This window comes from Natator depressus, chromosome 1, assembly GCF_965152275.1.
Source record: "Natator depressus isolate rNatDep1 chromosome 1, rNatDep2.hap1, whole genome shotgun sequence".
Lineage (NCBI taxonomy): Eukaryota > Metazoa > Chordata > Testudines > Cheloniidae > Natator > Natator depressus.
This window is the reverse complement of record NC_134234.1, coordinates 286,250,658-286,372,309: the sequence shown is the minus strand read 5'-3', so window position 1 is coordinate 286,372,309 and position 121,652 is coordinate 286,250,658. Positions and strand designations below refer to the sequence as shown.

The 121,652-nt window shown below is 43.1% G+C and overlaps 1 protein-coding gene across 7 annotated transcripts; it reads left to right on the top strand.

The window, feature by feature from the left end:
* The first annotated feature begins 2,729 nt into the window (after nucleotides 1-2,729).
* TBC1D30 (TBC1 domain family member 30) lies at nucleotides 2,730-87,874 on the top strand. 7 transcript variants are annotated; one of them, XM_074942109.1, is made up of 14 exons: nucleotides 2,730-3,127; nucleotides 9,611-9,775; nucleotides 52,164-52,225; nucleotides 52,671-52,736; nucleotides 55,897-56,022; nucleotides 58,623-58,808; nucleotides 61,809-61,977; nucleotides 63,732-63,900; nucleotides 71,137-71,242; nucleotides 82,393-82,505; nucleotides 82,701-82,840; nucleotides 84,582-84,788; nucleotides 85,055-85,111; nucleotides 86,563-87,874. In XM_074942109.1, the coding sequence occupies exons 1-14, from the start codon at nucleotides 2,749-2,751 to the stop codon at nucleotides 87,342-87,344; spliced, it is 2,727 nt and encodes a 908-aa protein (XP_074798210.1). In that variant the 5' UTR covers nucleotides 2,730-2,748; the 3' UTR covers nucleotides 87,345-87,874. The 7 variants fall into 7 exon arrangements, with proteins under 7 accessions (XP_074798210.1, XP_074798211.1, XP_074798216.1 ...); XM_074942110.1 differs by lacking the exon at nucleotides 85,055-85,111 and having other exon boundaries at nucleotides 2,734-3,127; nucleotides 86,563-87,864; XM_074942115.1 differs by lacking the exons at nucleotides 2,730-3,127; nucleotides 9,611-9,775 and adding an exon at nucleotides 23,046-23,066 and having other exon boundaries at nucleotides 86,563-87,850.
* The last annotated feature ends 33,778 nt before the right edge of the window (nucleotides 87,875-121,652 follow it).

The following is a 121,652-nucleotide window of genomic DNA, read 5'->3' as shown; positions in this document are numbered from 1 at the left end:
CTGAATTGCAGAGACCTCCATTACATTTTCCACTTCAGTCCCGGGGCAGTGGGGCTGGAGCTGTCAGCCAGTGGGGACCCTGGAGCTCTCAGCCGCCGTAGGTGGCGGGGCCACTCACAACTCCCAACCTCTGGCTCTAGAGCTCCGAGCCACAGCGAGAGGCCCCTGCAGCTCCCAGTTGCTGTGGGTGGTGAGAGGACCCCGGAGCTCTGAGCCACTATAGGCAGTGGGGAGATCCTGGTGCTCTCAGCCACTGTGGGAAGTGGGAGGACCCTGGATCTCCAAACCACCATGGGTGCCTGGCGAACCCCGGAGCCGCAGCAGCAGTGGTTGCTCGACTCCCCTCCCCATTTTGTCAGGGTTTTTTTAGTAAAAGTCACAGACCGGTCACAGGTTTCCATGAATTTTTGTTTATTTCCCGTGACCTGTCTGTGACTTTTACTAAAAATAACCCTGACAAAATCTTAAAGTTAACCATAACTATAGTAGTCTAAATATATTGGTATACTTTATGTCAGTAAATTTTCCCTTCTCTGGTCTGCCTTTGAGATAACTGATAACACTGAAGAAAGAAGTACATGAGAGATTCAGCAATGCACATTACAGTGAAGATATAACAAATGTGGGAGACATCTTAATATAGAGACCTTCATTAACCATTTGATACGGATAGATACAAAACTCACAGATGATGTCTGTGACAGACAACTTAGGACATTTTGGGTTGCTGCACAGTATGTTGTAATTAATACATTAAACAGAACATAAAAACCATTTGGAAAAATATTGTATGGAGTGGGTGCTGTTGTGAACAGCTGAGGCAAATGCGCTGTGGATGATCTCTGGTCATAAAAGACAGTTTCTTGCATTGTTTTCTATTACTGTATTAGGCTTGGGATAGGTTGCTATTACAGTGGCTCCCCCCTGGGAGAACAGATCGTCTTCAGCAACTTTTGTTTTCTTTTGAAAATAAAATTGCCATGGTAACTGTGAAAAATAATAACCTTGATGAATGACTCGGCAGAGTTGAGGACTGGATAAAATTCAGGTGCAGTCTTGTGAGTCTGCAGCTTCTGAACTGAGAAAATTATACAGGAGTCTAGCCAAGAATTATACAGGAGTCTAGCCACACAGAGAATTTTGAAAGTGACTTTGTTAGCACTACACTGAAGTCCAGTGTAGCAGAGCTAGTGAAGAGAATCACAATTTCTATTATAACAAAACTAAATATTACTTATTGTTATTATGTTCAAAAGGCCAATGCCATCTGTGCAGCTGGCTACTGATGAGTAAGGGAAAGAGAGAGTAGTGGACATGGCTTGTTGCTCCTCTCATATCTGGATCAGGTAAAGTAGCACAAACGTATACACCTGGCAGGCTGTTCAAAAAAGAAAGGTAATCAGGTGCTGGGTTGTCATGTCGTGTCAATGGTGAAAAGATCACAGAAACAATTGATTCCTTCTAATATTAACAAAGAACTGTATTAGAATAAAGAAATCAGTGTACTCTCTAACACTACTTACTCACTCTGACAGGTTTCAGAGTAGCAGCCCTGTTAGTCTGTATTCGTAAAAAGAAAAGGAGTACTTGTGGAACCTTAGAGACTAACAAATTTATTTGAGCATAAGCTTTCGTGAGCTACAGCTCACTTCATCGAATGCTGTAGCTCACGAAAGCTTATGCTCAAATAAATTTGTTAGTCTCTAAGGTGCCACAAGTACTCCTTTTCTTTTTACTCACTCTGCATTTTCTCTCCAACCAGGTCATTCATTCCTGGGAGACGTTAGCTGTGCAGCTAGTACTGAAAGTTAGTGTGGTTTTTCTCCTGGTGCTTCATGATGAGTTTCCACAGCAGACCCAAATAACATTTCGCTGGGCCCCGAGCAAATTCATAACAGGGCCCCCACCCCATCCCACACAGCTAGATACATAGGTACAAACCTACTCTCACCGGGTTTATATAAATAACATTTAATCAAACTCAAATATCCATAATTTAGTCTGCATGTTTTTCTGACAGGTGATGGGGCTTGTGGCTGTGCGAAAGTCTCCCCCACCCGCAGCAGCTACAGTGTTCTTGTGGGCGGGGGTCTGGGTCCCCACACCTCTGCAACAGGTGCAGTGTCCCAGGACGAGGTCCCTCGCAGCAGGTGCAATGCCCCAACCCTGTACCAGGGTGGCCTATACCACTCAGCGGGGGGTGTTGCGTCAGGCCGGAGACAAGTTCATGTCAAAAGAAAAGGAGTACTTGTGGCACCTTAGAGACTATCCAATTTATTTGAGCATAACATAAGCTTTCGTGAGCTACAGCTCACTTCATCAGATGCATACTGTGGAAAGTGTAGAAGATCTCTTTATACACACAAAGCATGAAAAAATACCTCCCCCCACCCCACTCTCCTGGGGGGTGGGGGTAGGTATTTTTTTCATGCTTTGTGTGTATAAAGAGATCTTCTACACTTTCCACAGTATGCATCCGATGAAGTGAGCTGTAGCTCACGAAAGCTTATGCTCAAATAAATCTGTTAGTCTCTAAGGTGCCACAAGTACTCCTTTTCTTTTTGCGAATACAGACTAACAGGGCTGTTACTCTGAAAAAAGTTCATGTCAGGTACAGAGCCTCCCCCCGCTGCCCGGTGTAGAATTGGCTCAACCCGGAACTCGGCCCGGCGGCCGCAGGCAGGGGCGGGAGCTGCGAGCCGCCCTGCATGGCTAGGCGGCAGCTGGGGCGGGCGGCGGCCCCGAGGGATGGAGCTCCTGGAGATAGACTTGGAGGGCGGGAGCTCCTGGGAACCCGCGGCAGGCGCGGGGAGCCCCGGCCCGCAGCGCCAGGGCGCTAGGGGCAGGGGCGGCAGCAGCGCGGACAGCCTGGCCGAGGAGGAGGAAGAGGAGGATCCTGCGGGCAGGTACCGCAGCACCTCGTCCCTGGTGAGCGGCCTCCTGACGGAGCTGTATAGCTGCGGGGGCCGCGCCCGGCACCGGGACAGCGTGGACAGCTCCACCGAGGCGTCCGCGGGCTCCGATGTTTTCCCCGGGGGCAGAGGCAGCAGCGCCGAGTCCCGCTTCCTCCAGGAGCTGCAGCAGCGGCCGAGCCAGCGGCACCAGATCGAGTATCTGGGCCAGAAAGGTAAAGGCACCGGGACGGACCGCCCGCACCCACCTCCGCCCTGCCCAGCCACCCCGCTGGCACCGGGAGTCTCCCGCCCCCGCGCCCGCTTTCCACCCTTCCTGGCCACCGCGAGTCTCCTGCCCTGCAGGCCAACCTCCGCCTTGCCCAGCCACCCCACCAGCATTGGGGGCATCCTGGCCCTCACCCCAACCTTATCCCTACCTAGCCACCTCACCTGCTCTGGCAGTACCCTGCCCTGGCTCCCATCTCCACCCTGCCTGGCCACCCCAAGGCGCCATGAGTCTCCCGCCTCCTGTCCCTATCTCTGCCCTGCCCGGGCACCCCAAGGCACTGGGTGTTTCCTGCCCTTTGCCCCCATTTCCGCTCTGCCCGGCCACCCCGCCGTACTGGGAGTACCCTGCTCCGTGGCTCCACCTCATGTTGGTCGGCCACCTAGGGCTGGATTAACCTCTTTTGGGCCCCCATGTAGTTGTTATGGGCCCCTACCGAGTGTGGGCCCAGCACGATGGCACCATTGGTGCCACAGTAAATATGGTACTGCTGGGATGTGGATGAAAACATTTATTTAAAAACAAAATAAGATATCTGAGCCATGCTTGATTGAGACCTCCACTCAGTTCATAGAGAACAAACTGGGCTAGCATCAATATACCCAGAATATTCCTGAATTTGGTTTACTTGTCTGGGAGGGGGTTGTTTGTTAGTTTTGCCTTTTGTGTTTAAACACTTGGGGCCTGCTTGGGGATCTGAATACAAGTGTTTAATTTTCACATTTATGAGCCATATTAAGCCTGGATGTAGCAGTCAGTGGAGTTGCACCTGCATCTTTGCACCACCACCTCCCTCCACCCAAAGTTATGTTTCGTAAATACATTTTTTTTAAAGCTGGATTTTCTACTTTGGTACAATAATGTTTTAAAAAACTTTAAAAAAACTCTTATTTTCTTTAGCCTATTTCTCCCTTTGCCTCACCATCTCTCATGACTTTAAGTGAAACAGTAAAGTTACTGGGGTGGAGTGTGGGGAGGAAAATTGTGGGGGAGAAGTTTCTGGGCATTCCCACTGGCAGGGGGCGGCAGCCAGCCCTGCTGTCACTGCCCCCCCTGCCATCCCGGCCCTGAGGGCCACTGACAACCAGCCTACCCCACGCCACCCTGCATGGTGTCCAAAGACATACACACACCCCAGGCACAAAGCTGCAGGGTCAAGATGGTGCCCAGGAGCCCATGGCTGGGTATCTGGGTTGCCAGGGGGCCGCACACTGGGAGTCACAGCACTGCTGCCACCCCAGGAGAGCGGGGAAGACTCGGGGGTGGAAGGGCCGAGCCAGGAGTCTCTACCCTGTGCCCCATAGGGAGGGCGACATGGCGGGTTCAGCGCCTCAGCACTGGGAACCCTCTCCCTGCACCGTTTCCTTTTTTTTTTTGGTCCACTCTGCTGCCACTCTCTTCAACTGGGGCAGCAGCTCACAGCATGGTGCGGGGCATTATGGGGCTACTAGTGTAGCTGGTGACGCAGATCCAAGGGCCCCAGTGGAAGGCAGCGGCACGCGAACTACAACTCCCCACGCACCTTGCAGCACATTGCTTGCCAGTGGCTTGGCTGGATTAACCATTTGTGGGCTTCCAAGTTGTTGTTATGGGCCCCTTCCAAGTGTGGGTCTGGCACCACTGGCGCCATTGTAAACCCGGTACTGTGGCCACCCCACAGCAGTAGGAGTCTCCTGCCCTGCAGCCCAACCTCAGCCCTGCCCAGCCACCAGAACATCCTGTCCTTCACCCCAACCTTATTCCTACCCAGCCACCCTGTTGGCACCGGCAGTACCCTGCCCTGACCCCCACCTCATGTTGCCTTTTCCACCCCACCATCACTGGGGGTATCCTGCACCACACCCACATCTCATCCTTGCCCGGCCACCCCATCAGCACTGAGTATCCTTCTCCCCATGCCAGCCTCATTCCTGCCCAGCCCTCCCACTGCCACCTGCACGTCAAACCCATTCCTGCAAACAGAATAAAGTCCAGGCCCGCAACATGTATACATGACCCTATTAAAGCAGCAGTTTCATAAAGCTGAAAACAATTGTGAGCCCAATCAGCTGGGAGAGTGGATTTAATCAGAAAAATGTGAACTATAATTGGGAATCTTTTAAGAACATCTTACTATATGCTCCAAAAAACACACTCTCACAATTGAAGAAGAAGCTGTGCTGGTTTTAAAAAAAAAAAAATCTGGTTTAGAGGGGAAGTGAAAGTAGCTATACATTTTTTAAAAATGTAACAAATGGAAGATAGGGGAAATTCATGATAATGGATATGAATCAGAACTTAGGAATTGTAGAAAATTGATAAGGGAAGCAAAGGGACACAAGGAGAACTATATGGCCAGCTGAGTTAAGGACAATAAGAAGGAGTTTTTTAAATATGTTAGGAACAAAAAGAACCCTGACACTTGTATTGGTCCATTACTAGATGAAAATGGTAGAATTATCAATAATAATGCAGAAAAGGCAGAAGTGTTCAGTAAATATTTCTGTTCTGTATTTGGAGAAAACACAGATGATATAGTCTCATCATATAGTGATAACACTCTTTCCGTTTCACTAGTATCTCTGGAGCATGTTAAACAAAAGCTACTAAAGTTAAACATGTTTAAATCAGCAGGTCCAGTTATTTTGCATCCAAGACTTTAAAAAGAGCTGGCTGAGGAGCTTGCTGGACCATTAATGCTGATTTTCAATAAGACTTTGAGTTTTGGGGAAGTTCTACAAGACTGGAAGAAAGCTAATTTTGTGCCATATTTTAAAAAGGGTAAACAAGAAGATCCAGGTAATTTTAGACCTGTCAGCTTGATGTCGATTCTTGGCAAGATAATGGACCGGCTTATACAGGTCTCCATTAATAAAGAATTAAAGGGGAGTAAAGTAATTAATGAAAGTCCAACATGGGTTTATGAAAAATGGATTCTGTCAGACTAACTAGGTATTTCTTTTGATGACATTGCAAGTTTGATTGATGAACTTTGCAAGTACTGTTGATGTAATATATGTAGACTTCTGCAAGTCATTTGACTTGGTAGCACATGACATTTTGATTAAAAAACCTAGAATGATATAAAATTATGGTACACATAAAAAGTGGCTAATTGATACATCTTAAAATGTGATTGTAAACAGGAAATAGTCATCAAGACGGTATGTATGTAGTGGGGTCCCACAGGGATTGGTTCTTCGCTGTACATAATTTAACATTTTTATTAGTGACCTGGAAGAAAACATAAAATCATCGCTGATAAATTTTGCAAAAGACCTGAAAATTGGGAGAGTGGTAAATAGTGAAGAGGAGAGGTCACTGTTTCAGAACGATCTGAATCACTTGGTAAACTAGGTGCAAGCAAACACTATGCGATTTAATGGAGCTGAATGTAAATGTATTGCATATAGAAACAAAGAATGTAGGCTATATTTACAGGATTGGGGATTTTATCCTGGGGAGCAGTGTCTCTAAAAAAGATTTGGGGGTTGCGGTGGACAATAGGTTGAAGATGAGCTCCCAGTGTTACACTGTGGCCAAAATAGCTAATGTGATCCTCAGAGACATACAGGAGAATCTTGATTAGAAGTAGAGAGGTTTTTTCACCTCTGTATTTGGTCCTGGTATGACTGCTGTTGGAATACTGTGTGAGTTCTGGTGTCCACAGTTCAAGAAGGATGTGATTAAATTGGAGAGGGTTCAGAGAAGAGCTACGAGAATGATTAAAGGATTAGAAAACCTGCCTTACAGTGATAGACTCAATGAGCTCAATATATTTAGCTTGAGGAGTGACTTGATTGCAATCTTGAAGTATTTATATGGGGAGCAAATATTTAATAATGAGCTCTTCAATCTAGCATGATCCAATGGCTGGAAGTTGAAGCTAGACAAATTCAGAATTGGAAATAACGTGCAAATTTTTAACAGTGAGGATAATTAACTATTGGTACAATTTCCTTAGGGTTATGGTGGATTCTCCATCCCTGACCATTTTTAAATCAAGATTGGATATTTTTTATGAAAACTATGCTCTAGGATAGTTAGGGAGCAGTTCTATGGCCTGTGTGATACAGGAGGTCAGAGTAGAAGATCACAATGGTCCCTTTTGGCCTTCGAATCTGAATTCCTGCCCCACTGGTATGGGGAGCATCCTGCCCCACCACTCCATTGGCACAAAGAGTATCCTACCCTGCACCCCAACCTGAACCCTTGGGTCAAATTGGCAGAGACCCTGGAGGTTTTTCACTTTCCTCTGCAGCATGGGGCACGGGTCACAGGGCACTTGCGGGTTTAAAGTAGTGTAAATGGTGGATGCTCTATAACTTAAAGTCTTTAAATCATGATTTGAGAACATCAGTAACTCAGCTAGAGGTTAGGGGTCTATTACAGGAGTGGGTGGATGAGGTTCTGTGGCCTTCAGTGTGCAGGAGGTCAGACTAGATGATTATGATCGTTCCTTCTGACCTTAAAGTCTATGAGTCTATCCCTGTGTAGCCACTCTACTAGCACTGGGAGTGTCCTGATCTGCACCCTACACTCATCCCTGGCCAGCCACCAACATGGGGATTACATTGCTCCAAAATTATCCACAACTTCAGAGGGAGTAACCTATTCTGTCCATTGCCCCCAGCCTCTTCCCTGCCCACTGTACAACCCCTTCCCTGATCTGCGTCAAACTCTTCCTTGTACAGAGGCACAGTGATTATATCACTCAAATCCTTCACGTTTGCTTATGGATGACACCTTCTTTGATCCTGCCTCCTTTCCCTCCACTCCCATCTCCTCCTCTCTATTATCTTGGACTTATTTCTCCACCCACCTCTTCACCTTCTCTGCCTTTGCAAGTGTTACCTTTTCCTCCATCTGCACAAAAGTTACCTCTCCAGCCTCCCCCCGCCCCTGCCAAAACAAACAAATCAACAAACCAGAATGGTTTTCCTTCCCATCTACACAGCTGTTTCTCCTCTCTGAGAAACTGCCCCTTCCTCCACCTGCATAACTCCTGGGAAAGGAGGGTGGGATAATCAGGATTTTATCAAAATATTCAGTGCTTGAATGATGATAATGTCAGGTGCAGCCTGAGTGTGTTGGGCCATTATTTTCAGTTAAACGTGTTCATATTTTTTCTGGAATCTGTCTCACAAAACATGGGTTCCAGATTTTTTTCTTTATGAAATTACTTAAATCTCAAATAGTGACCAGCTGTCACTTGTTCCTGAAAGATTTGTTGACCTTAACGTTGCCAGATAGAGGGCGCCTTCAGGAAACCGGTTTTGTGAATTTACTTAGCTCTGTGTGACCTTATGCACAATTTCTATAGTTTTAAACTAGCGAAGCATAATAACTCTGTAAACTTGGTCATGCATTACAGATTCCACATTATTAAAGGTAGTCAGTATTTGGGTCACTTTTTTATTTCTGACGAAGTTTTTGACATGTTAGCTTATTTGGAAATAAATTGAGTCGGGGGGGGGAATTTTAAATGTAAAAAGTAAACAAAGCTGTTACAGCATTTGTCTTACACTTTGGAAAACTTGAACTCAGACAATAGCAAAATGAACCTATCCAAGAATGCTCATGAAAAGTAAGCAACCGTGACACTAGATATTAAGGAAAGGAGGACTATACACAGGCCTCTTGTCTCCTGATGTTAAATCAATCTTGTTGTTGACATGGAAAAAACCAGGAAGTGAAACCTGCCAATTTCTTCAAATCTGTGCAAAAAGCTTTTTGCTTCTGTATCTGGCCTGTTAAGGTGGTATTGCTCCATCTGATTTTATGGATGGTAATCTCAGTCTCTAGTGGAAACTTGCAATTTCAACATACTATTAGTTCAGTCTAGAATATATTTAATGAACCAAAACTTGTCAGGGTTTGCATGAGTGTAACTGTAACTTAGTGAATGGCTCTGATACACAAGAAAGAATAAAATCAAGCTCACTCCCTCTGTTGATTCTACATGGTAACCAGAGTAAAAAAATTAATTATTACTCCTAAGTCCATGAACGTGGTTCTGAATACATACAGGGATCAGATCTATGAATAAGAACATTCCAGTTTTCCATACACTGTTTTCAGAGAGAACCATATTTTAAGGCATACATGTAACAGCTAGTAACTGTTATAATAACTGTAATAACTAGTAGGTATTTTTGGCTACATCTGTCACAATAAGCACAAATTTATAAATCAGAAAAATTAAAATTCTGCCCTTATACAGTGTGTGCAAGTTAATTATTGACTTTGGCCCTGCTCCTGAAAGCACTTATGCATATGAATAGTCCCATCCAATAAAGCTACTATCATTAGAAAAGCTACATATGTAAATATCTGCAGCAATGGGTCCTTGGAGTGGCTGCTATAGCAGTTACCATAGATGACTCACTCAACTCAAGTCATATGTGTTTCAGGCTGGACTGTAATAATTTTGTGTTCTGCTTATTGACAGATGCTGATGAACTGGCAACTATAGTACGAGAACTGAATTACAGAATTTGTGTTCAGTCAGCAAAGCTGCTTCGTCATCTGAAGCAGAAAGATAGGCTTTTACATAAAGTGCAGAAGAACTGTGATATTGTCACAGCCTGTTTGCAGGCTGTTTCCCAGAAACGCCGTAAGTACTGTTTTGTGTATGTGTGCATTAGTTGTGAGCAGTTTATTTAATTAATATGGCAGTATTTCGATTAAACCCTTGAATTTCATAGCATGAGACTTCTAAACAAGTTCTAAAATCAAGAAGCTAGTTTATGCTATTAGATTCATGTACCTAGTTCCCATTGAAGTCAATGGGAGTTGCATGTGAATCAGTTAAAAAGAATTGGTCCAAATAATTGATAAGATATGCTATAATATTCCAAGATGTATGCATTGAAGAAGTTCTCTCTCTCACAAAGTACGCTCTGTAATGCTTTTTCAACTTTAGCATAGGGGAAACATGTTGATTCTGCTTGCTGTGTTTAATTGTAAACTTTTGTATGGCTGGGGGGAGATAGTAAGTGCCATTATTTTCTCTTCAGTAGTAACTGTGTGGTGTATGTATGTTTTTCGTTCCAGAGTAGTATTACTAGTATGCCATTTCTTTACGAAGTGGATTCAGAACTATAGATATTGTTAGGAAGCTTGAATATCAACATCTGTCATTTATGCCAGGGTTTCAAAATAGGAGCTGTGGGGAAGAAGAGAAATGTTGCTTTCTGAGTGTTAGTTTTTTTCTCTGACTAAACAGAATATTTTTGTATTTAATTTTTGATCATTGTCGAAAGGCACTAAACTACTTTCAGTAGGTTCTTTTACAGTGAAACTGTAAAATGTCATATCTAAAACCATGTCATACCTTTAGAAAGGATATATGAAAATTACCTAACATTCAGTCTTATTTTTTTATTAACACGCAGCGTGACAGGTACAGTAAATGTTCAGGTAAAGTAAATATAAGCATGACCACTTACAAAAATGCCTGCAACAGCTTTGAGGTGCATGTAAAAGGTTTATTTTAAAAACTTACTGTAGTGACATATATGCTAATGTGGTGTAGTTAAGGGTTTGTCTGGTTCTATTGTAAAATTAGATCTTTGAGCGTTTATAAATGTTGATGTGCTCTACATGAAATTTAGCAAACGAGTTCTCAGTCGATATATAGTACTTAAAATACATGTTCTTCCTCTAATCTCTCCTTTTTCCCCAGAAAAATTTTCAAGGCCTCAATTCTGTAAATGCTTCAGCACAAACATAACTTTAACCTTGTGAGTAGTCGCAAGATTGGGTCCTAAATTCTGACAGTGAAATCCTGGCCACAGTGAAGTCAATGGCAAAACTCCCATTGATTTTACTAGATTCAGGATTTTTCACCCTAAGTGTAAAAGAACTGTGAATCTTTGTTTTAGATGTTTTTGTTTTTATTCATACTATTGGAAAGTGGCACCTTTGTTTGAAAGAAAACAAACTAGCTATCCCTGAGAAAGCAATTTCAGTTTTGAAATGTGCAGTTATTGTTTAACAGCTGTGTGTGTGTGTGTGTGTGTGTATGTTTGAAGTCTGGTTACAGGCATGCAGTATATCTAGGGCCCTACCAAATTCACAGTCCATTTTGATCAATTTCACGGTCAGAGGATTTTAAAAATCGTACATTTCATGATTTCAGCTATTTTTAAATCTGAAATGTCAAGGTATTGTAATTGTAGGGGTCCTCACCCAAAAAACAGTTGTGTGTGGGGAGGGTCGCAAGGTTATTGTAGGTGGGGGTTGTGGTACTGCTACCCTTACTTCTGCACTGGTGCAGGCGGTGACGTTGTCTGCAGAGCTGGGCAGCTGGAGAGCTGCGGCTGCTGGCCGGGAGCCTAGCTTTGAATGCAGAGCAGCCTCCAGCAGCAGTGCAGAAGTAAGGATGGCATGGTATAGTATTGCTATCCTTACTTCTGCACTGCTGCCTGCAGAGATGGGCCCTCAGTAGCCACCACTCTCCGGCCACCCAGCTCTGAAGGCAGCAGCGCAGAAATAACAGTGGCATGGTATAGCATTGCCACCCTTACTTCTGGGCTGCTGCTGCCGGAGTGCTGCCTTCAGAACTGGGCTCCCGGCCAACAGCCGCCACTCTCTGGCCCCCAGCTCTGAAGGCAGTGCAGAAGTAAGGGTGGCAATACCATGATCCCCCTAAAATAACCTCGCAACCCCCCTGCAACTCCCTTTTGGGTCAGGACCCTCAATTTGAGAAACGCTGGTCTCCCCTGTGAAATCTGTATAGTATGGGATAAAAGCACACAAAAGACCAGATTTCACGGCGGGGGGACCAGATTTCACGGTCCGTGACACGTTTTTCATGGCGGTGAATTTGGTAGGGCCCTAAGTATAGCTCTTTAAATTAGGCTTTTATATTTAGTAAAAGTTGTTTAACATTGTGGTAGACATCTAGATACACACACAAAAATCAGGAAGTTCAAATGTATCCCAAAGCAACTGTAATTTAGTCAATTTGTACATTTAGGATGTAATCCAGCACTCACTGAAGTCAGTGGAAAGATTCCTGTTGGCTTTAGTGGGCTCTTGATCAGGTCCACAAAGTGTTAATTTTTATGCCTTAATGTAAAAATACTAACACCATATATGTACAGAATTACATTTGCTGTGGGAATACAACTTTGAATGTTCTGACATTTGTGCATCTAAAATCTCAGAAATGTTATGGCATTAACATAGATTTTTCCGCTTGTCTTCAATTTTTAAAAAGACTTTTTAGAATGCATTGTGATGACATTGAAATAAATGCATAATATGAAATAATCAAAATTTAACTGAATTTATTTTAGTGTATAGCGCTCCAGCTATACACACGCTCATGAATGCATATTTTGTCTATGTGCCTCAGGACCTATTAAAAATATTAGTAGAAATCACTGGACATAGTACATTATTGTACTAGAAGCATAACTTATTTTTGAAACTCATCAAAAGTTCTTGTAATTGAAAGCCAAGTGCATAGCAAGTTCAAATGTTGTTTCTAATGGACACTGAATTTCTTTTTCAACTACATTTTTAAATATCCAGTTTCTGATAGAAGAACCAATAATTATTTTAAAAGTATCTAAAGAAAAATGTTGGTAAGCATCACAAAAGATTTACTATAAAAATGTATTCTTGGAATGTTTTTGTTATGGGCAGTAAAGCTTTCTAATGTCCTGCTCCATATTAGTATTGCAGTGTCTTGTATTACTAATGTTTGTGTCAAGAACTCATTAAGGCAAATTGGGCAAACCACATTGCTCTCTAAAAAATGTCTAAAAAGATTTTCTTAGTGACAGGCTAAAAAATTGTTTGGAAACATAAGTTAAGTCATTTAAAATATTGCCTAAACCTACTTATTTATACAATGGTGCCGTGTCTGGTGTACAAAGTTTCACACTATGTTTGTGCTATATTTAAAAAAAAATGCTGCACACAACAGCCCTGAAATTTGCATCTAAAGCTAAGAATCCAGTCTTAATTTGCCTGTGATGTTCAGATGCTCAGTGGCCCCCTCCCACATATAATAATAGATCAAATGCAAACAAGTACCGTGGTGAAATAGTTAATGGTAGTGATTCTGCCTCAATTCCGAGCTTTGTTTACGTGATATAATTCAAACCCTTAACTGAACATGGTAATCAAATTCATCCCTTATGCAACTCCACTTAATCAGTGGAGTTATATGACAGGGATAAATTTGGCCTATTATTTTGTGGCTAACCATACTATACACTTGTCTATTCCTCTGCAGTGAATAAACTGTCAAAACCTTTTACAATGATCATTTAAATTCTAAGTGATAACATAAGAGTTTAAAATTTAAAACGTTTATTATACCATGCAGATAACTACTGGATGGATCAAATACTGAGCGGGATTCACTCTCAGGTCTCTGCTGGAATTCATTAAATATTTGAAGTGTGGTCTTCTGGCAGCTTTAGAGGCTCATGACTGACTTTATTATTCCAGGGCCATCAAGAATCCAGTACAATGCACATAATAGTAACTTCTTTGGTAGTAAAAAGAACTAATAGAACAAGTGTGGAGGAATGAACTGTCATCATGCATGTTGCAACACTGGATTCTAACAGAATGCACTTCATATACTTAGACATTTTGTATGTTGATATGAACATTTGTCATTGGCAGATGAAATGCATTTGTAGAATGAAATGCATTGTGGTCACAAGTAGACACTGCTATAAAATATAAAATGCATTGCAGAATGAAATGCATTTTGATTAGAAGTATACATTGCCAGGGTTCTGTTAGACCGTGGATAAATGCTAAGAACAGTACACCATGTTGGAGTTTTAATTTGAAATAATTAGTGGTTGACTACCTTTATTTCAATGGAATCTGTTTGGGGGAAAAAATCTTAAGGGGTAAGTCAGTGGGATAGAATGCCATAGTGGTCTCCTGATGCCAGATATTTTTTCCAAGCAGACACTTACCTGTAATTTAGTAACTTTATTGTATTTATTTGGTATAGTAGGAATGATGCTGGGGCATTGTAGATGTCCATTAGGGATGAACTACTTCGGGTCCACATTTGGTGTGTGCACGAAAGTGCCATAAGCAAACAATGCTTGCTTAATCACAAAGAATACTATATTTATATCAATCTGGGATTGTAGAATAGAATTCAATAAAGAATAAATGAAGGGGCATGTGTCTGTGTCACATATCTGAAATTAGAAAATTGCCGAATATTATGTTAGCAGTTCTCATTCAGAGAATGTGTAAGGGTGACACCTTTTTTTCTGTAATGAGATTACATAAACTTTTTGGTTGCTTTCTTGACAGTATGCTTGTTTCACCTATTAAATTTCCTTTCTGAGTGGCCAAAGTGTAAACCAGAGTTTCTTGAATCGACAAATTTTAACCCCATATTCTTTTTTTTTTTTTAAAGAGATGTTTGAGTGGCTTAATTTTATTTCCATTTAACTTTTATTTGTAAATAAAGGGTTAGCCATCTATCAGTTAGGTTTCCACACATTTAATTTGGTTTCCTAATAGGGATGTTTAAAACTAAAATTATTGCATAAACTGGATTGAAATTTATGTCAAAGGAGTGAGTAGTAACATTTTCTAGTATTTTTCCCTTTGAAGCAATATACTTTCTTAGCAGAACCAGATGAATGAAATTTCCTTTCTGTGAACATTTTTATGAGATTTAATAGGGAATAAAATTATTCATGAAGTTACAAACTTTTCTTTTGATATGTTTTAAAAAGATATTTAATATTTTCTGTTGTAATGCCTTTTTAGAAACTTAAAAATAAACTATTTTATCAATGTTGCAAACATTGTTTCCTGCAGAGTTCCATTAAAGACACAATAAATGTGTTAATTTTTCAGGTTTTTTTCCCCCCTTCTCCTGGTTTCCTATCCAGCCTCCTCTGTCAAGTATTGAACTGTTGAGCCAGCAGGGGGAGCTAGAATATTTTATTTCATGCACAAGTGAAGACTTAAAGGTGGTGGTATTTTTCATTTTTCATAGATTCATAGATATTTAGGTCAGAAGGGACCATTATGATCATCTAGTCTGACCTCCTGCACAACGCAGGCCACAGAATTTCACCCACCACTCCTACAAAAAAAAAAACCTCACACCTATATCTGTGCTATTGAAGTCCTCAAATCATAAAGACTTCAAGGAGCAGAGCATCCTCCAGCAAGTGACCCGTGCCCCATGCTGCAGAGGAAGGCGAAAAGCCTCCAGGGCCTCTTCCAATCTGCCCTGGAGGAAAATTCCTTCCTGACCCCAAATATGGCGATCAGTTAAACCCTGAGCATATGGGCAAGATTCACCAGCCAGATACTACAGAAAATTCTTTCCTGGGTAACTCAGATCCCACCCCATCTAATATCCCATCACAGGCCATTGGGCCTATTTACCATGAATATTTAATTACCAAAACCATGTTATCCCATCATACCATCTCCTCCATAAACTGATTGAGTTTAATCTTAAAGCCAGATAGATCTTTTGCCCCCACTGCTTCCCTTGGAAGGCTATTCCAAAACTTCACTCCTCTGATGGTTAGAAACCTTCATCTAATTTCAAGTCTAAACTTCCTGGTGGCCAGTTTATATCCATTTGTTCTTGTGTCCACATTGGTACTGAGCTTAAATAATTCCTCTCCCTCTCCTGTATTTATCCCTCTGATATATTTATAGAGAGCAATCATATCTCCCCTCAACCTTCTTTTAGTTAGGCTAAACAAGCCAAGCTCCTTGAGTCTCCTTTCATAAGACAAGTTTTCCATTCCTCGGATCATCCTAGTAGCCTTTCTCTGTACCTGTTCCAGTTTGAATTCATCCTTCTTAAACATGGGAGACCAGAACTGCACACAGTATTCCAGGTGAGGTCTCACCAGTGCCTTGTATAACGGTACTAAAACCTCCTTATCCCTCCTGGAAATACCTCTCCTGATGCATCCCAAGACCGCATTAGCTTTTTGTTTTCTTTTGTTTTTTCGCCCAATTACAATGATGGCTATATTGTCCCTCCTTTTTGTTTTTGTTTTTCTTTTCAAAGGATTCAGAAATGACTTGCAATATGGCATTTCTTAGATTTGTCTGAAATATGTGACCAGACATGAACCTCATTGATAAGTATTAGGCACAGATTGAGATTTTTAATTTGTATTCATGGAGAGTGTATTTGGCTCCAGAAATAAGATATAAAACAGGTATAAAAATAATAGAAAAATGTCTTTAAATTTATAGCTGACACTGGTGAATTCACACACACATAACCTCCCACGGCCCACTTGTTCTCAGTCCTAGTCTCCCTCTCCAACCCCCCGCCCCCAACTCCTTATCCAGTGTCTGTGTTTCCCTTAGTGGCTCCCTGTCTCCTTCTCCCCACCACACCCCAGCTCCCAATCCTAGTCTTCCTGCCCAGTCAGTCCCAGTCTTCAGCTTCTAACTGCCAGTCACAGTTTCTTTATCCCCTCTGCCCAGTCACAGTCTTACCAAGCTGCATGTCCTAATCTTCTCCTTTCCCATTCTCACTGTTCTGGGTCATGTCTTCTCTCCATTAGAGTCAGACAGATTTTTCCTCCATACTGCCCATGTATCAGTAGAGAGGTCATTGAGAGCAGTGGAGAGAGAGGCTCCCTGCTCTCAGTTCTGGTGTCTGGCATCACCCTGCCCTGGGAAAGTCTGGCTTCACCCTACAGTCCTGGTTTGGAGCATGCTGAGTTGCTCTTTGGGGGTGGCTGAGTTAGAAGCCTTTGGGGGTGGAAAAAATCTGTTTGCATGTGCTTAGTACAGACTTCTTTGGGTTTAGTAGCTAAAAATCTCCAAAGAGTTCATCCCCACTGAGCATGTTCCATCCCCCACTGTTTCTAGTGCTGACTGGATTGTGCATGTTCAGCGCGGCTGCTGACTTATTCCCTAGCTTCTGTTTGCCAGAAGCTGGGATTGGTTGACAGGGCATGGGTCACTTGATGATAACCTGTCTGTTCATTCCCTTTGGGGCGCCTGCCATTGGCCTCTGTCAGAGGACAGGATACTGGGCTTGATGGACCTTTGGTCTGACCCAGTATGGCCGTTCTTATGTTCTTAGAAATTCTGGATTTCAGTGGTGAACATATTAAACTATATGGATACACAATGGTTTCTTCATCTGCTGACTTGCAGTATTAGTAATCTCTTTGAGTTTGATTTAAACTGATATAAAGCCACCATATACTGGAATCATTTTAGTGTATAGGAGTTTATTATGTGTTATTGCAGGAAACATTTGATACCATGAGTAGAGGAAAGGATTGTGCCTATGCTGCCTGTTTTCCACTAGTAAATTCTCTCTCATAATATATATTTATCTCCCTGCTATACATTCCCTGGGGACTTCTAAGAAAATTGTGAAAGACCCACTTGAGATGGCAATTGCATAGGTGCCTGGCTGGGTGGTTTTTAAAAGGTACATCATCAGCTTAGAAAGGACAGTTCGATATGCATTTTTTAAACCTACATTTACTATAAATGACAAAGCAGGGACACTTTTTTTTCTTTCCCAGTTTTGTTTATCTTTCACACATAGCACCAGACGAGAGCAAAACACTTGGGGAAATAAAGACAAACATGGTTTGTCAAATTAATAGATTTACAGAGACACTCAAAGGTAACTGTATATTTTTTTAAATAGCTAGATTTAAATAGGAGTCTCTTGATGATTTATCTGTTTTTAAATGTCTATCTTTGGTAGTTCTATATTCACACAAAACGATCCTAAAAGAACATTATTATGGTTGCAAAGTCAAGCACTCAAAATTATGACATGCCAGAATTAAGGTTGCCTGTGCAACCTTAATTCAGCTCCCTTGTGTGTGTGCATTATGATACAGTCCTTTATTACATAATTACATACTATTTCTTTCCACAGGCCCATACCTCATTCAATGCACAGGACTGACATTTAATGAGCAGCTATTCAATATTTTGTTTTCTTCTCATTGTTCGATGAGACCACAGGCCTTGTTGACTGCACAATATTCAAACGTGCTCAGCATATAAACATATTAATTTTTTGGGGAGATTTTCTATGGCACTCATCATATCTGAGTGTTTCATAAACATGAATGAATTTATTTTGACAACACCCTTGTGAAGTGAGGAGGTGGTACTGTCCCCATTTTACAGATGGGAGCTGGGGCACAGAGTGATTAAGGTCAAGAGTATCTCACTAATTTTGTGTGCCCAATTTAAGACACTTAGTACTTGATTTTTTTCAGAGCACTTAGCATTATATAGTACAAAGAACAATTCCCATTTCCTTCCCTTCTCTGTGAGGAGGAACCTGTACTCAATGACTGTTGCTCCCTATGCAGGTTGGGCCTACAAGAAATCTGGGTCTCCATTGTTGTAGGCTAGTGGCTGATATAAAATGAGGGTTTAAACACTTGTTTAAATATGTTCCTGCCTCTTCATTGAAGAAAGAGAAGTGTCTGCAAAAGGCCTGGTCTACACTCCAGCAATAGGTTGATGTAAAACAGCTTACGTCGACCTAATTATGTCAGTGTACACCCTGCAGCCTTGCTCCTACTGATATAAGTGCCATGCTACACCAACATAATAGTTTCACCTTCACAAGAGGTGGAGGGCTTATGTCATTGTAGTTTGGGCGACACCATGTCCCTATAGACACTGCGTTACTTACATCTGTGGGCTGTCATTCTTAGTCTTAGTCACCGCTGGAGCCTTGAAATTGACAAGAAAGCTGGCTCCCTAGTCGGGCTGCCACTCAGGCTTGGGCTGTCACTCAGGCTCAATCTGCTTCCCAGGCTCCTCCCTCCCCACAGAGAGCCCTGCTGCCCCCCCCAGGTCCTGGCTCCCTGCTTGCAGCTGGGTTGCAGCCTGGGCTCTCAGCTCCGTGCCCCCCACTGGGAGTATGGTAGCTGACTGGACTCTGGGTGCAGTTTTCCCCGCCAGGAGTCTGGCTGCCCCCCCACCCCTCCGGGCTCTCGGCTCCCCAGTCCCCACTTGGAGTATAGCTGAGCCCAGTGGGAAGCTCCATACCCAGAGTCCAATTGGCTGCTGTGCTCCTTGCAGGGAGCTGAGAACCGGGGAGGAGGTGGGGGGTGCTTCCCATTCCTGGCAGGGAGTGGGGAGCCAGGTTGCCGGCAGGGAGCTGCACGCAGTGCTGGGTGCCCTGGTTCTCAGCCTCCCATGCTGTCCCTGTTAAGTTGGTAGAAACGCTCCTGGTGAGGACACGCATCACTAATGAAAAAGCAATGTGGACATCAACCACCGCAGTAATTTCTGCGGTGGCTGTTAGTCAACCTAACATAGGTCAACTTAAGTTTATAGTGTAGACAAGCCCTTTGAAATCTAAGATTACTCCCAAGGGAATTCTTTGTCACTGCGTGTGTGCAGAATTCATGTCCCCTGCAGATTTCTTTGCTTCCCTGCAGAAAAATGACTTTCTGACAGGGAAGCAAAGGGAAGCTGCAAGAGCAGTCATGCACCACTCCCTAGCTGCGCACGTACATCGTTTCAGGCATCTGGAGCAGCCGGCAGAGAGGTAAATCACTGCAGGGCTGGGGATACCCCAGCCAGTGGCTCCTACCCTGAGCTGATAGTCAGGATCAGCTGATTGCCTCCAGCCTAGCCGAGACTGAATAGGACAGGATTTCCTCTTTCCCTGCAAGGAGTGGCTGGGGCTGTGTCAGACCCACCCCCAGAAACCTTCCTCAGCTGCAGGAAGCTCAGCATCCTCCCTTGCTTTCTGCCCCCATCGCTCCTCAGCTGCGGGGGGAGGGGTCACTGTCTGGGGAGCTGCTTCCCCATCCACCCAACACTCGTGCATCCGGACCTCCCATACCCAGATACCCCCACCAAGCCTCACACCATACTCCCAGAACCCCCCTAGCCCTCCATACCCAAACCCCACCCCACTGAACCTCAACCCCTGCAATTGGAGCCCCCTGCACCTGAACCCACCACCTCCAGACCCCCACCCCTGCATCCAGAACACCTCCCACTGAGCACCCTGCACTCAAACCCTGAGCCCACAACCTGCACCACCCTGAGCCCACATATCCTGATCCCCACACCACTGACCCCCAGTTGGCTGCACCCAGACCCTCACCCCACCAAGTCCCACTCCCCCAGCACCCAGACCCCCCTACTGAGACCCCCACACCCAGACCCCTCCACTGAGCCCCAAGCCCTTTCACCTGGAAGCCCCAGCAGAGTCCCATTGCCCCTGCACCTGGAACCCCCCCAATGAGCCTCTGTGCATCCAGATCTCTCCCCCCCCCCAGACCCTCCACTGAGTTGCCTGCACCCAGATTGTCCCACTCAGAATTCTCTCGCCCCACACCTGGATCCCCCCACACTGAGCCCCTCCACACTTAGATCCTGCCTGGTTGAGGCTGCCTGCCTTGCACCTGGTGCAGAGGGGCAGGGCCCCAGGGTGTTTCTGGGGCAGGCCCAGGTCTCGTGCTGTATCAGGGTAGGGTGCAGCCTCATGACTGAGTCCATGTCCCAGGGGTGGGGAGGCTGCAGGGTGATCTCCCGCTTTCATGCAGCCAGTGCCTGTGTTCCCCACTGCCATCCTGGAGCCTCTGCATTTATTTATTGACAAATAAAACTTGCAGAATTTTAAAATATTGTGTGCATAATTTTTAATTTTTTTGGCCAGAATGCCCTCAGGAGTATAAAATCATGATGTCTTTCTCTTGCTGTTTCCTCCACAAACGTGAGTTAAAGATTAGTAGTATGCGTCTAACTTGTCTTTAGGTGTCCAAGTGAGCGTGAAGCAGATCACTCACTTTGAAAAATACCCCTTATTGTCTATGGGTTTGGTTAATGGACTTCAAAACGAACACACGCAGTTCTGATGTGTGAAATAAAGCAAATTCTCTATAGTAACTTTTAACAGAAACAAATTAATTGAACTATTCAAGAATATGTTCTCGTCTGATGCAATTATAGTAGACTGTTTGGTTGTTACAGAAGTTGATCTCTGATGAGGCATCATCAAATGATTCAACTGGTTAAGTGTGTCTGACCTTTCTCTCTCTCTCTCCATTTGTATCTGTCTATTCAGTCAAATTACTATTACCTGCGCTTCAAAGGCATTATGAATTTCATATCTTAGATACTGTGTCCTTTAAAAATACAGACATAACTAATGTTGAGTGTGCGTGGTTCTCTTCTGTCTCAATGACTGGTGGTTATTCTAATTCTTTTTGATCTTCTGTCCTGCATGTGGGTCTATGAAGAATGGGGAATAGAAAGAATCATACACCTCACATACAGAACAAATCATATTTAGTTGTTTTGTTATTTGACTGGTATTGGGGATGGGCTATCATGATTGCTGTTTGCTCTTACTCTTTTTTTCCCCCTCCTTTGGATTTCAGGATTGGTTGCCTCTTTGTAATAAAAAATGAAAATGGAATGTTGTTACACTCCTATGCTTTTAATTAGTCTCTCTCAATAGCAAACACTTGGTTTCTCTCCATGGAGTGAAGTTAACCCTGGTACAGAGGGATGGTCAAGGCACTCAGCACCACTTTAAGATTTGCATTGGGGCTGCTTGAGGCTGAGCTCGGAGGGCTTTAAATAAGTCATATATGGCCACTACTGGGCTTCTTCATCCCCTGAATGCTATGGAGAGAGTTTCTATGTCCCCACATGGGTTGGCAAGGAGTGGAGTGCTGGGGCAGCCACAGATAGGGGACCACAGAAATCTATATTTAAGCAGATCTAGTGGTCCCAAACATACTGCACTTGGCAACTGTAAGTACTTGTCTATAGGCTGTAGTTCTGCTCTCTGTACCTGTGTTGGGGGTGGTAGATTTCATCTTTGGATCCAACCCCTGTATTGGGTCCAGTTACTCAAACTGTATGTGGATGAAGTGAATGTAACTGTTTGTGCAAAATATTTAATGAAGCTAAAGTAACACCCAACGTTATCTAGCATAGAAGCTAGTACTGAATTGTGCAGTAGTTAAAAATAGTAAGGAAAAAACGTTTGAAAAGAGACCACTGCTATAACAGACACAGAACTGTAAAATAAAATGCCATTGGAGTATTATATTTCCTTAACCAGTGGCTATAGCTATCCCAGACTTCAGGGAACTTGAAAGCACGTTTTGTTAACCAGTTCTATTGTGGTTAGAGCCTGGGCTCCTGGGATGAGAAGCGAGCTTTGTATATTATATTCCTTTGACACCAGGCAGAAGGTACTGTAATTGAAACACAAAATAGGTGTTATGGTAACTCTGTTGCCAAGGGGACTATCAACAGCACCCTTACACCATTATTCCTTGTATAGCTGTTCATGGGGAAGTGTTGCAGTGAACAGCTGCTTGTTATATTTATAACACTTGACAATGTAAATTATGCTGGGAATGCTAAATATCTCTGTTAGTGGGAGAGGGAAGAGAAAGAAGAGTGAATACTATAAAACAACATAAAAGTCTAGAAGGAGGTATAGAATATTGAGCAACAAGATGGCCACTCGTGGGAACTACAGAATATAAAACTCTGCATGACCAACCATTTTTGTTCATAAACCTCTCTTTGCCTACAAATGCTGAAAGCTGAGTACATTATAGTAGAGCTTTAGAGGGTGCTAAAGCATTTTACAATCTCCATGCACACTACACCACTGAAATACAGCCACCTCTGTACTCGGGGTGGTGTCCAGCTAGTATGCAGAACAGCATAGGGGAACATTTAGGCAACAGGGATGCAAGGGTTATTTCCTGTTCTTATCAAAAGTATCCTGGGATCTTTAGTGTGTACACAGTACAGATAGGACTCTGAGAACTGACGTGTGTCCGTTGCCTATGAGGCAGTTATTTAACAGTCTCAAGTACAACTCCCTGACCAGCAAACATAGTGGTGAATCGTCATCACATCTCCTGAAGGATTTCCCAGTAAGAATTTTCTGCTTTTGTTTCAGGATATAACATTCTCATCAATGGTGCTATAATGTGTGCATGTTGCCTGGGGCATGTGCCCTGGGTATGTACTTTGTGTGCAGTTCAGGTTGGCAATGGATCTTATAGGTTTATTTTGTTCTGACTTTCAGTCCTCTAGCAAAGAGGAGTATTACTAATTCAAGTGAGGGAAGTACCATATCTAATTTCCTTATGCTATTTCTCTGGGCTTACCTGTTGCTAGCCTTTTGTGCTGGCTGATGTCATTGTATAACACACCCTGGCTGGCTAATTCAGAACATCCACTGGCGATCTATTCTTCTGCTATCTAATATTTTCCTTTTAAAGGAAGCAACATCTATAGAAATTTAATTTAACAATCTGTTCAACCTCTCTCACTTTGTTACATACTAATGAAATTCTGTTGTTGGGCAACTTTAGATCTGGAATTCTTCTGAGATCACTTTAGGCTCTGGATCTAATTTTCATTTCTTAGCTATCAAGAGGAAGAAAAGGTTCTTTGTGCTTTTGGTGCTAAATGCTTTTCTCTTTCCCTCTGTCTAGCCAAAAAGGAAAAGGCACAAATGTGTGCTATGCCTGCGTCATTCATATGAGACCTAAAACATTTCCTGTGGTCTTGGTACTTGCCAAGGTGGTCCTAACACAAAAGGTGTCAGAAACTAGTGTCTAGAGCTGTGTGGGAACCAGCTTTTTTTATTTTTGGGAGTGGGGGGAAAGTTTTGCGATTTCAACATTTCTTCCATTCTGGAACAGAACAAGACCATTTTTAGAAATTTCCTGCAGACCAGAATTCTGAAAAAAAATCTGGTTTGGGTCAAGTGAAACATTTGTTTTTATAATATCAAATTTTAAAAAAGAAATAGAGTAATTTCAAAATGGAATATCAAAAAGTTTTGAAAAGGTAAAAGTGTAATGTTTTGACTTTATAAAACCACTTTTTAAAATTTTTGTTTAGAAATTAATTTTTGTCAAAGGTGACATGTTTCTGCAAAATGTTGCACTTTTGGCAAATCAGCTTTTTACAATGAAAAAGTGTTCCACTGGAAAATTTAGGGCCAGGTCTACCAGTGGCCTTCCTGTGAGTAAAGAAGCAGTTCCCTCTGCAGCTCATTTCCAGGAGTCTCTTAGGGTACGTCCACTGTGCAAAAAAAAACAAAACAAAAAACCCTAACCAACCAAACAAGAAAAGGTGGTAGCAAGTCTCATAGCTCTTAGGGTTGCCAACTTTTGTCATATTTGAAAACCGGACACTCCAAGAGAAGTGCCGGAACCTCCTTTTCCCCTCCAAGGTCCAGCCCCCACATTCACTCTTCTGCCCCTCCCCCAGCCTCCATCACCCACTTGTCTGCAGAGGTGGGACTGGGAGCTGCAGCCACCTGACACAAGTAGGAGGCGGCCTCGGCTGAGTAGGGGCTGGCACATGTGATGACCCGGCAGCTCCCCGCCTGTAGTAACCAGACTTTGGGTGTCTGGTCAGTAGCTCTTTTCGACTGGACTTCCTGGTTGAAAACTGGGCACCTTGCCATCCTACTCATAGCCTGGATGTACAGACTCAGACTTGTGTGGCTCATGCTGTGGTGCTAAAAATAGCAGTGTAAATATTCCTGCTCAGGCTGGAGCCCGGGCTCTCAGACCCACACCTCTTGCTGGGTTTTAGAGCCTGAGCGCCTGCCCACACAGAAATGTCTACACTGCTATTTTTAGTGCCATAGCACAAGCCCGAGTGTGTAGACCCTGGCTCTGAGGCTATGTCTACACTACTGTGGTAAGTCAACCTATGCTATGCAACTCCAGCTACGTACCTTAGGTTGAGCTACCGTGTGGGGGTGGGGAGGGAGCGGTCAGCGTCAGAAACTCTCCCGTCTACTTACCTTACTCTTCTCATCAGGGGTAGAGTACAGTGGTTGACTGGAGAGTGATCTGCTGTCGATTTGGCAGGTCTTCACTAGACCTGCTAGATCGACCGCCAGTGGATCGATCTCAGAGCGTGGATCCTGGCTGTAGTGTAGACATAGCCAGTGACTTGTTGCTGTGGTGGTGGTTTTTTTCCCCAGTGTAGACGTACCCTAAGTAATTCTGCACTGGGACTTCCTGGCTGGTTCAGGTTGCTGAGGAGCTTTGTTCCTTGAACCAGCTGTGCTCCTGCTGCCTGTTTCAGGCTGTTGATGACCCTCCTACTCTCCTGTGCAAGTGTTCCTTTCAACATCCCCCTGGGCTGCCCCCAAGTCCTGCTTCCTCATGTAAGCCCCTGCTCCAGTGTGTCTCTTCCAAATCTCTCAGCGTATGTCTACACTGCAAATAAGAACCCACAGCTGGCCTGTGCCAACTGATTTGGGCTCCCAGGGCTGGGGCTGTTTCACTGGAAGCCTGAAAATCTACATAGCAGTTACATATCCCCTTAGCCCGAGTCAGCTGGCACAGGCCACCCTCTTGGTGTCTAACTGCTGTGTAGGCATACCCTTAGACCCTGGAACCTCTCCTACTTCTACCTCTGCTATTGATACCCCCAGCTTCTGCTCCTTTGCCCCACCTTAATAAATCTCAGCCCCCTACCCCTTCATCAGCACAGCCCTACATAAATCCCATACAAAGCAGAGACTTGTACAGGAGTGTAACATGGGACTTTTGTTGGGTTGTGCAGCTGAGGGGGACTCGTTAGCATGCTCCTCACAGAGCTCCATTCCACCCTCCCCATGAGCCCTGGCCCTTTGCTAACGCCTCAGTCTACCCTGCCCTAAAGTGCACCTTGCACTACTGCCTCAGTAACCATCAGCAATAGGCCTGCTTCCCACTATGAAAAGCTGTGTTGCCCACATGGCTTATGTCCTGCCCAGAGACCTGTTTCCCCAGGACATTTTCCTGGATGTGCTTTAATTTCTAACTAGAATGTGTGCACTTACTTTACCTAATTTGAAGAATAAATTGTTTCTGTTTAATGCAATAATACTGCCTGTTATGTGGCTCAGCACCCTACTTTTTGCCATTGAACATAAAATATATACAGGTCCTAAATTCCCTCTAAGCTACGCTGCTCGGTGGCCGCCTAGCAGGCTATCAAGTGCCACGCACTTCAGGTGTCCCTCTCCTCACTACCATGCTGTTCCTGCCCTCTGCCTTGGAGCTGCTCCCAGGAGCCTCCTGTTTGCTGTGCTGGGGGAGGGGGGTGCTGATATCAAGGTGTCCCCCTGACCCCACCCCTGTACCCCATCTCCACAGAGCAGTGGGGTGGGGGGACGACACGACAGGGTTCAGGGCAGAGGGAGCTTGCTGGCAGCTGTTGCTGTGTCTGAACTTGCCTATCTACTTAAAAGGCCAGTGTACTTAAAGGGGCAATGCGCCTCTCTCTCTCTCACACACACACTCTCGCACCTCCCAACACATACTTGTGTTGTTGTTGTTTCTTAATACTTCTTTCAAAGTGTGTTATTTTAGTTTTTGACTGGTGTATGCATTTCATAACTCTTATTACTCTCTTACGCTTAAATTTAATTCTTTGAGTAGTGAGTTCTAAAATGCCTAACCCGTCCTGGCTGGAGTAATTATCCCTCTGGTAACTTTTAGAAAATATATATTATATGTAGGTTTTTGGTTTCTACTGATGGCGCACATCCACACATTACCTCGATATGGTGCACATAACAAAATTCATTCCGCACATGGATGGAAAAAATTAGAGGGAACTCTGTGCAGGACCCCACATATTCTGAGATTCTATGGCTGTACAATTCATCCTTTCCTGCAAAACTATGTTCCAGAGTCTAATATTTCTTTTTAGTCCTTATCATTATAAAGAAAACCTTAAAAAAGTTAAACAAATGTAACTTATGACCAAGCTGTCTTCATGAGTCTGCAGACTGCCCAAAACAATAGCTCTGAGAAATGCAAATCACTCTATTTATGTCCATGGATTGTTAACTGTGGATCCTAGAGATGACTCTTAAATTTAACATTCCAGTGCTGATCACTTTACCAGAAACATCAGCTTCTGTGCTTATTCCACAGTCTCAAATTGCCTCCATCTCTTGAGGTGCTAAAGCATTAGCTATCCTGTACCCAGCTGTCACAATTTCCAGTTCTCCCTGAAAACATCTGCAGTGCTCTTATGCATTATACAAAAGTTGGCTGACTATCAAAAGCTGAATGCGGATACACAGTAAAATAAATGCTATTTAATAACAAAATAAATAAGAGGCTACAGTGCTTACTGTGTATTTGAATACTTAATTCAATAAAACCCTCCAGAATCTGGTATGTTTTTTCTGCAGAGTCTAGGCCCAATGTGTTGGGGAGTACCCAGGTCGTTAAGCATATGTAAGTTTAGAATTCCTGGATCTCTGCCAAATTTATATCCTTGACCTTTTGGGACTAGCGGTCATGAGCATTATTTTCTTTGACGGTCTGTTAGCTACCATGGTAACACTGAAGTGGTAAATTCCGCTCTATTTTATCTATTCACTTTCAATCTTAGATATCCGTTTGTGGAATTACACTCACGGTTTGACTTCTTACCTTCTGTTCCAGATTCCTCCATCTAAACACATTATTGGGCACTGGTACAAGCTGGTGGTTGACTTCATATTTTTTTTTATGATTATTCATCTGATGTATGTGAATTTTGATATATTTGCTGTGAAACATATAAGTGAGTGTGTCTTAATAAACTGATATATAGTACTTGTTATATGATATATTTATATTAATATTTAAGGTAGCAGACTATTACCAGCATTTGGTTCAAGTACTATTTCTACCTATTGGTTAGTTAGTCAGAAGCAGTGAGGCCTAACACAACTCGATGGCCCGTTTCAGCTCCTCAGTTCATCTTTTGAAAGTGTTGTGTAGGTTTCCTCTGAGGATGAGGACTGAGTGGTCAGACATAGAGGTCAGAGATAGAGTGATCACTTTTTGTTCACCCACAGGTGATGTGGTGTGTTCCTGCTTGAGTTCATTCGAGTTCATGTCTGCACTATGAAATTAAGTCGACTTAAGTTACGTCAACGTACAGCCACTGCAGTAATTAAATCAGTTTTGTGCGTCCACACTAGCTCCTTCTGTCGGCAGTGTGTGTCCTCACCAGGAGCGCTTGCACCAACTGTCATTGTGGGGCTCTTGACTGCTGGAGCCCCCTGCCTGGCTCCGGCTGTCAGCTGGAACAGTCAATGCAGTGTCTACGCTGACACTGCATCAACCTAACTACACCAACCTAAGCGCTATGCCTTTTGTGGAGATGGAGTTATTAAGTCAGTGTAGTGGGTGACTTATATTGGTGGGAGCAACATTGTAGTATAGACTCTTACTGTGTTAGGTTGATGTAAGCTGCCTTAGGTTGACCTAACTCTGTACTGTAGACCAGGCCTGAGTTAGTTTCTGAGACCTGAAGAAGAGCTCTGCATGAGCTTGAAAGCTTGTCTCTCTCACCAACAGAAGTGGGTCCAGTCAAAGATATGACCTTACTTACCTTGTCTCCCAAGGAATGTTCAAGGCATCAGTGGACAGAACCCTGTTGATTTATGTGAAAACCAGAAAAGACGGATTTCCAGTAAAGTCACCATCTTGTCACTGAGTATACAGGGGTGAGGCACAGCTTTGAGGGCTTGAGTTTAGGATTAATGTGAGGGTTAGAGTTATGTATACAGAGTAGAATAGCTCCAACGAGAGATTGAGAGACCCAATCCAGAATAGTCAATAGCCCAGAGGTTAGGGTACCTGTCTTTTTTGTGGGAGACCAGATTTAAGTCCCTGCTCTAAATCAGGCAGTGCCCTGTCCACTAGACTGTTGGCTGTTTATTCTCTCTCTTGTTTTGACCAAACATTCCTTCCTGAACCTGAGAAACCTTGCCAATGAAAAAAATGTTTTGTCAAAAACTCCTGATTTTTTCTGTAGGTGAAATTTGAAGAAACTGTTGACGGAGTAAAACTAAAAATGTCCAACAAACTCTGTTGGGATATTGGGGCTTTAAATGATACTGAAGAATTTAATCTCAGAAAACTGCGTATTCTTCTTTGAGTGCTTGCACATGTCCATTCCAATGTAGGTGAGTGCACAACCTGACCGCACAGTAGGGGAAAAAATTCCAGCAATGGTATACATCGGGTCAGCTCCAGCACCCTCTGGTGCCACACACTTATAGCGCCAGTATAAGGGGCCCTGCTAACCCTGCGTCCCTTCAGTTCCTTCTTACCACATGTGACGTGACGGACGATTGCTGGAACTTCTCTCATTGCTTCAGGCAAACTTCCCAGTAGTTTTCTGCTATTTCTCTTCTTTTCCAGTGTATGCAGTTGTTATAGTAGTGATAGTTAGTCAGTTTTTTTTAGTTATGTATTTGTTGGACTACTTCGCGCTCAGTTAGTGAGGTTGGTCCACTCCCTGGTGCCAGGGCAAGCCTTGGTCACTGGGCTTCAAGCCCTGCGCTTCTTGCAGCAATGCTAGATGCTATTGAGTGACCTGGACTTGCATTGTCTCAAGTTCTTGTGGGACTCTCATAGAAAGGGACCACTGCCAGATCTGCAAGGACTTCAAACCTCACACCAGAAAGGACCAGAAGGTGAGATTGAAGGTCCTTCTCATGGAGGCAGCCCTGAGACTCACTTCAGAGCCACACTCAGACTTGTCACCAAGTACCTCAGCTTTGGTGTGGAGCACTCCCCTCACCGGTCACGAGTCTTGGTGCTGGTCCCCATCTCCAGTGCCTAAGAAGAAACATAGGAAGCAGCCAGAGAAGAGTCGATCCCTGGTGCCAAAGTTAAGCAGGTATGGGGACCGGGTTAAAGTGAAACCTGCGTCAGGCTGCTGTTCCACCCTGGCACTGCAACAATCAGTACTGGCAGCTCCAGGACCTATGCAGGCCCCACTGACTCCAGCGTTAGAGACACCACCCTCAGGCAGACAACACACCAATCAGTTCACAGTGCTGTTGAGATCAGGTCTAGGTGTAGTAGGAGTGGGGTCTCCACTGAGAGGTCTAACAGGGTTGCAATTCAATGCTGCCTGGGCCATGCTGGGGCTATGAGAATCACCTGTGCCTGGTCCTGCTTGATTTTCATCAGATCCTTGTGTATCATCAGGATGGGGGAAAGGTGTAATACAGGTGATCTATCCATGATAGCAGGAAGATGTCCTTAAGAGACCCCGGGCTTTGGCCTTGCAGGGAACAGAACTGGTGGCATTTCCTGTTATCACAGGTAGCAAAACAGGTCTATAAGGGGAGTTTCCCCACTGTTGGAAAATGCCCCTTGCAATGTCCAGCTGAAGGGACCATTTGTGGTGAGAGGAGAAAGACCTGCTGACGTGATCCGCCAGCTGGTTCTGCGCTCTCAGAAGGTACGACATCTGGAGATGGATTGAATGCATTATGCAGAACTCCCACAGCTGGACTGCTTCCTGGCGTAGGGGGGAGGAGTGAGTTCCACTCTTCCTGTTGGTGTAGAACATGGCAGTTGTGTTCTCCATGAGAACCAAAATGACTTTGTTCGTAACGTGGGGCCAGGAATGCTTTACAGGCTAAATGGACCACACCAAGCTCCCTGACATTGATATGAAGAGAGAGCTCTTCTGGGGACCATAGTCCTTGAGTCTTGAGGGACCCCAAGTGGGTTCCCCAACCCAGCACTGATACATCCGAGACCAGAGACAATGATGGTTGAGGCTGCGAAAAGGGCACTCCTTCACCACAGACCAAGTCAGTGAAGCAAGGACTTGAGCAGGCACGGTGAGCACTGAATCCAGAAGATGCCAGGTAGGTGAATACACTGTGACACAGCCTCCTGTGTCACGCTACATAAGTGCATGATGCCATGTGGCCCAGAAGACTCAGACATTTTCGAGCTGTTGGGACCAGGTGGATCTGGAGGGACCTTACCAAGACCATGATTGCCCGAAGCTGGTTTTCCAGGAGCAAGGCTCTTGCCTGAATGGAGTCAAGGACTGCACCAATTAACTATCTTCTGCATCGGGACAAGAATGGATTTCTGTGTGTTTTATCAGTAGGCCTAGGGCCTGGAAGGTCAATTGGATGAGATGGATGTTGGATTCCACCTGAGCTTTGGACCGGCCAGTCATCAAGGTACAGGAAGACATGCACTCCCCATTTCCTGAGAAAAGCCACCACTACTGTTATACATTTGGTGAAAACCCGTGGAGTAGCCAACATGCCAAACAGAAGCCCCGCAGACTGGTAATATACCTGGTTCATAATGAATCTTAGAAGCCTTCTGTGGCTTTGGAAAATTGATATGTGGAAGTATGCTCCTTTAAATCAAGGGCGGCATACCAAGTAGGTCGAGATGTGTTGCACATGTCCATTCCAAAACCCACCCTCCTTCCCCTCTTATCGGAGTCAGCTGGTAAGAAGAAACGGAAGGGGTGCAGGGTCAGCAAGGCCTTTTATATCAGTGCTATGAGCATGTGGCGGTGCTGGAGCCGAACCAATGGATACCTCTAGGGAAAAAAATTCCAGCAACTGTGCTTAGGGCGCGCACACACCTACATTGGAATGGACACGTGCAACACATCTCAAAGAACAACAGTTACAGAAAGGTTAGTAACTGTTTTTCTATAAATTGCTTGCTTGAGTTATTCTGTGAAAGAGAGATTTCCTGGATCCTGAAGATCAAATGGAGGGAACAGCTGTTGGGGTAATTAACACTAGTAATTACTAATTTATGGAGAGGCAGGAAGTGCTAGCAGCTACTGAACTGCAGCTTTGCAAGATAGATTTGACTTTAAAAACAAGGTGATGTAAAACTGTCTATCAAATTTAGTCCACTCAGATCTGTTTCTTTTTATAATGTGTACTAAAGAAGCTCTGGAGAGGATGAAAAATGTGGCAACTAGATTTTAAAATATTATGGTCACTGTAGTTGCATTATGACTCTGAGATTGGTCATTTTAACTGAGTCTGCTGTGGACTTGCAGAGTTGAGTGTGTATGCCTGAATAACTGCTTGCCACGGGTTGCACTCACAACTTGGTAGGAATGTGAAGGCTGCATTTAGTTTGAGTATACATTTTACTGAATACTTATTTACAAACAAAAATCCATACAAGCACATTATTTTATTTATTTGTATCTTTCTTTGTGCGAGGCTGGAAACTGCATGTTGTGTTTGCCAGAAATCAAAACCTGTAGCTGATGAGCTTTGTTCCCTCTCTATGATGATTAAAGTAGGATTCTGTGAGCACTCTGATTATATATTGGATTCCACAGGCAGATGTAAATGGTATATCTTGTTGAGGCTAAAGCTTTTTCTCTGTCCCTTTAAAAAAATCTGTCATCAGCTTTCAGCAAAGTACAGTAGCTTTTAGTAAAATTGCAGTATTGACTCTGTGTCTTTTTGACTGTCAAATATCTCATCTCCATCTCTCCCTTTTCTGGAAGCAAGAAGAGTTGAATTATCTGCAAGTCCTCCATTTTGCTGTAGCAGTTGTTCTAGGTCGCTGGTGATAAGGGACATCCTTTCTTATAGAGAAACCTGATAGGAGTGTTTAACGGTACTTAGCACTTTATATACTACTGTACATGTTCAAAGTGATGTACTGACAACCCTAGTGGGTTGAATATAGTAGAAACCTGTAGCTGATTAGCTTTTGAGCAACCATAAATTTAACAACTATTTAATTTTCAACATTTGGATTTCAGAATAGTCACATCAGTACATTTGCCTTATAAAAGGAGAACATAAATCTCAAAGTCTTGTTTCATTTGCCCAGGAATTAGTTAGAATAAAAAGAGTAATCATAATAACCTATTATCCTATGCTATTCTTATACATAGACCAAGAATCTCTCTATTGGTCCAACTTGCTTTTGTTTCCAGTTGTTAAATATATTTATTGCTCTGATAGTTTCCACTAGGCATTAGTACATATTTGTTGTTAGCCACAGTGTAAAAATCTAATTCTTCTTCACATTAGAAATGTACCGGGTTAATCTAAAATAGATCTTCTTTAGCAAGATAATGAGTTGACATTTAAATGTAAAGCAGTCTATTCCTGTTAATTCAGGTACTCCAAATTTCATATTTAGGGCCACACAAAATCCTGTATCAGATCAATGCTGAATAATTGCTGGCTGTATTTTACAGAAGAGAATAGCTGTCAATATGTTATACAAATCCAATCTAATCCTGCAGAATTTGACTGCTGAACTGTAAAATTAATATAATGGAGGAGTACATGTTTGATTATTTGAAGTGGCAGTTTCCCTTTTTAAAAAGGATCAGGGAAACTTTCTCATATTTTCATTTCTGATTATGTGAAGTATATAATCCATTAGATTACTATCCTGCAAAATCAGATAAAGGGTGAATCAGTGTATCCTCTGGTATCATGACCTTTTTAAACTAAAAATGAGTGAACAAATTATTTTACTGCATAGTAATCTAGAGGCAAGCTATTAAATTTTTATTCTGACATCCTATTAAATTGTGGAATCTGACCCAAGAGTGAGAGAGATGCATTATATACAGTCAGAAGCAATTGAGAGAAACAGAAATGAATAGCAGGGATGGAGAGGTGAAGAGATTGCATTGGAATTTCTTTCAGTTACCAATCCAAAAGACTAAGAAAGCCACCCACCAAGAACCACCACCACTCTAACATGTATAAATGCATTTGCCCTGTAATGTTGTAAAACTCATTTGTAATCTAACGTTCCATGTTCCACCTGTGACTATATTGTAAATATTTCAGTGGAAGTTCTCAGTGCAGCTCTGGGGTCATTACTTTGACATTTTCAAGAGAGTCACCCTAAAGCAAACCAGAGTGACTTTGAGTCAGACTGTAAGTTTGTTGTCTTTATTTCTCCCTCCACCTTCCCCCCCTCTCCCCCTGCAACAGCCAATAATGTGTCTGTTTCCTTTGAAGCTGGGGCTTTCAGCAGAACCCAGATGTAAGATCTTCCCCACGCTGGCAAAGAATCAAGTTAAAACAGTTTATTGTAACCCAGTTTAACGTAGTGCATCCCACCCAACATGGATGGGACTACCCTGTTTTTGGCCCCGTCCACACTGACTAGCGAAATTGTTGGGGGATGGTTAGGTTGTGCTCCCTAGAACCAACCATGGACCTCCCACCTCGCAAAGGTGGGGGTGGGTGCTCAGCTTTTTCCATAGCAGTCACTTGCTCTTCCAAACACTACAGAATGTGCTTTGTAGGTCTGTGGCCCATATGGGGATGGGGTCAGTGACTAGGTAGGCTGAGAAGAGTTGGGGCTATATTAGCTTTTCCACTGAACCCCCTCTGCAGTTGGATTTCTCCTTTCAGGGAGTCCTGGTGGCAGCCATAGACAGAGGAGTTCCCCTGGGACCAGGGTGCCTGGAGCTTTGGGCTAGCATAGAGGTACAGGGCCTCCATGCTGATCCCTCCCCACCCCCGCAAGATTTCTCTTGGGGATCCCTGTGGCTTGTAGGTGGGTCCTGCAACCTGTTCCACTGGGATGCACCCCTCTTCTATCTGGAATGATAGGTAAGTAAAAAACTGCACCAAAGGACTCTTGCAGAATTTTCCTTACTGCTCCATCCCTTCCACTGGTTTACTGCGGAAAGGGATGATCTGGCCCCACGTTTAGAAACTGGGTTCTCTCGGGCAGGAATTGTCTCTTGATTGTAAAAAGAAAAGGAGGACTTGTGGCACCTTAGAGACTAACAAATTTATTTGAGCATAAGCTTTCGTGAGCTACAGCTCACTTCATCGGATGCATTCAGTGGAAAATACAGTGGGGAGATTTACATACACAGAGAACATGAAATAATGGGTGTTACCATACACACTGTAATGCGAATGATCAGGTAAGGTGAGCTATTACCAGCAGGAGAGCGGGTTGGGGGGGGGACCTTTTGTAGTGATAATCAAGGTGGGCTATTTCCAACAGTTGACAAGATCTGTCTGAGGAACAGTGGGGGGTGAGGGGGTGCGGAATAAACACGGGGAAATAGTTTTACTTTGTGTAATGACCCATCCACTCCCATTCTTTATTCAAGCCTAAGTTAATTGTATCCAATTTGTAACACCCCCCCCCCCCCGCTGTTCCTCAGCCGTTCTTGTCAACTGCTGGAAATGGGCCATCTTGATTATCACTACAAAAGGTATTTCCCCCCCTTGCTCTCCTGCTGGTAATAGCTCACCTTACCTGATCACTCTCCTTACAGTGTGTATGGTAACACCCATTGTTTCATGTTCTCTGTGTATATAAATCTCCCCACTGTATTTTCCACTGAATGCATCCGATGAAGTGAGCTGTAGCTCACGAAAGCTTATGCTCAAATAAATTTGTTAGTCTCTAAGGTGCCTTTTCTTTTTGCGGATACAGACTAACACGGCTGCCACTCTGAAACCTCTCTTGATTGTGTGTCTGATGGTGCCTAGCCTAATTTGGTGCTGATCTTTGATTGGTGCCCCTGGAGCTACTGCAATACAAATAGTAAATAACATATGAAAACGTGCATGTTAAACAAGTTCCTTAACTTGTTTCCCAGCCCAGTGCAAAGGTGTCCTAATGTTTCTATAGCTATGACTGTTACTTTTTAATCAGAAGTCTAAAAAGTACGGATGGCTGCCTTTTGAAGTTGTGTTCTCTGTGGAGAGATCTTGTAATACGCTTTGGGGGACATGATTTGATTTTGCTTTCATTTGTCATGTTTGGGGATTAAAGCCTCACTGTTTCTGCTATAGTAGTCCAGACTAATTAAGTTAGCTGTAAAATTCAATGTCTACACCAGCTGCCAAGCAAATAATCAAATTCAAGGAATAGAAGAAGAGCTCTGTTTTAGAGCTGAGGGGTCTATAACACATCATGTGACTATCATCCCAGTGCAAATATCTTTTTATATTTAATTACAAATTGGAACTGTCAAAATGGTGGTTCTTTGTGGGTTTTTTTGCACATGTGCTGCTCCTTGTTCTGTTAATGTGATTTATTTTCAATAAAGACTGTATGACATTAGTTACAGTAGTGTTCTGTGACCTGAACATTGGTCAAAACACCTCATTTGTCAAGACAAAGGGATGTTTCTTAATATTCATGCTCATGATTTTGAGGAAAAATCATATTGCATACATGGCTTCTTTCAGGATTTCTTCTCTTTAATGATCCCACAGGAAAAAATATTTCCATTTTGCAGCCCAGCATCTCCCACAGTTCTTGACATCTAGGCTGCTCTCCTCTGTTTGCAGCTCACAGAGGCAGATCAGAGTTTTGGAGCCACGTGCTCTGGCCATGCACCCTCAGCTCCTGCTTGTTTCCAGTTTCTCTGCGTTTATGGCAATGTGCGGATGGTGCTTTTTACAGCTCCCACCTTTGCATCTGCTGATGATCGACTTTTTTTGTCAAAATTTGGGGCAGTGGTGAGCAGTGATTTCCCTCAGCCCCTCTTCCCCTGGCACAGTTTTTTTAGCCAGGGGTTGGAACCCCCAAACCCTCAGTTGCAATGCCTCCCTGCTGGCTTCTCTTCACCATCCAGGTATGGCAGCATAGCCTAAAAAGCACCAAATGAAATCCAAATGATGCTCCATCATGAGACTGCCCTACCAGACTCAGCGCACACAGTGAGTTGTGTCCAGCCTGCACCCAGCCTTCTGTCCCTAATTCTGTTAGGTCCAAGGGTTATGAGGCGGACAGGCAAATGGGATCCCCTATCTAGCAGAGCAGCATGACTCTGACATGGTAAATGTGGACCAGGTGTCTCTGGGAAGAGCAGGGAGAGTCACCAAACATGAGGAGGGATCCCACTCAGCTGACTCGGGGGTAAGCCCAAATGGGCTTCTGGAGCAGACTTGCAGGGTCACAATTCCATCCCCCACAAGTCTTAACATGTGTCCCAAGCACCCTGGAAAGAGAAGCAGGGCTCATAAGCATCCTCCACTCCTTCCAAATTTGTCCAGGAAGACTGTACAAACACATAGTGAGAGACAGCATCTGCCCTGAGGGGATTACATCTAAATAGTCAAGACAAACAGAATGTGGGAAAGAAAACACTGAAGAATTACTGGATGAAATTCTATGGTCCACGTTATGCAGGTCAAACTAGAGAATAATGGTAGTCCTTAAAATCTATGAACCCCTTAAAAATCTATGAACATTTAATTACTGGGCACTGGCTAAAAGCACATCGTCGTTCACAACCATGGTCATGTTGTTTGATTGACTCAGGACGTGGTGCCCTTCAGCCTGGGCTGGAACTTTCGAAGCACCAGCTTGATTGCTCTTAGTTCTAAGGAAGTTTATGCTGTGGGTCCTTTCCTCTAAGTTCCAGATGTCTTGAGCTGTTTGGTTCTCCTGAAGTGTGCTCCTCAGCCCCCTAGGGTGGCATCAGTTGTGACAATCAGGGGATCAGGAAGGCATATGGGCATGCCCTTGTGGACACTGCACTGAACTAACCACCTGTGCAAGAACTCTCACTTGATCTCTCACACATTCCAAGAAGTGGTCCCATACCTTTAAGAGGAAGTCTTGAAGGCACCTGATGTGTGAATGAGCCCATGGAGTGATACCTATGCACAGTACTAGGAGGTTGAAGTCTCAGCGCCAGCAGTTCCAAATCAATGCAAGGAGGTTTTGAATCTTCTGGAACCTCTCTAGAGATGGATATATCCTTGCTATTAAGATGCCTGTGTTCACTTCCAAGTGAGTTATTTCGGTGGATGGAATCAGGGAGCTTTTTTTGATGATGATAATAAAGCCATCCACCTGCAGGAGATTCAAGGTCAGGGATATAGCTCTGCATGCCCTTGCTGGGGATGGAGCTCTGATTTAGACGTCACCATGGAAGGGGTACAGGAAGATCTCCTGTGACCTGAGTCTGACTATGATTACCACTACCGTCTTTATAAAGACCTGGGGAGGTCGAAGGACAAGCCAAATGGGAGTGTCTGATATTGATAATGCTACCATAGGCAAACCTTAGGAATCTGAGATGGCAAGGTCTGATCAGGATGTGGAGGTATGTATCCACCAGATCCACTGAAGTCAGAAAATACCCCTGGGGCAGGAATGGCACTGTAGAGATTAGGGTCTCCATCCAGAATTTCATTTTCTTCATCTGCTTGTTGAGCTTTTTGAGATCTAGAGTGGCTCAGATTTCCCCCTGAATGTTTCTGAACAATAAAGAAAATGGAGTAGAACCCTGAGAATCTTTCTTCTGAGGGAACACTCTATTACTCTGATATCCAGCAGGTGAGAAATGTCATTCTGGATTAGACTATTCTTTATGGGGTCATTTGGGATGGGGGACTATGAAAAACAGATGGGGTGGAGCCTGTAACACTAGGGATTATTCCTAAATCGCTATCACCCTGAGCCACTGATCCAAAGTCGAAGCAAACAACCCACCCATTCCTTCAGGAAATGGGAAATTCTGCTCCCAAACTTCCGCTCTGTGTAAAGACCTATGCAGTCTTTGTAATAAAGTGGCTTTGGGGGTGGCAGGGTTCCTTTGGGACTCCTCTCCTGAGCCATGGTACCATGGCTTTCCACTGGAGATCCTGCTGTCTCTTTGCTGGTATTTCTGCAAGGATGAAGGCTGAAAGAAATGCCTTTGTCTGAAAGCCAGCCTGTATGCTCTCTTAAAGGGCTGGTGTGGTGTTGGGAAGGACTGTTTAGATATTGCAGCATTGTCCTCCACTATCTCGTCTAGTTTCTCTCCGAAAAGCAGGACTTCTGTGAATTTAGCAGAGCACAACACCTGCTTGGAGTGCCAGTCCACCTTCCAGGGATGGAGTCATAGGTGGTGCCTCGTCACTGAGCCAGAGCCCATGCCTTTAGCTGAGAATCTCATGTCCATTGAGGCATCTGCAATAAACACTGTTGCTAGGGGAACTTTCTTTAAAATAGAGCCAAAATTAGCATGATCCCTATTCTTGAGGGCTCTGAGATCTTCCAGCAAGGAGAGTGACAACCTCACAAAGCAAGTAGCTGCTCGGGACACCCCGACAGAGGCTGAGGAAGCCTCAGAGTGTTCTTTGAGAGTGGCCTCAGTTTTTCTCTGAGGGGTTCTTTGGACAGAACTTCCCTTCTGAGGGGATAACTATATCTTTAACCAGGAAAGTACATCAACATCAGCCTTCGGTATCTCAGTATTAGGGACTTTTAGTTCCTGAATCCTATAGAACCTAAGATAATTTCTGTTCATGTGCTTGCCCTGGTCTGGCTTATCCCACTCATCCCTGAAGGAGGACTATAGGGGAATTGTGGCTTCCAGGAGAAGATTTGGAATTTGCTCAGAAGCTTACTCCTGGGATTTTGTTCAGGTTGAATCTGAATAGTAGATAAAACTTTATTGTACATGGCCTCGAATTTCTCAGAGTATAGAAAAAAACAACAAACTGAGTCTTTCTCTGGTCCTGATCAGAGTTAGAGCCCAACAATTCACTACCCTCCGTGGAAGAGGAAATGGAGTCAGGACTCATACCTCCTAGATCTTCTATGCTTTTTCTTCCCCCTTTTCACTTTCTTTTATTTTTTTAGCTCACTTAAAGAGTGGATGATCTCCATTATGGCTTTCGTGAGGCCTTTTGTGGCTAGCCTTGCTGAGGGCCTGAAGTCCTCTTGCAAGATCTTCTGAGCCCTCACCTGCTGGGTCCCATTCCTAGCACAATGAGGTCCTGATCTTGGTTGGGGCTTTTAGATGCTACTATAATATTAATAATAGGAATTGTATTCTTCCCTACCGTGTAAGTGAATGCAAGCCCAATACCTGTTTGGACAGATTTCTAAAAGATGTACAATCTCTGAGTAAAATTATATGAATCTACCAATTTCCTTGGTTCCAATGGTTAATTGCCCCCTCATTAAAAAGTTCCATCTTATTTCCAATCTGAATTTTTCTAACTTCAACTTCCAGACACTAGATCTTGCTATGCCTTTGGCTACTAGATTTAAGAACTCCTAATATCAGATGTTTTCTCTGTGTACATATTTTTAGGTGTTTTCATCAGATGTTTAAATGTGTGAGAGATTCTAAGTGCTAGTTTTCTAACCCAGAACTTGCCAAATAAAGATTAAGAGGTACATTTTTCTGAGTAGTTTCACCACCAGTGGGATCCAAAAGCATGGATAGGCAAGTCTCCCTCTCCTCCAAAGTTTTGTTACTTATCCCCTCGCTGGGATGCTGCAGTGTGTGGAAAGCAGCAAAATATGAGAAACACAGGAAATCTGTAGCTTGGTGTGGAGCAGGCCAGCAGATTATATGCTCTATTGCAGAAGTTTACCAGGTTCAAAGTGTCTGCAGCCACAAGGTTCCTGATTAAGGCTAAGATTTAGTCACGGGTATTTTTGATAAAAGTCATGGACAGGTCACAGGCAATAAATAAAATAAAAAATAAAAATAAAAATTCCCAGTCCCTGACCTGTCCATGACTTTTACCAAAAATACCCCTGACTAAATCTGTACTTCTGCGACCCTGCTGCTCCAGGGGCCCCCAGCTCTGAGGGGGCCCTGCTCCAGTGCTGGGAGTTGACTGCCCCCACCACTGCTCATGGGGACCGGATGGCCTCTGGGCATCCCTAGAGCCACTGCTCTAGCCACACCGGGACCACTGCTGCTCGGGCAGTCTCCAGGGTGCCCCCAGGACCACTGCTCGGGCTCTCTCAGGAGCCAGCTATACCGGCTGCTGCTCAGGCGGTTCCCAGAACCAGCTGCCCAGAGATGCCCGAGCAGTGGCCAGTGTGGCTGGCCCCGGGGGACCACCCAAGGCTGTTGCTCAGGCACCCCCTGGGTGGCCCAGGAGTCAGCCGCACCAGCTGTTGTGGAAGTAGCGGAGGTCATGGAAAGTCACAGAATCTGTGACTTCTGTGACCTCTGTGAGAGAATCGCAGCCTTAATCCTGATAGGTGAACAGTAAAGAGCAGGCCTCACTGGGAAGTAAGAAGCTTTGCCTGGTGCATGGGAAGGGACCAGTACCATCCACTCCTGTAGAATCTAATCTTCATTTAAAATAAATTTTATATGCTTGGCGAGAGGCTTAACTGAATCTCTATAATGCATTTTGTTTACGGATCCACCAAGTCATCAAACCCGTTAAGGATGACTATTCTTCCTCTTAGCTGTCTGCTGCCTAGGACTAAAGACTGCTGTTGTATTTCTCTGGGGAACAAGGAAGAGAAGTGGGCTGGCAGACATTAGTGGAATGGCTTCCCCATCCTTAGAAGTGGCCAAGTCCTGAGCCACAGAATATATGTCCTGTTTCTGGTTCCAATCTTCATGGAGGCCAACTGCCCGCAGTTGTTAGTGACAGACCCAGAGAATAAATATGAGTTAAAATGACATTGTCTGAGTTAGTTGGCAAAACAATTGACTAGCCTAGAAAAATTAAATATTGATACTTTTAGGGGATGCAGTTTGGAATTGTTTGAAAAATTAGTGTTACATAAATATGTTTTCAGTTTTATAGGGTGACTAATTCCCCCTACAGATTAACTAGGCTATCCGCCCAAGCCAGGTCCCATAAATTTTGGCCAAGGATGCCCTACTAAAACTAAATGGTCTTTACCTACTTTGGAAGGATGAAAGACTGACCTGATGTGATTTGAACCTGTGGTTCTAGGGATAGTAGGAGGAAAGGAAGCAAGAGGGAGGGTTTTTACAGTTATTTCTATTTTTAAACACCTTTGAGACACTCCTAGTGGTACCATCTCTGTGGTACCTGAATTCCCAACTAGAGTGATAAATTTCAGACTTGATGGTTTGACCACTAAATCATCTCCTCCAGCTGACACTGAAATAAAAAGCAACTCTGAATCATCCATTATATCAGTAGTCAAGGGTCACCTTTTAAAAAGAACTGCCAACGCATAGATTTAATTACCTGCTTAATGATTAAGCTTGCAGCACAGATGTAGCATTTTTTTAAATACAAAACCAAACAATTTTAAAATAACATGATGAAAAATCACTTCTCTGAAATTTTAATAGTAACACCTAAAATGACTACACTGAAAATTTAGAAAAATATCCATTGTTTTAGTTTGTTTGCTTTGACAGCATTTTATGTATAATTGGCTTCACTTTTTAACTACATTGTGGTACGCAGTGGTGTTGTAGCTGTGTTGGGCCTGGGATATTTACTCCTGGGGGAATTCTGCAGCACTGCGCTTGCCCAGAATTCATGTCTCCCACAGATTTCTTTGCTTCCATGCAGAAAAATGACTTCTGACGGGGAAGCAAAGGGAAGCTGCAAGAGTGGTCATGCGCCTCTCCCCAGAAGCACAGGCAGATTGGTTCGGGCAGCCAGTAGAGACCTAAATCACCACCCCGAGGGGCGGGGTGGGGGAGAGGGAGGAAGAAATGTGCAGTTGTGAGAGAGAGAGAAACTGTGTCCCTCTCGTTTGCTATTGCAGCACGTTTGGCATGGAGGAGCAGGGCTTCAGGGTGTTTCTGAAGAGGTAGGCATGGGACAGGCACTGTCCCTTCAGGCAGAGCAGAATATAGCAGTCTGCCTGCTTAGTGAATTGTTCCCATTTTCTTTGTGAATTCCCCCAGGAGTATAAAACGTGTAAAAGTTTTAAGGCTCCTTTACATTGCCAGAGTGGTGTAAAGGACAGTATGGCCTTATAAATGCTTATGGTGCTTTAGTGATTAGAACTGGTCTAAATTTTTGGACTGAAATAATTTCGTATCAGAATGTGCTCCATGAACTGTTTGCTGTTTACCTTTCTGGAGATGGTCAGTAGCCAATATAAATCCAGCCCTCACTTGCTCTTCAGTTGCCTATAATTAAGGCTATGTTTTAGTCATGGGTATTTTTAGTAAAAGTCACAGACAGGTCACGGGCAGTAAACAAAAATTCACAGCACGTGACCTGTCCATGACTTTTACTAAAAATACCTGTGACTAAAACTTGGAGGGGGGCTACCTGGGGGTGTTGCAGGAGGGCGGCCTGGGTGCTGGAGTGGGGGGTGGGCAGTGATGTGCGTCCCAGGACCCTCGCTGGTGCTGCGGGAGAGGGCGGGGGGGGAGGGTTGATGGGGCTGGCAGACTCCCTATCTAGCTCTGCGCCTCCCCTCCCACCCCAGCAGCAACAGAATTTGGGTGTGGGAGGGGGCAGGGGGTTGGGGTACAGGATGGAGTGAGGTGGGCTCTGGGCGGTGCTTACTGGGGGGCTCCTCAGCAGCAGCGACATCCCCCTTGCTCAGCTGCTAGGCGGAGGCACTGCCTCCACCCAGAGTACTGGCTTCACAGCTCCCATTGGCAAACTCGCAGCCTTACCTATAATGTTGAGTACTAACTAGAAATAGATGGTCAAACCTAATTATATTACTGTTAGGCAAGGGGCGTTGGGGATTTCCTCCAATGCTCCCCACTCCCATTCTCCATCCATTGTATCATAATTTAAATAAATTACTGAAATAATTGAAACCAGAGGGATTTTATTGTGTTATTTTGACAAATAAAATATGCACAATTTTATAATATTGTAGAATATGTGCAGAATTTTTATGTTTTTGGCACAGAATTCCCCCAGGAGTAGATATTAGAGAAACAAGTGGGTGAGGTAATATCTTTTATTGGACCACCTTCTGTTGCTGAGGGAAACTAGATTTTGAGTTTACACAGAGCTCTTCTTCAGGTCTGGGAAGAACTGAAGAAGACCTCTATGTATGCTCACAAGCTTGTCCTCTCTCACCAACAGAAGAGCCAATACAAGATATTACTTCGCCCACTTTGTGTGTTTAACTGTAGTCAGTTTGCCTGTTGTTTGTATGTCTTTCACAAAGAAACAAGGGAGATAAAAATGTATTTTAAAAAATAGCAAACTTCAGGTTTTAAACAACAAAAATTGGCAGGTGCAATCAGAAGCAGGTGTTAGTAGCTGGAACAACTTGTAACTCAGTTTTTGAGATTGACTCAATTAAACTGACATAAATCCGTTAACCTTTCACTGAGTAATAAAACAGCAAGAATTGTAAAAACTACCCTTGTTTGAAGTGCTTTTCCCCTAACCATTAAATCAAAATCTAGTTTGAAGTGAAATTCTGTGGAGTTATTCCTTATTTGTGTAACAAGCCCGCTTAAAATGTTGTTGGAAATAGCTAAATTTTCAAATTTAAATTTTAATGACTTTTACTGGGTAGAGTTCAGTTTTTGAATTTAGCATATGGTGTATCACTATAGTAGTAAACTTTGTTCCAATTCAGATACATGGAGGTTGCTATTATAAAAATGATCTTCTCCCTGAAACAAAATATCTGTGTTAAACATAGAAAGGCAAAGAAATGGAGCTGAACCTTTTCAAACTGACATTCTGGGCACTCTCCCTATCTCCAGGGTTGGACTGCAGTAGTTGGTGTCAGACTGTCCTAGTGAAAGGAGTAAGCTGTAGCATCCTTCTTCCTTTCATTGCTTCAGGGTATTGCAGCACATATGGGCCTCTTTCTCAGGAGGGCTGTCAGCAGTGGGTGATGATACAGTACATACCATATGTGTTTCTATGCATTTAGGTTGGAATTTAATGCTGAGAGTGATTTTAAAACACATTCAAATCTGGGCCTGTAAGGGTGTAACTGCTATTAATCGTTTGCAGAAATATCAGTCTTGACCATTGTTGAAAAATAATAGGCATATAGGTTCTTAGACATGTCATTATAGCTTGTGCTGGCTTATCTGTTTACAAAGCAGAGTCGGCAGCAGCTGCTTTCCTGCATTATTAAAGAGCTGTATACGTAGCACAGGGAATGTACCCAAGTGTTTAGTGGTGCTGCTCCTCCCAACCCTTCCTGTGTTGCTGTGACCAAATCTTTGATAGATGCTGCAATCCAGTTACTCTTGAGATTCACTTTATTTTTAAACCAAGCTGCTGCTTCCTTCAGATTGCTGCCTGCTTGCTCCCAGGTGGTGCTGGAGGAGGCGGAGGGAACTCTGCTGGGTTTTCAGTCAGTGATGCTGGGAGGGATTGTGGGCGGGCTCCGCTTCCCCCCTTCTCTTCGGCACCTCGACTTTGCTGTCTCTGCACTGCAGATGTCCTCCAGCAAAGAGAGCTTCTGCAACATACTCCAGCGCCCTACGCCCTGTCTCCTTGTAGTGCCTCGCAGACCGGCCCGCCTGCTGCCCTAATGCTTGTTTGGGAGAGATCTCGGCCTCAAAGGAAAGCCTTGCAAAGCTGTAAATAAAGCAGAACGCCAGCTGAATTTGCCTCACGGAGGGAGCTGGGCTGCACCTGCCGGGGAGAGGCCGCTGCTGGCACAGCGTGGATGGTTGGTCTCAGCCCCGTGGGCACCCATGAGACAAGACAAGCTGACGGGCTCCCTGAGACGTGGGGGAAGATGTTTAAAGAGGCAAAACACAGGCGGCGGCGTGGGCACCATCCTGAGCAATGTGTTAAAGAAGAGGAGCTGTATTTCCAGGACGGCTCCTCGCCTGCTCTGCACCTTGGAGCCAGGTAGCGTGTGCGTGGGCCAGGGGCGGGCGAAGGACCTCCCCGGGCTCTGCTCCGCTGGCCCGGCCGGGCTGGGCTTGGGTTTGAAAGTGGCGCCGCTTCCCTAATGCTCTGAGCCAGGCTTACCCCGGCCGGGGGCGCGGCGTGGGGGGCGGCGGAGAGGAGCGCGGGCGGCTGCTGCCCGTCACGGACACGCGCTTCTCCCGGGCCCGGAGCAGGACGGAGATGAAATCCCCGGGTAGGCACCGCTCGCGGGGCGAGGGGCCGGGGGCGCCTCGGGCGTGTCTCTCAAGGACGTGCCCACGGCAAATGGCCGCTCGCTCTCAGCCACGGCCGCTCCAGCGCCACGCTGCGGGGCTGTGCTGGGAGAGGCGGCGCGGCCCCCTGCCGTGATGCAGCGATTGCGCTCGGCATCGGCATTAAAAAACCCTCCTCGTGCCGCTGGCGTCGGGCTGCCGAGAGGCGACTGTCCCGTCCCCGCGCTCGCTGTGGAGCCCCCCAGCGCGCGGCTGCCCGCCCTGCCGCCGCCTCGGTCCGGCCGGCCTGGTACCCGCCCGCGAATCGCCGTGTCCTGCGGGGGCCGCTCTGCGGGGCGGCAGGGCGGGCGGCCGTGAGGCCAGGCCGGGTCCTGGCCGCACGGTCTGGGCTTTGCCGCTGAGCTGAGAGTCAGCGTCTCTGGGAGGAACGGCTGAGGGCACTTGGCCATCCCTCCGTGACAGGCCCTGTCGGGCAACCCGCTAAGACAGGGAGAAACGCCGCGTATGGATGTGGCTCTCTGAGGTGCCCTTGGAGCCGTTGGGCCCCGGCAGCTGGGGTGGTACCTGAGGACCGGCCTCACCCCTGGGGGGCAATGGCAGGACCCACTGGCCAATGAGCCCTCCCAGAAGGGCAGATGGCCACGCCTCTCTCGCGAGGGGATGGGTGGAAGCAGCCCCCCCGTCCGCCCGCCCGCCCCCCCTGCAATGTTGTGCAGTCTATGGGGAGGCCTGCCACAATGAGCCATGCCACCCGCAGTTGGGCTTGCTCGTTTCCTGACCTTCTCTGGGAACGGTTCTTGGTCCAGCTGGCCTGCTCTTGCTCTTCTCCCATCAGGCTCGTGCCTGCTTCCCCCCCCCCCCCCGCTTTCTTCTTTGCCTTGCACTGCTTTGCCATCCCCTATCCCTCTTTGTGACAGCACTTCAGCCACACTGTAGCTGGGTGGGTCTTTTTGCATTACTCATCCTCCTCTGAATGGCAGAGTTCCCTTCATCTGAGCAATCTCTTCTCTCTCCCTTCCACTTTCTGTACCACTCAGCCATGCTCTCAGAGCCCTACTCTCCACATTTCCCCACCATTACTGGGTGCACTTGACCTGGGGAAATTCCCTTGTCTTATCCGCTCTTTGAAGAAGTGTATTGTCTAAATACACAAAGAAGACTGGTTTCAGAGTAGCAGCCATGTTAGTCTGTATTCACAAAAAGAAAGGGAGTACTTGTGGCACCTTAGAGACTAACAAATTTATTTGAGCATAAGCTTTCGTGAGCTACAGCTCACTTCATCGGATGCATTCAGTGGAAAATACAGTGGGGAGATTTATATACATAGAAAACATGAAACAATGGGTGTTACCATACACACTGTAACAAGAGTGATCACTTAAGGTGAGCTATTACCAGCAGGAGAGCGGGGGGGGGGGGGGGGAACCTTTTGTAGAGATAATCAAGGTGGGTCATTTCCAGCAGTTGACAAGAACGTCGGGGGAGGGGGGGAATAAACATGGGGAAATAGAGAGACTGCTGAATTGGAATTAATTTGCAAACTGGATACAATTAACTTAGGCTTGAATAAAGACTGGGAGTGGATGGGTCATTACACAAAGTAAAACTATTTCCCCAGACGTTCTTGTCAACTGCTGGAAATGGCCCAGCTTGATTATCACTACAAAAGGTCCGTCCCCCCTCTCCCCCGCTCTCCTGCTGGTAATAGCTCACCTTACCTGATCACTCTTGTTACAGTGTGTATGTGTGTATGGTAACACCCATTGTTTCATGTTTCCTATGTATATAAATCTCCCCACTGTATTTTCCACTGAATGCATCCGATGAGGTGAGCTGTAGCTCACGAAAGCTTACGCTCAAATAAATTTGTTAGTCTCTAAGGTGCCACAAGTACTCCTTTTCTTTTTACAAAGAAGACTGTTTTCTTAAAGGGGCAGTCATAAATTTTGCATCTATTTTTTCCCTAGAAACTACTTCAGTTTCAAATAAAGCAAAGCCTTTATTAAGTGGCTGCTCAGGGGACCAGCAAAATGAGATCTCTTAAGCAAAGTGGCCTTTAACAAAGGTGGATCTGCAGCTTACTAGAAAGCCTAGGGGACTCAGTTATTTGATTCCAAAATTTTGTTTTGTTTATAAAACACTGAAAATATAAATATTTAAATCATTTTATTTTTATAAAATACTAGAAATACATATACTTAATAACAGATGTTTAATCATTTGTAGCTGAAACATTAATTTTTCTGCGGGTTATCATGAACATAAAGGAAGTAAAACTGTAACATAATTATTTTTAAGTAGTGTCTCATGAATGAGTATTAAAACTTAAAGGAATACATAGCTCTATGCAAAGTGCAGAGTTTCCCATTGCACTACATGTGTATATACAATGTGCTTTATGAGCAGTCAAGTGCAAAGTGAGTAAGCTGATAACTTAAGCAAATTTCTTCTGTATTTGAGAGCAATTCTGGATGGTCTCTGGTTATGTTGGAGAAGTAGTTGCATAATATATTTACATTGTAAAGTTCTTGGGGATAACCTGTTTCATAGGGCTGCTGGTTACCAAAAATAGGGTTCTTTGACACAGACTTCATTGTATTTTTTTTAATATGCCCCAAGGTCCCAACTGCTCTGTGGGTCCTGTCCCAGCTGACACCAGCTCATGAAGTAGCCTCCTAATGTTGGAGACACTGCCATTATTCTGTCAAGCTTTATAGATAAATTGCACAGAGATTCCTGCCTGCAGCTGTGACACTCATCCTTCATCCCCAGGACAGGGTAGAGGAGCTGATACCAGAAGCACATCACCGTCTCACATCTAGCAGTGGATTAGGTCGTGGTTTGGAGTTTCTGTAGTCCCAAAGTGAGCTGCTAGCAGGAAGCCCAGTGATGCCATAGCTGGGGTTACCTGCTACCATATCATCATCCTGGAGATCAGGGAGGATTTGAACGTTTTGTGCCTCATTGTTGAATAAACTTAAGGGCTCTCATTCTGGCTTTGTATGTATCTGCTGATATCCGTATGTATTGGGAAGCCTCTGGGGGCCAGTTTCATTGCATGCTTCATTATGTCCTGGTGTGCGCGGTGGTTGCTAGGGTAGTGGATTGCATGGAAGATTGCTCCGGACACTGCTTTCACTACCCCTTACATGGGTGAATATAAGTTATAAAACAAGTTCTGGGACAAAACAGCATGGCTTTTTTTTGTTTTTGAACCAACAATTAGACTGTAGTTTGCATCACTAAATTTTGAGAGCCCAGCTGCTGTAGGGCCTTTCCTCCTTTGTTTAGGACGTAACATCAGTTTCTGGTTAGGTACAGGCTAGGTGTTGATACTAGCACTGTTCACTTTCAGTCACTGTCAGTGGAAGAGATTTCAGCAGCTGCTCTTATGGTACAGTCAGAGCCTGTGGTGATTGGATTGGAAATGTTTGGGTGGGTTAAGACTAGTTGACTAATCCATGCTCCCAGGAACATGGGGGTCATAACACACAACCTTCCTGTGCATCCTTCCTTTGGAGCTACTGAAGAGTTCCCAAACTTTGTCCAATACTCCTGTCCCTGTGGAGTAGTTCATTGCTGAAATTGAGGAATGGGGTTTTGATTATTCCACCAAGACTTCTTACTTGGCTACTATATCTTTCTGTGCTCAAGTAGCTGATGTCCCTGATGTGTGTCAGATGCTCATGAGACAGAAAATGGAGGGCTGTACTAGGTTTTGGGACTCCTGAAAGGATGGATGTCCTAACAGTGGAAAATTACTGGAATTATATGTGGCAGCAGCTTTCCTCTGGTTGACTAACTTGTGGAGGGGGAGATTCTCCTACATCAAACGGCTTCTCTACAGCAATTTTTGGTGTGCTGTGGATTAGTGAGCGGATTGCTAGGGTTCCGGGCAGGCCTCATTCTGACACTCACCTTGGAGATGACGCCTCCTCTATGCCTCCAAATTTTGATCTGTGGCTCTTTTATATAAGGCAAAACAATATGGTAAGAAGTCATTAATTAATCTTCAAGAGATGCCCAGTCAATTGGTCTAACTCAGGATGGCCATGTCAGTGTATCTCCCTGGGCACTCTGCAGACAGCAGTCTCTCTTTTCTGCCTAGTGACATCACATCTTTATTAATTCAATGCCATCATCTGGAAGATATTTGTGAGTTGAGATCTGGGAGTCCTTAGATCTCATTTATTTGGAACAAGTCTCCACTGTATCTGCTGCCATGTCTGGGGTCTTCGATCTTGAGGTTCAAACACCAAGTGGATAACATTTTACCTGTTTTCAAGATTGTATTTGTCCAGACACACCCTTCACTACTCCCGGCTGGCTTTGCTAGAGGTATTTTCCTTGTGTAACTTGCAGGAATACAGAGGCCTTGGTATTAGGTGGGTCTTTAAGCCTTGGAAAGCTGGAATGCTTTCTGTATTTGTGTACTCAGTTGGGGGAGAGTGCATGACTATTCTGGAGGGCTATTGCTTCCATCTACCTTTTGCTGATACCAGAACATGTTACCTTAAAGTGTCATCTGGAGTTACACTTTAACAAAAGTTGCAGCTAGCTATTGGCCTGAATTTACATAAATTGCTGTAAGTCCTTATTGTTTCCTGTACTCAGTAATAGACTGTTTAGGGATGAGACCTTGTTTTGTTCAACTGACACGTGTTTGCAGCAAATGTGATCGGGCTCCTTTTGAGTGCCGGGGGGTGGGAAGTGAATCCCAATAAGTAGTTACTGCAAGGTGTAAGCACCAAAATGTTCAAAAACGGCTCCTTTTTTTTAAGGTATTGAAAATATTAATATGGACAAATGCTTTAATATCCCCAAACCCAGTAAGGCTGTTATTAGCTGAACAGTGCAGATAAAAGCATCCAAATGGTAAATTCCCTGATACAGTTTTTAAATGGCCAAATCTAGGGTAGATTTGCTTTTTTTTTTTTAAACTTTGCTTTCAGTCTAAACCTTTGTATACTACCTTTCCCCCACCAGTCAGGTTCTAAACACCTCATAGTTAGTTTCATATGGAAATACTGTCAAAACTTAACTACCAAGCATTAGCAAATGGCGCTACTTTTTTTTTCCAAACACACAAGGCCTAATCCAGTAAAATGTGGAGTGTTTCTGATGAATTACCTTACATTTAAGGCATTTGGCAGCTTGCAGCACTGAGCTCTTTACGTTGATATAAAAAATTATGTACAAAGTGTTGATCCATGAATCTGTATCTTTGGAAAGACAACCTTCATATGGAAACATTTTAAATACAAAGCACACATGGTGCCATTAATCAAATGTTGCCGGAAAAATGTCTTTAAGAAGGGCTTTATTCTTTTGTATGCTTTCCTCTGATATCAGTTAGTGCAAGAGAATGTGAAGAATGAAATATTGGACTGTTCAGCACCTTGGTTTTGGACAGCGACATTCTGAATGATTGAGGACTGATTTAATCTAACATACAGACATAAATCAGATTATATGTATTATTATATATATTATGGTGTGTCCAGATGCCATAATCAGAATCTATTACAGGCCAAGCCTGAGATCCTAGTCTCACACCTGAGTTTGCATTTTAAAAATGTGTCATCTATATTAAAAAGATTAATTAACATTAATTGCTTTTATAGCCAGAAGAAACTCTTATGTTTAAATGGGATTACTAGCCAAACTTAAACAGAATATGGATAAAGGATAAGTTATTAAATATTACATACTGAGCAATATACTGATTTTATTAATGTAACAAAATAAAAATGAGCATCCAGTGTTTTAATATCCATAAATTGAAGCATATGGAAAGAAAAGCTATATTATATTTTTATATATAGATATCATGCTTTAAAAACAGAATGATCCCCTGTTCAGTATATTACTGTGGTTTAGCATCAGATACTTTGTTAAGGGTCATGGAGCTCACTGCATACTGAGGAATCCCTACATGGACATTGAACACTGTGCTCAAATTATAAAAATGTCAGAGCTCTTTACCTTCCCTCTCTTATCTTGTGGACTTTTCCATTGCAACAAGTTTTTATTTTATTTATATAACATTCCATTACAACAGGTTATTTATTATAAAACCTGTGGTAATGGAAAAGAGCTCTGACTTTCTCACAATGTGCGCAGAGTGTACAATGTCCATGTAGGGGATCCCTCAGTATGCCGTGATCTTAGCAAAATATGTTATGCTGAACAACAGTAATATACTGAACAGGGGTTTATTCCATTTTTAAAGCGTTATATGTACACTTTTTAACATACACCTTCAGTTTGTTTTGAAAACAGGAATTGATGGAAACAGGAATAGAATGCAGTCATTCAGAATTACATAGAGTAGTTCAATTTAGAGTTCTGTATTTTCTTTTGACTTGATTTAATTTTTTCCTTTTCTAAATAGTAAACCAATGATTTTGGTTTGTCTTTTTTCCCTTTTGTTTTACTATTGTCTCTAGGGGTTGATACAAAGTTGAAGTTCACTCTTGAACCATCTTTAGGTCAAAATGGTTTTCAGCAGGTAACTTCATTTATTTTCACTTGTTTTTAGAAGACTAAAATTTCCTTTTCAGTGTACTTGTGTTACTTGAAATGTGCATTGCTTTATTTTATATCTTAATGTGGGTATATTAGTTGCCACTACATAAAGATTTGTTCCAACTAACATTTTGGAAATTGTAATGCAATTCCTTTGTTTTCTCTGACATCTCAGAATTCTCATAATGTCAGAGTCTTATTTTTTTTTGTTATATACATAAAGTATTAGTCTTATAAGATTATATTTTGCCTTTAATTAGGGTTTCTGTATTAACTCTAGGCACCGGTCCATCTTATGGCTAAGCATTTAATTTCTTAAACATGGGAAATAAAATGAATGTTTCTTACTTGCAATATTGCACATATTCCCATATTTCTGAATTAAACTAATTCCATATGTTTCCTGTGCTGGATGTTTTTGCTTTTAGTGGTATGATGCTCTCAAAGCAGTGGCCAGACTGCCAACAGGAATACCAAAGGAGTGGAGGAGGAAGGTAGGTAGATCTGTACACTTCACAAGATAATTGCAATCACATGTGGTTTAGAGATGGTATGAATTTGAGAGTCTTAGGCTTTGTATGCACTGGGGATTTTTGCTGGTTCAAAACTATCAAGGACCAGCCACTCGTGGAGCTGCACTGTTGCACAGACAGGCAAAGCTGCTGTTTACACTAGTGGTGTTGCTCATTCTTGAAACTTACGTAAGCTGTACCAGCACAGATTTTGGCTTTTATCACTTTACTCCATCTACACCAAGAGTTTGTGCTGATGAATCTTTCCCAATAGCTGAACATTGACTAAATGTGGGACATATTCTGGCCTCAATTTCATCCAAGCAACCCTACAGAAGGATTAAAACATACGTAAGATATATACATGGTTTAATATAATTTTTGTGTGTTGGGATCTTTCTCCTTTTCCTTTCTTACTCCCTTTTGGAATTATTACTATTATTTATGCAGGGTATTACCATGACACTAATTTAACCATAAATTCTTTTATTAAATCCAAAGGGCAAATGGTATTTATAACAATTACTCTAAACATACCTATAAAGCCTAAATAATAGCAATTTACTCCAGCCAAACAGTAACAAAATATTTATAGGCATTTGATCAAAATTACTTACAAATGGGCTAAGGATGCTTAGACCCATAGGGAGTTGGTTGACTCCCAACGTGGTCAGGCAGGTATTAGCAATGAACCCTTTAAGAGTTTACTTTTTCATACCCTTTAACAAACAAGTGATGTCACTGCAAATTATTGCACCTTAGCTAAGGCGGTATGAATAGTTTCTCATAGAGCCAATTATTTATTGCACATGATGCCCAGTTAACTGTGTTTTATTTCTATTATTTCAGCCCAAACCTTAAGATAAGACTGGTATTTCACAGGGTCACTACAGGTTTAACACAACTCTTCTTTCTCATAATCTCATTCTTTTTGGTCACAGGCTTTGGGCCTATTGCTCCTGCTAATATCCTAACTCAGTTTAAAACCATAGTTCACCTAGGTCTCACCGGGGTGGATAGTCTCACACTCCCTATCCCTCCAACCCAAACCATTTGCTCTTTCAGGTTAAGAGAGAATAAAATAAACTATCATAGGGGTATCATTCCCCCCTAATTGTTTTAATAAGTAATCCATTTGCATCACATTGGAGTCTTTCAGCTGTCATTTTCTTCCCTATAATGAAGTCTTTCTCCCTCCTCCCCTCTAATAACCCATTTGCTATTGCTCTGTTACTTGTTCTGTGAAGCTTTGCAAAGAGTGACGCAATGTACAGGCTCTTTTTCCTCCCCCTCACCAAGACCATATCTATGCTGTTGCTCATGCACTCGTTGTTTAGCTAGCCAGAGGAGCAAGTGGAATGAAACTGGCATTGCTTCCATCACACTCTTTCACATTTCTGCTGAACTAGGAGGAACCATTCTACACTGCTCAAGCCCAGTGAGAGATCCTCCTCAGCTGATAGGGGATGGGCAGAGCCAGGGCAAAGGTTAAACTTTCTCCAGCACAGGTGGAGGACAGTATCCATGCTGCTCCTTTTGTACAGGACACTTTTCCTCTTGGCCCAGCAGAAATGGAGTATGAAACCAGCAAGCATCAGTGGAGTTTCATTTTACTGCTCTCCCGACTAGCAAATGCTGTGTGGAGGTGCAGCAGCAGCACAAGTACGTTCCTCTACACCAGAGATCTGTAGTGTGTGGGAGAGGGGAAATGCAGGGAATCTGTGATTCTGAGAGCTGTAGGTGAATGTTTAAGTGTTTATTACTGTGGGAAGTGTGGGAATGGCTTTTCTCATTTGGAATATGTAGATCAACTCCCCTTCCCTTTCACCATTTCTTCCACCCTCCTGCAAAGCAATCCTTTGTCATTATTAACCATTGTTATGTTGTGGCCTACCACTCTGCCTAGAATTAGGTAAAATTATATACCAATGCTCTTTACTAAATTGGTATCTGTTAGCCTGTTAATAATCAACAAATCGGAGTGGGAGTTCAAAAGCTACTTAGCAAAGAGGTTCTGAATCTGCATTGTACCTATGGGCTCTTCTGATATGTTCCGCTATTTTAAGCACTGATTTTATTTTCCTAGTGTGGATGTAGAAATCTCCCCTATAAAGATGGGCTCATCCAGTTATCATTTAGAGAAAATGACATTCACCATGATATCCCTATCTGTAAGGTTCCTTGTATCTTTGTTTAAAGTCCAGCATTTCTTTACAGAATCCAATATTTTCTTCCTAACTTCATAGGCTATATACTAGCCTAGAGTCACAGATGCGCCTCAGAGCATGCTATGTATGTAGTCCCTGTGCTTGAAACCAGGCTAATGTTTCAAAAATACATCTGGATGCCAAGAGTTCATGAATCCATCTAGTCACAGTTGCTTAGTATAAACCAAATAATTCTTTGGATCCAACCCTGAAGTCCCTACTCTGGGGCAAATCACCTGCTCCTTTGTATTAAAAAAAAAAATAAAAACCAAAAACAGAACCCTCCTTTGCCCAAAGAGAGCTATCAGGGAGAGAAATTCTGCAAGGTTTCTCTTGCAGGTTTTCCAGCAGATCATTCCAGCATGAAGTTTGTGGAATGGGCAGCTTGGGGCTGTGTTATCTTTTCAACAGATTCCCTGTTGATTACCATGTGGGGGAAGGGATGATGTGAGCAGTACACCTGGCCCTACCTTTACCAGTCTTGCAGATCAGACTCTCCCTTACATTTGGATTCCTGACCCCTATATCTGTGAGAGAGAGTGCTGTGAAGATAGCTAGCGCCCTCAGTTCTTCGCATGCACGGAAGACAGTCACATGGAGGATGCTCAGGAAATGGCTGGGGCCTTGGTTTTTATTCACACAAAGTTCCCCTGGAAGTTGGTAGGAATTCTACCTGAGTAACACCTTCAGGACTGAGCCATCTATTGCATTTTAGAAAGCAGGGGTATCGCTTTTATTATATAGAAATTGTTTAGACACAGAAAAGATGTATATCCTTCTTTTCCCCCTTCTGCATTTGTTGTATCTAAAGGAAAATCACATCTGGCTAGAACTTGTGAGATTCATAGAATTACATACCAGTATGTATGAACTGCTCTTATTTTAAAATAGGAATCGAATAATGCATCTTATTGTCATGTTGTATGTATCTTTAGGTTTGGCTGACCCTAGCAGATCACTACTTACATAGTATAGCAATTGACTGGGATAAAACTATGCGCTTCACTTTCAATGACAGAAGTAATCCTGATGATGACTCCATGGGCATTCAGATTGTAAAGGTAATTGGCATTTCGGCTGATATGTTTGTGTGCATAAAATACAATTTTTTAAAATTTCTCAGTGGAAAATAAATAATTGTTTTTTGGGAGGTGTTGAATTTGTTTAATTTTCTTCTACTGCATTCCTAAAAGTTACTTCTCCTTGTCTATTGGCCAACTGTTACTGTTCCTCTGGGCATTCTTGCATATTAATTGTAGAAATTCGAGAAAATAATTTGTTTCAGTGCTGTTGCTGTTGGTAGAATATTCTTTTTGCCTGATTTCCACCTCCAGCATTCCTGTTTTTCAGAGAGAAGTAGTGGAGAGAAAGGTTAATGAAAGGCACATTTTGCTCTTGCTTTGCCAGTGATGCCATCTGCTCAGTTTGTCCCCTCCCAACACACAAAGTTGGGCTGGGGGAGGAAATCTCCATGGGGATCTATTTGTGGAGGTCCTCACACATAGTCCTATTTGGAGGGGCCCATTTGCTTCTTTCTCCATCTTGCAGAAATGGTCACATCACTTGCCCCTAAACCTTGTAAATCTCCAGGCACGTCCATGCAGAAATCCTGGACCTATACAACTTAGTCCCTTAAAGGTCTCCTGCCTCTGGTCATGTGCTACCCTAGCAGCAGTTGGGAGGGTGACATGGAAAAGACAATATATCCTGGGGCTGGATAATATATTTACCCAAAGTCTGTGGAGCTGGTTGGGAGACAGCCCCTCTAGCCCACCCAGTCTCCTGTCCTTCCCCAGTTCATATCTCTGGCTCTTTGAAGAAGCCTGAGGGGAGTGGTGCCAGGGAGGAAGCTGAGTCCTCTCTTCCGCTTGGGAGAGTGGGGATATCTGCATATGGAGGGGACCCTCTATGCACAGATGTTGGGGGCACAATATGAGCCTGTATTGGAGAGAGTTTTTGCAAAATACTTTTTTGTTTGTTAGCATCTACTAGCAGAGAGACGACCAGCTGTCATAGGGTAATTCATCTTTTCCTTCAGTAAATTGCATTTGTCTGCATTCTCTCAATTGTATACTGTACTGTCGGTCATGTAAAGTTTGTAGCCCAGAGTTGTTTTAGTTGTGTTTGTAAAGAAACTTTCTAGACCTCCTGATGTAATGTTCTGATATATAAAGTGATGTTTGCGTGCTCGCTTGAGGATCATACTTGCTGATTTAATAATGGTCTAGCAAATTTCTGATTAAGGTTTTGGTGGACCTTGTGTTCTATAAAGAAAATATTTGCTGGTATCCAACCGTGCTGTGATGTAATAAGTTGACCCTATTGTCACTTAGCGTACGGTAGTGAAATGTCCTTCACTCTGTATGTGTTTCAGTTGTTGTGTCATTTCTTTTTCTTTTTAAAATAAGAGCCAATTTTGGGAAGAGAACATCAGAGTTCAAATTATGGTTTCGATAGCTCTAGTGTCTTGCAGCTTAGTCTTTTTTACAGTGATCATTTTGTGAAAAGAATATCTTCTAAATCCATCTTTGCTTTAGCACCAGTATACCTAAGTGATGATGCTTACATTTCTGACTATTTGTTTGAAAAACGGTACCCAGACTTGGTAACTCTAAATTATAGATATTGCCTGTACAATGCCTTATTAAAATTAAAAGTGCTGTACATGTTTATGCCTTTCACTCACAAACGAGTTACAACCTCCAGAACAATGTGTTTTTTGCTGGCATAAAAAATAAGGAGTCTGGCAATATTTTTGCAGTTTAATGCAAATGATTCCTATTTTTTCTTTGCATGTCAAAAAAGATGTTGGCTTTATTCATTTGCTAACACAAAGTGCAATTACAAAGAATGCACTGTTAATGTCTAAAGGACTAATGGTTTGCTAAAGCACAGTGTTAAAAAGAGTCTTTAGAAAATAATATGTTTAACAGGATAACATTTATATTCAGCTCTAGAACTGCACTTGAAATTGCAGCTGCTAATTTTAATGTTAGTTGCCTACAACCACCCACTCTAGTACCTTGTTCCATACTTTATAGTGGCAACAAATCACGATATTCCATTGACTAAAATTCACATTCTAATTCGTTCTCTATGCAGAAAAGTGTTTGAAAAAAAGAGATATGTAATATTTCTCTTTTAGGCTTCCGGTTAAGATATGGGTACAACTTTCTTTTAACACTTTTTTCTGGATTTGATAATTTTTCAGAAGTAAACAGCACTTTACAAATGAGAATGTTTTAAAAATAATTTTGCAGCTATGTTTTATCTCTTTGAAGATAGCTTGTAACCTTATTGATATTTCAGGGACAGTCAGATACTGGCATCTCTTTTGGTAATTTATTTATCTAGGTTAGTTTCAGATGCACCATTTGGTTTACAGAGTGGTCTTCTTTACACCCAATTTTCCTGCTCTGTTGATCGGGGACAAGGAGGTCAAGTGAGCTGGTGGCTCAGTTCCTGCTAGAACTCGGGGCTTTCTTGGATTCCAGCCCTTTGCTCAAACTACTTCATTCCTTCAATCAGCTAAACATTTTAAAATAAAAATTAATCTCTTCAAACAGTGGTAACATAATTGTGTGTGTGTTTGGCAGGATGGGGGAGACAAAAAGTAAGGGAGTGGAATGGGAGAACATCTCAAATATCTTTCCTATTTTAGGATCTTCACCGAACTGGTTGCAGTTCTTACTGTGGCCAGGAGGCAGAGCAGGACCGAGTCGTGTTGAAACGAGTTCTGCTGGCTTATGCTAGATGGAACAAATCAGTTGGATATTGCCAAGGCTTTAATATACTAGCTGCACTCATCTTAGAAGTAATGGAAGGCAATGAAGGGGATGCCCTGAAAGTGAGTGAAACTGTGTGCTATGTTTCTAACCCTTGTGATCGTGAGGATTACCTTTAAAAGGTGAACTTAGTGTAAACAATGCATACGTTTGCAGACAGCCTAAAACAGCAGCTCACAGAGAACTGATCCATCTGAATGGGTCATTTTAAATGTCACTCCTGTTAACGTCCACTGATGACCATTTTTGCAAAAATACCCAGATAATGGGTAAAATCCTGGCCCCAGTGAAGTCAATGGCAAAATTCCCATTGACTTCAGTGGAGCCAGAATTTCATCCAATCCCAAACTGCCCCCAAAGCACCAACTGGCCCTTTTCTTAGCAACCAGAGCCTCCAACTTTCCTTGACAACTTCTGTGATGAATTTGTGTGTTGTCAGTCCAAAAATCTGCAGCACTTTGAAACAAAGTGTGAGATCAGTGTGAAGTAAGTAGAATTGAATATCAAAATAATTATCCTGGGTCTGTTGTACTGAGTGTATTACTCATTTCCATGTTTAAGTTGTTTAGAACCCTCCCATTTTAAGTTAAAGCTGCTGCTGCTATATTTCCAGAGTCCAAGCCACAGAACTGACGCCTGCCTTGCTACAGGGCACCAGGACCAAGATTTGCCAGTGTTATGCATGACCTTCCTAAAATACAGCTTGTTCATGTAAATGAGGAGTTTACCATGGGGGCTGAATTGTTAAAGGAGATCATGACTCTCTCAGATCCTGTGGTGTTTAACTTGCTCTAGATATTATTATATATATTTAAGTCTTAGAAACTGGGGGAAAAATAACAGCTCTCAGAGTCAAAGTCCAGCACATATACATTTCTAGATAGATATCTTATATGTTGCTTTATTATAGAGACAGAGTTGTAACATTAGGAAAATATTAGAACAGTTCCAATATATATCATGGAGTAAAATTTGCCTTGTATAATTTTCTCCCCACATAATTGCCTTATGTGATTGCCTCAATAATTTACAACTATAATCTCTTATTTTATGACAACCACATGTTCTCCAGTTTATTAAAGGAGCAGTTCCTAAGACACTTCACTAGTTAAAGTAAGCATGTTAATGTTAAATCTCCGGTTCAATACAGATAGAAACTGCTTATAAATTCTGTAAATTAAATTAACCTAACTGAAGTAGAAATGGATATGATGGGTAAGAGTGCCATAGTTTGTGTGAAAAAAAAATCACACATGTGATTCATCTAGTTTAAAAAAAATACTAAAGAGGTTTTATAAAAACAGATTAAACAACAGATTGGCATGGGGAAGAAATTACAGAATTGAACACCAGTGAGAAATATCCTAATTGCTGGAAAATGTACCACAGGATGCTAATAAAGTACATCACTATTTTAAAAAATCCCTCCCCTAAACACTTTTGATGTCAACGAAGTAGGCAGAAGTGGATATTTAAGTCTTATAAAAAGCTTTGTTTTCTTTCTAGCTCTCTGTTTCATGTCCGGAGTATTTAAAGCAATATCCATTATGTAAATAGAACCCATTGTGCATGTGGCTTTGTTAAATATAGTACTTTACAACTGAAGTATTAAGAAAGTAGCGGAACTGCAAGGATATTTATTACAGATCTAATTCATATTATTAGATTACTTGTTCCAAAAGCTTGGGAACAGGATAAAGAAATAAGGCACAATTTTTTTTTTCAGAAGGGAGAAAAAAATCCTAATGCAAACAGAAGACTGATAGATGTATTCTGAGAAATAAGGGACTCTTAATTATATTGCAAAGAAAGAATAAAGGTAGTTCTGAGAATCATGCAGACAAAAATAATGAATTGCTGCAAAATAAATGTCATGCTTATTTGCATATAACACTTTTTTCTGCTAATTCTATGAAATCCGTAGAAGTGTAAAATTTTCTAATAAATGCTTAAAAAGTCACTGGCAGGGAAGACATAGTCATTCAGTGCAAAAACATCTTGTATGTATATTGGAAGGGCAGGTGGTGATATATCAGTCCTTTAAATACTTGCATATAACAATTTCCATTGAGATGGTAGCAATTATATTTGTTTCATTTTACAATCCTTAAATATTTCACCATAATCAGCTGGTGAATATAGTTGCCTTCTTTGTATAATTAAACATATTTGTTGAGCTGTGCATTGTTATATTTCTCAGTTTATTACCTTGTATAATGAGATGATGAAGTGCAATGTACAATAACCCATCACGCCAGCTAAAATGCAGGAAGAGTGCTTTCTAAAGAGCAGCATCACATACATAACCAGTAATTTAGATGCTGACCAGGATAGCAAGTCTTCCATTTGTGACATTTAAAAAGCACAGACTTAATGGATTTAAGAATTTCCTAAATAATTCAAGGAGTACTTGTGGCACCTTAGAGACTAACCAATTTATTTGAGCATGAGCTTTCGTGAGCTACAGCTCACTTCATCCGATGAAGTGAGCTGTAGCTCACGAAAGCTCATGCTCAAATAAATTGGTTAGTCTCTAAGGTGCCACAAGTACTCCTTTTCTTTTTGCGAATACAGACTAACACGGCTGTAACTCTGAAACCTAAATAATTCAGAGCATCTCACTAACACATACAACAGCAGAAGTATCAAAAATTGGCTTTGATTAACAGAATATTACTTCCATTATTGTGTGGTGTGGCTTCTATTAGACTGATCTCAGTCTTTTACATCCTGTTATTTTTTGAAGTTATCCAGACTCCTCTATTAGCAGTGCAAGCTGCTGTTGAAGAGTTGACACTTTGGACCCAATCCTGCAGGTGCTCTGCACCTGGAATGTCTACGGATGCTTAAAGTAACATTGCCTTCTTTCGTTATAAGATATAGAATTAAACATCAGATACCTAAGGCACATCTTGCTAACATATCTAAGCTATAGCTCAGTGGAATAGAACATGTTAGTGCATTTTATATTTTAGAGTAGGAGTTTTTGCTGTTCTTGGAAGATCATTTGTTCTCTTACCAATCCTAAATGATTGACTGCTCTTTTTCTCATTTTCTTACAGATCATGATTTACCTAATCGATAAAGTACTTCCTGATAGCTATTTTGTCAATAATCTTCGTGCATTGTCTGTGGATATGGCTGTTTTCCGAGATCTTTTAAGAATGAAACTTCCTGAACTGTCCCAGCACTTGGATACGCTTCAGAGAGCTGCAAATAGGGAAAGCAGAGGTGCGTTCAACAAAAATGGTGTTGAATTATTTTTCACATTTGCCTCATAGAGCATCAGTTTTAAGAACACTGTGGTTTAAATGTGTATATATTAAAACTTTGAGAACAACAACATTTTTAAAAATTGTGTAAGAATACAGTTGACCTTTTACTAATTGACTAACATAGTTAACATGATAGGAGATGGTTCTTATACTGGTGACCGTATCTTGAACCAACAGCTCTCTCAAGTGAAGCAAATGAGGAGATACTTTAGCCCCATAAGTAGCTGTGGACAGAATTGGGTTGACAATGCCATAAATTAGGTATCTGACAATACCACATCACAGAGCATAGTACAGCTGATGTCCTGGAAAGTTCTTTGCCTAATTGCATGGCCTTTGATGTCCTCTTCAGTTTCTTGGTGGAATCTGTATTGGAATTATGTTATTCTTGTGGGAAGACTGATTCATGGCAGTGGATCATGTCTAGTTATTTTTCTGATTAGATGCCTAGTGACATAGGGTGTAAAATGTCCTTGAATCTGAGAGCTGATCTTTGTTATCTGAAAATGGGTTTGCACTCTGAGTTCCGAGGCGTAACACTCCTCAGAACGTTCTTTCCTTAACAAGATCGAGTTTTTTGTTATTCTACAATTGAATACCCCTTGAGTTCCAAACCTGAACATTACGAAGGCCCCTGTAAAGAATGAGTCTTCTAGGAGATAGTCTTGTGAATGGCTGCCTGAACTGTATAAAAACAGATAAACAAAAAGCCTTTAATTCATGTTTGCTGGCTTGGTGATCAAGTAATTTTCGTGGGTGATGGGGAGCGTCGCTGACCTCCTATGAATCAATCCACACTACCAAAATTCATGAAACATGCCCCAGGCACCAGAAAGTGAAACTTCAAATTCCAAACTGAAGGATTAAATCTTTTATGAAACTGCTAGCAAACCAAAAGGAAAACCAAATAAATTACAGCTGTGTCTGCTGAGGCAGGACACTAGGATTTTAATACAATAGACAGGACTTAAAAGAACCACTCCCCATCGGGCAAGTAGGAGATTTTTTTTGACAATTGTCATCAACTTCTGCAGAATTTGAGGTTTTTTTTTTTTTTTTAAATCGAGCTGTTGTGATTGCAGGGTACAAAAAAACCCTCCTTCCAAATATGAAATGGGTATTAACTAAGTGGTGCTAACTTCTGGAATCTACAGACATCACCAGCACCTCTGCTGCTTCTTAGGCCATGTCTACACTACCACTTATGTCAGCAAAATTTATGTTGCTCTGGGGTGTGGAAAAAAACCCAAAGCCCTAAGCGACATAAGTTTCGCTGGCATAAGTGGTCGTGTGCACAGCACGATGTCAGCAGGAGAGCTTCTCCTGCCAACTTAGCTACTGCTGCTCGTTGGAGGTCGTTTAATTATGTCAACGGGAGAGCTCTCTCCTGTCAGCATAGAGTGGCCATGTGGGAGATCTTAGAGTGACACAGCTGCATCAGTACAGCTGTGCCACTGTAAGGTCTCTAGTGTAGGCATAGCTTCAGTTTTCCTATACTGCAGCAGAGTGATTCGCCATGTTACTTTTCACTGCTGTTATTCAGAACCCTGTGGACAGCTGCAGACTGGGAAAGCTTTGAGCAGCAGCAGAGGCACTTGAACTATTGGCAGTCTTCAGAATGCGGCACTGCACCAGTTTGCACAACATTGTAAAGTAACTTTGGGGAATAATGAACTGTGAATGACTTGCTATCTTATTTTTCCATTTTAGGAGGCTATGAACCCCCACTTACCAATGTCTTCACAATGCAGTGGTTCCTGACCCTCTTTGCTACATGCCTTCCTAATCATACAGTTTTAAAGATCTGGGATTCAGTATTCTTTGAAGGGTCTGAAGTTATACTGAGAGTAGCATTGGCTATCTGGGCAAAGTTAGGCGAGTAAGTGATTTTTCTTTCTTTTTTGTGCAATGCATGCAACATATATGGTTTTAATACGTATTATTTTTCTGAAGTGCAAATTCCAGATATAAACAAGACATGGCCTTGCAGGAAACTGTTACTTTTAAAATAGATGTACAGAGTGGCAACATAGCGTTCTATAAAATGTATTCTAGGGAACAATCTGGCAATGACAGAAAGAAGGGTGGGATGACTTATTGGGCTTCACCCTATCAAATGTCTATAGTTAATTACATAGCATATATAATATCTGTGTTAAAATGTTGGGTCTGATTCTGTAAGCCCACTGCACACACAATTCTAGGTGAAATCAATGGGAGTTCTGTGCATAGAGGCTCCTTGTCTGTACTATATGAAAGAAACATTAGATTCACAGGCTGTAGGACTTCTCTGAATTAATTCTTGTTTATTTAGAGGATATCTTTTAGAAAAAAACATTCAATCTTGATTTTAAAGTTGCCAGTGATGGAGAATCCACCACACTCCTTGGTAAATTGTTCCAATTGTTAATTACCCTCACTGTTAAAATTTGTGCTTATTTTCAGAGAGGAACATATGTTGCTAAAGTGTAGTTACAGTAGTGCTGAGCTCATTACAAGCCTCAATCTGTTCCTCTATACAATGCATTGCCTGGTGAATGGGTGTTAACCAATAAGTTTTCTGGAAACTATCTGTGGAAGCAATTGCTTTAAAAAACATTTTTAACCAAGATTTTATTAAGGATAATGTATAGGTGCTGAGAAATCTGCAACATGCAAGCTGTCTCATTTTGTAAGGGAACAATCATTGAATACAAATCTAGGTGGGTTTTTTTTTTTAAGGACACATGGAATGGAATGGTTTTTCTGAACTACTTTCATCACTGCAAATGTTTACATTCCAAACAGAGGGCCAAATCCCTTTGGAGTTAATGAGAGTTTTGTCACTGACTTCATTGGGAAATGTGAGCAGGAGCAGGCCAAGTATCTACTAGTGTCAGCTGGAAAACTCTGTTGGATTCAGCAGTTGCATCCAATCTTTTCCTCTGATACCCAGCACCGCCTACCTTCCTAGCAACAAACCTTTTCCTTTAATATAAAATTAAAATATTAAAAATATTGACAAAATGTATATGCAGCAGTATCCCAAGAGGTCTTCTAAATTTGCAAAATAAATTACCACTTAAAACTTCAGCACCACAGGCAAGTGCTTTTACATTATATTTGGTTTTGTATCTTGCATGTTTAATCTGAAAAATAATTACTTTTTTTTGTAACTGGCAAATGGTGAATAATTAGCTAAGACCTGTTCTTACTCAGGCTTTATTCATGAATTGAGCTGTTCACATTCAGAATAAACTAGACATAGCATCATTATTATTTTGTATTATGTTATCTACAGACAATGGGCCCAGTCCCACAGGACCTCTGTGCACGGACTTCCCACTTCACCTGGAATTCTAGAGGCCTCAGTCAGGATCAGAGCCCCATCTTGCTAGGTATTATACAAACATAGAATAAAATAAGTTTTCTGATGTGAAGAGTTTACCAACAATCTAAATAAGACAAGACTTACAAAGTGGAAATAACAAACAACTGGAAAGAATGGCAGCAGGCAGTTGAGGGAAAGGTTAATAAGAACATGTTTTACACAGGCCAAATAAATAAGATAAACATCAGAAATCATACAGGGCATCTTTATACCCATTGTTAGCTGGCATCATGGTGGAAGTAGGTCGTGATGAGGGACTTGGAGAAGAGGGTAGGACTTATGGGCTAGTTTGGGCAGAGTGTTCCAAACATAAGGGGCAGCATGGAACAAAGCTCAACGGTACTTGAGGGAGAAGCAGTCAAATAGGCAAGAGATGCTGGCTAAATAGGTGTAGAAAGGATTGGATACTAATAAGCAAGGAGGAGCTATGTTGTGAAAGGCCTTAAAGGTAAGGACCAGAAGCTCCTATTTGATGTGCTGGAGGAGGAGCCAGTGAAAGACTCAAAGACAGAAGTGACATAGTCAGAATGATGGACCAAGAAAATGATATTAACAGCAACATTTTGAATGGACATAAGGAAAATGAAGTGGTGTCATGAAGGCCCAAAGAGGAGAGTATGCAATAGTTGAGACAGGAGATGATGAGGACTTGGATGAGTTCTCTTTGGGTAGACAAAGAGATGGAGGAACAAACAGCGAGATTTTGGCATGGCCTGGACATTAAGTTTCGGTTGCCAGCCAGGAAGAGATGTTAGAGTGGTAGGCTGCAATGCAGGACTGAAAGTCAGATAGTTGAAAGACAGATTTGAGAGTCATCAGCAAAGATGTGGTAGTTGAAGCTGTTTGAGAAAATGAGGTCACCTAGAGAAGAGGCATGGAGGGAGAAGAGGAGTGGGCTGAGGACAGAATTCTGTGGGACTTCCACAAAAATAGATACCGAACTGACCAGAGATGTAAGAGGAGAAGCAGGAAAGGGCAGAGTCACAGAAGCCAAATGACCAGATTTCAAGAAGGAGGTTCTGAGCACCCATGTCAAAGGCAGCCAAGAGGTGAAAGAGGGTGAGGTTCTGAGATTTGGATGAGGAGGGATTGTTAGTGATTTTTTTTTTCAGTAGCATGTAGAGAGAGAGAGGAAATTAGATTGTAAAAAGTCAGAGTTGGAGCTGGGGGGAGAGGAACTTGAGGCAACGATTGTGGATGGCACAATCAGTGAATCTAGAGGTGAAGGGGGAGAAAAGAGATGGGCTGTTAGTGGAGAGGGAGGTGCTTTTGCTTAGGATCGGGGAGACCATAGCACACTTGTGTTCTGAGGGAAAGAAACCTAATGAAAGTGAGAGGTTAAGGAGAAAGAGATAGTATGGAGTGTGGGCAAAAGGAATATCATGAGGCAGGAGGAGATGGGTTGACTGGAGCAGGTGAAGGGTTAGAGGAGGAAAGGAGGCAAGAAACCTCAGTGTCACTGATAAGGAAGTAGGATAAAACACATGCAGTTTTACTGGGAAGAAGAGAACATATTTTTTTCCCTTCACGTGGGGTAGGTGTTATCTGGAAGGCAATTTTTAATAGATTACCCACTCTCAGTAATGGTATATTGTAGTCAGAATTCTATTTTTGGTCTTATCTTTGACAGTTTTAGCCCACCTCTCCAATCTAGTTTCAAATGATCTTTCGCAAATGAATTTCTTTTGAGATAATGCACAGACTCATGTGGTTCTGCTTTTGTCTAAAATGAATTAATTTCTGAATGCGTAGGACTGCTGCCCTAAGCTCTGTCATGGATTGCAGACATTGGTGCTTCTCATCAGAAGTATAATTATATATTTAGCTCATAGTTGTAGTTATTATAGTGAGAATTGGTCAATCGTCACAACAACCCTGTTAGGTAGGCAGGGGATGTCTTATCCCCACTTTATAGATTGGGAAACTGAAGTAAGTGAAATGACTTTTCCCCAAGAGCTCAGGCAGGTTTCCAATCTTGTATTTAATCCCTTAGACTATAACTGTCTCTCTCCTTTCTCTTTGAGAATTTTTCACTCTCTAGTAGTAGTAGGAACAACAAAAGAAATGTCTGGAAATAAAAGTGAAGTAATGTCAGCATTTTGCATTCAAGTCTTCAGGAGCTCATGGGGGTGCTGTTTTGGAGGAAATGGAGCACTGCTTTTCTGGCCTCTGATCTTGTACATATGTAGACCAACGTCAGATATAAACAGTCAGAATCAAGTATCTGGAAACCGAAGAAGCTGTAATATTACATGCATGTAATAAACATGTACTTATGAACGCTGTATGAAAAACTTTCTATCTTTATTCTTTTGCACTGATCAGTCTTCATTTCAGCTAACATGTCCTGACATTTCAGTTAGAAGTAGCAGCTCCAATTCCTATGACAACTCCCAAATTTAGACACCCACAGTAGCTGACTCAGGTTTTCTTTCTATACTCATTCTCCTTTATAGGAGGCAGTCTATAGTGTTTTCAGTGGCTGCTGGAAGTCATAGATGATCTGGAAAGATTAATTTGGTGTAATTCCAGGAATACCACTCCATAGTTGATTACTTCCTCCCTGCTCAACAATGTAGAGAGAAAAATTGTGAAGGTCAAGACAGTAAAGATTCTCCTTCATATCAGAAGCAGCTCTACATATAACTCCTATGTAAACAAATAAGAAGACACCTGGAGTTCTTTGCTGAGCCAGGAGGTCGAAAAAGTCTCATTGCTTTTAGAGATCAAAAGGAGTCATTCAAAGCGGGATCTATTGTCAGTGAGCTGAATTCCTAGAAAGACTGGCTCAGTAGGAAGTCTGTCACTGACAAATTGGAGCGGGATCAGCAGATGTTCAGTAGCATGTTATCCAGATGGGCACTTTCTCAAGTTAGACCCCTTCGCCTCGAGCCACAACATGCAACTTCTGTTCTGCTCGAAAGTGTGGCTACGATGCCCCTCTCAGCCTCTTGTCAAAATCCTTGGTGCGTGTCAGGACCCCGGAGCTTACTCTCCCCCTAGATCTCCTCATTGTCCTTGGCCAATTCCCTTCCTCTCAAGGGGAGTGACTGAAGAGCTCCTCCCTGCAGCCTCTTCCTGCTCTTAGTGCCTGGCTTTATACTCCTATCCCAGCTCTTCCCCCCACTGGGCTTCATCTGCAATCAGTGCTTATCAAGCTCTGGTTTCCCTCCAGGTGCAGCATGTAAAATGAATTGGCCCCTTCTGGCCCACGTTAACCCACTCCAGACTTGTGTGGAGTGGACACCCCACCACACCTTTTCTGTCAAGAGTTCCTAGAAAGATACTCCTTACTCCATGCTGGCCCAGGAGACCTTGATTCTACTGACCAATGGAAGTCACTTTCTGCAGGGTTGGAAGACTTCTATTGATACCATTCTTCCAGTACCATCCCTGTGTCCCTCAGTGTCAGTAGATTTAAATTGGTAGCATGGAGGCGAAGGCCAGGTCTACACTACAGACCTGTACGGGTATAAATATGTTGCTTAGGGATGTCAGAAATCCACACCTCTGAGTGACATTATACTGACCTAGTCCCACCATGTAGACAGCGCTATGTTGGCGGGAGAGCTTCTACTGCCGACATAGCTACCACCTCTTGGGGAGGTAGATTCACTGCGCAGAGGGGAGAAGCCATAGGCTTGGGAGCATCTTCACTAAAGCGCTACAGTGGCGCAGCTGCACCGGTGTAGCTGCGCTGCTACAGAGCTGTTCATGAAGATGAGCCCTATAAGATTGAAATTTAGTGAGTGTGTTTATGTTCTTTAGAAATCCAGGAAACTCTATACTATAGCCAGCTTGTAAGGGGATTTGTAAAGTCCTCTTTGTTTGTTTGTTTAACTTTGACATGGTTAAAGGTAATATAAAATAAAGTAGACTTGGTAGAAACAGTGGCTAAGATTTTCAAAAGTGACTAGTGATTCTGAGTGTCCAATCTGAGACACCTGACAAAGGGCCTGCATTCCAGAAAGTGTTGTGCACCTGCCCTCAGAAAATCAGGCCCTTTCAAGGTGTCTCAAGTTGGGCACCCAAAATCACTGGTCACTTACGAAAATATTCGCCTGTAACTATTTCTCTGATGTCATCTTGGTGACTTAAATCCACATATTCATTTTCTTTTCTCGTCATATCTCTATGTTAAGTGTATTTCGACCTTTCTTTCCACATAATTTCTTTCACACAGGAAGAATACATCTCCCATTTACACAACAGGTATATAATGTTTGGGAGAGCTGCTCTCTCTGCAGGGGACTTACCCTGCTTAAAGTGATTTGCTCCTGATTGTATATACTAAATAAGCCTGAAAATCTGCTCCCTGGCACCTTTAGCTTCTACTTCTGTAATTACAGCAACACTTGGGTCTAGTCACAGGCCTGACTCATCTTCTGCCATTAAAAAATAAAGCTTTCTATACAGTATGTGCTGCTGTGCTGACAAAATGCAGTTCTGTGCAACTTTTAAAATTAAAAATGTAATCCTTATAGCCTTCATAGCTGTAACGTTTAACAACTTTCCATATAGCATGCGTAGGGCCCTACCAAATTCAGGGCCATGAAAAACGCATCACAGACCATGAAATCTGGTCTTCCCCGGGAAATCTCATCTCTTGTGTGCTTTTACCCTATACTATACGGATTTCACAATGGAGACCAGAGTTTCTCAAATTGGGGCTCCTGACCCAACAGGAAGTTGCAGTGGTGGGATCATAAGATTATTTTAGGGGGTCGCAGTATTGCCACCCTCACTTCTGCGCTGCCTTAAGAGCTGCATGGCTGGAGAGTGGCAACTGTTGGCCAGGCGCCCAGCTCTGAAGAAAGCACCCCCCTAGCAGCAGGGCAGAAGTAAGGGTGGCAATACCATACCATGCCATCCTTACTTCTGCTTTGCTGCCTTCAGAGCAGGGCGGCCAGAGAGTGGAGGCAGCTGACTTAGGGCCCAGCTCTGCAGGCAGCAGCGCAGAAGTAAGGGTGGCGATATCATACCATGTCATCCTTACTTCTGCACTGCTGCAAGCGACGGCTCTGCTTTCAGAGATGGACTCCTAGCCAGCCACCGCTGCTTTCCAGCTGCCCAGCTCTGAAGGCCAGCAGCAGCACAGAAGTAAGGGTAGCAGTACTGCAACTTCCTCTACAATAACCTTGCAACTCCCTTCAACTCCTTTTTGGGTCAGGACCCCTATAATTACAACACCATTAAATTTCAGATTTAAATAGCTGAAATCATGAAATTTATTATTTTAAAAATCCTATGACTGTGAAATTGATCAAAATGGACTGTGAATTTGGTAGGGCCCTAAGAGTGTGTAACACTAGTGACGGGCAGATTATGACACTGCAGATTTTTCTTTTCCACTCCATACTATCCAGTGTTCAGACTGAATTTACAAAAATAATCTCCCTACCAAAAATACTCTCCTTCCCTACTCTGCTACTAAACTATGGCAGCCATTCCTAGCATATCAAGAGTTTCACATTTTAATCCATATTTGAATTCCTGACATGCACTAACACAGAGTGAGAGTGGCCTACTCTCTCAGTACAGTGAACTGTGCACACTCATCCCCCTTATCATATAAGACTTCTTGTGATCTTCCGGTTTTTATAATGGTGGTTTTCTTTGCAAAAAAACTCAGTTTTTAAGTCAGTAATATAGGGGACGTTCTGTATGATTACCCTACAGAGAATACAGTTCACTATGAAATGTATAATTAGTTTAGATCACAGAAAAATTTGTGTTGTGATACAGGCAGATTGAATGCTGTGAAACTGCAGATGAATTCTACAGTACCATGGGCAAACTAACCCAGGAGATGCTGGAAGACAATCTGATTGACAGCAATGAACTCATGCAGGTTAGTAAGCAGCGCTTAATGATGTAATTCTTGTTTGTGTATTTGTATATTGTAAACAGTCTTCAGCTTCCTGTGTCTAAAGGATGAGATTTTTGTTAAAATTTTGTTTCAAGAAGAAAAATTAAGATAACACCCTACTGTCAAACTAACCTATCAGTGGAGCAGATACATAAACATTATCAGCGGTCAAAGCTAAAATACCCCTCAATTTTAAGTTAGATGTAGGAAACAGCTAGACCTCATTGGACAAGGAGGAGCCAGTCAATTGCTTACATTTGTGCGTTACACTCAATAGGATTATCTAAATTGTGAGCTATCTAATGCTCTGTATTTTATTTCTAATTTTTCTCTCTTACATTATATTCATTACAATGTAATCTTTGCATTCAGTAGACTTTGTGGGTGGTTGACTAGCTCATCAACTAAAAAAAATCCCTTTGTTTAAAAAAAATAAAAATAAAACCCATTGAACTGTTAGTTGTGAATTATAAACAAAATGTAGATGATTGCTCTAATTACCTTCTTAAACCCAAGTCATTGAATAATAAACAGAAACCTAAGTGTGTTTTTAAAAAAAGGCCTTCAGTACTGCAGATGCAGTTTTACGCTTGCAGTTCAAGTACTAAATTGCAGACACTTTTTTTTCTTACCCCGGAAGTTGCACCCACTTAGAAGCGTAACTAAATGTGTGCGCACATAAACTTGGGAGCTAGGGGCTTGATCCTACACTCATTTAACTCAGTGGCAAAGCTCCCATTGACTTTAATGATAGTGGATCAGGGCCTCAGTGACTAAATGGGTGCAGTTGTGGGACTGAATAATTCAACTGTAGTATTGGAGGCTGTGTTGAGGCTTAACTAAAAAGTTCTGGTTCTAAATATCTTAAATTAGATTGTCTCAAAATAAGAAGCCTATGGTAAGATTTTGTCACTCTCTAACCAGTGCATTCGTTCTGAGAGTTCTTCTTGACTATACAATAGAATCATCTTCCAAACTCCAATTTACCGCTGAAGCAGAGAATCACTGTAACAATATGTAATCTTGGACAATTTGCCTTCCTTTTCTCCTTGTTGAAAGTGTTAGGGATGGAAGAGGTGAATAATTTGGCTTTAGTTTCCTTTAAAAAAAAAAAAAGGGATAATTTACTATCTGAATTGCCCACATACATTTCTAAACAGATTTTACAGTTCCTCTCAACATAAGTCAAATACTGAAGAGGAAATGATGAATGCCAGTTCAAGCTGTTACCTTCTCTGTATTCATTATGTCTCAATTCCGGGCTTGATGAGCAATACAAAATCGAGATGTGGCATGTGTCACAAAAATAATGCTGGTGGACCTGAAGCGGGTAAAGTGACTCTCAGTGACAGATTTTTCTTTTCCTTTCTGTTTGTGCATAATATATGACAAACCACAGGTAACTGTAGGCTTACGGGAAAGAAAGGGATGGAAGAGTCTTTTAACTGTTGTAATTATTAATAGTACTCTCCCTTTATATTTAACTTACTTAATAATTTCTTCTGATCTCAGCGAAAGTCGTAAACAGTGTGAAGTGTATATTTGTTCTGTAGCAATGATAACCATTAGGAGAGGCTAATGTTGTAGCATCTCCAACAAGGCTCTGATACTTTTCCCTTCAAAAGTGTAAATAGTATGTTTAATTTTCCCATGACCTCTCTATTAAAGAAAGCATACCTGGTCTTATGTCTTAATGCACTTGAACTAATTTTTCTCTAAACAGAAGAAGAAATGGAAAACAATCGTAAACCAGTGCACTGGCACCAGTATGGTGCATACCATTGGCACGGGTGCCAAATCATCAGCGTTGAGCCCTCCCAATGGCAGTGGTGAGGAGGAGCAGTGCTGGCTGCGTCACTGCCTGCTCAGGTTTGGCCCCATGGCCCCTCCATAATGATAGGGGGACCATGGGACCAAAACTGAGTGAGTGGTCGGGTGACCTGGTACAGGGGGTTGCAGCGTCACTCAATTTTGGTCCCAGGGCCCCTCCATCAGGATGGGGTTGGGGTTTACAGTGCCAAAACTGGGTGGCATTGCAACTTGCTCAGTGCTACTCAGGTTTGGACAGAGGGCTGCAGGGCCAAACCTGAGTGGGCAGTGAAGTGGCCAGCACTGCCCTTCCTTGCCATTGCTATGGGGCCAGTTCCCTCAACAGGGGCTCCCCCTCTCCCTCTGGGGCCTGCCCAACTTGACTCCTCTTCCAGTAGCCAGTGTCCCCTCTGCTCTGCCCAAACTCTACAGCTTCACGAGAGGTGGTATATGCCCACAAGGGGGAGCCTGCCAGGAGAGAGGTGGTGGGAGTCCTGGGCCATTCTCTGTGAAAAATTTTTGCAGGCATTCCTGAACCAGTGTATTGAAAAGACCAAGTTTGTTAACTAGAATTGGTGTTGCAGATTGTTTTCAGCATCTTCAGAGGAGTCAGCCAGAAGTGTGTTTGGGAGTGATGCTCCTACGTACTTGAAAGGTGTTTTACCAAATTACAAATATAGCGAACACTTGTCTAACAAATGTTGAGGGTTTTGTTTGTTTTGTTTAATGGGCGGAGAAGGGAAAGGTTGGGCTATAGTATGGTAATCCGTTTGGTTTTCCCAATCATTTAAATAAGGACAGTTAGTCTCTGCACCTACTATTCAAGTGGCTCTCAACGTTTCCAGACTACTGTACCCCTTTCAGGAGTCTGATTTGTCTTGCGTACCCCCAAGTTTCACCTCACTTAAAAACAACTTTCTTACAAAATCAGACATAAAAATACAAAAGTGTCACAGCACACTATTACTGAAAAATTGCTGATTTTCTCATTTTTACCATATAATTATAAAATAAATGAATGGGAATATAAATATTGTACTTACATTTCAGTATATAGTATATAGAGCACTATAAACAAGTAATTGTATGAAATTTTAGTTTGTACTGGTTTCACTAGTGCTTTTTATGTAGCCTGTTGTAAAACTAGGCAAATATCTCGATGAGTTGATGTACCCCCAGGAAGACCTCTGCGTACCCTGGTTGAGAATCACTGCACTCTTCCGCCTATTCTCATATGCACATATTCTGTGTTCACTCAGCCACTCCTTTAAAAAAAACATTTCTCTTGCATGGAGAATATGCATACACAAAGGGCTCAGCACATAAGCAAGCTTTTGGAAATTTGACTCTTCAGTGGTGAGGGTTTTGTCTAGTGGTGGTGGAGGAGCTAGACTGGAGGAGCAAACAAGTCCCAAAATAAACCCATTTTTCAGATTAAACAATTTAGGAAAGTGAGCATCAGCTCCACAAGTTTGAAATAATAGACAAAAATAGCATTTCTAGGACTAGAAGCTAAACAAATACAATATTATTGGTCTGTTAATAAACACCTTAGTTCTGAGGTTGGGCACAAGGCTGCATGCCAAGTATCTGCAACAATTTGTGTTAGCCTGCCAAGTTGTCTTAATGACTTTATAACAACGCTTGCTTCTTGAAAGTAGTGAAATTCATACAAAAGTCTGGGGTATTTTTTAAACATTTTATTCTGGAAGGAAATGGGGAGATAATAGAAAAGGGGGAGGGGGATTGGTGAGTGTGTATCATGGGGCATAAATTAAAGCTTTGGAAACTAGGAGCAAATGGAGGAGTTGAGCAGAACTGTTTCACATAAAGGGTAACAAGCATATGGAATATGTTGTCTGGAAAGGCTACTGATATAAAGAATAGAGATTAATTCCAGACAAATCTAGAGTTCTTTCTCCATGGGGTGGGGATTGAGGGATATAGTAAAAAGCAGGAAGGTGTGATGGTGATCAAACAAAAATGGGTAGGTATGTTGGGCTGGAGATGGTTTCTCCCCTCACCCCCAAACCACAACATTTCTTAGACTATGTCTATGCTACTGTGGTAAGTCGACCTAAGTTACGCAACTCCAGCTACGTGAATAACATAGCTGGAGTTAACGTGGCTTAGGTCGACTTACTGCAGTGTCTACACTGTGCTGGGTCAACAGGAGACACTCTCCCGTTGACTTACCTTACTCTTCTCGTTCCTGATGGAGTATCGGGGTTGACTGGAGAGCGCTCTGTCGTCAATTTAGCAGGTCTTCACTAGACCTGCTAAATCGACCCCTGGTGCATCGATCGCCAAAGCATCGATCCAGTGGTAATGTAGACATAGTCTTAGTCTGGTAGATTTGAGCAGTATCACTGTTTGGGGCCCAGAGAACATTTCTCTTTCACAGTTGCAGGAAGGTTCTGTAGTTTCATCTAAAGGGAAAGCTTGATTTGATGCTGTGGGATTTTGGGGGCACTCTTCTGACCTGAGATATGTGCACATACCTCAAGGTATACAAGTTTCTTAATGCCAAAACCTGGTCTACTGCACCACTTGTCCTCTTTTTCTAAACCAGCTATGAATGTTCCAACTCCTGCTTCTAATTGCTTGCATCACCGCATCTGGACAAACATATTTTTCCTCCTCTGTCAGGAAGGACTTGGCATTGAATCAATATTTGTGACATTCTTTATGCATTAAGCACAGAGTCATGAACAGATTATTTAGAAATCATTCAGAATTTACTTTTATCTTAATTGAGACCATTTTGCCTTCAGATCAAAATGTCACTGACTATAGCACAGGAAAAACATACAAACCAAGAGTTCCTCCCAGAGCTAATGAGAAATTTCAAAATACCTGGCTTTGAGAAGCCACTTATTTTCAAAATGGGTAAAAGTCATACTTTGAAAAATGCTCTGAAACAATGTTTCATTTACAGGGTTTACTCTTAATAGCAGTTTCTAAGGGAGTGCGGAAGTCCTGAATAATTGTACACATGAAAACAGGGAAACTTTATCTATTGCTGAATTAGGTAGTTACAAGCTGAGCAATATCATTTCAAAGGATGATGTACTGATGCTGAGACCGAATGCACCCCTGTATTCGTACCTTACACACTATTGTAATAATCTTTGTGCAAAATATGCCTTTTGAGGTATCATTTGAAAACTAATAACTCACTAGTCAATAATATCATGGTGGAATGTATGTAGTAACATTACATGTAAAGTTATGAATTCTCCTGTTTGATGGGGAATTATTAGTTAAATTGGATAAGATGGGGATCAATAGGAAAATTGAAAGGTGGATAAGGAATTGGTTAAAGGGGAGACTACAACGGGTCCTACTGAAAGGTGAACTGTCAGGCTGGAGGGAGGTTACCAGTGGAATTCCTCAAGGATCAGTTTTGGGACAAATCTTATTTAATCTTTTTATTACTGACCTTGGCACAAAAAGTGGGAGTGTGCTAATAAAGTTTGCGGATGATACAAAGCTGGGAGGTATTGCCAATTTAGAGAAGGACAGGGATACCCTACAAGAGGATCTGGATGACCTTGTAAACTGGAGTAATAGTAATAGGATGAAATTTAATAGTGAGAAGTGTAAGGTCATGCATTTAGGGATTAATAACAAGAATTTTAGTTATAAGCTAGGGACGCATCAATTAGAAGTAACGGAGGAGGAAAAGGACCTTGGAGTATTGGTTGATCATAGGATGACTATGAGCCGCCAATGTGATATGGCTGTGAAAAAAGCTAATGCGGTCTTGGGATGCATCAGGAGAGGTATTTCCAGGAGGGATAAGGAGGTTTTAGTACCGTTATACAAGGCACTGGTGAGACCTCACCTGGAATACTGTGTGCAGTTCTGGTCTCCCATGTTTAAGAAGGATGAATTCAAACTGGAACAGGTATAGAGAAGGGCTACTAGGATGATCCGAGGAATGGAAAACTTGTCTTATGAAAGGAGACTCAAGGAGCTTGGCTTGTTTAGCCTAACTAAAAGAAGGTTGAGGGGAGATATGATTGCTCTCTATAAATATATCAGAGGGATAAATACCAGAGAGGAAGAGGAATTATTTAAGCTCAGTACCAATGTGGACACAAGAACAAATGGATATAAACTGGCCACTAGGAAATTTAGACTAGAAATTAGATGAAGGTTTTTAACCATCAGAGGAGTGAAGTTTTGGAATAGCTTTCCAAGGGAAGCAGTGGGGGCAAAAGATCTATCTGGCTTTAAGATTAAACTCGATAAGTTTATGGAAGAGATGGTATGATGGGATAACATGGTTTTGGTAATTAAATATTCATGGTAAATAGGCCCAATGGCCTGTGATGGGCTATTAGATGGGGTGAGATCCGAGTTACCCAGGAAAGAATTTTCTGTAGTATCTGGCTGGTGAATCTTGCCCATATGCTCAGGGTTTAGCTGATTGCCATATTTGGGTTTGGGAAGGAATTTTCCTCCAGGGCAGATTGGAAGAGGCCCTGGAGGTTTTTCGCCTTCCTCTGTAGCATGGAGCACGGGTCACTTGCTGGAGGATGCTCTGCTCCTTAAAGTCTTTATGATTTGAGGACTTCAATAGCACAGATATAGGTGTGAGGTTTTTTTTTTTGTAGGAGTGGTGGGTGAAATTCTGTGGCCTGCGTTGTGCAGGAGGTCAGACTAGATGATCATAATGGTCCCTTCTGACCTAAATATCTATGAATCTATGTTGGTAGCACATGTTCAAACCCAGGCAGCCCTGACTAGGCAGACATTGTTAACAGGTCTATCGTAAACAAAGGAATGTATGTTTACCTTGGTTTACATGTAAATAGGAAACAGGGTCCTCAGGACAGCAAGGGGATGTAAACCAGTTTCTCAAAGACAAAGGACAAGCTAACGCCTCTAGCCAGGTATCATCAAAGTTGATTGGCAATACCCTGGAATGTGATGAACACTTTCTAGTAGCTAAATTTAATAGGCTAGACTTGGTTCAAGGTAAAATCCTCACCACACCTCACCTTCCCAGCAACACTGCTGACCAAATTATCAGATTAGGACCTTCCCCCCACCCCCGAAGTCAAAGGGCTGGTTCCTTTGTTGTCTTTGGTGAAAGAGAGTGTGAGGGGGAGGTAGAAAGAGAGACCCTGGGGTGTTTTTGCCCTCTACTTTTATAGTCCAGTCACCCTTTGAAATGCATTTTCCTGAGGGTTATACCTAGATCAGCAGTTTTCAACCTGTGGTCCACAGACCCCTGGGGGGGTCTGTGGATTGTGCGTAAGAGATCTGTGAAAGGTTGTCATTGCCATAGAACAATAGTTTTCACTCTGGAGTCCACAGACTATATCTAAGATTTACAAATGTGTCTGCATTCCCATTTTAATTTTTTTAGGGGTCTGCAAATGAATGAAAATTGAAAACCACTGCCCTAGATAAAGTTCCTTCCTGCTGTGAGAATGGAGACATGGAGTCTCGTGGTGAAAGAGGTTCCATGTGGTTGATTGCTAAAATGCAGATTTATTTGTTCCTGCCCCCCTTCGTTGCCAAAGAATGGCCACTTGACAGGTGATTGCCCATCAGCTTTGATGACACCTGACTAGAGGTGTCAGCTTGTCCTCTGTCTTTGAGACTGTGATACACCCACTCCCCAGACTTGTCTGGTAAACACATTGACTCATAATTTCAGCTTATGTTCATAACTCTTAACAGGCATTTTGTACATACATTTCACCATGAGATTGTTGACCAGCGAGTTTAGTTTTCAAATGATATCCCATGAGGCATATTTTGTACAAAGATTGTTACAATAGTGTGTAGGGTGTGAATAGAAGGCCGCACTCAATCACAGTGTTTTATCTTTTTATTTCTCTTGTAAACATTTCTGAGTTCAATGTTTTATACTTATACTCACTTAAAATCTATCTCTTTGTAGTTAAATAAACCTTTTATTTTTCAAGCTAAATTAATCCAATGTTGTATTTAAACCAAGCTGTTTGGTAACGCCATTCAAAGTAGCTGGCGGTTGGATATTGACCCCTTACAGGGGCAATGAACCTCTAATATCTGGACTGTTCAAGAGGGGGCTGCAGAGTGCAGAACACACGTTTTCAGGGAAAGTTGGAACTGGGACTGTGTTGGGGTCACCCTGCAGATAGTAACCAAGGCTGGTGGAAGCCAGAGTGTGGCTGGTGTATTGCTGACGGGCTGCTAGGGTCATTGTTGCTGGGCCAGGACTGCAGCTATGCACAGACTCTCAGGGTGTGACCTGCATGCTGTTTAGCTCTTTGTCAGCGGCCCAGGAGGGGAGCTACAACAGCAGAGCATTGTGACATGCTCAAGGTTGTAGGGCACATGGTGACACAACCTCTCAGTGGTCTGGATTGCACCCCAGAATGTGTCAGATGCTACCACACAATGTGTCTGCCCCAAATTCCATTTTTCAGAAAATGATTAAAAGTGAAAGAATTTTAAAGTTCAGTGCACTTGTCATTATGTTTTGTTTACTTGCATTTATCTCCACTTGGGCAACAAAATCAATAAAATCCATTTCACTTTTACTTATAGTCACCTTTATTTCCAATTTTAAGGGCTGCACTGTTTGGATATCAGACACTTAAGGGGATTATTGGTTTTACTAAAAACAAGTGTTTACTGGATTTTTTTTTAATTGCAGAAACATTTTTATTGCTCTGATAATGGACAGAATAATGCTAGCTTGCCAAATAACCTTTATTTCAAATTTTATATTGAAGTGCAGTACCATTTTCTCATATCTGCTATGCATGCCAAACTTACTTGCAGATCCAACATTACTATTAATAAGGACTTGAGTAGAGGATGTTCAGCAACTTACAGGAATTTCTCAATATCCTGCAGGATCAGGCACTTAGGGGTTGTTCCAAAACCCTTTGAAGTCAATGGAAAAATTTCCACTGATTTTAGTGGGCTTTGGATCAGGTCCTTAGTTACCGTCAAAGGTAACTTAATAGCTGCCAATTTGTCATCAGTCCACATTACAACCATATTCTTTTATCACCCTTGAGAAGCAGTTACCTTTCAAAGTAGAATTCCTACTAGTGTGACTCCTTGTCTGTTTTAAAAATCTATACTCTTTCAGCTCCTCTCTGGTCACTATGTAGTAGAACTCTACCAAACTTCACTTAATGTTAATGTTGAGAAGTTTTATGCTATGCTATGCTATAAGGTCAGAGTTTGTCTGGACTCTGATAAAACTTGTGTTGCCAAAGACCTTCCTGTTTGGCTATGGTTTTCATCGCTGAGGAAGTGTTGGGATTTCCTTTTCTGAGACTCGTGGGGGCAGATCCTCTGCTGGTGTAAACTGTCATAACTCCATTTATGTCAATGGGCCTGAGACAGTTTACACGAGCTGAGGATAGGGTTGCCAATTTTGGCTGGACGTATTCATGGAGGTTTCATCACATGACATAATATTTACTTAAACATTAATCTTTAATTCCCGGAGACTCTAGGACAATCCTGGAGGGTTGGCAACATTAGCTGAGGACCTACCCCATGGTGTTTCTAATGGGGTCAGCCCTTGTTTGTCACTTGAGCAGAGCAGTACAGGAAGAGCAGGGAAAACCTGATATGCACTTCCATCAACAGTAGTTGTAATTGGAATCCATTCTTCTTCTTAGAATATGCCCAACATGCCTCAGGTGGCACATGACCAGGATTCATCCACCACTGGTTAGATCATTAGCTTCCCCGGCCCGAGCCAGGTACTGATGGGGAGCACGACATGAATGCCGATCCATGCCCCCCTTTAGAATCCATTAATAATAAATAGGGGTAAAATCTTAGTCCCATTGAAGTCAATGGCAAAACTCGTACTGACTTGAGTGGAGGCAGAATTTCACCCATAGGGATTGAGAAACTGTAATTATCTAGGCAGGTGGAGAAAACACAAATTAAAGAGGAGCCCTGAAAACTAATTAACTATTCAGTGTCTTTCTCAGCCTCAATATAGATAATGAATTCAATGCTTTTACAAGCAAATTGCTGTCGTGGGTAACTTTCCATAAGTTTTGTTTTCCAATCTTTTACTATTGTGCCATTGGTTAAAATGCATTATCTATGTTCCATTGTATTTATTCTCCACTGCCTCTACAAACAACATCTGTAAGTCTGCTATAATTATTATTTGTATTACAAAAGCACCTAGAGCAGGGGTGGGCAAACTACGGCCCATGGGCCAGATACAGCCCGCAAGTCATTTTAAGCTGGCCCGTGAACCACACCACACAGCTCGGCTCTGGCCGGGGCGCTGGGTAGGGGGCTGGACCACCCGGCTCGGCCCTGCTCCGGCCGAGGTGCTGGGTTGGGGGCCGCAAAACGCAGCTCTCGGAAGCTGTGGCATGGCCCCACTCTGGCTCCTACATGCTCCAATGGGAGCTGCAGGGGCGTGCCTGCGGATGGGGCACCATGCAGAACTGCCTGGCCGCGCCTCCATGTGGGAGCTGGAGAAGGGACATGCCACTGTTTCCGGGAGCCACTTGAGTTAAGCGCCGCTCAGAGCCTGCACCTCTCAGCCTCTCCCCATGCCCTGACCCCCTTCCCCAGCCGTGATCCTCCTCGCGCTCTCCAATATCCTCGATCCCATCCCATCACCCTCCTGCACCCCAAACCTCTGATCCCCAACCCTACCCCAGAACCTGCACCCCCTCCTGCACCCCAACCCCAATTTTGTGAGTATTCATGGCCCGCCATACAATTTGTATTGTCCAATGTGGCCCTTGGGCCAAAAAATTTGCCCACCCCGACCTAGAGGCTCTTGCTAAGTGTGTGACCTGCCATATGTTTTGTTTGCTTTTTGTTTTAATGACAATTTTTTTAGTAATTTCTAATGTAAATCAGTGTTTGAGGTTTTCGTAAGTTGCTGGCAGTGAGTGGATTAGAAGTGATGCTAAATAAATACAGTAGTTGAAAGGATCTGACCTTGTATTAGGGCAAGTGAACAATCGTGTCAGAAACCACATTTTCATAAACTGTCTCTTTCAAAATATCCTATATACCCAGGAGGTATTTCTTTGAGATACACAAACCATTGTACAGGCATATGCTTATACACTAGCTCTCATGTTACCAGTTATGTATGTTTCCTCTTTGGACTATGTATTTTTCTAGTGAGACATTCTTTGTTTTTCCTAGAGGAAGTGTCGATTACATCATAAAATCAGACCTTTCACGTTTCCTTTTCTACATGTGAATGTGCAATGTTTAATCCTGCAACCCTATGAAATCTGTACAGTGCTGCAGTTTTTAGTGGGACCATTGTTAACAGCATAATTTTAAAAGGTGCTTTTTTTTCCTAGACTGTTTATTCCATGGCTCAGTTTCCTTTTCCACAACTGGCAGAATTAAGGGAGAAATATACATACAACATTACTCCATTCCCTGCAGCAGTAAAATCAACTTCAGTTTCAGGGTAAGTCTGAAATACATCCAGAAAAATCTTTTATTCCCTGTAGTCTAATAGAGCCACTATTAGTCTGTACAGCCGAGAGGCTAATACAGTTGCTTTTTCCATTGCACATCTAAAATAGATGAAGGCATTTAGTAATGATCAGTTCACTGATGTATCTAAGATCTGCTTTCTTTTCCATTTGTTTTCATTTGGCAGAAGGCTCAGCAGAACCAGAGATAGTGATGAGGAGAATGACCTGGATGATGAAGATTCGGTTGCCAATGCAGTTGGCTGCCTTGGACCATTCAGTGGGCTCTTGGCACCAGAGCTACAGAAGTACCAAAAACAAATCAAAGGTAAATGCAACTTCAGTTCATTATCCAGTCATATTTGTGTGAGCTTGATTCACCTGCAGGTTAATTGAAATTATGAAAGTTGTAGTTTGAATTGTATGCAGAGACCATTATGGATCTTCTGTAACTTGCTGTACAATCTTTGGATACTCTGCCTACTAAATTGAACGCTTGTGTATGTACAATACATGATGGTGTGGAATAAAGATTTTAGCCATGATTATTACCCAAAATATTCCAACAATCCTAAAACTAAGCTAAATAGGAGCTGTTAGGCGCTCAGCACTTTTGAGGATCCTAAAAATAATGAAATATGGCCTTAAGAGTCTAACTTTAAAAAAAACCTGTTTTTTTGTTACCACATGCTTATATAGCATCAGAATCCACGAGTGAGTGATGCAGGTCATCCCCACCCCACCCTCGTAAAACCTTTATACCATTCCACACCATCATGTATTCTGTAAATAACAAATTTTATAGAAAACTATTTTGATATGTTTCAGAGTGTTATACAGAAATTCATTGATCCTATTTTCATATCCCTCAATCTTTCACTCAATACCATGAGTCTTACTGTGCAAGCCTCATAAGGAGAGCAAAATTCTAATACATTTTAGAAACCTAAAATTTTACCTAAAATAGCTTTCCTATATGTGATATAATGGCTTTAGAGTCTGATTTTTGTGATCCCCACTGGAGGATTCTCTCTGAACATTTTCTCTCAAAGATATAACTTTCTCAGGTTTTATGTCATTTTCTTTCAATAGTTCTTGAGATGCACAGGAGTGGTTACAAGAAAAACCTTCTTGGTGTCCCTGATTGGCAGCCAATAACATTGTTAATTTTTATTATTATTCAGGTAACGCCAAAAATCTTCCTTGGATCTCCCAGGCCTTTGCCAAGAAGTGGAATGGTTACAGTTATGCTGTCTGCCTCTTTACCAGAAACTATTTCTGTTGGATTTAATTTCACCATTCCTTCTGCTTGTATTTGCCGAGATCTGTATGCTAGAATTCTCTGTTTGATGTTGTTTTGTTTTCTTTTCTTGGAGAGGACTGCAAGTCCCCAGCTGCTGCCTCAGACTGACACTTACTCAGAATGTTAAACCAGTCTTGCAAACTGGATGTAATCCAAACAAACATCCTATGAAATAAGTTATCCCTTTGACCCTGAATTGCCATTTTAGCAGTGCATCAGAGACAGCTGGGAAAATAACTTCCGCTGCTCCTGTTGCTCTGCCACTCTTTGATCATATAAACTCCCTCGCAGCCTGCCTCTTCCACTTCCCCCACACCTGCTGATTCTGCTGCTCCCTCCCTCCTTGCTGATCACTATCAGATAGTCAGTCTCATTTGACCAAATGACTAGTTTGACTGTAACAGAGTTACATATCAGTTCATGGAGTGATGGCCTCAACTTCTAATCACTTTGTAACTGAGAATCTTTGTTTACTACTTGGTCATGTGAAATGCCCACTTTAGTGACTGCGCTGTATGTTTTTTATGCAAACAAGAAATTCAGTTTATATGTTTAAGGTATATTGCAAGGTTTAACAAATTTATATTTAAGTTAAATATTTAGACATATTATAATACAGTTATAATAGCTGTTTTTATTACACAGTGTAGTTAAAATAACAGGAGTTGGGCATGTAATTTACTCGTGCATTTCCTTGGTTAATGATTAGGAGAGCACAGAAAATTCTGATGTATTCTTCCCCCTCACTTTTTCCTACTGTGTACAGATCAGAATGAAGAACAGAGTTTGGGCTCTAGTAACATTGCGGAACTAAGTCCAGGGGCAATAGACTCCTGTAGAAGTGAATACCATGCTGCTTTTAACAGTATGATGATGGAGCGTATGACCACTGACATTAATGCATTGAAAAGGCAGTATTCCCGAATAAAGAAGAAGCAGCAGCAGCAGGTTCACCAGGTGTATATCAGAGCAGGTAATATATCAGAACATGCTCTTCCCCTTTATTCTTTACAAGCCAACTTCAGTATCTGAAAAGAGAGGCAAAAATGTTTTGTGTCTTTAAATTATTCATATGTAGAGAGAGGACAAAAGAGAATGAATGAACCTGCAATGCAATGCAGTTAGTGATATTGCAATTAGTGCAATTGTGATATTGCAAATGCAATTAGTGATATTGCAGAAGCAATTTCGTACAAACAAATTGTATATAAGATGATGTCTTTGTTTTTCTTTTATCAGGGTCTGAAGATGATGACCCTGGGATCTTGTTAGGTCCCAGGGACCAGCTGAATAATGGTATCTAAAGATGTCTTTGCTATCTGGGTATATCACATTGGTTTCACTGATGAAAGTATTAAAATCTGCGGCATCCTTGGACTTGACAATACTTATACATTGTTAAAGAAATGACAATAATATACTTCAAGAACCAAGGGGTAGATCCTCTGCTGGTGTAAATTGCCATAGCTCCGTTTAAATCAGTTTATTGAAGTGAAGGGAACTGTGCCACCAAATAGTCAATTGTAGCTCCAAGATTGACAATTCAAATCCAGTACCAGGATGGTAGTGAGTATGTGGGAAATGGATTTGTTCCCAGTCCATTTCCCCATGGAGAGAGATCCACATGATAAAAACTACTACCACAATTGGCACTGATTGGCAGCTTTGGGGCAGCATCAGCAGACAGGCTGAGGATTTTAATAGGCATGGAGACTGAACTCCCATCTCACTGCTAGAGATGGTCCCTCCAAGTCACAGTTGAAACATGTTGATGGGCCCCTGTGGGAAAGTTTGTTCCACTAGTGCTATACCTGTTCTGTACATGGAGGATTTTAGTCCCCAGAACAGTCAGTCCAGCAGGTTTCATGACTGTTAAATTCACATGAAAGGAAAAAAAAGATATTTATTTTTAAAATACTGGCAATGCATCTTGTGCAAACAGAAGCTCTGGCCAAACTGAAACAATGCAATAGTAAGATCCTCATTTCCAATGATTGCCAAACCCTTTCTGATTTTGCTAATCATGATTAATGGGCTAATATATAGTTTTAACACACTAATTCTGAGTCTGTCACTCTGGTAAAATCGGAAGTTCTGATGGAAATTAGAAGCTAGTTTGTCCTGGTTCCAGTTCAGCATGGACAGATGTCTATTAAAAATAAATTGGTGCATTTTTCAGCCCTCTGCTCAAGGAGAGGCCTGTGTGACTGACCTAGTGTAGAGACTGAATTGCCTCTCGCTATTGAAGGAAGAATCTAAGAGATGGGGGACTCACTAAGGCCAAGGTTAATGTTAACCTTCGTATTGTAGCAGGTATATGTACCCTATAAGAGTAAAAAACCCTGTGCAGGGCTATGTTCAGCTCTAAACAAATACAAAGTAAAATCATATTGGCAATACTTTCCAAATTTTCACAGTGCCCCACCTCCTGTCATGCTCCCACCTTCAATTCCTAAAATGATAGAACCAGTTTCCAGATTTCTATTATTTTAGCAGTAGTTACTGATTTAGGAATTAACAGTAAGAAAGGAGGTGGGATGAGGGAAAGCTTTTACCATACTTTTCCTCTCTGTTTTTGACTTGAAGATACACTATAGTGTTAGAGGAATTCAGTTTCCACTAGGGTCTGTCCTACAAATCATCACAAGAAACAGCATCAAGACTGTTTGATTGGTGAGTGATCACTGATGTAATGATTTGTTTTTGTTGTTTAAGACTATGTAATTTTTTTTAACCTTTTCTTTCAGACAAAGGGCCAGTTACCAGTCTTCTCCCCTCTCAGGTAAACCATTCTCCAGTGATAAACCACCTTCTTTTAGGAAAGAAGATGAGAGCGACTAATAGAGCTGCCAAGAATGCGGTCATTCATATCCCAAGTCACACAGGGGGCAAAATGTCACCCATTCCCCATGAAGATCTTAAAACAAAACTCAACTCTCCCTGGCGCACCCACATCCGAGTACATCGAAAGAACATAGCTAGAGCCAAATGCCAGCTGGGCTATGGGGATACCATAGGACTCATAGAAGAGCAGCGTGAAGTCTGCAAACCAAATAGCTGCAGTGCAAAGGAGGACCCTCCAAGCAATTCTGATTTGGGGGAAAGAGAGGGAAGTGGCTTGGATAACAGGACTATTCGGAAAGTTGATGGACAGTCAACTGAGCCACTTTACAAGGACACCAACGCAAATATGTCAGTTGTTCAGCTGAAATTAGAAGCACTAGAACTCACGCAAAATAACAAACCTGATGCTGAGCCAATGACCGATCAGTCCTGCCCAACACACTTATCAGAATCACCTAGTTTATCCAGTGACAGTGGAACATTGGCTAAATCTCCCCAACCCATCAATCCTAAATTACAAGTGTTTAGCCCTTTCCCCAGCGTCAAACCTCTTCGAAAGTCAACTGCAGCCCGCAATTTAGGTTTGTATGGCCCAACTGAAAGAACTCCAACGGTGCACTTCCCACAAATGAGTAGAAGTTTCAACAAGTCTGCCAACGGGAACAGCGGGACTAAAAAACGATGATGTACCGTCAGCACTTTATATTTCTGGGGGAAAAATGTATTGATTGTTGTGTGTGTATATGTGTCCAAAAGAGTTTCTAAATAGTTTAATTCTTTAAATGAAATAATGGGGACAAAGTGATTAACAGATGTATAAATATGTATCCTTGAAAATTGTGCTCTTGGAATGTATGGATAGATTAGGGAAGATGCACTGTGGCACACCATGTAGATTATAATGGTTCTGTGATAAAATAAACATTGATTTGCAATGTGAAGTATGCTTCTACTTTTTAAATCTAATGTAGGAGAAACTGTAGGGCTGCCTCCTTCCCCCCTTCAAAGGGTGCTCCATGTCCCTGTCAGGGCCCTGAAGATAACTTTTCCATCTTATTCACTTATACCCATCTACAAAGCATTCTGTATGACTACCTGCCTTATGGTTAAGTGGAACTGCCTTTAGATCTCATCAGAATGGCTCCCTAACTAGCTAGCGGAACTGCAATTAAACAACAAAAGGTCAGGCAGATATAGAAATCAAAAGCATCTCTTGCAGTGCAGAAAATTACCACTAATATATGGGACCAGCTGGATGGTGACTCCAAAACTCTTCAGCAGCATTTAATGTTTCTGTTCCTGTGGCAGGTCTTGTTCCTGTGGCAGGTTACTTCTTTTCAATTTTCAGTTTGAAGTTGGTCAGCTAAGCTAAAATAAGAAGAAAAACATACCCCTTCTCATGACATTGCAAATTGCTACTAAAAAGAAAAAAATCTGTGGCGAGTCAGAGTAATAAGATTAAGGATCTATAGAGAGAGTTGTTCATTTATTGGTAAACTTCTTGGCTACAGTGGATTTAAAAAGTAAAATCTGTAGTTTCTTGCCATTTTAAGGTAAGTTAAATTTAACATTATCTGTTGACAGTGGGCAGAATTTTCAAAAGTGTTCCAGTGACTTAGGAACTTACGCCCCACTTGCAAAAGTGATTTAGAAACCTAAGTCTCATTGGAAGTCAACCCACCACCCATTTAAGCGAGTGGACCCACTCCAATTGACTAAAATGGATTCAGAAACAGGCCTGTGTATAGGGTATGGAAGTTTAAGATTAACTATTAATTCCATTCTAATTTCTTTTGCCAATTGCTCATAATTTTTTCTCAAATGCCCAGAATATTGTCTCTTTTCCGCAGTTGTGAAACTTTCAAAGCTTGTAAGTTCCTTAAGCCAAATAACTCTGGATTTCTTTACATATATATTCAAACAGACAAACAGGGAAACTAAATGTAAAACACTAGGGATAATTCAATTTCAAGGTTGAAAACTCAAGCACTCAACTTCCAAAAAATTCAGATTGCTCCTATAATGTTGACTCTACCATTATGAATATATTGGCCCTGGTTCCCCACTATGTTGCTTCAGAGTTGCACATGCATGAAATGGAAGTAATGCAGCAGTGAATCAGCTCCAGTGTGTATAGTATTTGTCTCTTCTTATAGTCTTTAAATGTAAACTTTAATATATCATTGTTTATTAATGTATCCCATAAAATACATAGGCTGTACTATAGGAATTAATGTATACCATAAATTTATATAGGCTGTACAGTATGCCCTGCTGTGAGGGCAATTTTATCTTGTTCGTGTATTTTATATGGGTATGGGTGTAATATAAATATACAAATATGTATATTATAAATTTTAAACAGATGGAGATCAATCCTTGCCCCCTGCCTCATTTTCAGGGCTATGTAGGATATTTACCAATGATTACCTATGAGGTTGAATAAAATTTTTTAAAATGCAGAATTTAGTCATTGATCAGGGACTGTACTTGGAAGTTTTTAAAAGAAGTGTAAACCAAGGAGGAAACCTTACTGTGAATCAGACTCCAAGTGACTCAAACTCCCATTCATTACTGTGAATCAAATTCCCAGTATTAGTGTACTAGAGGGAGGGAGAGAGAGAGAGAGAGAGACCCAGTAAAAAAGAAAAGGACTGACATCCTAAAGCACAATGATAAAATGTCAAAAGTGTGTGCATTTTCAGCACATAATATGACTTTAAAAGATTTAACAGCTGGTCAACTGTAGCTAGATGGCAGTAAGGGTAAGAAATGCCATAAAAGAAAACTAATGCCAGAGTGTCACATGTAACCAGTATTTGATAATGCACAATCTGGGGCACCTGTTCCTTTAATAATGGAGCACTTTTCTCTTCTCAGTATGAAGATTTTGAGTAATCAAAGTAACTAAACACATTTAGTTCTGCTGCAGCCTGAAACATTCTACCCATAAATCTGGCACAAATTCCTCACTTCCTGCCATGCCTTCTACCACCTTACTGAACAGTTATTAGCAGTATCTCAGCAGTGTAGTGATTCAAAGGACCTTTGGCACTGTAACCTTAAATTCAACTTCCTGAATGCTACACTAGTGGCATCAAATTTAAATATCATTCTGCCCGGAGAAGTGCTCAGAAGAGGGCCAGAGACACAGAGAGATTCCATAAGATGTCTGTCCTGGGGTTTCCAATATAGAATCTGTTAAGGGGAGTACTGTGGAATCCTGCAGTGTTTGGAGATAAGGCCTTATAGCAGTGGACCTTGGGATTCATAACGGCAGGAGTTATCCATGTGGACAGCTGTGTCTCTGGTCCCACCAGAACCCTGACAGCTTGCTATCTGCAGGAGATGTGCTATTTGCAGGGTTTGGCTGTGTTTGTGCAGTAACAGCCACAAAGAGGACCAAGGTAGAGCTATTCATTCCAGGATGCACTGCATGGAACACCAGCGTCTCCGCAGATTCATTTCTGTCCCTGCTCTGTACGTAGGAATTGCAAATACGGATAAAATGCTATGCACTTCACATTCCATCAGGCTTCCTCTTATTAATGCTTTTTTCCCCAGTAGACAATTAGATCAATTTTTTTTCAAGATCTTACAGGGTTTTTATTAGAATACAACATATCCAGTGTGTCATTAAGGTCAGACTAATCATTACTACTGGGATTGCTTTTAAAAGTGCAGGAGACTTGGAATTTACTAAATAGAAGCTCCCCAGAGATGGGTCTGTGGATTAAATTTGAGGAGTTATACAATGTCCACTAGGAGCTGTTAATCGTTCAAAAGAGCTCAGCCCTTTGTTGATGAGAGAAATCTATTTTCATACTTGCTTGTTGGAAGCAATTGATTTTTGTCCTCAAACAGAATTAGATGTATAATTATAATTGTGTATCATCAACAGAAAACTGAAATGCATTCAAAATAATGAATATGAATGGCAATGAACTGGACTTCTTTCTTGATGTCTGATACATGGGTAACAGAAACTCAGGGGAAAAATACATTCACCTGCAATGGTATTTTCATTGGAACTATTTCCTTTTCAGATACAAGTTAATAAAATGTGTTCTTAAAAGCAATTTTAAAGTGAACATTTCAATATAAACTTTATTGAACTCTTCTTAACATTAATAAAAAATTAAATAATTCTGATAGTGAGAATTCGATGCTTTCACCAAAATGCAGAATTACTCGAAGTGTATTACTGTAGTAAAAAGAAAAGGAGTACTTGTGGCACCTTAGAGACTAACCAGTTTATTTGAGCATGAGCTTTCGTGAGCTACAGCTCACTTCATCGGATGCATAGCATATCGTGGAAACTGCAGAAGCTTCTGCAGTTTCCACGATATGCTATGCATCCGATGAAGTGAGCTGTAGCTCACGAAAGCTCATGCTCAAATAAACTGGTTAGTCTCTAAGGTGCCACAAGTACTGTAGTGAGTTGTCTCATGCTCTTTTAAGGATAACAATCACCTGGTTTAATTGGAAGAGGCCAAACTCATCCTGGGTGTGACTTCATTGACTTAAATGGCATTACAGCACCGATGAATGTGGTCCAAGATGTCTTCAGTATCCAACAAAGATAAATCACTGCATATTGTGCCATGTGATCACAATAATAATAATTAGCCCTCCAGGTACTTAATGTAATGCTGTTACTGTACCACCCAGTATTAAAACTCAGCCCAAAAAGCATCCTGCTCTTGCCAACCCTTGGCTCGTTTTTGTTCTTCACACTTCTCTTGTTGTAGGAAGGTTTATGCAAATAAGTGGGTCTTGCACTGAGCTCTGAAAGTGATCTGGTTTGAGCTCTTTCTGATCTTCCAACCTAGCTCCCACCACCGTAAATACTCTGCCTCTGGCTCCCTCTAGTTTCTCCCTCAGCATCCTCTAGCTTTCTTGTTGGGCCATGAATGGGAAAGGCAGCAACTAAGAGAGCCTGCTTCCAGCTACTAAGGCCTCATAGAGTGGCCGTAAGACTTCAAAGTGGATCTGGAAGTGAACAGGGACCTAACACTGGGAATGGGGTTAATGATACCTCCCCAGAATAGATCCAGGATACCTTAGAGTAGCTCATCTATTGCCCCTTTCTGGGTTTACCATAGGTTCCCTTTAATTGACTCATTTATCTGTTTTTGTAAGGTGAAAGGAAATTGCCAGTGTTTTGCAGGAAACACTTTTAGGAGAAACTTCCCAGCACAGTTTAGACCTGCTACCAAGAGGGCTAATGTCATGGATGTTGAGGGCTGTCCTGTGCAGAATGGGGGTGAGGGTGGGGGCAAGGACACAATCTGGCATTATCTTTTATGTGGATTCCAGGCCAACGCCAATCAGAACCATTGTATACACCACCTTCACAGAGGGCTTCCTGTCTTGAAATAGTTTGGATTCCAACATAAAGATGCCTGGAATCGTCATTGTAAATTTCTCAGAGTCCTGATACCTGAAGAGATCCATAATCTCTCTTTCATGTCACACATATAAACAAGATTAATGGCAGGAAAGTCAGATAGGGGAAGATTAGACTGAGTATCTGGAAGACTTTTTGACTGTGAGTTTTATCAAGCCGTGGAATGTCCCTTGAAACTCTTAAAGAAACTAGAAAATAGCCTGTGCTCAACAGGGGAGGGATTCGATGGTCTATATGATTTCTCCCATTACTTATTTCAGTAATTCAAGGAGCCTGTAGACTCCTCATAGTCTCCATTGTCCTGCTACAGTCACTCCTGCTTTACCTGACTCAATCTGTGCCATAGAATTAGTGAGACTTTCCCCATCTTTATTTTCTTTCCCCTCCTGAGTAATGGAATTAGGTACACTTTAGGTAGTAATAAACCAAATGCTTGTTCTGAACAGTTGCTTGCTTATGAGAATTCTTATGAGATCAGGCTTTTAAGTCTGTGGAACTGTGTTTTGTCCAGATAAAGCTTTGTCTTCCTAGTTGGTTTTAAGATTGCAATTTTTAGTCTTCTATGGCAAATAAATTCCCGAGCAATCTGTACAAAAAGCACCTGTGTTAACTCAAAATGCTTCATTCTGAAGAGGTGACCCCAATGAAAAGTGACCTTTTTTTCATTAAACGTCTTTACAAATGTGAGTGGCTAATAAATGTTAAGACCAGGACTCCCTGAATGCAGAGTTTGCAACGTGAATGAGAATGATTCAGTATGTTCTGTCTCCCTTGCTCCTTTGCCAGAGAGATGCTGCTTCAGCTTCAGCTAGAGCAACAGCAGCATCCAATGGTCCCAGGGTTCACCACAGGTTTTAAAAAATATTTGTTACCTTTCGAAATATCTTTTTGATAAACCTATATTTGTTTCCATAAATAAGGAGGGAGTGCGTGGAAGGGGTGATGTCAGTTAAGGTGAGAAGGACTTTTGAAGGGCAAGGCAAATCTCCTGCTTGTCTGTGTTCCCCTCTTGGATGAAACTTCTGTAGGCAGAAAAGAGAAGGACCAAAAAGATCAGCTGATTCTGTGGGCTGCTCATTTTGCTATGCGATCATCTCAAGAGAGCCTCGTGCCACCAGAGTTGCACCCTCAGCCAATTTTCAGCTACTCAAAAGTCTACCCTGAGGATGGCTCTGTTGCATAATCCCTGTTTTTTCTTTGCTGGATGAGGAGGGCTCAAGTCTTTTTTTCTTGAATCAGTATAGTCAAGTAGTAGAACAACTTAGATCGACACCAAGTAGATTTGTTCAAGCAGTAAAGGCTTTGAAAGGGCAATAAAAATGACTATGAAAAAGTGAAATGACACTAAAAATAAGTCTAGATTACACTTACTAAACAGTTCTTGCACAATTAATGTATATTGTGTAATAAGCAGTTTTATTACTATATGGTGCAAAGGCATTGCTTCCTTTCTCCTATAGCTCTTAAACAGAAATCTTAACATAGGAAAGGACTCTCTTCAAATGTCCCATTTTCCTACTATGCTACATGCTTTCAAGAAAATTTTTGACTTGCCTAGATGTTGCCCAAATTTCAGGGGGTTGCCGTTTTGTGATGTCATTTCCTGACTGTTTAACCATATGGTCACTCCCAGAACACTACAGCAAAAGAGGAGAGGACAATTTAAAATGGTATGCTTCAGTTATGAGACTTTGTTGCCAGGACAAACCAAAAAGAGACAGAGCACCTAGATATTGGTCAGAATGAGGCATGATCCATCTAGTATAAGTTTTGAGTTTGATCCTCTGTGTCCATTTGTCAGCAGTAGCCTTTCCTTACCCGGTGCTTGGCTGCAACACAGCATGATGCCATCACTTTTCTTTCTCCCAGATAGATTTTCCTTCTTGCTCATTGATGAGACATCTATTATGATTTCTGATCATTTGAAACATTATTTTTCTCACAATCTCTCACTTTTCAGACACTGAAGAAGTCTCTGTTTCACTCTACCCTCTGTCACACACTCATCCCTCTTTAGGTTTGGACTATGCTTTGTGTCCCACCAATGTCCACCTCTAATTTATACTAACCGATAATATATTTGCTGAGAGTTTTCCTTAGTTATGCACATTTCACTGTGTGTGCGTGTGCGGGGGACGGGGATCTGCTAATTTGATAGCTCAGTGCAGGAATCTAGAACAGTTTAACTTGATGGTGGCGACAGCTTCGTTCACAGCAGCTCAGTAGCAACATTTCCCATTTCACTCAATGAAAAATAAATAAAATGGAGACACAGACAAGTGAAGGACAAAAAGTACAATAAACGGATTAAGATGAAAGACACTGAAATGGTAAATGTCAGGATGCACTCAGGCCTTTGCTTCAGCGTTCCCACTGAATTGTCGTTTTGTTGCAAGGTGCTTTATAGGAAACCCCCTGTATTTGTAATTCAGTGCCTCCACCTGGATTCCAGAGTTACCCTGTTAGTGTCAATAACCACAGCAGGATTGAAGTGACATTCCTGATACAAAGCCACATATCCCAAACCTCCGTTGTCTTCTTTCCTTTGATCTCTCACCTGTAATATAGGTGCAACTCAATGGTCATAATTTGCTTTCACTCTTATGAATTATTTGTAAAGTGTCAGAAATGTTGCTTTCCAGGACAGGACCCTGCCTGGAGGAGTTTGCACTCTGATTCAGACATAGCACAGGAAAGGATGGTAACTTCTGCACTGCTGCCTTCAGAGATGGGTGGCCAGAGAGTGGCAGCTGCTGACTGAGGGCCCAGCTCTGCAGGCAGCAGCTCGGAGTAAGGGTGGCAATACCATACCATGCCATCCTTACTTCTGCGCTGCTGCTGGCAGTGGCTCTGCCTTCAGAGCTGGACTCCCAGCCAGCAGCCACCACTCTCCAGCTGCCCAGCTCTGAAGGCAGCGCTGCCGTCAGCAGCAGCACAGGAGTTTGGGTAGTAGAACTGCAACACCCCCCTACAATAACCTTGCAACCCCCCCACAACTCCTTTTTGGGTCAGGACCCCTAGAATTACAAAGCTGTGAAATTTGAGAGTTAAATAGCTGAAATCATGAAATTTACGATTTAAAAAATCCTGTGACCATGCAATTGACCAAAATGGACCCTGAATTTGGTAGGGCCTTAGTTATAATTGAATTAGGATCAAGGGAACAAAATCAGACAAAGATTGCAGAAGTGGAAGCCAAAGATGGGAATGCTAATCACCAGCAGTGACTCTTGAGGGTGGTATAAAATGTCAAGGAAGTTATTATGGTGGGAGAGGGCAGTGTGAACAAAATTTGGAATTGCTTGTAGGAGAAGACTAGGAGTCCAATCTGACTTCATTACAATCAGTGGAAAAACTCTCATTAACTCTATTAGGAGTTGGATGGGACCCCAGGAGAGCACAGTAGGCCAAAAGCTGGGGAGTAAGAGAAGACTAGCAATAAGGTGTAGATAGTGGCAGAGGGGAGAGATAGGTGTAGATAGGTCCTTCAGGGGGAGAACAAAGAGTCTGAGTCTCATACAGTTAGGAGATCGGAATACAGTGGAGGGAGTGCTATTCCCCTGTTTTGACCCTCTGTGCATTATGCTGGACCTCTGACCTACACTGCAAACTCTCTCACAGGTTCAATGGCTTCTGAACCTTCCTTGCTTTGGATCTGCTCATGACATGGTATTAGTCTTTGAAGAATCCCACTTGAAACACTAATAGGTGGAGGAAGGATTGTATCCCTGAATCACATTGTGATGAAGTGTTGATCCTGAACTGATGAAGTGCTGATCATGAGTTGATGCTTGCTTCAAGTGTTGATCCATGCTTCAGCTGGCACTATGGCTGCAGAAATGTCAGCAATCATTCAAAAACATTCTTTCAACCCTGAGAAGAAATCTACTCATCCGCTGCCCTCTGCCGATAATAGTTTATATATTATAATTAAATGAAGACAGAGGAAGGGGGAGAGAGAGAAAGCGAGAGTTCCTTTTATTCCAAAAGATCCTGAAGCATGTCACAAAGTATACACTTCTAGTACAGCACATCTCAGAGATAGAAGGCAGCAACAAATCAGCACACAATATGCTACACAACAGTAGTTTTGGGAGAGCAATTCTGGCCAAGGACAGTGAGGCTCAGGCTTCATCATCAGCATTTCTGGACCAGTTCCTGATCCAAGACATCCACAGTGCAGCAACCTGGTCATCAGGGCATACTTTCTTCTCACACTACGCCATCACCCAGCAGGCTCAAGATGATTTGGGTTTGGGAGAGCAGTGCTGCAATCCGCATGTCCATTAACTCTGAGCCCACCTCCTTGGGTACTGCCTGAGAGTCACCTACCGTGGAATAGACATGAGCAAGCACTCAAAGAAGAAAAAAATGGTTACTAACCTTTCCATATCTGTTGTTCTTCAAGATGTGTTGCTCATGTTCATTCCACGACCCACCCTCTTGCCCCTCTACTATTGGAGTTAGCTGGCAAGAAGGAACTGAGAAGGTGCAGTGCGGGCTGGGCCCCTTACACCGGTGTATGACTGCACGGCACCAGAGAATGCTAGAGCCAGTCTGACAGATACCACTGAGGGAAAAAAATCTCTGTATCTCAACGGTACATGCAGTGCGCACACACCTAACGTGGAATGGACATGAGCAATGCATCTCAAAGAACAACCGTTACTGAAAGAGTAGTTTTTTAAAGTGTAAATAATGGTAATTTTCCTGCCTGATCACTAGATGCCACTGTTGCTCTACACAAAAATTGCTGAAGGGGCGGCTCCATCCAAGAGTAACACTGTGATTCTTGGGGAAGGACGTATGGAAATAACACAGGTGGTTGGGACATTTCTGCCGCCTAGATCCTCAACTCTGCAGGAAACAGCTTTCAAAACAATCATGGTCCCTTCTTTTCAAGTTGCAGCCTCTGAGGTCTATGTGAGTCTTGCTATTGAAAAGGGCCACTAAACCTGAGCATTTTGGGGATGACAGGATGAAGACAGTCTAACAGCTTACATACCAAAGAAAGGATGTCTTCAGTGCTTTACATTTTATACTAGGTAGAAAGATAACCAGATGCCCCTGAAGGGTGGAGGACCCAAAGCAGCTTTTTATCTTTGGAGGATTAGCTTGCAAACCTGATTTAGGTCACAAGTAAAATAAGCTTGGTAGATTCAACTCGATGCCCAGTGGATACTCAGGTTGTCTTTTACTTAAGAGGGGCTCAGCTATGGAATAGCTGGTATACTGCAGGAGATGAAGGGTTACTGTCAATTAAGGGGTACTGACAGGTACATAGCGACACACAGTGCCTGCTAACAGCTTGCCTGACCTGAGTCTCTATGACGAGCATTAAAACTGACCAACTTCACCCTGAAGGGTAAAAGAATTTTTTAAAAAGTTCTATGAATGCTAAACGTTGCTTAAATAATACCTAAGCTTATATATTTGTCCTGACAGTGCTTCCATGGGAAAACCTGGGACTTTGCTTTTTTTCTCCCCCCTGCCCTGAAGGGGCTGGATCCCTTCATGTACACCTGCCTTAAAACTTACACCTTAAGTGTCAGCAGTTTAAAACGATCTATCACAAATCTCCCTCCCACTGGAATAAATGCTCAGCCCTGCAATGAACAATTCTCCCCTCTACCCCATTTTCAAATGTCTGGGGGGGGGGCAAGGGTGATCCTTGCAATGGGCCCTGAAAGACAAGAGATTTGGGCTATTTTGGACCAAGGAAAAGATTGAATTTGTTGTTTTGTTTTGGGTGAGCTACAGTGGTTGCTGCCTGCGGTGTGAGGTTTGCTAGGGGTAATTGCAGGGTGAAGTAGACAGGAAATTTCTGTTCTAATCTGTTTTGAATATACTGACTTTTGCAATGGTGCCATTTTCCTTCCAGAACTTAATATTTATGGCATTTAACTGTTATGTTTATTATCTTAAAGTAAGTATTGTTGATCTGTACTGCATGTGTTGTTCTTTACATTATAATGAGAGCTAGTGTTCAACCATTACATTATTTTGATTCAGACGTTGCACAACACAAACAATGAAATCCTGTAACAGGCTGCAGTCTGCCATAGTCTGGTCTGCTCCTTGAAGTCCAGAACTCTGCCTTCCAAAATGGAGGATGACGTTTTGTCTCTGAAGCCTCACCCCCACATTCTTGCTGGCCAATGGCAGCTGCTCCCCACACACATGAGTTCCGTATTCACTGAATATTGGAAACAAATAATTTCAATAGTTCTTACGAAAAATAAATGGTAAAAGGACAGTTCTGATGTGCACAGTGCTTGTTTTGTTTCAGTGCTCACAAGAGGTGTTGCTTATACTCATGCAGGACAGAACTGCAGTCAAGAAAATGTATCCTGTTTCTCAGCACCCATTTTCCCTAAGAAAAATCAAGTAAGGGGTAGTGTAGATATGTGCCACTTTCATTCCACTTAAGCCCTCAAATAGGCCTTAAGGAACAAATAGCCCTTGTGCTGTCAGTATTAAGCGAATCAGAACATTTTTGACCAAATTTTGGTGACATAGGCTGTTTCATCAAAGCTAAAATATCTTGCAGAGACATTTAGTTCAACTAAGACTTCATCGAAAAGGCTTGTTTGTTTGGGTGATGAGGGGTGAGAGAGAGAAAGAGAGACAGAGAAAGTTTGAAAGGTTTTGTTTTGGTTTTATTGTGGATCAAAAACAATTTTTAAAACATTGAGTTACCACAAAATGGAATTGCTGTCCTCAGGTCAGTTCTATTCAGTATAGAACTTCAAAAGGATTCTCTGCAGATGGATGAGTTTCACCCACACAAAGTAAGATTTTGGATCTAACGTTGGACTCAGTGGACAAAATCTAAAGGTAAATTAGCAGCAGGGAAAATGTGACTTTAAAATTAGCGGTGAATTGCACAAATCCTTGTCAAGAGCAGCAGTGGAGACTAAGGGCCTGGCTACACTTGCAGATGTAGAGCACTTTGAGTTAAACCCGCCTTCGGAGAGCGCAGTAGGGAAAGCGCTGCAGTCTGTCCACACTGACAGCTGCAAGCGCACTGGCGTGGCCACATTTGCAACACTTGCAGCAGCATTGGGAGCGGTGCATTATGGGGAGCGGTGCATTATGGGCAGCTGTCCCACAGAGCACCTCTTCCCATTCTGGCGCTGTGGCTTGTGGGAAGGAGGCAGGGGGTGCGGGGCATTCTGGGTCCTGTCCCAACGCCCCATGATATATTGGTTTGCATCCCAGCAATCCCTGTGCTTCCGTCCACATTTGGCACCATCTTTCAATGTTTATTGTACTGCGTGCTCTGTCTTCCCTTTCGGTCTGCGGGAATGGCGCCCGAACTGCTGAGGAGTATGCTGACAAGTCTCGCCAGCACGTCACGTTTGGCAGTCGAGTTATTCCTTATGATCCAAAGTGACAGTGAGGGCTCTGACGATGATATAGACTCGAGTAACGCATATGACACAAGTTTGCTTGTGGCATTCACGGACAGGCTCACCACCGTGGAACGCCGCTTTTGGGCTCAGGAAACAAGCACTGGGTGATGGGATCACATCGTCATGCAAGTCTGGGATGAAGACCAGTGGCTGCAGAGCTTTCGGATGAGAAAAGCCACTTTCATGGGACTGTGTGAGGAGCTCGCTCCCACCCTGTGGCACAAGGACACGAGATTGAGAGCTGCCCTGATGGTGGAGAAGTGGGTGGCTATTGAAATCTGGAAGCTGGCAACTCCAGACAGCTACCGATTGGTCGCTAACCAGTTTGGAGTGGGAAAGTTGACCGCTGGAATCGTGTTGATGCAAGTTTGTAGGGTCAATAATCAAATCCTGCTCAGAAGAACCGTGACTCTGGGCAATGTGCGTGACATTGTGGCTGGCTTTGCACAAATGGGTTTCCCTAACTGCGGAGGGGCTATAGATGGCACACATATTCCAATTCTGGCACCAGCCCATCTAGCCTCCGAGTACGTTAATCGGAAGGGGTATTTCTCTATGGTTCTCCAGGTGCTTGTGGATCACTGTGGATGTTTCACTGACATTAACACAGGCTGGCCCGGAAAGGTGCATGATGCACGCATCTTTCGGAACACTGGCCTGTTCAGGAAGCTGCAAGCCGGGACATTTTTCCCAGACCAGAAGATCACCATAAGGGAAGTCAAAATGCCAATTGTGATCCTTGGAGACACCGCTTACCCTTTAATGCTGCGGCTCATGAAACTCTACACAGGGAGCCTTGACAGCAACAAGGAGCGGTTCAACAACAGGCTGAGCCGGTGCAGAATGACTGTGGAGTGTGCTTTTGGCTGTTTAAAGGGCTGCTGGTGCTCTCTGTATGGGAAGCTGGACCTGGCTGATGACAGCATCCCCGTGGTTATATCCGCGTGCTGTACCCTCCCTAACATTTGTGAAGGGAAGGGTGAATGATTCACTAGGCATGGAACTCAGAGGTTCAACACCTGGAGGCTGAATTTGAACAGCAAGAGAGCAGGGCTATTAGAGGGGCCCAGTGCAGGGCTGCAAGGATTAGGGATGCCTTGAGGGAGCAATCTGAGACTGAAAGCCACCAGTAATGTCTGGTGCCCTGCACAGGAGTGAAGTGCAGTGGTTCCAATGTTAGTAGGACTCTGTGTTTGCTACGCTGACTTGCGGTGCCTGTTTCTTTCCTGGGCTAAGGTATCTTTTACTTTATGCAATAATAAAGAATGTTTTCAAAGCCAAAAAATCCATTTATTGAAAAGAAAATTAATTTATTGAAAAGAAATACAGTTGCTTAGGAAACAGAAAGGGGAAGGGGGGTAGGGTGGGAAACGGTACAATCACAGATTTGTGTATGTCCTGGTATCATACTCAGCCTTCCTGTCTGGAGTGCGGTGCAATGAGTGCTGCACTTCAGGATGGCTGTACTGCATGGTGATGGGGGTTGAGTGCAGTGGGTAAGGGTCGTAGTTTTCAGGGCTGGGTGGTGAAGCTACAGGTGTTGGAGGCAGCTGGTGGCGGTAAGAACCTGGATATTGGGGAAAGTGGGTTGGAGGTGATATGGGGGCACAAGGGAAAGAGTTTTGGGACAAGGGCTGCAGGAGGGGTGGGCGCGGTAGTGCTCCACCTGCATGGCTACAAGCGCCTGGATAGAGTCCGCTTGGCGCTCCATTATGCTTATCAGCCGCTCCGTGCTTTGCTGCCGGAGCACCATGCTTTTGTGCCAGCGCTCCTCGTTCTGCTGGCAGATCCTCCTTTCACTGTCCCGCCACTCCTGCACTTTTTGATTTTCATTACTTGAATGCTGCATTACTTCATGCAACATGTCTTCCTTGCTACTACGTAGCCTCTTTCTGATTCTTTGGAGTCTTTTAGAAGGTGATAGCACAGATGGCTGAGATCTCAAGGTTGCATCTGTAAAGGCAAAATGCAGCACTTAACAGAGGCATCATTGTTCACACCAGACAGAGCAATGATTCCCCGGTACTTAAGGGCAAGCACAGTCTACACAATACCATAATCTCCCTGTCCCAAAGTGAGCGCACATAACCCACGGGAGCCCCAAAATGGTGAGTAAGCACAGGGTCAAGCATGACTGATTGTTTCACGGCTGTACTGTCCTCTGGGTTTCTGTGCCTTGGGGAGAGCCAACAGTGGCAGGGGGCCCCTATACTGAACAGTGTCCCCATATTTTCCACAGGAGTTCGTCCTGGAAGATTCCTCACTGCTGAGGGTGACCTGGGAAGCAAGGGAGGGTCTTCTACTGCGATGCAGCTTCCTCCCTGGCCCATATGCAGCTTGCCTGTGTGCAGCGATGGTCCCCCCACCCCTCACAGCACAGTGGCGCAGACAAGTTCGCCTTACTGGGACAAGGACCACAGTGACTCTCCCGAGAAACCTGCACAAGCACATTGCCCAAGTTCTGGATGAGACCTTTGAAGAGATCACTGAGGCCAATCACCGCGATGTGAGAGAGCACATCAACGCCCTATTCCGCATCTAGGCATGCATGCAGCCCTAACCCTCCTCGCCCCAAGAGCCCACACCGAATAACTTCCTTCCCAAAATAAAAGCCACTTACCGGGAGCCTCCTCTGGTGTTTGTCCTTCCCCAAGCACCAGCCGCCGCGACTGGCTACCTTCCTCCCGGCTCGAGAATAGCTCCTGGCTGCGTGCATCTAGGGATTCCAGGGTGTCTTCGTCCGCCTCAGCACCCTTGCTCCCACTTTGCTCCTCCTCCTCCTCCTGCCTTGTTGAACTGGGCTCTGAAGTGTCCATGATGGTACTCGGAGTGGAGGTGGGGCTGTCCCCAAGTATCGTGTCCAGCTCTTTGTAGAAATGGCAGATCGCAGGGGCAGCACCGGAGCGGCTGTTTGCCTTGCGGGCTTTGTGGTAGGCATTCCGCAGCTCCTTCATTTAACCCTGCACTGCATGGCCCCCGGTCATGGCCCCCTTCCATCATGTCCCTTGATATCTGTCTGAAGGTATCGTAATTCTTACAGCTGGAGCACAGCTGGGACTGGACAGCTTCCTACCAACGAACACTGATGAGGTCCAGCACCTCGCCATTGTTCCGTACTGGGGATCGCCTGGCGCGTAGAGGCGTGGTCACCTGGAAAGATTTGCTGAGAGCACTCCACACCTGGCTGAGCAAACAGGAAGGGGATTTTCAAAATTCCCAGAGAATTTAAAGGGCAGGTCTGATGGTTGGTCACCTGAGGGCAGGGCAGTAGAGTTCGAAGTGATGACCAGAGTGGCTAGAACAGGCATTGTGGGACACTTCTGGAGGCCGATCCGAGCACACTAACAGACCAAGGTGTCCACACTGGCACCACAGCACTCCAGTGGGGGTGCACAAAACGTTATTTCATTTGCCAAGGTGGAGTACCAGGAGCACTCTAGCCGCGAAGTCAGAGCGCTCTGCATGCCTTGCCAGCGTGGACAGGGAGTGAGCTAGGGCGCCTGGGGTTCCTTTAATGCGCTCTAACTCGCAAGTGTAGCCAAGCCCTAACTAGTACACTGTGTTCAAAAAGAACTAGTTAAAAGTACTAGCTAGCTAGCTTCTTAGCAGGAAATATTATACAGCTGTTATGGTTAAAAAGCTGTACTTGTTAGGCTGATGGGCTTCTTTCCAGCCTATAGTACTCCTGTGGTTCTTCCTTAGTTCCTCTTGGATTTGTTGAACTTATTGTGTTAAGTTTTGAAAACTCTGCCATCTACCAAAAGAAAAACTTCATAGAGAAAATTCAGTGCTCTACTGGGGGGTTGTCCTGGAGCTGTGCAAGTGGGCCGAGCAGGCCCTAAACATGATTTGTTACAAAGTTAGGTTTTGTGCGCTGTGTTGCACTGAGTGATACTCTTAGTGACAATTCAGAAAAGATAAACTATCCAGTTTAAGCAGTTCTGTTTCTAAGTCTACTTGTTTTCGCAGTTTCCCATGATGTGTCAGCAATCAGCATCTCTGTCGATGATCTACACTGAAATGGAAGCCTTTGCAACCATGTTCTAAATGGTGTATATCAAACTGACAAAAGCCAGAAAAGCTTATTCATTGCTGTGATGCATCGTAAAATAAAATCTAATATTCAGCTCACTCTCTCACATACACTAAGATGAGAAGTGACTGCTCACCTGCCCCACCCCACACAAACATAACTGAAAATGACTATTATTATTTTAATTTTTAACACATGTGACTGTGTTTCCCTGCGGTGTGTGCTATTGCCATCTGTGAAGTCTGAGGACAAGAATGCACACTCTTTTATGTTACATGATTGAAAAATGATGGGGAAGGAAAACATGAAGGTGGTTAATCTCTATATCCATAGGCATATATTCTATATACTGGAGCTATTAACCCTTTATGTCCCTCTCTACATCTAGATCTACATCTATAGATAATTTGCACTGTAAATAATGTCACTAAACCTTTTTGGTTTTTCTCACAATGGGTTTTCAGTCACATCATACAGCTTGTATGCTTGCCCTCAAAATTACATTCAGAAGGCCATCACCCTTTATACTAAGGTTCCTTTTGTATATTGTATATAAAGAGTTAAGATATGATTAACAGATGTTTTAAAAATTGCTAATTAATTGCACATAACCGTGGCTTATAATGATCAGTATATGGACACCTTCTACTGGTGTGTTTATAACTGTCTATAACACCTACTCCGTTTTTTGTAACATGCTTATAACAGCTACTAACCATTTGTAAGTGGAATGTTAGTTTAAAGAGTTATCCAGAAGGCAACAGGACGTACTGTGATGAACGAGACCTGAATGCCCGTTTGCAGTTTAGATGGTTTCTTTGCCCACCTTCTCAGTGTGTCCATTGTTTGATTGTTTTCAGGCCTTTATGTCCTATTTCCTGTATTTAGCCATCTTCCTCTGTGAGACGACTAGCTTCTCACTCAAGTATTTGAACAATTTATCTGTTATAATGCTACCTAGTTCAGATCAAACTCAAAGCAGAACAGAGATGTTAAATATTAAAGCTGCGAGATCACCTGCCTTTACCTTTTCTCAGTCTCCATCCGCTTACTCCTGCCCTCAGTTATACCTATTGAAATTAGACCTAATTTCCCCCTTTTTATATGAGGCTAAAAAAATGCTGCAAGAGCTTCAGAGACTGTTTCAGTCTTTTTGATCTCAAGAGTTGGAGAAGTTTTCGGTAAAGGGACCTCAGTGGATTCTTCAACTCGATTTTTTACATAAAATACCATATTCTGGGGTGTTATTTACCCAGAAGAGCATTATGACTATGCATTGTGTGCAACAGCGTTTCACAGTGGTAGCTGTCACAGAGTTAAATCTGCTTCACCTAGCTGTGCATTTCACGACTGCTGCTTGTTCTTGCACAGACGTATGAGAGTTGTGATGTGCCTCTAGGGCCCCAACGGCAATTATGGGTCCAAGCAAATGGCCACAGAATTTTGCTTTATGCCAAAATTCGACAAGAATCTGTTTGCATTGTATATGTGTACAAACCAGGCCATTTGCCTGCCACAGTCCTGCTCCTCCACTGGGACAGTCACCATTTTACATTCCTTCTCCCTGACTCTTTATTTCCTCCACCCTATTTCCTGGGCCTGCTCCCATGTTACAAACTCTCCCAATCAGATTGTGAGTACTGAAATTTTGGATGGTTTTCTTGGAGTACTGAAATTAGGTTATTACCTGAAAATCTCAGCTTTAGTTTTAAAATACATAGCAAGTTTCTAGCTCTCCTGGCTGTGGAGAAAGATATGCGTGTGTGTCCCCTAAATGGTCTGACACGAGAAGGGAAAAAGAATCAAAAATGGATTTAAAAACAAATCCCATGATTTTTAAAATAATCTTGTGATTTTTGAATGCCTGACTTTTGAACATTTGGGATTAGCAACACTGTACTGCTGTCCTTGAAAGGCTGGAGCTGGAGATCATTCATAATTCAGGGCAGCAAGGAAGTAACTCACTGAGACAGATGAGACAGAAAGTGTCAAAGTTCCAAAGTATACAGGAATAAAGCTTTACTTTTGCAAATTTTAGCTTTGTGTAGCTGGTGCCTTCCCTTTCCATGCAGCAACCAGTGCTCTATATTCCTCTGCTAGAATGCAAGTGAACAATACGCATACTTCTATATTTTCACACTCTGGTACATTTTAAAAATTATTTTAGTAAAATTAAAGACTACTTAATGAATTTGTAATTAGTTAACGTGGCTGTAGAATGCATTGCAGTTTTGCCTTTTAAATCAGAGGTGAGAGCACTTCTGGCATAATTTAGGTCTATTTCACTCCATAGTGCATAAGCCTTGCCATCTAATAGAGGAGATCTGGTATTGTGAATTTAAAGCAATAAAGATTAAATAGATGAATAGTAAAATGAGCGCAAAATGCAAATATAGATTTTTCAGGGAAGTATTTTTCAGGGAATTCTCAGATCCTGGTGGAAAGTCCACTGAAAGCGTGGTAATTAAAACTTCATGGTTCCGTGGGTATTTTTAAGATGATGGAAATCGCCACCATGTGGATTTAGAAGGGAAAAAGGCCCTTCTTTCATCTTCTCATTTTCAAGGACTTTGGAAAAACTGATTGTCAACCTGCACCTGTTCCTGATCGGGATTCTTGACCAGCTTTTAAACCCCGCATAGCACTACAGGGTAATGGATAATTCCTTGTTGCTGCTGTGCTCCACTCACACAGTACACATTCCTACACAGCTTCAAATCTGTGCCACACACATATGCAGATAGTTATGGATGAAATATATCCTTGGTGATGACTTGCTAAATATAAATTACACCCAGACAGAGATGGACCACGCTGGGTCACAGATCATCTTGTGCCCTGGAACACTGATGTTACATTAAAAACAAAAATGGCACCATGTGAGGATGGAGGCTCAGCGGGATTTCTAGTCTTACAACTTCTCTGTTTTGTGGCTTTAAAGCTGATGGAACACTCCTTTAATCCTCTCCGAACCCTCCCTGCTGCACAGAGACAGTTAGTGGCCAAGCAGAATCAGAAAGTTAACTACCAGCGTACTAGGAAGCCTAGGAAATGTGTCAGTGTGGTAAGACTCCTCCTCCTCCATTCTTTTAAAAAGGACCACAGCAAAAATGGACTTTATTGGTCTTGATGTTTGTTCACGGGTTATAACTGATGGCAAAGCGAAAAATGTAAAGAAATGAGCAGCTTACTCAGCCATCTCTAGCCATGGAACAGAGAATGAGGCAGCTAACTTTTCTCAGGGACTAGGGCTCTTACGTACTACAATAACCTAAATACATAAATACTGCTATTGCCACCGTGGTCTGCCTCTCCCTCGGCACTGGATCATGAGCTTTTTTTACGTCACATGGGACTAAAAGAAGGTCAGAAAATAAGACACATTTAACTAGAAACAAGAGGAAAAACACAAAGTCGAGGTGACCTTTGGTACGAAACATTTCCTAATGCAGAATGCTACAGCGATGCTCCAAACCCCTGCACTACTGAAAGCTGTAGCATGTTTTGGACCATACAGTAGACTACTGTGGTAATTTTTTTTTAACTAACAAGTTAAAATGGAATTAATCTCTCCAGGCTAGAACCTTTGGAGACATATAAGACAGGTGCTAATGGCAAGAATATTAGACTCAGGTAACGCAAGTAAGGAAGTAGCTGGGTGTTGCAGGGGAAAGCAGGGAGCTCCTGAAGGGCGAGAGGTGCTTTTGGGCTTAGTGTGTGTAAAAGAACGTGCTCCTACTCTGCCCTCTCTTTCCCTAGTAAACGGTTGTGAAAGAAACATCTTCTGTCAACTGCTTGCCATGACTTCAACACAAAGCAATCTGTTTCCTTTCTTTCAGGCTCACAGGCTTCTGGTATTCAATAGATTATTTTTTTGACTTGACTCCAAGTATTTGTGCAGTTTACTGCAAATTCTTCATGTGATTTAATGTTTCACAATGGCACCAAAGGGAAATCCATCATCCCAGTGATTCTGCTTAATTAACAGGCAGCCAATGACTGCATTTAAACACAGTGGCGCTGGAACATTTTTAGTAGTGGGGGCGCTGAAAGCCAGCCCCCTTACCCCTGTCCACACCTCCCTCCCCGAGCTGAGGCTGGGACCAGGGCTGTGTCTCCAGGGGGGCGGGGGGGGGAAATCTGGACGGGGTAAGGTGGCCCAGGCTGTGGCCACAGCTGGGGTCAGGTGTGGGGCCAGGAGCAGAGCTCTGGCCATGGGGCCAGGCACGGGGCCCCGGGAGCAGAGGCCTGGGAGCAGGGGGTGGGGCTGACTGTGGAGCCCCAGGCCAAAAGCCGGGGAGTGGGGCTGGTTGCCGGAGCCCCAGGAGCAGAGCCCCAGGTGCAGGGTCAGGAGTGGGGGCCTGGGCACGGGCCCCGGGCACAGAGTCAGCGTTCGGGGAGTGTGGCCAGTGGCCGGGACCCAAGCCCCAGGTGTGGGGTTCGGGAGTGGAGTGTGGGGCACAGGGCCAGTGGCCGGGGAGCAGGGCTGGTGGCCGGGACCCAAGCCCCAGGTGCAGGGCCGGGGAGCGGAGTCCTGGGTGTTGAGCCAGTGGCTGGGGATCGGGGCGCATGGCTGGCCTCCGGGACCCAAGCTGAGGAGTGAAGCCCCGGGCATGGGGCTGGCAGCCCCACACAAAACATGGGGGTGCTGAAGCACTCCCATACTCCTACTTCCCATGCCTATGTTTAAACAAGAGAGAAAAAAGGTTATTGCAAGACATGGATGAAGTATGGGTAGGAGAGCTGGGGGAAGTTTATACCAATGGAGGCTGCATTGGGAGTACTGGGATGAAAGAAAAATTTAGCATAAATATCAAGAAAATAACATAAGTTTCTGAAGTCTTCCTCACACCCGCCCCCACCCCATTTGTCTGCTTTGTCCAATTGCTGCATCCTGTCTAATACCTACTGCTTGTTTACACTGGCCCACTAAATTGGTGCTGCTCTGATTGATGCAGCGGAGTCAATTTAGCGGGTCTAGTGAAGACGCAATAAGTCTTCGAGAGAGCGCTCTCCCATCGACTTCAGTACTCCACCTCCCAAGAGGCAGAAGTAGGCAGTGGACACCACGTTAGGTCAATGTAAGCTCCGTTGCTCAGGGGAGTGATTTTTACACATCCCTGAGCGATGTAACTTACATCGAATTAAGTGGCAGGGTAGATCAGGCCCTAGACTGTAAACTGGCTGGAGCAGGGACTGTCTTCTTTGTTACTTTGTACAGCACTTGGCACAATGGGACCCTGCTTCTGGATTAGAGCTGCTCCGCACGGCTGTAATATACCAGATCTACCGTGGAGTAATTTTCCCAAGAGGTCAGTTGGAAGCCCCATTATTTAAGATAAAAACACTAGACTGTAAGGAGCAATAACAATAGCAGCAATGGCTGACGAACAGGCTAGATCAGCGGTTCGCAAACTGTGGCCCATGGACAACTTGTGGATCATGGAGGCCTGGCAGGCCACATGATGTTGGCCCCTCCTTGTTTTCAGGTGCTTCTACGGGCCTCCATGAACTTTTGCACGATCACACTGAGTAAAATCTTCGGGTGTCAAATTCACTGCATCAGCAGAATATAGAGGGCTTTCTAGAAGGGTCCTCTCCTTTTCCATCCTTCTTTTTCTATGACTGCAAAGGAGCCTGGATTTTATATTAGTAATTATTGTGTAACAACAGTATCATGGTCACAAAGAAAGTGAGTGAGGCCTCGGTCCTTTAGAGAACTTAGCTACAGGCTGCTTTTTTGAAAAGGTCTTATCATTTCTTCAGTTACAGTGAAATCCACAAAGCTCTCTGCACCTCATAAGCCTCTGGCAGGACTGCATGTGGGATGCAGGTGGACAGGCCATATGATGGGGCTGGCCTCTGTCACAAAGAATGGCCCAGGAGATGGCTTTTTGAAGCACCACGCAACCGCGGACATTTCCTATCAGTTTGAAACCAACATCCACTGTATGTGATTCGCTTGAATACCAGGAAGGATTTCCAGGCCTCTTAGGAAAGAATATCAGCTTATTAACCAGTGAGCAAAATAATAATCATATGTTTTCTGTTAGATTAATCTCTTAGGGTACCAAAGGCTCCTTCCACACCACATCAAAAAGGGTCCTGTTTCATATGGGGAAGAACCTGATACGGAACAGTAGATCTAACAGTAGACGTTTTTCAACATACTGGAAATGAATTCCTGATGTGTTCCACGTTGTTTAAGTGCCACTGTTGCACATTAGAGTGATAAAAGTTTGACAGGTGCAGCAATTTTCTAATTTCTTAGAACTTCCTGTGGGAATCAGGGTTTGTGAGATTAATCCCAATAGTTGGGGGGAGTGAAGGGAGCAGAAAGGGTTGGGACATATCTCTATGTATTTACATCTGAAAATCTTTTTAAGCTAACATCATCGGACTGGTTTATATTTTTAACCCTTATCTAAGTAAGAATGAATGTAATCGTACTCACTTAGATAACATCGTTTATCAGGGCGCTGTATACTCCATGGCTCAATGGGGCCTGATTCTATGGCAAAAGTCCCTAATTTATTCTGTGTCCCTGAAACATCCCTTATTTTGCAGCAACCAGGTGCCTGAGACATTTTGTTTTCTGTCTTTCTACCCTGCCAGGACCCTCCCCCACCCTCGTGGCTGCCTCTTGCTCTCCTGATTTCGTCATAAGGGGCTGTTAATTGGCTTACAGCACATGCTTCCTGCACTGTTCCATGAAGCTAGTTAGGAGCCAATATAATAATACTCTTCACTTACACACTGTCACATTTCAGGGCCCCATATACCCCAGGATTCAATGGGACCAGATTCTGTGGCAAAAGCCCCTGCTTTATTCTGTTCTCCCAGTAGCAGGGTGGCCAGGAGTCAGAGCTAGATTGCAGCTTGCAGCCAGGGAGTGAGGGGAGCTCAGAAGCCTAGACTGGCCAGCTGGGCTGCCTGGGGAACTGTACAGCAGCTAAGGCCCAAAGAGCCAGGGAAATAAACTGCTGAGGTTGGTTACAAGCTCCTCCCTTGCTGGCCACACACGGAAGGAGACTGGGAGCTGGGCCATTTGGACAGCATGGCAGGAGCTGGAGGCCCTGAAGCTGAATTGCTTGGAGACCATGGGGTGGGGGGAACCCTCACTGAAAATATGCAGTGACAAATTTTACATCAATGAGTATTTCAGCTCTGGCCAGAAAACGGGGTGTGAATTTTGTGGGAAGAGGGCAATGGGAATGGGAAATTCCCAGCAAAAACGTTAAAATCTGAGGCATCATAGAAAAATGCCAGATACCATGGCTGCAGAATGACAGAGCCCTCGTTGATACGAAAGGGGCATTTCTCAGAGATGGTGTTTTAGGCTCCTTGCAGCCTGAGGAAGTCATCACTGCATTGTTACACTTGGGTCACGTTTTCAAGGTGACCTCCGCAACTATAAGGGCTAGAAACACTTCTTTATTTTGAAATCAAAGCTGAGATTCTGGAGCAAATTTCACCAAGGGGTGAATTTTGCAGCAAATTCCACAGGTGCAGAATACATGGGGCCCTGCACTTTATTATTAATGGTATGTTATGGTAGCACCTGGAGGCCTCAACAAAGTTACAATGACATTATGCTAAGCACTGTACACACACAGAATAAATTGCAGTCACAGTTTACAGTGTAGTCTGAAGATCACAAAGGTCTTTAAAAAGATAGAAATTATTATCCATAGTATATAGGTGGGGAGACTGACGTGCAAAGAAGTTCACTGACTTGCTCAGGATCACACAATGAGTCATTGGCAATTAGGAACAGAACCTTGGCTTTCTCACTCCCAGCCTTTACTCACAATTTTATTCCAATATTTCTTTGTTTTAAACACACCCCAATCCAAAACAAAACCTTCCTCTTGGATCTTACCCTGTGTGACAGGGTACACTTGCCTGGCACTGGACAGGGAAGGGTTAACCCTACATTGTGGATTGAGGAAGCCACGCCCCCCAACTCTGCTGGGCATGCTCCAAATGCACTACTACAAAAGGGGGCTGTTCAGGTCAGTTGGGGATGACTGCTGGAGAGGAAGGATGCAAGCTGCATGTGCCAGCTGAGGATCAGCCAAAGTCTGAGGCTGTGGGAGCCAGAGGTGCTGCAACCCAGACAGATACCAGGGTACCCACAGAGGCCCTGCAGAATCCGGAGTAGCTGGGGACAGTGCAGACCAGGGAACCTGGAGACAGCAGAGATGTCCAGACCTCAGCAGTGGGCATCATGGTAGGAAGCAAACCAGGGGAATTAGACAGTGGCCTGGCTAGTGTACCAGAACTTTGAGTCAGTGTGTTTCAGTTTGACCCTGCTGCTGACTCAGTGGCACACACTCTTGCCACTACTAGGGCCCTAGGCTGGTGCCTGGTGAAGAGGGAGGGCCTGGGCCCCCCTACCTGGGCTGCCATCACCCCCCTTTTTCTGTGTGGTGGCTCCCTTCCCTGACTGAAGCCACTTGGCTGATAGACCTTATTGCCCTGGTAAGAGGGGTGAATCTATGGACTCTGGCTGCTGGGCCTTACTATCATAAGACCTAGTCTACAATACGAGTTTATGTTGGATTTAGCAGTGTTGCATCGAATTAACCCTGCACCTGTCCACACAACGAAGCCATTTTTTTTGACATAAAGGGCTCTTAAAATCGATTTCAGTACTCCTCCCCAAGGAGGGGATTAGCACTGAAATCGACATCGCCGTTTCAAATTAGGGTTAGTGTGGACACAATTAGAAGGTATTGGCCTCCAGGAGCAATCCCACAGTGCACCATTGTGACCGCTCTAGACAGCACTTTGAACTCGGATGCACTGGCCAGGTGTACAGGAAAAGCCCTGGGAACTTTTGAATCTCATTTCCTGTTTGGCCAGGCAAGCTCATCAGCACAGGTGACCATGCAGAGCTCATCAGCACAGGTGACCATGCAGTCCCAGAATCGAAAAAGAGCTCCAGCCTGGACTGAACGGGAGGTACGGGATCCGACTGCTGTATGGGGAGAGGAATCCATGCTATCAGAACTATGTTCCAAAAGACGAAATGCCAAAACATTTCAAAAAATCTCCAAGGCCATGAGGGACAGAGGCTACATCAGGGACGCAACACAGTGCCGCGTGAAACTTAAGGAGCTCAGACAAGAGTACCAGAAAACCAAAGAATCAAGCGGATGCTCCAGGACAGAGCCCCAGACATGCCGCTTCTACGCCGAGCTGCATGCAATTCTAGGGGGTGCCGCCACCACTACCCCACCCCTGTCCGTGGACGCCGACGATGGGGTACTCTCCGCCATGGCGGAGGATTTTGCGGATGGGGAAGACGAGGAGGAGGATGAGCTTGAGGAAAGCACACAGCATACCGTTCTCCCCGACAGCCAGGATCTTTGTCTCACCCTGACTGAAATACCCTCCCAACCCAACCAAGCCAGAGAAGGGACCTCTGGTGAGTGTACCTTTTTAAATATAATACACCTTATAAAAGCAAGAGTTTTTTAATGATTAAGTAGCCCTGAGGACTTGGGATGCATTCGTGGCCAGTACAGCTACTGGAAAAGTCTGTTAACGTGTCTGGGGATACAGCGGAAATCCTCCAGGGACATCTCCATGAAGCTCTCCTGGATGTACTTCCAAAGCCTTTTCACATGGTTTCTGGGGAGGGCAGCCTTATTCTGTCCTCCATGGTAGGACACTTTACCACGGCAGGCCAGCAGCACGTAGTCTGGAATCATTGCATAACAAAGCATGGCAGCGTATGGTCCTGGTGTTTGCTGGCATTCAAGCAACATCCGTTCTTTATCTTTCTGTGTTATCCTCAGGAGAGTGATATTGATCATGGTAACATGGTTGAAATAGGGTAATTTAATTAGGGGACATTCAGAGGTGGCCGTTCCTACTTGGCTGTTTGCCTGTGGCTGAAAAGAAATCCTCCCTGCAGGTAGCCACGCGGTGGGGTGGGGAGGGCATTGGTGCTGAGCTGTTCGCATTTGGCTAGCAGGGATCTTCCCTGATACCAGTCACGTGGTGGGGGGAGGGGTAAAGTGATCATTCCAGAGAATTGGATGGGTGGGGGGTTAATTTGGTTTCTGCTGCTGCACATTAACAGGAAAACCACAGCACTAAACGGCCAACTTAACGTGCTTTGCTTGGTATGGGAGAGGAGGGTGCTGCTGTTATGAAGGTTGCAGAAGCTGAAAGACTATGGCTTACCATGGCCACCTGCAAGCCGAATTCTGTTGCCCGGCACTACGTGTGTGATCTCTAACACCAAAGCTGCAGGCACTCAATATAAGATGCAAAATATGACCTTGTACCAAAATCACATGTGCTATGTAATGTGAATAGTGGTGTTCACCGTGAAAGAGTATAGCCATTGTTCTGTAAAATGTATCTTTTAAAATACCTCACTCCCTTTTTTTCCCTCCAGCAGCTGCAAATGTTTCAAGCCTCACTCCTCCATCCCAAAGGCCATCTCAGATAAGGCGGCAAAAAAAACGCACGAGCGATTAAATGTTCTCTGAGCTCATGCAGTCATCCGGCACTGACAGAGCTGTGTGGAGGGACACAATAGCATAGTACAGGAAAGTGGCCGATGAACGTGAGGAGAGGTGGCAGCAGGAAGATCAGAGGAGGCAGGATGCAACGCTGGGGCTACTGCGGGATCAAATGGACATGCTCCGGCGTCTGGAGGTTCAGGAACGGCAGCAGGATCACAGACTGCTGCTGCAGCCCCGGTTTAACCGCTCTCCCTCCTCCCCAAGTTACATAGCCTCCTCACCCAGATGCCCAAGAACACGGGGGCGGGAGGCTCCAGACACCCAACCACTCCACCCCAGTGGACAGCCCAAGCAACAGAAGGCTATCATTCAAGAAGTTTTAAAGTGGCCCTTCTCCTACCCTCCTCCCACACCCCACCCAGGCTACCTTGTGAGTTATCTCCCTATTTTTATAATCAATTAATAAAGAATACATGTTTTTTTAAATGATAGTGACTTTATTTCCTTTGCAAGCAAGCTGTGATCGAAGGGCGGGTGGCTTACAGGGAATCTAGGGGCAACCAAGAAGGTGGGTTTTCATCAAGGAGAAACAAACAGAAGTGTCACACAGTACCCTGGCCAGTCATGAAACTGGTTTTCAAAGCTTCTCTGATGCGCAGCGCTTCCTGCTGTGCTCTTCTAACCGCCCTGGTGTCTGGCTGCGCGTATTCAGAGGCCAGGAGATTTGCCTCAACCTCCCACCCCGCCATAAACGTCTCCCACTTTATCTCACAGATTGTGGAGCACACAGCAAGCAACAATAACAATGGGAATATTGGTTTCGCTGAGGTCTGACCGAGTCAGTAAACTGTGCCAGCGACCCTTTAAACGTCCAAATGCACACTCTACCACCATTCTGCACTTGTTCAGCCTATAGTTGAAAGGCTCCTTACTACTGTCCAGGGTGCCTGTGTACGGCTTCATGAGCCAGGGCATTAAGGGGTAGGCTGTGTCCCCAAGGATAACTATAGGCATTTCAACATCCCCAACAGTTATTTTCTGGTTTGGGAAGTAAATCCCTTCCTACAGCCATTTAAACAGACCAGAGTTACTGAAGACGCGAGCGTCATGAACCTTTCCTGGCCATCCCACATGGATGTTGGTGAAACGTCCGTTGTGATCCACCAGTGCTTGCAGCACCATTGAAAAGTATCTCTTTCGGTTTATGGCTGCCCTGGCTGTCCAGTCCCAAGACAGGGATATGCATTCCATCTATAGCCCCACCACAGTTAGGGAATCCCATTGCAGCAAAGCCATCCACTATGACCAGCACATTTGCCAGAGTCACTACCTTTGATAGGAGCAGCTCAATGATTGTGTTGACTACTTGCATCACAGCAACCCCCATAGTAGATTTGCCCACTCCCCAAATTGATTCCCAACTCACTGGTAGCTGTCTGGCGTTGCAAGCTTCTACAGGGCTATTGCCCCTCGCTTGTGAACTGTGAGGGCTGCTCTCATCTTGGTATTCTTGCGCTTCAGGGCAGGGGACAGCAAGTCACAAAGTTCCATAAAAGTGCCCTTACACATGCGAAAATTTCGGAGCCATTGGGAATCGTCTCCAACCTGCAACACTATGCGGTCCCATCACTCTGTGCTTGTTTCTTGGGCCCAAAATCGGCATTCCATGGCATGAGCCTGCCCCAGTAACGCCATGATCTCCAAATTGCTGGGGACAATGGTTTTAGAGAATTCTGTGTTCATGTCCTCATCACTGCACTGCCGTCGCCTCCTCGCTTGGTTTCTCAGGTGCTGGTTCTGCATAAACTGCACGATAATGTGTGAGGTGTTTACAATGGTCATAACTGCTGCGGTGAGCTGAATGGGTTCCATGCTTGCTATGCTATGGCATCTGCTCGGGCAATCCAGGGAAAAGGGCGTGAAACGATTGTCTGCTGTTGCTCTGATGGAGGGAGGGACGACTGACAACATGGCTTACAGGGTTGGCTTACAGGGAATTAAAATCAACAAAGGGGGTGGCTTTGTATCAAGGAGAAACAGAATGGTCCCCTCAAGGATAGAACTCAAAACCCTAGGATTAGCAGGCCGTTGATTTCACGGAGGGAGGGAGGAGAAAATGAATACAAAACAAATCTGGTCTATTTCTTGTTTTGGTCCACTTCATCTATCTTTATACATCTTGCTGGCAGCAGACTGTGCAGTATGACTGCTGGCCATCGTCATGTCCTGGGTGCTCAGCAGAAGCTGGTGCAGCATCACTGCTGGATATCGTTGTCTCCTGGCTGCTCATTAAAAGACGGTGCAGTAGGACTGCCGGCAGGACTGAATCACCATGAGACGAAACTTAAAAGAGTAATGACCTGGCTGAGTCACTCCCATGTTTGCCCAGGAGTCCCTGACCTCATCGAGGTTGGTTAAAAGAGCACCCTGGACTACGTCGATGACAGCTACCAGTCATACTGCACCGTCTGCTGCCAAAAGGCAATGAGCGGCTGCTGTGTAGCAATGCAGTACCACGTCTGCCAACACCCAGGAGACATAGGGTGACAGTGAGCTGAGCGGGCTCCATGCTTGCCGTGGTATGGCATCCGCTCGGGTAACCCAGGAAAAAAGGCACGAAACGATTGTCTACCGTTGCTTTCACGGAGGGAGGGAGGGAAGGGGGGGCCTGACGATATGTACCCAGAACCAACCGTGACAATGTTTTTGCCCCGTCAGGAATTGGGATTTCTACCCAGAATTCAAATGGGCGGTGAAGACTGCGGGATCTGTGGGATAGCTACCCACAGTGCAGCGCTTCGGAAGTCGACGGTTGCCTCGGTACTGTGGACGCAGTCCACCGACTAAATGCACTTAGAGCATTTGTGTGGGGACACACACAATCGACTGTATAAAAAAGCTTTCTACAAAACCGAATTCTAGAAATTCGACCTAATTTCGCAGTGTAGACATGGCCTAAGAGGAGCAAACCTCTTGACTCTGGCTGCTAGGCCTTACTGCCCTGCTGACTGAGCAAATCGATTGACTTTGGCTATTAGACCTCTTTGCCCTGCTAACAGGGGTGAGTATATTGACTCTGGCTATGGAGGCATACATGCTGGTTATGTACACCCTGCCCCTACACCCTACGGGAGGTGGGGTGCACTTGCCCTGCACTGGATGGGGTCCCCCCAGCTCTGACACACCCACTAACCTCTAAACTATTCTTTCATGTGTAGTACTGTCTGATGTAGATTGTTACCAGTCTATGGTAATTGGGTTTTCTTCTTTCTAATGTCTATTTATTATGTTTACCATTTTTGCATGTTTGTTTAATTTAAGGGATAGCACATCATTTTATAAAGACAGTGCTGGGTTTCTGAGACTTTTGCATTCAGACATGGTTTCTGACATTTCTTAGTCTTCCACTATTTCATAATATCTGGACAGTCCCATATCACATGCCAATAAACTCATTTCTCCTGTGTACATCTTCAACATAAATCTGTTGTTCTAATCCCTGCCCTTTGTAATGTAAGTGGTGCCCAGGGTATTCTGCTCAGCATTTTAAAAATGGAATAGTTTCAGGTTTACCTCTCTTATAGCTTTATATATCACTTCCATCAAGTTGGACCATTTCTCATTGCCATATTTCTTTTCTGTAGTATGTTTCCAGTTTTTATTTTAAATGCCGTTAAAATTATGAAGATCCTTGCTGTCCATAAAACTAGAAAAAAAGGATATTTGATTACCTAAGGGCAGAATTCTCCCTTCTGAATTTTACGACAGACCTCAGCTCTGATATTTTACTTTACCAAATGTGCATATTTCCTATTGATGTCAAGGGGAGTGACATGCATATTAGGAAAGCTGAATGTTGGAGTCACCATATGAGTCTGCCAAGAAAATTTTGCTCTTTGTTTTTACTGCTCCATTAAGCTTGGTGAGCAGATCCTATTTTCCATGTTAAAAAAAATAAAAACAAAACAAGGTGGAGTACGGTGGCACCTTAAAAACCTACAGATTTATTTTGGCATAAGCTTCCATGGGTAAAAAACCCCACTTCTCTGCATAAGATGCCACTGGATTCCTCATTGTTTTTGTGGATACAGACTAACACAGCTGATATTTTCCATGTAGTCACTCTATTATTGGGATCATGCTTATCACCTTCTGAGAGTATTTTGTTTGGGTTATATCTGAAAATCATAGGGACTATATTTGCCAACTGAAAGGCTTGTTTGTATTTTTAGTCTAGGGTTGGTACTTCTAATCTTTGCTTTTATAGAGGGGTAAATAACTTGCTTATTTTCCTGCATGGCTTTCCCCCTAGCCCACAAGAATTCTAAAAATGCTTTGTTTAATCATTTGGGGACTTACAAATGCAGCATAAAAAGGGGGCTGAATAGCAGACAGATAGCAGCTTCATGATATTTACCCTTCCTGACATATTGAGCCTCCAATTATCTTAGTTCTTTAAATTGTCCAAAATGTTTGGTATAGCTCTGTCCCATTTATCTGCTGAGTTTAATTTAAAACCAAAGGAATTCTTTTATCTACCCATTCCAAATTCAAAGCTTTGAATAATGGATGAGGGACAACACTTTACTGGGTAGCAGGGGGAGTTTGGCTCAGGATAAGGAGAGCTAGTAATGTTTCTGATTTGATCTACATTCTACTGAACCCTGAGGTCCTATTAAAGTCTGATACAAATATAGAAGAGATTTTATGGAGCTACTTGAATGACAGGTATGTGAACAAAAAGAAAAGGAGTTCTTGTGGCACCTTAGCGACTAACAAATTTATCTGAGCATAAGCTTTCGTGAGCTACAGCTCACTTCATCGGATGCATACTGTGGTATGTGAACCTTAGTTATGAAACCCTAAACCATAAACTGCTTGTGCCACAGAACTAAAACTAGCTGAGTTTCAGACCAAACTTTTTGGGACCCATCAACCTTTTATTGAAACAGGAAATGAGGGTTTTTTGCTGTAGTGGACACAGCATAGTTTTTTTTTTAGCTTTTTGGATTGGTCCATGTGGGGCAAAACTGCACATCAGAAGTCACATGATAGGCCTTCCGTCTCCCGGGTTCCCAACTGAATGAACCTTTCCTAGGAGCTTAGGCAGGACAACCACAATGCCACTTGCAGTTAGAGTCTCACTTGGTATTGTGCTTAGCTGAGTGCTGCAAGTTCATTTTCTAATCACTGCCTGCAATTATGTCTGAAAATAAGTTTCAGTTCTTATGCAGAGAATCACAGCCTCTGTATAGGTGGGAAACAGCCAATGAGCATGGGAATGACGGGAGAGGTGTTTTGTTTTATCTTTTCCCTTGGTGAAAATTCCAACACTAAGTCAGTCATATTTGCAAAGGGGTTGCAGATCCTTGGGTGAAAGGTGCTATATTCGTGCATAGCAGGGTGCAGTCTGGGCACAACCCTGCACAGCATGGCATGCTACTGCCTTTGTTTCTCTCCTGGTTTTTCAGCAATCTGCATGGCTTTCTGCACATTTAATGGCTGAGGTAGTTAGCCCTCCAGCTGACCTGTGTAAGAGTCTACGCTTCCAGGCTTGACCTAACAAACACAAAATCAAAAGAAAAACCTTCCACCCCTTCCTAGGCTCTACTCCATATCTCCCATTCTTTTATAGAGTACTGTGTCTCAAAGCAACTTTCCCTGTACTCCATAGGCTCCAGCTCGCCGAACCAAGGGGTTTCCATTGGGCCATCTTTGAAGCTCCCCCCCTAGTTCTCCCACTCAGCTGAGCTCTTTGTGGCTTTTATGAACAACTGCTGCTCCTCAAGACTATTACCAGATTTAGTCGCCTGGCCCTTCAGCCACCCTTCCACCTTGGGACGGTGAGTTAAGTCTGTCACAGGTGCAGCTCTGACCAACTGCAAAGCACAAGATTATTGTACATTTTTAAAATTACATAAATATAATCTTAAAGTTAAAATTTCAAACTCTAGAAAGTCGAGAGTTACAACCATGACTCTCCTGGTAATAGTAATTTGCCCACTCTGCATATACAGAGCGTTTTGAGTTTTTATTTTTGCATGTTCTAGTCTACAGAGCCTACTGCAGTATACCCCAGTCACTTTCTTAATACAGAACCCATATGTTGGGGTTCCCCTGAGACCTCATCCACTCGGTTCCCCAAGAATTCAGTCCCACTCCAGTCTCATCATTCAGACTGCTTTATTTGACACTCAGCAAAGCTACACAGAGTTGATCAGGCTCAAGCATAGAGGATGGGTATAGCATGTACCACACATCCAAAGTTACACAGCAAACCTCTTCCTTTATATGTATTTACACATTACCTTGCATTTACTACACATTGCATCTAACGTTTTGGGATTGGCTTTATTACTTTGTAGGAAACAATCACTGTACACATGCTCTGTCCATGCACGAATTATTCTTTATCTCCCAGACTTATCCATTGTAATCTTGTCCTTTATAAATGAGTCCCTGAGTGTTCCCCCTTATCTTAGCTAGTACAGACATTCTGGGATTTACCTTCCTAATCCTGTCTCCCAAGAAATGAGGTCTTACCCATGTCCAATTACTCATGTCAGGCCTATACCTGGTTGCATTTTATTGTTCTTTATAACGATTTGCACTAATATGTCCTTCCAGGCAAGGATCTGAAATCAAAGTTAATATTTTAATTCTCACAATCTGCTTGGAGGTCTAACTTGCACTTGGCTTCCTATGGCTGTAAGGGACTATTGCAAAAGCTGGGAAAGATGGAGTGCAGGAGAATTCCAGACACCTCCCTTTTTTGATGGGAACACCCCTCACACTAGTTAGCTAGGGCGGAGGTGGAGTAGAGCCACCATGCTATCTCCATGCTGCTCATTGACTTCCCCTGCACTTCAGGAATCCCTGAGACTTCATTCCCCTGGGTTTAGATTATTAGAGTTTAAGGCCAGAGGGGACCATTAGATCATCTACTCTGACCTCCTGTATAACACAGGCCTACAGCTCCTTAAATTTCACCATGTTATCCCTGTACTGAGCCCAAAACACTAGTATTTGGCCAAAGCAGATCTTCCAGAAAGGCATCCAGCCTTGAATTGAAGACATCAAATGATGGAAATTCCACTGCTTCTCTTAGTAATTTGTTCCAACAGTTAGTCACCCTCACCGTTAAAAATGCTGCCTTATTTCCCGTTTGAATTTGTTGGGCTTCAGCTTCCAGCCATTGGTTCTTGTTCTGCCTTTCTTCTCTAGATTAAAGAACCCTTTAGTATCTGGTATTTTCTGTCATGGAGGTACTTATACACTGTAATCAATCATCTTTTTGATAAGCTAAACAGATGGAGTTCTTGAGGTCTGTCACTGAAAGGCATTTTCTCCAGCCCTCCAACGATTTTTGTGGCTCTTTTTGCAGCCTCTCCAAATTTTCAACATGCTTTTAAAAACGCGAACACCAACTATAAACAGCATTCTAATATCAGTATCAATGCCATATCACCTATTTACACCAACTCATTCATCTCCTGATTATTCATCCAGGGATTGCGTTTCCCTGTTTTCATGCCATCAGAGCAGTTCAAAAGACTCTAGTGGAATGAAGAATCAGCTCCAAAGTAATTGACCCAAGTGGCACCTGATCAAAAAATATAATGATGAAACAGACAAAAGCTGGGGGGAAAGG

What these genes read in the sequence shown, in the direction of transcription:
- TBC1D30 (XM_074942109.1), top strand. Translation starts at nt 2,749, where the DNA reads ATGGAGCTCCTGGAGATAGACTTGGAGGGCGGGAGCTCCTGGGAACCC. An exon ending in CAAAGGAGTGGAGGAGGAAG is followed by an intron (nt 52,737 to 55,896) that starts GTAGGTAGATCT and finishes ATGTATCTTTAG; the next exon opens with GTTTGGCTGACCCTAGCAGA. An exon ending in ATCTGGGCAAAGTTAGGCGA is followed by an intron (nt 63,901 to 71,136) that starts GTAAGTGATTTT and finishes GTTGTGATACAG; the next exon opens with GCAGATTGAATGCTGTGAAA.